We start from the raw sequence: 144,179 nt of genomic DNA on the forward strand, positions 1-144,179 counted from the left end.
TCTTCTCTTCATTCTTTTCAGAAAAAAACAACCTTGAGCATTTTATTTGGTTTGTATTGATATTTGCTTTGTTTTTATAAACAGACATCGTACATCTGAAGTATACTGGTGTTAGCATCACACACCAGTATTAGTATGGCTGTACTAGCACATGAATGATTCATTCTTCTCTGTGAGTCGAGGCACTGGGGCCATGGCTGAGTGAAATATTGACGGCACAGAAGAAATGCATTGTGTCTTCACTGAGTTCAGTTCTGATAATGTGTAACTAATCTCACTTTTTTCTAGCAACATGCCTTTAGTGACCCTCCTATTAATACCTAATGATAGCAAAACCCAAGAGATGCTGAGGACAGATGATAAAGAGGCAGAATTCCTTAAAGGAATGGATATGTTTTGTATTAATTCATATGGAGTCAACTTCAGGAAGAGAGACTCAATGGTCTTCACACCTAAGCAGTTTTTGCAAAAAGAAATGCATTATAGGCCCCATTCCCCTCTCCCTAAAAGATGCTGATACCTTCCTACTGCCACATCAAATACTGCCTGCACTAAGGGGATAGTCATGCTTGCATTAGCTTCATGTGGGCTATGCAATTTTATGGAGTATTCCCAGACTAATAATAAAAACAACAGCAATAATAACAACTACTAGCATTTATTCAGTGTTGACTATGTGTTTGTAACTTTCTTAAAAATTATGGGTATGTGTGTGTGTGTGTATGTGTGTGTATATATATATATATAGAGAGAGAGAGAGACCATATATATATATATATATATATTTATGACCATATATTCCCATTTTTTCCATTTAAAAAAGGTGAGCTAGGGACTATACCCATTTAACAACCAGTATTGAAGCACATAGACATGAAATAGAATGTAAGCTCCATGAATGAAGGTGTTTTTGACTAGTCCACTGCTGTTTCCTAGAGTCTGTTATAATGTCTGCCACATACCAAGGTTACAGTAATTTTTTTTTAACATCTTTATTGCAGTATAATTGCTTTACAATGGTGTGTTAGTTTCTGCTTTATAACAAAGTGAATCAGCTGTACATATACATATATCCCCATATCTCCTCCCTCTTCTGTCTCCCTCCCACCCTCCCTATATCACCCCTCTAGGTGGTCACAAAGCACCGAGCTGATCTCCCTGTGCTATGCGGTTGTTTCCCACTAGCTATCTGTTTTACATATGGTAGTGTATATAAGTCCATGCCACTCTCTCACTTCATCCCAGCTTACCCTTCCCCCTACCCGTGTCCTTAAGTCCATTCTCTACGTCTGATTCTTTATTCCTGTTCTGCCCCTAGGTTCTTCAGAACCTTTTTTTTTTTTTTAGATTCCATATATATGTGTTAGCATACGCTATTTGTCTGTCTCTTTCTGACTTGCTTCACTCTGTATGACAGACTCTAGATCCATCCACCTCACTACAAATAAATTTCGTTTCTTTTTATGGCTGAGTAATATTCCATTGTATATACATACCACATCTTCGTTATCCATTCATCTGTGGATGGACACTTAGGTTGCTTCTATCTCCTGGCTATTGGAAATAGAGCTGCAGTGAACATTGTGGTACATGACTCTTTTTGAATTATGGTTTTCTCAGGGTATATGCCCAGTAGTGGCATTGCTGGGTCGTATGGTAGTTCTATTTTCAGTTTTCTAAGGAACCTCCATACTGTTCTCCATAGTGGCTGTATTACATTCCCATAAACAGAGCAGGAGTGTTCCCTTTTCTCCACACCCTCTCCAACATTTACTGTTTGTAGATTTTTTGATGATGGCCATTCTGACTGGTGTGAGGTGATACCTCATTGTAGTTTTCATTTGCATTTCTCTAATGATTAGTGATGTTGAGCATCCTTTCATGTGTTGGTTGGTAATCTGTATGTCTTCTTTGGAGAAATGTCTATTTAGGTCTTCTGCCCATTTTTGGATTGGGTTGTTTGTTTTTTTGATATTGAGCTTCGCGAGCTGCTTGTAAATTTTGGAGATTAATCCTTTGTCAGTTTCTTCATCTGCAAATATTTTCTCCCACTCTGCGGGTTGTCTCCTCCTCTTGTTTATGGTTTCCTTTGCTGTGCAAAAGCTTTTAAGTTTCATTAGTTCCCATTTGTTGATATTTGCTTTTATTTCCATTTCTCTAGGAGGTGAGTCAAAAAGGATCTTGCTGTGATTTATCTCAGAGCGTTCTGCCTATGTTTTCCTCTAAGAGTTTTATAGTGTCTGGCCTTACATTTAGATCTTTAATCCATTTTGAGTTTATTTTTGTGTATGGTGTTAGGGAGTGTTCTAATTTCATTCTTTTACATGTAGCTGTCCAGTTTTCCTGGCACCACTTATTGCAGAGGCTGTCTATTCTGCATTGTATATTCTCACCTCCTTTATCAAACATAAGGTGACCATATGTGTGTGGGTTTATCTGTGGGCTTTCTATCCTGTTCCATTGATCTATATTTCTGTTTTTGTGCCAGTACCATACTGTCTTGATTACTATAGCTTTGTAGTATAGCCTGAAGTCCAGGAGCCTGATTCCTCCAACTCCGTTTTTCTTTCTCAAGATTGCTTTGGCTATTCGGGGTCTTTTGTGTTTCCATACAAATTGTGAAATTTTTTGTTCTAGTTCTGTGAAAAATGCCAGTGGTAGTTTTATAGAGATTGCATTGAATCTGTAGATTGCTTTGGGTAGTAGAGTCATTTTCACAATGTTGATTCTTCCAATCCAAGAACATGGTATATCTCTCCACCTGATTGTATCATGTTTAATTTCGTTCATCAGTGTCTTATAGTTTTCTGCATACAGGTCTTTTGTCTCCTTAGGTAGGTTTATTCCTAGGTATTTTATTCTTTTTGTTGCAATGGTAAATGGGAGTGTTTCCTTCATTTCTCTTTCAGATTTTTCATCATTAGTGTATAGGAATGCCAGAGATTTCTGTGCATTAATTTTGTATAATTCTACTTTACCAGATTCATTGATTAGCTCTAGTAGTTTTCTGGTAGCGTATTTAGGATAATCTATGTATAGTATCATGTCATTTGCAAACAGCTTTACTTCTTCTTTTCTGATTTGGATTCCTTTTATTTCTTTTTCTTTTCTGATTGCTGTGGCTAAAACTTCCAAAACTATGTTGAATAATAGTGGTGAGAGTTGACAACCTTGTCTTGTTCCTGATCTTGGAGGAAGTGGTTTCAGTTTTTTACCATTGAGAACGATGTTGACTCTGGTTTGTCGTATATAGCCTTGATTATGTTGAGGTAATGTCCCTCTATGCCTACTTTCTGTTGGGTTTTTATCATAAATAGGTGCTGAATTTTGTCAAAAGCTTACCCTGCATCTATTGAGATGATCATATGGTTTTTCTCCTTCAATTAGTTAATATGGTTTATCACATTGATTGATTTGCATATATTGAAGAGTCCTTTCATTCCTGGGATAAACCCCACTTGATCATTGTGTATGATCCTTTTAATGCGCTGTTGGATTCTGTTTGCTAGTATTTTGTTGAGGATTTTTGCAAATATGTTCATCAGTGATATTGGCCTGTGGTATTCTTTCTTTGTGACATCTTTGTCTGGTTTTGGTATGAGGGTGATGGTGGCCTCATAGAATGCGTTTGGGAGTGTTCCTCCCTCTGCTATATTTTGGAAGAATTTGAGAAGGATAGATGTTAGCTCTTCTCAAAATGTTTGATAGAATTCGCCTGTGAAGCCATCTGGTCCTGGGCTTTTGTTTATTGGAAGATTTTTAATCACAGTCTCAATTTCAGTGCTTGTGATGGGTCTATTTATATTTTCTATTTCTTCCTGGTTCAGTCTCAGAAAGTTGTGCTTTTCTAAGAATTTGTCCATTTCTTCCAGGTTCTCCATTTTATTGGCATACATTTTCTTGTGGTAATCTCTCATGATCCTTTGTATTTCTGCAGTGTCAGTTGTTACCTCTCCTTTTTCATTTCTAATTCTATTGATTTGAGTCTTCTCCCTTTTTTTCTTGCTGAGTCTGGCTAATGATTTATCAATTTTGTTTATCTTCTCAAAGAACCAGCTTTTTGATTTGTTGATCTTTGCTGTGATTTCCTTCATTTCTTTTTCATTTCTTTCTGATCTTATCTTTATGATTTCTTTCCTTCTGGTAACTTTGGGGGTTTTTTAGTTCTTCTTTCTCTAATTCCTTTAGGTGTAAGGTTAGGTTGTTTATTTGAGGTGTTTCTTGTTTCTTGAGGTAGGATTGTATTGCTATAAACTTCCCTCTTAGGATTGCTTTTGCTGCATCCCATAGGTTTGGGGTTGTCGAGTTTTCATTGTCATTTGTTACTAGGTATTTTTTAATTTCCTCTTTGATTTCTTCAGTGATCTCTTGGTTATTTAGTAGTGTATTGTTTAACCTCCATGTGTTTGTATTTTTTACAGATTTTCTCCTGTAATTGATATCTAGTCTCATAGCATTGTGGTCGGAAAAGATACTTGATCTGATTTCAATATTCTTAAATTTACCAAGTCTTGATTTGTGAACACAACATACGATCTGTCCTGGAGAATGTTCCATGAGCACTGAGTAGAAAGTGTATTTTGTTGTTTTTGAATGGAATGTCCTGTAAATATCAATTAAGTCCATATTGTTTAATGTATCATTTAAAGCTTGTGTCCTTTTTTATTTTCACTTTGGATGATCTGTCCATTGGTGAAAGTGGGGTGTTTAAGTCCCCTACCATGATTATGTTACTGTCGATTTACCCTTTTATGGCTGTTAGCATTTGCCTTATAAATTAAGGTGCTCCTATATTGGGTACATAAATATTTACAATTTTTGTATCTTCTTCTTGGATTGATCCCTTGATCATTATGTAGTGTCTTTCTTTGTCTCTTGTCTCTTTGTCTCTTTGTCTCTTGTCTATTTTGTCTGATATGAGAATTGCTACTCCAGCTTTCTTTTGATTTCCATTTGCATGGAATATCTTTTTCCATCCCCTCACTTTCAGTCTGTATGTGTCCCTAGGTCTGAAGTGGGTCTCTTGTAGACAGCATACATACGGGTCTTGTTTTTGTATCCATTAAGCCAGTCTATGTCTTTTGGATGGAGCATTTAATCCATTTACATTTAAGGTAATTATCGATATGTATGTTCCTATTACCATTTTCTTAATTGTTTTGGGTTTGCTTTTGTAGGTCTTTTCCTTCTCTCTTGTGTTTCTGACCTAGAGAAGTTCCTTTAGCATTTGTTGTAAAGCTGGTTTGGTGGTGCTGAATTCTCTTAACTTTTGCTTGTCTGTAAATGTTTTAGTTTCTCCATTGAATCTGAATGAGATCCTTGCTGGAGAGAGTAATATTGGTTTTAGGTTTTTCCCTTTCATCACTTTAAATATGTCCTGCCACTCCCTTCTGGCTTGCAGAGTTTCTGCTAAAAGATCAGCCGTTAACCTTATGGGGATTCCCTTGTATGTTATTTGTTGTTTTTCCCTGCTACTTTTAATATTTTTTCTTTGTATTTAATTTTTATTAGTTTGATTAATATGTGTTTTGGCGTGTTTCTCCTTGGATTTATCCTGTATGGGACTCTCTGTGCTTCCTGGACTTGATTAACTATTTCCTTTCCCATATTAGGGAAATTTTCAACTATAATCTCTTCAAACATTTTCTCAGTCCCTTTCTTTTTCTCTTCTTCTTCTGGGACCTCTATAATTCAAATGTTGGTGCGTTTAATGTTGTCCCAGAGGTCTCTGAGACTGTCCTCAATTCTTTTCATTCTTTTTTCTTTATTCTGCTCTGTGGTAATTATTTCCACGATTTTATCTTCCAGGTCACTTATCCGTTCTTCCTCCTCAGTTATTCTGCTATTGATTCCTTCTAGAGAATTTTAAATTTCATTTATTGTGTTGTTCATCATTGTTTGTTTGCTCTTTAGTTCTTCTAAGTCCTTGTTAAATGTTTCTTGTATTTTCTCTATTCTACTTCCAAGATTTTGGATCATCTTTACTATCATTACTCTGAATTCTTTCTCAGGTAGACTGCCTATTTCCTCTTCATTTGTTTGGTCTAGTGGGTTTTTAATTTCCTCCTTCATCTGCTCTGTGTTTCTCTGTCTTCTTATTTTGCTTAACTTACTGTGTTTGGGTCTCCTTTTTACAGGCTGCAGGTTGATACTTCCTGTTGATTTTGGTGTCTGCCCCCAGTGGCTAAGGTTGGTTCAGTGGGTTGTGTAGGCTTTCTGGTGGAGGGGACTGGTGCCTGTGTTCTGGTGGATGAGGCTGGATCTTGTCTTTCTGGTGGGCAGGAGTGCATACAGTGGTGTGTTTTGGGGTGTCTTTGACCTTATTATGATTTTAGGCAGCCTCTCTGCTAGTGGGTGGGGTTTTGTTTCTGTCTTGCTAGTTGTTTGGCATAGGGTGTCCAGCACTGTAGCTTGCTGGTCGTTGAGTGGAGCTGGGTCTTAGCATTGAGATGGAGATCTCTGGGAGAGCTTTCACTGTTTGCCATTACATGGAGCCCAGAGGTCTCTGGTAGACCACTGTCCTGAACTCAGCTCTCCCACCTCAGAGGCACAGGCCTGACACCCGGCCAGAGCACCAAGACCCTGTCAGCCACACGGCTCAGAAGAAGAGGGAGAAAAAATAGAGAAAGAAATAAAAAAATAAAATAAAATAGTTATTAAAATAAAAAATTTAAAATATTATTTAAAATTTTAAAAAATTAAAAAGGAATACAAAAATAAAAAAAGCAAAGGAAAGAAAGAAGAGAGCAACCAAACCAAAAAACATTTCTACCAATGATAATAAGCACTAAAAACTATACTAAAAAAAAACCAAAGAAAGTGGCCAGACAGGACCCTAGGACAAATGGTAAAAGTAAAGCTATGCAGACAAAATCACACAAAGAAGCATACATGTACACACTCACAAAAAGAAAAAAAGGAAAAATATATATATATCTATATCTAAAAAAACAAAAAAGGAAGAGAGCAACCAAATCAATAAACAAATCTACCAATGATAATAAACTCTAAATACTAAACTAAGATAAACATAAACCAGAAACAGATTAGATTCAGAAAGCCAACCCCAAGTCTACAGTTGCTCCCAAATTCCACCACCTCAGTTTTGGGATGATTCATTTTCTATTCAGGTATTCCACAGATGCAGGGTACATCAAGTTGATTGTGGAGATTTAATCCGCTGCTCCTGAGGCTGCTGGGAGAGATTTCCCTTTCTCTTCTTTGTTTGCACAGCTTCTGGGGTTCCGCTTTGGATTTGGCCCCGCCTCTGCATGTAGGTCGCCCTCTGGCGTCTGTTCTTCACTCAGACAGGACGGGGTTAATGTAGCAGCTGATTCGGGGGCTCTGGCTCACTCAGGCTGGGCAACGGAGGGGTACAGAATGTGGGGCAAGCCTGCAGCGGTAGAGGCTGGCGTGACGTTGCAGCAGCCTGAGGCGTGCTGTGTGTTCTCCCGGGGAAGTTGTCCCTGGATCACAGGACCCTGGCAGTGGCGGGCTGCACAGGCTCCCGGGAGGGGAGGTGTGGACAGTGACCTGTGCTTGCACACAGGCTTCTTGGTGGCTGCAGCAGCAGCCTTAGCATCTCATGCGCATCTCTGGTGTCTGCACTGATAGCCGCGGCTCACGCCCGTCTCTGGAGCTCGTTTAGGCGGTGCTGTGAATCCCCGCTCCTCGCGCAACCTGAAACAATGGTCTCTTGCTTCTTAGGCAGTTCCAGACTTTTCCCCGGACTCCCTCCTGGCTCGCTGTGGTTCACTAGCCTCTTCAGGCTTTGTTCACACAGCCAACCCCAGTCCTCTCCCTGGGATCTGACCTCTGAAGCCCGAGCCTCAGCTCCCAGCCCCAACCCGTCCCGGCGGGTGAGCAGACAAGCCTCTCAGGCTGGTGAGTGCTGCTCGGCACCGATCCTCTGTGCGGGAATCTCTCCGCTTTGCCCTCCACACCCCTGTTGCTGCGCTCTCCTCCGTGGCCCTGAAGCTTCCACCCCACCACCCCCCATCTCCGCCAGTGAAGGGGCTTCCTACTGTGTGGAAACTTTTCCTCCTTCACAGCTCCCTCCCAGAGGTGCAGGTCCTGTCCCTATTCTTTTGTCTTTTTTTCTTTTTTCTTTTGCCCTACCCAGGTATGTGGGGAGTTTCTTGCCTTTTGGGAAGTCTGAGGTCTTCTGCCAGTGTTCAGTAGATGTTCTGTAGGAGTTGTTCCACGTGTAGATGTATTTCTGATGTATTTGTGGAGAGGAAGGTGATCTCCACGTCTTACTCCCCGCCATCCTGAAGGTCTCTCTTCAATAGTTATTTGTTGAATAAATGAATGGATTAATATAGCTTGTCTAAAGGTTAGTATGCCAATAATTTACCAATTATAATTGAAAGTTGAATGTTTAGCAACTTGTAAGACTAATATGAGAATTCTATTTTTAAAAATTTATATTTGCAGATTTATCGCAATTATAGTCAGTTTCAATGATCAATTCCTATAATTATTAATTCCCATGATATTAATTAAGACCAAATAATGTTTTGAAAGACTCACAACCTTATTCCAGTCCATCTCAAATGTTTCTACTGAAGAATCCCTAGGAGCAGAGAGAAGGAAACTGTCTCTCCAAGGGGTCTAGTCGTACATCATGAAGGGCCCATTGAAAGCATTAACTATTTTTGGTGACTCATGTTTTATCATAAAATTTATGACATTTTTGTGCAATATCATCAGAGTTTTCTCAGAATCCCTAGAAAACAGAGCCTGAGGCAGATTCTCTCATGCTAACACTTCATTGGTGAGTGCAATCCCAGGGAGGCAGGAGGGAAGGAGAAAGGGGATGAAGCGGAGAAGAAGAGAGAGTAAAAATGAGGGGACATCGCCAAGTTAGCCGTCACTTGTAGCAAACAGAACTGATTTCCTGGTCTGACCGGAAGTCTTGGTAAAGACAATATGGGGACAATTGTGTTGCAGAAAAGTTCACTGGAAGGGGTGGGGGAGGGGATAGGGAGGAATTTATCTAGTGGTTCCTTTCCATATTATGAAAATTTGTCCCACTCCCCTGCATTCTGGATTGGACTACATAGCCCCTTCAAGAAGCCATGGAGCAACCCGTATCTCCCATAGGTGAGGTAGTTCTTTATCTGAGTCCAGAAGTAGGGGGAGGGTCCTGAGATCCCTAGTGGGAGCCCCAAACCAAAACAGCTAAGGTAGGGCATGTGACTTAGGATCCTGGAGACAGGTGAAGCCCAGAGGATCTGAGGCTGTCATATGAGGAATCTAATACAACTCGTGAGTAATGACCTCAGGGAGACGTGCCACATTCCTCTTATGGCTTTGCACATCCTTTAGACTCCACTCAACACCTTTGGGAGAACTAGTAACCAGAGAGAAAACACAACCTCATTAAGAGAAGCATATCTGAGAATGGGCCAGTGGAGGAGTATATAATTACTGCCACAGAGCCCAGTGGAGAGCAGGAGGGTCTGGATTTGCAGAGAGGAATAGAAGTGAAAATATTGGATATTGTATATTTAAATGAAAATGTGGATATTCACTCTCAGCTACTGTCCAGATGTAACAAGTGGATGATGCATTCCTGTACAGATATATTATTAAGAAGACTTCAGTCATTTATAATCTACCTTGTTCCCAGGAGGAGAAGTCATATTATAAAATCCTTTGCAATGGTTCACAGTAAAAATTAAGTAATGAATTAGGGGCAAATAGAAAAATACTTTCAGTGTTTACAGGTTTTAGAAGAGTCTTTTAACTAAGTTCCAACCTTCTGAAACTTTCTAAAAGTGCTTCAATGACAGTTTCATCCCTAGACATGAAGGGTTAGGTATCTAAGCATAGTTAGACCAACTGCAAAAAATGTTTAGAGGAAAGATACACATGAGTACATGGTATGAGATTCTGCAAGAAAAGCTATCTCAAAGAGGTTTAGGACATTCTCAATAATAATGCATTTACCTAGGTTGCTAACATTATGGACATATAAAACAGTGAAAAAGCATCACACAAATTCACTGTTGCCAAATGTGGTGAGGCCTCAGGGTAGCTCCACGGTTATTCTTTTCATCCTCTTGGTCAGCCACCCTCCCAGGCCCTCCAACTCTCCAATAACAGCTGTTTTTCAGCCTATGATCTCATCATTACTTCAATATGTGTGTCAAATTTCTTGAATGAACACACAAAAGATAGTCTTAACCGTAGATGACTTAAAACTAAAGTAATGTTAATTATGACAGACAAAATACCCAAAAATAATTTGAAAGACTTAAGCAGTGGAACAGATCTAGAAATATGAAGTTTTTACAGAGATAGAATGGAAGCTCCTACACTGTCAAACTTCTACAGATAATTCTGACTATCTGCTATATGTCTGCCACTGTCTGGGCCTGTAGACACAGTGATGGGCAGCACTGAATGCTATCCTGCCTCAAAGCTCTTATGGTCCAGCAGGGATTCTAAGCAGGGAAGGAAGATTCATTTAGCTAGCAGAATTAAAATATGTGGCTAAGTGCTAAAATAGTAGAAACAGTGTTGGGATACCTAACTTATCTGGTGGATATCTTCCAAACCCCCAGAAGGGACATTTAAGCTGGAATCTAAAGAAAGATTGGGAATTAGTACGTAAGACAGAGCTGTAGAGTGTTTCAGAATAGCATGTGGCATGGTTATTCAAAGAATTGAAAGTGTAGCAAAAGTCAGACCATGAAAGTCCTCTTAAGCCATATTAAGTGATTCGGTTTTACTATAAAAGCAATGGGAGCACACTGAACAGTTTTAAGCAAGAAAGTAATATGGTCAGATATGAGTCTCAAAAGTATCAACCTGGAAGCTTGTGGAAAATAGGCATGTGTAGGAGAAATCCAGGCTGAAGAGTCTGATAACCAGTAAGAATGGAGAGAAGACATGTATGAGGTTGAAGCAATTGGATGTGCTTGCTGAGTTACTGAATATGAGATGTAAGGAGATGGGGAAACTCTTTGATGATTCCGACATTTCCAGCTTGAGTATATATGATTATGCCATTCAGTGAGATGAAAATATTGGGGGGACAACAGTTTAAGGAGAGAAAATAATGCCTGAAATTTGAGTCATATGGAATTTGATGTTCTTATGGGCCATCGAAGTACAGATGACGAAAGTACCGTTGGACATAAGAATCAGGAACTCATGAGAGAGGTCTAAGCTCATAGACTGAGCTATGTATTTGAGAGTCAACATGTACATGATGACTAAAGCCATGGGATTAAATGAGGCCAGAGTATTAGAGATAGAATATATAGGAAATAGAGCTTGAATATACATACACTAAGTTCACAGAGTCAACACCACAATGTGTCTACCAAACATGAAGTCATGATAGGATGCATGAATACAGTATTTGCCTCCAAATTAAGACAGTGGAGAGTTCTGTTCTTCTTGAGGCTGATCAGACCATGCTGAGCATTATGTTAACTGTTGGGTACCACACTAGAAGCAGATTCAGAAGAGAGGGTGGTGATGAAGAGACTGAAAACCAAGATAAAACCTAAGAGTTACTGAAGCAACCATGAATGTCCAGTCTAAATAAAAGATGACTCTTCTTCAATATTAAAAAGGCAATCAGATAGAAGCTGGATTAAAATGATTTTAATGATTATGATGAAAAATAATAAAAGTATTCATTTATTTCACAATTTTTCATTAAAGTCATGGAGGTAGTACATTCCTTGTCACCGGGGGCATTTAATCATCGCCTCGGTGAAGACCTGGTAAGAAGTTTGTGGGTAGGTTCGATGGATCAGATGGATGTGTAGGTTAACAAACCTTTAATGTATTTCCAACCTTGAGATGATTTACACTGACTGGGGTTGACAGAGAGACATATATGAGGCAACATAATTTTAGTGGGCAACCAGAAGAAGACTTATTTTATAAATCACCATTTAATAGTATAACCTCACCAGACTGTGCTTCAGTTTCCTCACTGAAATATGAGAGATTGACAAAATGTTTGCTAAGGTCCTTAAATTCTGTGAAGGTTTTGCTAATATTCCTGGCTACACTTTCTATCCATATGTAACCAATACACTTCAATTATGCAGATTTATCACACACATGTTTTGGTTGGATGAAAGGACTTTAAAAAAAAAAAGAGGACTTCTGGGGAGGCAAAGGAAATGAGTCTTGGCTAATTGTGCACGATGGCAAAAAACATGTAAACCAGTTGAGTCATAGATAAGCCATTTTGAATCATGACAATGATTCAAATATTTTAATGGATTTAATATTGCTCGAAGACCCACCCAGGAAGAGGAGGGGCTCCAAATTGGTGGGTGATATCAGCTTAGACTTTACATTGCAAAGTGGATCGGTGATATTTGTTCACATTCATCATGCTCAACAGTTACACTTACATTCAGATTTTTTAAATGTTGCTTCTAATTTTAGTCGCCCCTTTGAATTTCATTTTTATATGGATAGTTGGAACATCTCTAGGCCCTGCTGACGTGTTCAAAAAAGGCTGAAATCCTGAACGTTGCTCTAGGAAGACAGTCTCAGACAGCATGTAACTGAATTCCATAGTAAAAATTGGTTTGGTTCCTTCCCAAATGAGCACATATAAAATTATACCAATCAGATGGCAACTCCCAGAGAATTTTGTCAGGCTTAGCCAGTTGGTTATATCTTAGAGTAGGGGTCCTGGCCTTGTAAGGTCAGCTTCTAGTTCATTGAGGTGATTGGGAAGAACATTAGAAGATAAGCAGACGCCTGGATTGCTTTCCACAGTATCTTTTCCCTAATATCACAGTGTAAGGGCTTGCCCTGGGCATTGGGTAAAATGAAGAGCCTTCAGTGAAGAAGCCCCATCAACCTAAAAGCTCTAGCAAAAGGGGAGATTTGGCCTCTAAGAAGCCTAATTTTCTCTGGCCCCGCCACCAACCTGCAGCCGCACTGCCAACTTATTTGGGAAATAAGCTGACTGCATATTTCAGAGCAAGGTCCTGACTCCATTCCTGCCCCTTCTCGTTGGCATGCCTCTACTCAAAGTCTCAGCCACCACAATAGTCTGATGAAGCGAGCTTCCTGGAGCACACAGCTTTTCTATATGCATGAATCCTGTTCATCATCATCTCTTTTCTATTCACAGCTCCTCAGGGGTTTCCCGGGCAGCAGGAGATTTGCTATGGGGCAGGGAAAGCAGGGATTTAGAGCAAAGTGTTTCCCTGAAACATACTGCCTGGCGGGGGGTGGGGGGGTGGCTGGTTCTGCTGTTAAAAGCTCCTCCATGGCCATATGCCTCCATTCCTTATCAAGTGGAGTGCTACTGTCATACAGGGGTACTGGCTCCCTCCATCAGTTACACTCTGTGCTACCCATCTGCATGCATGGCGCTTTGCCCATTTATGAGGTATAGGCTGGCTACAGTAGGAAACAACTTGTGTCTATGGCAAAGCTCAGAAGCCTCAAAACCTAGGTGATTCTCCCTTGTGGCTTTGAGAAGTCACTGTTCCCAGAGTCTGGCTCATAGTTAAATGATTGTGAACCTTTTCCTGGTGTATTTCAAGTGTGCTGTGTATGGTAAAGATAGGGAAGGGGTAGCATTTGAATTAGTCTTTCATGATAGATGGAGAAAAGAGGAACCACAAATCTTAGAGATGTTATAGTTGTCACATAGACAATTAGTATCCACTTCCTAGCTTGATTCCAGACTTTATCCACATTCTCCACAAGGAATTCATTTTCCCAAGAATAGTGGGGGTGAGGGTGAGGGATCAAAGACTCTCCATTTCCATTCATATGTGTAGAGATATCCTGTAGACTCCACAAGTTATTTTTCTTCATTTCTTGTCTAAGAAACACAATAATAACAAAGCATTACCAAACTGTACCTTCAGAATCCACTAAACAGACTTTGGGTCCCAGTGGCACCAAACTTAGAGTTCCCAAATTACAAGCAAACTTCGTTCTAAACTCCCTCTGTGGGTTTTTCTTTCAGTGTTAGTTTTTAGAAACTGGAAGATCTTTTTTTGTTGTTGTTTTTTGTAGAAACTATGCTGTTTCTTAACATTTCATTTGTAATAATTTTGAACTTTAAAAAGTTACAAAAATACTCAGACTTCTATTATACCTTTCACCCAACTTCCCTCCTCATGTTACATAACCATAGAACAATAATCCAAAGCCCGAAATCAACATTGATACAATAGTACTAGTAACTACTCTGTACACTTTATTGGAATTTCACCAACTGTCCCAGTAACCTTCTTCTGGTTCAGGAGGCAATCCAGGGTCTGCCTTGATCCTCCTTAGTCTCCTGTAATCTCAGACTGTTCTTACTGACCACATGACACTTTTGAAGAGTACTGGCTAATTATTTATTAGAATGCACCTCAGTTTGGAGTTATCTGTGTTGTCTCATGATTAAAATGAGGTTATGCATTTTTTTCAAAAATACCAAAGAAGCAATATTGAGCCCATCTCAAAGCATCGTATCAGAAGATACGGTACTTGATATCAATATGTCTTATTACTGATGATGTTAAAATTGATCCCTTGGTTAAAGTGGTGTCTCCCAGGTTTCTCCACTGTAAAAGTTACTGTTTCTCCCTTTGAACCATTGTTTTTTAAAAGCTAGAGTTCCAGGATGATACTCAAAAGCCTATGTAACTCATCATAGTAACCACTGTGCACCTCAGGGTGTTTGAAACAAGAGGAAGGCAGAGAAGCTGAACCATGCTCTTTGTCATCTGTATCTATATTTACTGAAGGTGATAGGCAGTGTAAACACTTCTAGCACCTTTGTCATTGTCACTTGGTGCTCTAGTGTGTAGTCGCAGGGGAATACATTGAATTAAGGAACAATCGTTACTCTCATGACAAAATGAGAATGATGTGTCAGATCATCCTCGGTTTGAATCATAGGTCTGTGGTCTTGGAGAAGTTATTAACCTTCTCTTCTACAACATAGTGATAAGTGTATATATCTTGCAGATTGAGTTGAATATTAGGCATTATAAATATAGGGTTCCCATGTAGGGCTGGGCCCATAATAGGTACTTAATAAAAAGTATTAACCATGTCTGATGGGAGACAGAGTAGATGTCTCTGATCCAGTCCAACATTGGTCTGCTGTCCATATTCATGAAACCTTTATTAGACTAGTTCGTTCATTCATTCACTCATTTATTCATTCAAAAAGTCTATATTGAGTGCCAACCAGAGGCCAGGTGCTGGGCATATAGTCCTTGCCTTCGTGAAACTTATTCTCTAGTGAAAGAAAAGCCAGTAAACAAATGGAAACATATAAAATGTGAAACTCTTATAAAAGAAAAGTGGGAGAGGGAACATATGTTGTTGGAATGGTAAAAGAAAACTTCATTCAAGAGTTGACATTTACCATGAAACACAAAGGATGGCAAGGATTGTTTTGTGCAAAGAGCGAGAGGAAAAGCATTTCAAGCAGAAGCAACATAAATGGCAAAAACCTTAAGATGCTTGAGATGTTTGAGAAAAAAAAAAGATGGCCAGAGTGACTGGAACACAGTGAAGAATTTAAGAGCTACCTGTACTGAATAGCCAAAACTCTTCAGAAAGCTTATTCACAGATTTTTTTTTCCTCTTAGTTAATGACCATCTAGATTTCTGCTCAGCTTTAGGCATTCATCTAAGTCATGGGTGGTGTTAGAAATGCACCCCACCCCAGCCCTTAACTTAATTCTGCTCATAGTTGAAAGCGTTATGTCCACGGAGTTTTCCTTCCTCCACTGTGAACATATCAGAATATTGAATGTACACCCACTTACCATCTTTGCTTTCCCACATCTTCCATGCCAACCACCACTCTGCTGCCCTGGTAATGATCTTGCTAAGGTCCACTTGTGATTACACAAATTTCTCTGCTTAAAAAAATCCCTAGGCATGGTGCAAACACAGCATTCCTTGAGCACAGAGAGTTAAGCTGTGAAAACAAGGTTGTCTAGCGCCTTAAATATTGTCACGTTACATTAAAAACACATTATACCTGACTCTCCAATGCTCAGAGGAAAGTAGAGTCATGTAAACCTGTCAGAAAAATTCTTGGCTGGCTGAACTGGAAAGGGTGTTCAAGTTTTCTTGGGGTCCGGTTTCAGATGTGACCGTCACAATGCATAACAATGACCATCTATTTTCTAGTCGTGTAGCAATGACCCTGGGACCTATTCTGGTATCTCACTGCTCTGCCTCGAAAGCATCTTATGGGGCTTCCCTGATGGCGCAGTGGTTAAGAATCTGCCTGCCAATGCAGAGGACACGGGTTCGAGCCCTGGTCTGGGAAGATCCCACTTACCACGGAGCAACTAAGCCCGTGTGCCACAACTACTGAGCCTGCGCTTCTAGAGCCTGTGCTCCACAACAAGAGAAGCCACGACAATGAGAAGCCCGCGCACCGCGATGAAGAGTAGCCCCCACTCGCCGCAACTAGAGAAAGCCTGCGCACAGAAACAAAGACCCAAACACAGCCAAAAATAAATAAATAAATAAATAAATAAATAAATAAATAAATAAATAAATTTATATATATAAAAAAAAGCATCTTATGAAAAGTGGAATCTGCAATCATAGGCAAAGAAGACAATATTTACAGAAGATTGGTTTTCTACAATTATATAAGGCTTTGGTTTGAATGGAAAATCTGCTGAAAGAGTCTTACTCCCAAGGATATTTGCTGTCTTATAAAGAACAGTATTAGTGTTATGGATTGAATTGTGTTCAAACCCCAACCCCTGCCAAATTAATATGTTGAAGTCCTAACCCCCAGTACCTCAGAATGTGACCTATAAAGAGATAGAATCTTTACAGAGGTAATCGAGTTAAAATGAGATCATTTGGGTGGGCCCTAATCCAATATGACTGGCATCCTTATAAAAAGGGGAATTTGAACACAGAGATGTGCACAGAGGGAAGGCAGTGTGATTAGACATAAGGAGAATACCACCACCTACAAGCCAAGGAGAGAGATCTGGAACAGATCCTTCTCTCACAGCCCTTGGAAAGAACCAACCCGGCTGACACCTTGATTTTGGACTTCTGGCCTCCAGAACTGTGAGACAATAAATTGCTGTTGTTTAAGCCCCCCACTCTGTAGTACTTTGTTATAGCAGACCTAGCAAACTAATGCAGTTGTTTATCACCTGGGACAGAAGAAAAAATGAGATGGATAAATCATTGAAAGTGAAAGGGGTCTTCTATCTCAATATATTCCCTACCCCCACTATCACCATGACCCTCCTATTGCTCTACCACAGTAATTCTCAGCTATGCCTGCACATTATTACAATCACCTGGAGAATTTTGAAAGAAAATCTGACTGCCTGGGCACTCCAGACCAATTGCAATAGAATGTCTGGGAGCAGAGCCTGAGCTCCGCCTCCTGTCAGCATTATGGTGAGTTGTATAATTATTTCGTTATATATTACAATGTAATAATAATAGAAATAAAGTGCATAGTAAATGTAACGCACTTGAATCATCCTGAAACCATTCCCCCACCCTCCACCGTCCGTGGAAAAATTGTCTTCCACCAAACCAGTCCCTGGTGCCAAAAAGGTTAACGACCGCTGTTTTACATGTTGGCAGCTCATGAGAATCTGAAAAATTACGGACCTTTTCCACCAACAAAAATGTATATGTGCACAAAATTTTGTGTTTAATATCAGAGAGTACATGGTCTACCTTTCTGTTCCATGGATATCTCCGGGTCAAAAGATCCCAGTTGAAGAACTTGAGACTTCTTCTCTCTACTTCCAACTCACCAAACCATAAATTTAGAAGAGAGTTTTAAACCCCTTTCTTAATTGCAAAATAAGCAAACTTCCAAGAAAAAGTCTTCTCCCCTGTCCCCCCTCACATGCCCCTCTCCAGCTAAGTCAAGGGCTGCTTAGAAGAAACCCAAGCCTCCTTCTTCTGGCCATCCATCTCCATACTGAGGTTTCCAGGCCTGTGGTTGAGCTGTGCAGTCACTCACCTGATACAAATGGCAGTATTTTTCCTAGGCTCACATGAATACAAATAACCCAGCTGTGAAAAGATCAACACATGTGTCTTTTGTGGCCAGTCAGCTGCAAGTTATTGTTTGCAGCAGGGCATAGGAAGAATATGACGGCTTTTCTCCAATCAGAATCATTTTTATAAGAAAGTGACAAAGATGAAAAGTCATGGCAGAGAAGGTTGGAAATTAAAATACATCTGTATCCAATTAGAGTCTGTGTTGCAGTTACTGAGATAGTGATGTATGCCAGTTACAGGGAGAGGATCCAAAGCCCCAAACATAATAGGCTTTTGAGTCGGGCATTGCCTTAGGCAAAAATTGTTAATGTTGATGGAGATTATTTGTTCATTAAATGGCAACACTGTGCCTGACACATGCCCCCAGGGCTTAAAACTTAAGTTACGCAGACAAGCAAATTGCCTAGCCACTGGTGGTCGATACTTGTTTGGTGGCAATTCTCAGTGAAGTCCCTCATCTGAGTCCAAATGTAAATCAGACTTCTGTGGACTCAAGCTGATTTGTAATACCAATGCCAAACCCAAATCTACTTTTTCAAATCAAGAAAAGAAAAGAAAAAAAAACGTATGTATTCCTCTTCCTGTTTGCCTTTAAGAATTTTGCTAGCATAGCCATGTGAATTATATTCCCTTCAGTGAAGCTCTATTTCAGGCCCTAATAGGTTATGTGGTTTAACAATGTAGGGACAGTTTGGGAACCTTCATTCCTTTGCAAGGTGCCATGAATGGTCTCAGCTAAAATCAGCTGGAAGAGATTTGCTAATCTGAATTATGAAGCCCTGATAACTTCTAATTAGGAAGAGAGGAGTTGTGTGCACACATATGCACACACACACACACACACAAATTTACAGGTCTTGTTAAATGAAGTTCTTAATTCTTATCATCATCTGATGCCTTCCCTTCAACTGTCAAAATTTCCACATGAAATCTAAACATAACATTTATTATTTTTCTATCTAACAAAAGATAAAATATATTTTAATCCCCAAAGCTAGTACAGGAAGAAAAAATGAAGTCACATGAGTGAAGGTCCATATTGGTGTGGGATTTGAATGCCTGGAGGTGACAGTAAGTTGATTCATATTGGATTTTTGTATATTCTGGAACATGTAATGAGTTATTGATCTGTGATAAACTAAGCTGACATTTTTGCAACCAGTATGCCATCAGTATATCCAGTAAGCATAAGTTTCAGTAATATATTGTTAGGATCACGTCATTGGTAGTTTTAGTAAACATTTGCAAACATTTGTTGCAAAAGAGAACATAAATATATTTACAAGTGTGCGTGCATATCTACAATGTTTAATTCTGTCCTTTACCCACTAGGAAATATATTTTTCCTTAGCACAAGAGAAGTCTTCTCTTCACTCACCTCCAGTGTGCTTCCTTGATGTCAGCTGATGATGGGTTAAGAGGGTGATCTGAACTCCACTTTTCCCAGGCTTTTACTAGGGACTTAAAAACGTGCTTTCAAGCCAGACTCTCTTCAGATGACTGAGCCTTCAAATCCACCAGGTTATATTATCTCCTCCAGGTGTTGGTTGGAAGTTCTGCAACCTCCACCCATCCCCAGAGTCAAAGTTACCTGACCTGACACTGAAATTCTGAACGTCTCCTGAGCGACGAGACCACTTGCTAAATTCAGGATGGAGGAGGGACTTTCAGGGGTTTCTCTCAGCCTGAACAACACACTGTAGACCTTGCTCTCAGTAGCTGTTTTTAGAAGTAGGGGAGGGAGGGGGAGGCAAGAGGGGTTCTCTGTGGTGAGAACACTTGGCAGAAGCTCCTAGTGACTTCTCTTGCTGCCAAGATGAAGAGAGAGAAAGGATAGAGCCATGGTAAAGATCTGACATCTGCTCTGCAGCTTCTTGGAGGCCAAGTGCTGTGAAAGGCACTTCACCCACAACCTTACCACGTGGGAAGTGATACTCCCATTTTGCACATAAGAAACTGAGACTCCAAGGGTTCAGTTATTTTCTCGAAGTCACACAGGTAGTGACAGACCTGGCATTAGAACCACTGCTCTAGGGACAGCCTACACATCTCATGGATATATATATATATATATATATATATATATATATATATATACAATGCTGGTGATAATAATGCCTCTCTCATGGATTTGTTATAAAGACTAACATTTGTAAAGTATCTGTTTAAGTACTTGACACAATACGGACTCAATACATGGAAGCTGCTATTATTATCATTATCATAGTAATCCATCATTATCACCTTGTTAGTCCTACCCAGGCCCCTATTACTATGTGATGATGTGCTTGTCACTTCATAAGCGTCTAATAAATTTTATAAAATTATCTAATTACCAAATAGGAAGAGGATGTATTTACGGCTTCTCTCCACTCTCACACCAAGCCCAGGTTTTAAAGAACATGCTAGGGTGTGTCCGCAGCACTACCCTTGCGCAGGAAAGGCAGGGGCAATGCAAGTCTGTGAATTTGCTGGAGACAAGAGAACAGGATGTAGGGACCTGAGCATCTCTCCTCGCTGCCATAGCAGAGAAGCACAGGAAGGCCATGACTGTTCACAGAGGTATCCTGATATGTGTTCTGAGGGTTAGCAGTTACCCTACTCTCCTAAAAAGAGCAAATCCTGCCTTGCCTTCCTCTGTGAACTCCCCATGAGAACTTCTCAGGACACCCAGAGTGCCCACAGTGATGGATTGTTGCCCTAGTTAACCTCTTGCCTTTTCTGCTCTCCCACTAGCAAAGGTTGTGGCATTTGCTAGTGGGAGAGGTTTTCCCATTGGCTGATTATTGGCTAACACTCATTGGATTCCAAGGTTGATCCTAGTTTTACTTACTTTCAGATAATAATCCAGTAAACTACATTTGTTAGAATTCAGACTCCAAAATCCCTTTAGCCCGTTGTGTTTCAAATGTCCCTCAGTCTCTTTCAAAATCTTTCTTCCTATATTGAGAAGCTCTGCTGACTTGAGATTAATTCTAATTAATTTTATGTGTAACAGTGATTAAACCTTCTTCATTTTTCCACCTCAACCTACCTACCCCTTTCCCTTAGATAAGCCTCCTAGCATCTTACTACATATACTTACCATCTTATTTCTGACACAGCTCTTTTCAGGGGCAGTAACATTTGGTAGCAAATGCTCTGACTCAGTGCCAAGAAACTTGGATGCCATTTCAATATGATGCTTACCTCACTCACTAAGGCCAAAGGATCATTAACTTCCCTGAGCCTCAGTTTTCCCATCAGTAAATTAGAAGACTTCGTCATAGATGATCTTTAGAATCCGTTCAGGTTTCAATCTATTCTATCAAAGATCACTTGACCTTTAACATATGCATGTAGAAACTATGTGCACTTTTTCATTTCCTCTCAAAATAACTACTTTTTATTATTAAACTATGGGTTTGGTGAGATCCCTTTGGGATTACATATTTTTTGCATAATCCATGAAATTTAATATTTGGACAGTGCTCATGATGAAGTCGGGGGGATGATCAATAAACATTTAAATGCAAACTATTTAAGATGTTCTGCCTCTATCTTTATGTAACCAATGGAAGAGATGAGAAAAAGAGGGCCAGTGTAAACTAAGGTATTATTTAACAGACGAAATGATCAATCTCTCCAATGGCAAGAACAAACTTTTATAAATGCTTTTTGCTTCTACTGTAAAACCTCTAGCAATAAAAAATAAAACTTTCTTAAGACTTCTTTAAGGCATGGCTATTAAAATCTTCCTACCAAGGAAAACTTCTCAAGAGGGAAATGAATTTTTTTTGATGTGGATGGGACCTAAAAATGTGAATCTACTAAATGAGAAACATTTATAAACTTGATTATTCCCTTCCTGTCTGTAAATCTCCTGTTACTTTTTCCCTTCCTCCATTTTTCCCTCTGGTTTAGCTGTTTCACACATGTGAAATAGAAATACATGGAACACAGGCATCTAGTCCTTCTTGCTGCACCCATGGCAGGCATAACTAATCAATCATAGCACTCTTTCCCCATGCTTCCTTCTGTAGCCATAGCATCTTTGCCAGTGCAGCATCCCACATAGTCACTATCAGAGTTGGCATAATACATAACACTTACTCGCCTCCCATGAACTAGAGACTAACTGGGTCCCTAATATATGGTTTTCCAGGCCTACCACTACCCCCCAGAGTAGTAGCTGTGACATTGTCCACTGTATCATTCAATAAAGTTTAAAAACGGCTGTGAGAGCAAAGGCAGGCACAGGGAAGTGACTATGATTATGAAAGAGGGAGAATCTGAAAAAAGAGTAATTACTAAATTGCTTTTTTTGCTAATTATCTATATAATTTATTGAACATCTACTCTGTACCCAGACCAGAGATGATGAGTAGGGTAAGCCTATGCCAGCCTTTCAAAGGCCTTTCTTTCACTTCTCCTTTTATTCAGTACTATTCAATGAGCACTTATATTTCATCTCTGAAGCTAATCTCTATGTAATCATAATGATCTCAGAGAGACAGCAGTGAGTGGTCCTGAAGAAAGATCTTAGTTCCCTGTCCAGGAATTGTACCTAGCCGTTAGTCCTCCAGGGGCTAGAGGCTAGAAGCAGAGTTCCCTGGTTCTTACCCTGTTTGAAAGCAAAAATGTTTCAAGGAGGCAAAAACTGTAAACACAGGTACAAAGTTTATTATTAGAGACCCAGCACAACATATGGGAGAACACACAGAGAAACAGTTATTTAAGACTGAAGCAAGGCAGAAATACACACCCAGAGAGAAAGGGTATGGGCATCCTTCCTAATGAAAGAGGTGATTTAAATCACTTACATAGGACAGTCCTTCTGGGTCTTTGTTTACCTTTGGCCAATTATCTCGTTTCTTTTCCCATACCTGACCTATTCTAGGACCCTCCCAAGCATGCGTGCGCAACTTTTTCTAAGATGGATCCCACCGCAGAGACCTTTGGGGGTATGTCCACACTTGTTATGGGGTGGCGCCCCCTCCCTTTTTGACCTCCAAGGAACCTTCCTGCGCATGTGCAGACAGGGAAGTTTTCCTTGACCTCAGGAGTGGTCATCTTATCTCTTTACTGCAGCAGAGCCTCAGCTTCTCCCACTAGCTTTGTCCTTGGAGTGTCTGGGGGAAACAGAGCTTCAGTTTTACTCCACTTGACAGATACCAGCTGTCCAGTCCTGGGGCCCATCTATCTCCTACCTCAATAGGATTTAGGTAAAAGAACATGAGACCTAATAATTAGTGCAAGCCTGCTATGTGCCAAGCACTATGGTAGTGCTTGGCCAATGATATCTCATTAAGTCTTTAACAACCCTATTAGGATTGGCATTGTTCTTATTTTATACATGAGAACATTAAAACTCATCGAGGTATTGTTTCCAAGGAATTGGGATATAAACCCAGCTTCATTTGTCTCTATACAGTGCTCTTTCCACTATACCAAATTACCTCTAAAAAGACCTTAGATATTTGGCACTCTTTTTATTAACATATCAGAAAACTGAATCCTGGAAACATAAGTTACCAGAAACAGAGAGTAGTGGCTGTCTGTCCAAGCCATACCTACACATGTAGCTTAAGTGGCCCTCTTACATTTAACATCAGTTCAGTAGGAAAGGAAAGGAAACATCTAGGGGAGAAAAGAAAACAGAGGAAAAGCCAGAAAACCTAATTCGAGATATTCCTACTTTCTAATCCCCCACTTATAGCACAATGTTTGTCAGTGCTTCCCCAAAATGACTATGATGCAATGTGTGCGTATGTTTAAAGAAAAGGACAGATGGAAAATTTTTGAATACAGCGCCATGAATTTATTATTAAGAGTAAAAAGTTCTTATTTCATATTTCCATGTACAACTTTTTAAAAAAAGACACAGTCTATTGAAATAATCCTCTAGAAGAACTTCTAAATTCTAAAGCAGGTGTACAATTGTTAATCAAGAGTTTAATGTTTACTGTAGCTAGCCCATTAGCTTTAACTAACTGTAATTTATGTCCTGATGGATTGTATTTTTATAGGCTATACATTCATTTTATAGCACTTCAGGGCCTTTTGTGTAATCAATAAAAATATTTGCATGCTATTTTTATAGGACCTGAAATATAATTTTGCTATTTAAAGTAAATATAAAGATGCATATTTACATATTAGAATTTATGACATTGGCTACAGCTGTTATTTATGTCATAATCAATAACATAACACATTTTTGGTCCTCTGTGTAAAGGTTCATATATGTCACTATTTTTATGGAAAAAGAGAAAAGAACGCACCATTAAACAACTCACTTTCTGACAACTTCCAGAAACTTCCTGAAGGGAAAAATGATGCCTGTAAGATGGCTCTTACGCTTTGAACTTATATTTTCATAAAAGAAAGTAGAAAATTAATACAATAATCTAGATAAATCTGGCCAAAAAAAAAAACCTCCCTGAAATATCCAAATCAATTAGTAGAGATAAGAATAACATTTCAGTCCAACGCTAAATAATGGCCCAGTTTTCTTTCTCTCTTTTTTGGAGAGGAGGGAAGATGGGGTAGGTTTATGTGTGCGTCATTATGTGGGAACATATTGAAAAGTTTTACAAGGTTTTAGATTTTCTTAATCAAGATTAAGTTTTGGCTGCAAATAAAATTAATCCCTACTCAATGAAAGAAGAATACTTCTGATAGTACATGGAAGTGTGTAGAAGAAAGACAATTACCTGTTTTAAAAACTCAGGGGTTTTAACATTTTGATTTATACACGGACGCACACCCTCCTCATTTTGGTTTTGTTTTTCAAAAATGAAAACATATGAAATAAGAGGCTCTACAGCTTATCTTTTTATATTAGTATATAGTAGATGTATTTCTACTATAAAATATTGCACAAAATATTAACATGAGATGTTAATATTTAAATAGTTGTATGGTATTCCAGTGACTGAATACACCATCATTTAAATATTCTTCTATTAATAGATATTTTAGGCTGTTTGGAATTTATTGCTATCATAAATAGACTTAAGTATACATACATTTATGGGCAGTTGCCTAATTCTTTTTAAAAGAAGTAATTCACAGAGGTGGACCTTCTGGTTGAAAGGATAAGCACATCTTACATTCAGATACATAGTGTCAAATTGCTCCCACCAATACATACAAGAACGTTCATGTGCCTGTACATATTCAACTTTGGATTTTATCATTCTTTATAATTAATGCCAACATTATTGAATATAAATGATAACTCATTGTTTTAATTTGCATTTTGATTACTAATGAAATTGTTACCTTTTTATAGGTCAATTGGCTGAAATTACCTGCTCAATATCATTTGCCTTTTTATTATTGGCATATTTGCATTTTTTATTATTGAAGTGCACTTAATATATTAAGAATATTAGTCCTTTCATTTGTAAAAGAATGAACGTGGACCCCCTACATCACACCATATAAAATTAACTCAAAAATGAATCATAGCCCTACACGTAAAAGCTAAAACTATTATAACTCTTAGAAGAAAACATAATGCCTTGTGACCTTGGATTAGGCAATGGTTTCTTAGATATGACACTAAAGCACAAACAACAAAATACAAAATAGGTAAGTCGGACTTCACTGAAATTTTAAACATTTGTGCTTCAAAGGACACCATCAAGAAAGTGAAAAGACAACCCATGGAATGAGAGAAAACATCTGCAAATCATATACCTTATAAGGGGCTTTCATCCATAATATATAAAGACCTCTTATGACTCATTAATTAAAAAGACTAATAACCCGGGGCTTCCCTGGTGGCGCAGTGGTTGAGAATCTGTCTGCCAATACAGGGGACACGGATTCGAGCCCTGGTCTGGGAAGATCCCGCATGCCGCGGAGCGACTAGGCCCATGTGCCACAATTGCTGAGCCTGCGCGTCTGGAGCCTCTGCTCCGCAACAAGAGAGGCCGCGATAGTGAGAGGCCCGCGCACCGCGATGAAGAGTGGCCCCCGCTCGCCGCAACTAGAGAAAGCCCTCGCGCAGAAACGAAGACCCAACACAGCCATAAATAAATAAATAAATAAAATTTAAAAAAAAAAGACTAATAACCTAATTTATAAATGGGCAAAAGAACTTGAATAATTTTTCCAAAGAAAATATACAAATGGCCAACACATGAAAAGATATTCCACATCTTTAGTCATTAAAAAATGCAAAGCAATACCACAATGAGATTCTATTTCACACCCACTAAGATGCTATGATCAAAAAGACAGACAATAACACATGTTGGTGAGTACAAGGAGAAATTAGAACCCTCATACATTGCTGGTAGGAATATAATATTATGAAGCCAATGTGGAATACAGTTTGGCAGTTCCTCAAAAAATGAAATGTAGGGTTATCTTAGCAATTCAACTCTTAGGTATATACCCAAGAGAAATGAAAGCATATATCCATGCAAAATCTTGTATATAAATGTTCACAGCAATATTATTCATAATAGCCAAAAAGTAGAAATAACCCAAACGTCCATCAACTGATGAATGGATAAACATAATATGGTCTATCCATACAAAGGAATATGATTCAGCCATAAAAGTAATAAAGTACTGATATGTGATACAACATGGATGAACCATGAACCTTGAAAATTTTGTGCTAAGTGAAAGGAGCCAGACAAAAAAGACCACATACTGTATGATTCCATTTGTATGAAATGTCTAGAATAGGCAAATCTAGAGACAGAAAATAGATTCATGGTTACCAGGGACAGGGGAAGAAGGGATGTGGAGTGACTGCTTAGGGGTACAGGGTTTATTTTAGGGGTGATGAGATGGAATTAGATTGTAGTGATGGATACACAACTCTATCAATATGCTAAAAACCACTGAATTATATAATTTAAAAGAATAAATTTTTTAGCATGTGAATTATATCTCAATACAGCTGTTATTTTAAAAAAATAATAATACTTTTGTTCTTGCAAACAGTTTCTAGTTAGTATTTTCAAGTTTTGTTGTGTTTTTCACTCTATATAAACTTCTGTATTTTTATAGTAAAAATATCAGTCTTTTTCTCTATGATTTTTGGTTTTGTGTCATATTTAGAGACTCTATCCCTACTTTAGGTTTGTGGAAATAATCACTTATACTTTGTTATAATCTCTTTTTAAAATTTAGATATTTGATCCATTAGAAATTTATTTTTTGGGTAGGCAATCAAATGTGAAAGAGAATTCCAGCTTTTTTTCCAAAATGGATAGCCAGTTGTTTCAGCTTGGGTATTTAATAATTTATCCTTTTGCTGTTGCTTGAAATGCTACCATATTTATGTTTAATTTGCATATTAGAATGAATTTAATTTGTACATTAAAATGTGAGTCTATCCATATCCTCTGCTCTGGTCCATTGACTTGGATGCTTCTTCCTGCATCACTGTAGCGCTGTTTTAGTTGTAGCTTTTTTTTTTTTTTTAACATCTTTATTGGAGTATAATTGCTTTACAATGGTGTGTTAGTTTCTGCTTTATAACAACGTGAATTAGCTATACATATACATATATCTCCTCCCTCTTGCCTCTCCCTCCCATCTTCCCTATCTTAGCGTGGACATATACACACTACCAAATGTAAAATAGTTGTAGCTTTAAAATACATGTTATTACATGAGTAGGCAAGGGTTATTTTCTTTGTCCAGAACTATCCAAACTAGCCGTATACTATAATTCTAAGTGTTCTTTAAAGTAGTCTTCAGTAACCCAACACCAAAAAAAAAGCGTTGAGAATTTAATTCCCATTACACTGTATTTAGAGATTAATTTAGAGATCATAGACAGATTTATCACATTGAGACTTATTATGTAGGAATTAAATCTTCTTCATTTACCCATTTCCTTTCATGTTCCTTAGAAAAACATTACAGTTTTCTTCATATACATTCAGCACATTTCTTTCCAAGTTTATCCTCAGGTAACCTATGTGTAATTAGCCTTTGTGAATGGAATATTTTCCCAATAAACATTGCAGTATCTGTGTGGTATTTGGCTTATAGGAAAGCTCGTGATTTTTTCATTATTTTATGAACTATTATTAATCTTGCTAAACTCTCTTATTCTTCTAAAATTTTCACCATGTTCTCCTCCTTCTTTCTAATATATTGATGATTATATTTCACTTTCTTGATTTATTGCTTTGGGCAGCACATTCAAAATCATAGTAGATAATAGTAGCAATTGATGACTGATGTCCATGGCTTTTTTTTTTCTTTAAGAGGAATTCTTGGATTTTACCACTAAGGACTGAGTTGGATTTCGATTTGAGCAGTTTACATTTGATCATGTTAAAGCATTATCCTATTGTAGTTTTGTTTCAGAGCTGTACTCAAGATGTATTTCAAGCTTTTAACAGATGTACTGTAGTGGTAGAAGTACATTCACCTTTCTGGTAATAATTTCTGTGTTATCACTCAAATCGTCCTTTCAATAAATATGTATTTAGCCAAACAACGACCTAAGCACTAGGGATACAAATATGGCCCCTGCTTTCTAGCTGTCACTGCTGGAGGCAATTTCTTTTACCCTCTTTATTACTCTGAGGAACTTATGAGACGCAGTATAACAGTGGGTCGCTAAAGCAGTGGTGCTCATGAGAGAGGAGAGGAGGACACTAGAGGGACAGATCAGTAATGGAGAAGGAAGAGAGGCAGGTGTGGTGCATAACATTTAACAAAGCACCCCATGGTCCTGTATGGCCACCATGTTGGTCTCTGAACTTTACTAATATCTAACCTTAATATAGGCTTTTACAGTTTTACTCTGTAACACTTACATATGTTCTCACAAAATTAATTACTTTACTCCTAATGATAACCTCATGTTACACATTATATCAGCATTACAGAAGAGGAAACTGAAACCTGGAATTGTGGGGATACCAAAGCTAAGCAAAACACCAAAATCTGTGCTGTTTGCACTCACCGTAAGAAAATAATTGAATAAAGCAATGTATGGTTTAATAATTTCCATAATCTTTGGCAGAGGGTTTTAGAATTCATTCTTCCCTGATTTTTTACCCCCAAGATTTTTCACCCCATTTCCCACTTTAACCAGACAGTCACTTGTTAATCACACCAGGCCTTCCCAATCATTGCTTTTCCCAATCCCTCTGAATTGTAGGAATCCCTAAGGCCAGACCTCTGTGAAAGTCCTGTGTTCTTGTCCCACAAGAACTGTCTTGACTTGGGCTGATCAAGAGGCAAGGGAGGGGATGTTCCAATCAGGGCCAAATTTCTCTGCTGCAGTATGAAGAAAGGCTGGCTTTCCATCAAGCCCTCAAGGCTTAAGGCCATTACCAGGGAGTCAGAAACCTTTGCTGGGTAGCCATACTCCTCAAACCAAGGGGAACCTGCACCTTCCCCAGAGTGGGGATTGCCTCAGTCCCCAGGTCCTTTTCCTAATTGTCTCCATTTACTGAGCACAAATAAGAGACTGTTTGGGCAACAGGATGTTGTATTTCTCTACCTCTCTGCAACTTAAGGAATATCAGAGGGAGAAAAGTGGTAGAGGGAGCTCAGGAGGCCAGATCAGCAATTCAGTCCCTGCTGAAAACTGCTCCAGATCTCACTGCTAAAGTGGAATCTTGAGAGCTCTCTGGCATATTAAATATTCATCAAAAGCCAAACACTACTTTTTCAACATTTGACTAACTAATACAAGTGTAGCTTTGTCCCATCTCTACTCTTGGATTGCTCAGATATACATCGCACTAAATTACACTTTTAATGAAGTCGGTTTAAAAGATAAGGAAAGAATCCTTTGTAGTTTATCCCTGCCTTGCATTTCCTCTTAATTTAACCATAAACTAAATGGATTCATAAAATGTTTATAGAGGGCAATAAAGTGATGTTTTTAATACAAAGGTTGCTTATGTAATTAAGCATACATTCTATAACATTCTGTGTAATTTGAAATGGTTTGCATGAAACTAACAAATACTTATATCTATTTTATTTCTTCTTCTATTAATGGCAAATAATAAAACAAAAAGAAAAAAATATAAGTACCTACCTATGTAAGTACCTGCAGTTTAGAAACTGAAACTGCAGATGTTGCTAAAGACTATATCTTTTTCTTGGAAATGTGTCATTAAATTTAATTAGATTTCTTATTTGTCTTCCTTTTCTTTCACTTTTTTGCTCTACTTTTTCTTTTCTGCCCCCCTCCCCATTTTCCCTCCTCTCTCTCCCCGCTAAATACTATGAAAACACTATATGTTTTCAAATGACATACATAATATAAATGAAAACTAATCACGATAAGAAAAAATAAAGTGGCCTTTTTCTAATCCTCTATTACATTATACATTTTCTTGAAAATACTGTTACTTCAAAGCTCACCCTGACCATTACATAATATCATGATGATCATGGCCCCCCACACTCACTTTTCATAACCTTTCTTTTTCTAAATAAAAAAGAAAACTGTCCTTGAAGTATTAAAGTCATATTCTATTTTTTCTAGAACTTTTCATAAAGAGAATTGGAACTTATCTAATCTTTATCGTTATAGAATTTCATCAGCTGGCTGTCAAGATGTGATTTCTTACTCTGAAATGATCCACTCTCTATTATATTTCATGTTAACATTTCAAATCAAGTAAAATGGTGATGTTCATCTTGTCCAAGATAACTGAGAGAAGAAGCCACTGAATTGTATTTCTTTTTTTTTTTTTAACATCTTTACTGGGGTATAATTACTTTACAATGTTGTGTTAGTTTCTGCTGTATAATGAAGTGAGTCAGCTATATGTATACCTATATCCCCATATCCCTTCCCTCTTGCACCTCCCTCCCACCCTCCCTATCCCACCCCTCTAGATGGTCACAAAGCACCAAGCTGATCTTCCTGTGCTATGCGGCTGCTTCCCACTAGCTATCTATTTTACATTTGGTAGTGTATATATGTCCATGTCACTCTCTCACTTTGCCCCAGCTTAAGCTACCCCCTCCCCATGTCCTCAGGTCCATTCCTACGTCTGCGTCTTTATCCTGTCCTGCCCCTAGGTTCATCAGAACCTTTTTTTTTTTAGATTCCATATATATGTGTTAACATACGGTATTTGTTTTTCTCTTTCTGACTTACTTCACTCTGTATGACAGACTCTAGGTCCACCCACATCACTACAAATAACTCAATTTTGTTTCTTTTTATGGCTGAGTAATATTCCATTGTATATATGTGCCACATCTTCTTTATCCATTCATCTGTTGATGGACACTTAGGTTGCTTCCATGTCCTGGCTATTGTAAATAGTGCGACAATGAACATTGTGGTACATGTCTCTCTTTGAATTATCGTTTTCTCAAGGTATATGCCCAGTAGTGGGATTACTGGGTCATATGGTAGTTCTATTTTTAGTTTTTTAAGGAACCTCCATACTGTTCTCCATAGTGGCTGTATCAATTTACATTCCCACCAACAGTGCAAGAGGGTTCCCTTTTCTCCACACCCTCACCAGCATTTATTGTTTGTAGATTTTTTCATGATGGTCATTCTGACCAGTGTGAGGTGATACCTCTTTGTAGTTTTGATTTGCATTTCTCTCATGATTAGTGATGTTGAGCATCCTTTCATGTGTTTGTTGGCAATCTGTATATCTTCTTTGGAGAAATGTCTATTTAGGTCTTCTGCCCATTTTTGGATTGGTTTGTTTGTTTTTTTGATATTGAGCTGCATAAGCTGTTTGTATATTTTGGAGATTAATCCTTTGTCAGTTGCTTCGTTTGCAAATATTTTCTCCCATTCTGAGGGTTGTCTTTTCGCCTTGTTTATGGTTTCCTTTGCTGTGCAAAAATTTTTAAGTTTCATTAGGTCCCATTTGTTTATTTTTGTTTTTATTTCCCTTTCTCTAGGAGGTGGGTCAAAAAGGATCTTGCTGTGATTTATGTCATAGAGTGTTCTATGTCTTCCTCTAAGAGTTTTATAGTGTCTGGCCTTACATTTTGGCCTTTAATCCGTTTTGAGTTTATTTTTGTGTATGGTGTTAGGGAGTGTTCTAATTTCATTCTTTTACATGTACCTGTCCAGTTTTCCCAGCACCGCTTATTGAAGAGGCTGTCTTTTCTCCATCGTATATTCTTGCCTCCATTATCAAACATAAGGTGACCATATGTGCGTGGGTTTATCTCTGGGCTTTCTATCCTGTTCCATTGATCTATATTTCTGTTTTTGTGCCAGTACCATACTGTCTTGATTACTGTAGCTTTGTAGTTTAGTCTGATGTCAGGGAGCCTGATTCCTCCAGCTCCATTTTTCTTTCTCAAGATTGCTTTGGCTATTCGGGATCTTTTGTGTTTCCATACAAATTGTGAAATTTTTTGTTCTAGTTCTGTGAAAAATGCCAGTGGTAGTTTGATAGGAATTGCATTGAATCTGTAGATTGCTTTGGGTAGTAGAGTCATTTCACAATGTTGATTCTTCCAATCCAAGAACATGGTATATCTCTCCATCTGTTTGTATCGTCTTTAATTTCTTTCATCAGTGTCTTATAGTTTTCTGCATACAGGTCTTTTGTCTCCTTAGGTAGGTTTATTCCTAGGCATTTTATTCTTTTTGTTGCAATGGTAAATGGGAGTGTTTCCTTCATTTCTCTTTCAGATTTTTCATCATTAGTGTTTAGGAATGCAAGAGATTTCTGTGCATTAATTTTGTATCCGGCTGCTTTACCAAATTCATTGATTAACTCTAGTAGTTTTCTGGTAGCATCTTTAGGATTCTCTATGTATAGTATCATGTCATCTGCAAACACTGACAGTTTTACTTCTTTTCCAATTTGGATTCCTTTTATTTCTTTTTCTTCTCTGATTGCTGTGTCTAGAACTTCCAGAACTATGTTGAATAATAGTGGTGAGAGTGGGCAACTTTGTCTTGTTGCTGATCTTAGAAGAAATGGTTTCAGTTTTTCACCATTGAGAACGATGTTGGCTCTGGGTTTGTCATATATGGCCTTTATTATGTTGAGGTAGTTTCCCTCTATTCCTACCTTCTGGAGAATTTTTATCAGAAATGGGTGTTGAATTTTATTGCAAGCTTTTTCTGCATCTACTGAGATGATCATATGGTTTTTCTCCTTCAATTAGTTAATATGGTGTATCACATAGATTGATTGTGTATCTTGAAGAATCCTTGCATTCCTGGGATAAACCCCACTTGATCATTGTGTATGATCCTTTTAATGCGCTGTTGGATTCTGTTTGCTAGTATTTTGTTGAGGATTTTTGCATCTATGTTCATCAGTGATATTGGCCTGTAGTTTTCTTTCTTTGTGACATCTTTGTCTGGTTTTGATATCAGGGTGATGGTGGCCTCGTAGAATGAGTTTGGGAGTTTTCCTCCCTCTGCTATATTTTGGAAGATTTTGAGAAAGATAGGTGTTAGCTCTTCTCTAAATGTTTGATAGAATTCTCCTGTGAAGCCATCTGGTGTTGGGCTTTTGTTTGTTGGAAGATTTCTAATCACAGTTTCAATGTCAATACTTGTGATTGGTCTGTTTATATTTTCTATTTCTTCCTGGTTCAGTCTCAGAAGGTTGTACTTTTCTAAGAATTGGTCCATTTCTTCCAGGTTGTCCATTTTATTGACATACAGTTGCGTGTAGTAATCTCTGATGATCCTTTGTATTTCTGCAGTGTCAGTTGTTACATCTCCTTTTTCATCTCTAATTCTGTTAATTTGAGTCTTCTCCCTTTTTTTCGTGCTGAGTCTGGCTAGTGGTTTATCAACTTTGTTTATCTGCTCAAAGAACCAGCTTTTAGATTTATTGATCTTTGCTATTGTTTCCTTCATTTCTTTGTCATTTTTTTCTGATCTGATCTTTATGATTTCTTACCTTCTGCTAACTTTCTGGGTTTTTTGGTCTTCTTTCTCTAGTTACTTTAGGTATAAGGTTAGGTTATCTGAGATGTTGCTTGTTTCTTGAGGTGGGATTGTATTGCTATAAACTTCCCTGTTAGAACTGCTTTTGCTGCATCCCATCGGTTTTGGGTCATCATGTTTTCATTGTCATTTGTTTCTAGGTACTTTTTGATTTCCTCTTTGATTTCTTCAGTGATCTCTTGGGTTTTTAGTAGCATATTGTTTAACCTCCATGTGTTTGTATTTTTTACAGATTTTTGCCTGTAATTGATATCTGGTCTTATAGCATTGTGGTTGGAAAATATACTTGGTGTGACTTCAATTTTCTTAAATTTACCAAGGCTTGATTTGTGACCCAAGATATGATCTATCTTGGAGAATGTTCCATGTGCAGTAGAGAAGAAAGTGTTTTCTATTGTTTTTGGGTGGAATGTCCTATAAATATCAATTAAGTCCATCTTGTCTAATTTGTCATTTAAAGCTTGTGTTTCCTTATTTATTTTCATTTTGGATGATCTGTCCATTGGTGAAAGTGGAGTATTAAAGTCCCCTACTATGTGTTACTGTCGATTTCCCCTTTATGGCTGTTAGCATTTGCCTTATGTATTGAGGTGCTCCTATATTGAGTGCATAAATATTTACAGTGACATAGGGCATCCAGCACTGGAGCTTGCTAGCTGTTGGGTGGAGCTGCGTCTTAGTGTTGAGATGGAGATCTCTGGGAGAGCTCTCGCCGTTTGATATTACATGGGGCCGGGAGGTCTCTCGTGGTCCAGTGTCCTGAACTCGGCTCTCCCACCTCAGAGGCTCAGGCCTGACACCCGGCCGGAGCACCAAGACCCTGTCAGCCACACGGCTCCAAAGCAAGCTCTCCGTGATGCTCCCCAGGTTATAGTCATAGAGCTTTGTCTGAACTGTATTTCTCTAAGTTCATTTAGACTTTAGCAGCAAGTATTGATAATCAGAGCCTAAGAATGCCTAATTTTACCTGGAGTGATAATGGTTTAAGTAAACTAATTTTTGGACATTTTTCTCATCTACACCACACTTAAGAAAGAGAAAAGTTCCCTTAGCAAATCTAACATGATGATTTTGGATAATTTCACGAAAAGTTTTAAAAGTATCTATCAGCATTTTCAGTAAAAGTGTCAGGCTGAAAAGATAGCACTGAACAGTCAGCTCAAAAAAGTATTACATAAGATATGATGAATTGCTGGGTCTACTTTTTCTGTGTTTGTAAGACATGATTGAGGAATGGGAATAACTCCATAATTGTACATTGTATGGTTTCCATGTTGGAGGAAACAGTCCAGAAATGGGAAGGGTAAAAGTTTCTCACCTCAATGTTTCTGAGCACGTGCAACTTCAGAGGATATATGGGCTAAACTAGTCATTCGATGATTTCCTCTTACTTTCTTGTAAGCATTTGGCTCATTTTGATTTTGGTGTTTCTCTGGGAGATAGAAAGTTCCCCTGTCCACTAGCTGTAATTTTAATAAGAATTTCCGATTTGTTGCTGGGTATCCCCTCAGGGACAGCACTTTAAGCTCCACTTAGCCAAAACCAAACTCAGTTATCCCCCCTGCAAACCTGCTCCACTTCCTGTGTCTCCATCTCTTACAATAATTCAACTTTTCTTAAATTCAGCCAGACAGAGAAACTTGGAAAAATCTCCCACATCTCTACCTCTGACATTCAAAGATCAGCCCACTCTGGTGCATCACTGGTATATAACCCTACTTTTCCATTGATTCCACCACTAAAGTCATCTTCTGTCATGACCCCTATAGTAGCATCCTTACTTCGGAAGCCTCCTGTTTCTCTAAGCTGTGCTTCCCTCTGGCTTGAGTGCTGTCTCTCAAAAGCACAACCTAGATTAGCATGATATTTTCCTCAAAAATCTATGGCTTCTAACGGTTCTGAAGTACCTAGGGGCAGGGCAGGAATAAAGACGCAGATGTAGAGAATGGACTTGAGGACATGGGGAGGGGGAAGGGTAAGCTGGGATGAAGTGAGAGAGTGGCATGGACATATATACACTACCAAATGTAAAATAGATAGCTAGTGGGAAGCAGCCGCATAGCACAGGGAGATCAGCTCGGTGCTTTGTGACCACCTAGAGGGGTGGGATATGGAGGGTGGGAGGGAGGTGCAAGAGGGAAGGGATATGGGGATATAGGTATACATATAGCTGATTCATTTTGTTATACAGCAGCAAGTAACACACCATTGTAAAGCAATTATACTTCAATAAAGATGTTAAAAAAGGAAAAAAACTATGGCTTCTAAACACCCTGAGAAAAACTTTCGAACTCCAGCAAGTGCCAATTCAGAAATCCCATACAGAACCCTAGCCCGTCCTTCCGGTCACATCTCCTACTCCTTTGCCTCCAGGAACGGCAGGCACGCCTCAAGTCCACCACACCCCCGCCACCCTCTCCCGCCTTCGCTGTTCCATAGTCCACATTGGCTATAGTCCTCTACCTTTGACACTCGTCTTTCAGAGTGCTTGGCTCAGCTCATATGACCCTGCATTATGAAGTCTTTTACAACCTCACTATTAGTCCCACCCCCTTATTCCATCTGTCTACAGCACTCTTTCTCTACTTCTGGATTCAGCATCTACTGCCACATAGGATGTTAGCTTCTGCACATTTTGTCTCTCCAGTTAGGATGCGCACCCTCTCCCTCATTATTGCATCCATCAAATGTCTCCAGGACTCCAGTCCCAGCCACTATTCTAGACAATAATGATACAAAGACCTACTTGTCTCTCTCAATAAGGTCAGTCTAGTATGTGATAAAACATGTAAATAGTGTGATATGGTGAGATAAGTATAATAAGGAAGTCCCAAGGGCAGGAAATAGGGAGACAGTGTGATAAGCACCAGCCTGAGAGTCAGAAGACTCAGGTTCAGGGTCTGGCTCTGCTAATGTAACTAAGTTATGATGAACAAATCTCCTTGTTTCAGTTTTCTCATTCGCAAAATTAAGATCCCTACCACTTAGTGTTCTTTAAGGCTCAAAATAAAATTAAATAGTGAATTTCCACTTGCTCCACCAGATTCACTCTCTGTCCTTTTTCTCTACTCTCTGCCTCTAGAAGTTGACCTCTAAGCAAGGGGGTCCTCTCCACATCGCCGCTATGTCTCCAGGTTCTGCTAATTGCTCCCTCCTCTGGCTGCTTAGGTCCTAGGGGAAGTTAGGCCCCAGGGTAACTCTCCCTTGTGGGTTCCCTGCACTCTACCCACACCTTTACAAATAATCTCTTTATTAAAGGCTCCTCAAATTACCCAAGTCGAATGTGCCATCTGTTTCCTGCCAGGACTCTGACTGATAAAACTGCTTTTCAAACTTGAAGTTGCTGTCTAAATGTGAGATATTTCTCATTTATCTCTGCACATTGCTTTACACAAAGCAGATTGCTGCTATTAATAATGGTAAAATGAATGCATGCAAGGATGAATGAGTGAATGATCCTGCCCTTTTCCACTTCACTTATGTTCTTCTCTGGGTGATATCTTCTCGTCACCTTGACTGGATTTTGTAATGCCCTGATTTGATTTCTGTTCCCTTTAAACTCACTGTCTCTCAGGGGAAACCTTTCTGCACGTAGTCTATCTCAGGCTTTGTATGTTTCTAGCAGTTTAACTTGGAAGGGTTAACTTTGTTTGAAATTTCTAGAAATATCTCCCTTCAATAGGCTGCACACTTGCCTGATATCAAAATGGATTATTTATTTGTTCATTTATTTATATTTTTTGTTCATCAACATAAAAGCTGGCTAATGAGTCAAAAGCAAACAAATTGAGTGTTCTCCTGTCACATGGGAACCAAGAGCATATTTAAGGAATCAGTAACCCAGATTGGGGTAGTTTTCTCTAAAGCACAATAAATAAATGTGGGGCAAATAATTGCCTCCACTGACCCCTTTTCTAGGCAAAAGCCCAGCCAATGAATGAACAATCGGGTATCTTCACGAAGTGATCTAAACAAAGGTAAATCACAGAATTCAGTATCTTGACATTTATGAAGAGCTGAGATCATGACTAATTAGACTTTAACATTAAATTAATTTATTTCCAGCAATTATTAGACTATCTTTTTCTCCTGAATCCCCACGTAGCTCGATAAAATAAGAGATAAGTATTTTCCTCTTATTTTAACATTAGGTTGATGACATAAAAATGAGAAACTGACCTATGGAAACTATCTTTAGAAAACATAATTTTGAGTAAACATATTTAATGGTATGCTTTGGTACTGAGCAGCTATTTTTCATTAGCAAATAATTGCATAAATGGAATTCTTAATTAAAATTTGTGATGAGAAGTGAATCTGTTTATTCTGTAATTATGACCCAGAAATTCAGAACATATTGGGATATGTTATGAGCACAATTCCCCAAATTTTAAAATAGTAAAAGAACTCACAAAGCCTTTAAATAGGGACTCTTGGAGGAAAATTACACAGTCTGTGTGTGTGTGTGCGCGTGTGTGTGTGTGTGTGTGCACGTGGATCCAGAAGCAGTAATATTTGAAAAGTCAACTGTTGAATATACTATAACATGGAAATATTCTAACTTAATGGCTGTGTGATACTGTTAAAAATTTCTAAACAGTCCTTCTGGACCTTTCTGGATTTTCCAGAAAGGCTCTTAGCCAACAGTTTCTTCTTTTAGCTTTGTAATTGAAATACAAATTCAGACAATGGCAAACTCTGTGAGGCTCCTTTTTTTTTTTTTTTTTTAAACATCTTTATTGAAGTATAATTGCCTTACAATGGTGTGTTAGCTTCTGCTTTATAACAAAGTGAATCAGTTATACATATACAATATGTTCCCATTTCTCTTCCCTCAAGGCTCCTTTTTAAAGCTTTCCTTGATCATATAAGTTTGAAGTGATTTTTCAGCAGCCATCACAATTCAAGCCTGTAGAAGACAACCATGGAGGAGCCCATCCTGGCCCATAGTCAAGTGAATCAGATAATGTTTAAATCTAACTGGGTTACTAGGGCCACCCTGGTACGAAAGTCTGTTATAAAAATGTAATAGGCCTTATTGTTTTTCCTTGCAGACTGTCAACAAGTGATATGTTCTAGGTTCAAAGGCCAGAGAGATCTGGGGACGAGGAGAACATGGGTGCAGACCACTCTGTGGAACCAACCTAAGGTTAGATAAGTTGTAGGTTTCTCCCAAGCCTCCTTCTAGGACACAAATAAAACCCCTGTAACTGGGGCTGGTGGAGCAAGCATTACCTCCTGTCACGTAGTTTGTGCCATTGCTGACTCAGTGACACCATATCCCAGACCCAGATTTAAACACTTGTTAGCCAGATGTATCTCCCATGTGCTACTGGGCCTTGCCACTTATCACAGTTTAATAGGGCATTGGGGATTTTAGACAACTCCTATAATTACAGCGGAATGCTAACAGTGTTTGCTATTGATTTTTATCCCAGAATATCAGCTTCCTCCTGTCACCTGTACACATACTTTCCTGACTCCCTTTCATACTAGCAGTGTAATTTTTTAAATGACTCTAATATATTCAATATTAATAAAATGTCCATAATAGTAAGCATCCTATCTGAGAAAGCAAAAGGAAAGAAAAAATGTATCCTTTGTGTGCCTTTATTTGGAAAGACAGGAATTACCCAGAATCCTAGTCTTTTTTTTTTTTTAACCAATAGGTGGCCCTAGTGGTTTCTGGCAAAGAATTGGCTCTAACATATAGAAGTTCCTGTATTTAGAGCATTCAGTAATAATAATAATAATAATATTCGGCTATTATTATTATTATTATTATTATTATTTTGCCAAAGGTATGATCATATAGCCCTAACCATTAACTGAAATACTTGTAGCTTAACCAGTGAGGTTGATTTTAATATAAATTCACATGCTGCTAAACAGGTCTTTTATCTCTTTATTTACAAGCGATCCAAGGGAGTTACATGGGTAATAGAATGCATATAATGTATAGAGGTTTAAACCATGTTATAAACCCCGTTGAAGAGTTCCTGACACTAGTTTATATGTGACAAGGTTTTTTAATGTTTTTGTTTCCTTTATTATGCAAGACATATTTTTTTGAACTTATGCTCTTTCCATTTTTCAGAGCATTGTGTCCTAGAAAGAAAATTAGGCTTAAGAGCCAAACAGACCTGTATTAGACTCTAGACTCCATCATCTACAAGGGCTAAAAATCCTGACAAGATGGTTAACTTAAGCAAGGATGGGTTTCTTTGTTCCTACATGATGCCTGTCTCCAAGAGCTGTGGTAAGAATTAAGTGATACTATTGTGGCTAGCCAAATATTGGCTGGCCACAGTTTCTTCTCCCTTTGTTGATTTGAATTTTAACATTGGCTCAAGCAAAAAAAATAATATTAGGCAAGGAGATCTATTTTTAAAAACAAAATAAAAATATATTTTTTAAAACAGATAAAATGTTCTAATTCTCTGCCCCTTTTGATTATTTTCATTTTCATTATCTTTCTCCTTGGACATTCTAACATTTAAAAGATATTATTCAGTCCCAATTCTTCAAGGTCAGAGGCTTGGTTACTGTAAATTTGTGGAGAGAAGTCTGTCAGGAACTTACACAGAGTCCCCGCTTCCTTACATCTGCCAGGATATAAGCTGACCTCCCTGTGTCCTAAGTATTCCTTCCCAAAGTATATATAAGTAAAATTAAGTAACTCACCCTTCATCCAAAAAGTTTATTGTGCTTCTGTTTGTTCAAAAGATCTTTGATAAAATGTTGATAGCATTCCTGCCTCTTGTCTGTTTTCAAAAGAGCTAGTATTATTAAAGGTTGTTTGCTGTTCATCTTTTTGATGGGGGAAAAAAAAAAAGCCTGATTCTTTTTATATGGCTTGAGCACTCAGTGTCCTTCCACACAGTGGCACCTGAGGAGTCATTAGCAAAACTAGATAAGTAACTGACTTATTATTTCCGTACATGCACGGTGCATTCCCCTTACTCAGAGTGCACAGCAAAATTATTCATGTTAAGATAGAGCAATCACAATGACTACAAAAGCGCATTTTTACCATTCCAAACATAAGCATAGCTGTGGTGGTGTACTATCATAGTACATGATAATAGAAATGAATTATGTCAGTAAAATCTGAGGTTTAAGCTTTACCATGATAAATATGTTTCATTGAAGTGAAGTGTCTTGACGGAGTCACTTTCACATGCAGACTGCTGAAATAAGGAGACCAGCCATGCCCATGCAGATGCCGAGATTTGGGTCTACATTATTAATGATTTATCATGTCATGGAGAGTTTTGAAAGCACTTTCTATAATGTGCGAACACAAGGAATACTATATGTGCATCCCAAATTAATCACAGAAGCTGTAGCTACCTTTGAAATTTCAATACCGATATCTTTTTATTTTGAAACATGAAATTCTACATTCTAAACTGTATGATTCATTAAAATTCATACAAAATGTTATTTCGTAGCAACTGGATACTAAGTAGTGTATGTAGCTGAATTAATAGACATATATACATAGATGAGGGAAAGAAGGAGATGGAATGGAACAAAAATGTTTTGCAAACCTATTGTGTACCATGTGCTTTCACCCGAAGTCTCACATTTAGTGTGAGGTTGGATTAAATTTGTAATCCAATTCTGCAGGATTCCAAGATTGCTCTGCCTACAGGGCACGTATAATAACATTGGCTAATATTTATTCAGTGCTTGCCACGTTCCAAGTAAGATGCTAAACACTTTACATGCATTATCACATTCAGTCTTCATGAAATCCATTTGAAGTATTGTTATGACTCCTGTTTCACAGATGAGAACACTGATGCACAGTGTAGTTAAATAAATTATCCCAAGAGAGGGGGGGAGTCTGGATTTGAATCCAGGTTGTCAAATGTTTCCAAAGCCTTCACTATTGACTACTGCTATTAACTGTGACCTCACTACTAACCACTATTACAACTAAGTAAGAGGTTAGGGTTCAGCTCCTATGCAGTTACTACCTGTGTGGCCTTAGGCAAGTACCTTAAACCCTCTAAGCTTCAGTTTCCTTTTCTACAAAATGAAGATAATAATAGTACTCAAATCAGAGAATTGTTGTAAGCAGTAATACTTATAAAATGCTTAAAAGAGGTTGGCAGATAGTAAGCGCTATTGCTTTGTTTAATAACTGTAATAGTTAAGGAGTGGTACTCTCCAATGATTGATAAAATTTTATTGACTATTACACACAGATTTTCTATAATTTTCAGATACATTTTATTCTTAAAACTAGATTGGAAATGAAACGTAGAAATAAAATTTTGAACTTTTCCTAAAGTAAACAGAGAAACAAAAAATAGACTGTAAATAAAGTTACTACTTATCACTCCTGGGAGATATGCGATAACGGCAAAAGCATGACCACTAATTATCTAAAGCACTGACCACCTTTAAGTATTCTTTCTAGGTGTGAAAAGAGCCAAAATCTTCCTTATTTCCTGCCTTCCTTCTTCCTTTCTTCATTTATTCATTCTTCACTCATTCAGTGAACATCCTTACACGGATACTATGCTTGCCCTGGGGACACAAATGAATAAATCCCTACTCTGGAGGAGCATACAATCTAGAGACGACTATACTCCCTGATTCAGCACATAGAAGAGTGTGAGAAAGTTGTGGGTTTCAGATCCCAGATCTGTTTAACAAGTATTTATTGAGTGTCTATTAAATGCCAGGCACTGTGCTAGGCACTGGGGCTATCCAGGTAAATAAGACAAGATCCTAGCAGTTAAGAAGCACCCAGTAAGGAAGTCATCCTAAACAGTTATCTTCCCTTCCCTGTGATAAGTTACATAAGTGAACTTGGTAGGAGAGCACAGAAGAGAGGTGCTTAAACCCATCCTGGGGGCTAGTGGGATGAGGGAAATTCTGACACCTAAACGAAATTTTTATTAAAAGTCAAGAAAAGCAGAAATTAAAGTACATGCAGTAATGGAGGAAGAGTACCCCAGGAAGCAGAGACACAAGTGAAGACATGGAGACGTGAAACAGTGTGACCTAGTGGGGAACTGCACTTAGCAGGGCAATGCTAAGTGAGAGCCAAAAGCATACCGTAGGGAGTGGGGAAAGTCCACCAGCTGGAGAAGTAAACAGGGCTAAAAGGTTAAGTGTGTAAAATCAACTGAAAGGACCAAATGCTGGTTCTGGGAACCAGGAAAATGATGAATCTTTAAGAGTAATATTTTGCTCTGACCAAAAGATAAAGGGTACCATTCTTTTGATGTCAGTAGATAGTCTACTTCCCTACCTCTCTTTCCCTATTGGACCAAATGTGGGGATTGGCTCTGAGGTCTAGACTGAAAACATATCTAATCCTTGGCTGGAAATAACCTATCAGCATATTCTTCTGCAACCTAAAGGTTTTTTTATTCCTGAATTTAAGAACTCAATCTCAGGTAAACTGTACTCTCTGGGGTGGCGCTCTGTAAAGCTGGCCATCGCAGAATTTCAGCAAAGAATTCAAGAATCTGGAGAACTGAGCTTGTTTTTCTTCTCTGCTACTGCAGACAGAAGACAGTTCATAAGCTTTCTGCCTCCAGGTGGGTGGCGATAGGATTCCTCGTCAAACCACTGGTCACCCTCTTGCATCTTCATTCAGTGCACAGAGCCCTTTGCCTGCAGCGGGGCTTGCTCCCTTGATGGAGAAAATACGGGATGACTGGACACCAGTAAAACAGGCACAGCTTTCTGGGTCAGAAGTTGGCTGGGAAAGGGCCTGGACTGCCAAGTAACTTGCAATGATGTCAGAGCCCAGCACAACCTGAAAACACCAGCCAGCCAGCCAACAAAAGCCTTAACAACAACAGAAAAATCACAAAGCTGTGTTGCCAAAGCTGTTCTTTCTGCCCCCTACCCCTTACTTCGAATGGGAGGAACAGCGGGAAGAGAGTTTGTATTTTAAAAGACTCCCCTTCTTCCTCCCTCCTTCTTCCTTTTGGTAACAAAATGTTAACTAGTGAGGAAACAGTTCTCTGGGTGAGTCCTGCAGCAGATCCTTGGGGTGTCTTTTTTGAGTTCCTTTTCAAGGCTGTCAGTGGAAGTTTTAGAAATAACTCAGTACAGGGTAGTTTTCCTAAATGTAAACATGTAACTGTGCTGAGGAGAAAGCAGGAACCATTAAGGAAAGGAAAATCCTTTCTCTGCCCCCTTCTCCTCTCATTCACGGTAATTAACCATACTCAAATGAAAATTAAAAGTTTGGCGGAAAAGCTCCCGTCTTTCTTTTTCTTTAAATGAGGGCATCATGGTTCATTCCAGCCATTTAGACCCCTCAGTGATTCATAATTCAACTGGAAATTTTAATAAAACACAGCCTGTTCTTGGATATGAAGTTTGGATTAAAATCCTCTTGTTTTTAAGTATGTGACTTTTTTTCTTTCCTTTGTGACAGTCAGTTTGAAATGATGTCACTTCAAGGACATTTTCATTTCTCCCAGAACATATTACACGACACACTTGCCTGTAAAACCGGCTCATTAGCCTGCAAAATTATACTGTACTGAATGGCTTTCATTCAAAGTAGAAATGGGATTTTTAGTAGGCAATTTCTGTATTTTATAAAGATAAAACAATGTTTGATTGCTTCTTCCTAGCTGTTTTGGTTAGTGGTTGTAAAGAGAAATTGGGGCGGGGAACGACAAAGGTAATATGGGGGCGGGCTTGTAAGGATGTGCTTAAAAAATAAATCTTAGATGAGGAAACTAAGGCCTAACTTTACGGAGCAACTGTGCCTGCAGCTCCTCTGGGCTGCAACGCCTTGTCCTCTAAATGTCTGGAGGAAAGCTCAAAAAAAGTGAGGGAGCGAAAAAAAGAGGGAAAGAGGTAGGAAAGCGAAAAGGCTGCTTCTCAGGCTGCAGCAGCCACCGCGAGCTGCATGACTGAGGCGCTGCGAGTTGCTGGAAGGAGCAGCTCTTGAGAGGTGGCGAGAGGGAGGGCGCGCAGCAGAGCGCCGGGGAGGAGGGACGCGGAGGCCACCGAGGGGTCAGCCGGGCCCCGGCGCCGGGCTGGGGGCCTCCAGGCGGCGCTGGCCGCGGCGCTCGGGAGAGGGCGAGCGCGCCGGGCCGCCCGCGCCTCCTGCCGTCCGCGCCCGGGGGTGGGCCCCGCGCCGCGAGCTGCCGAGTGCGGGGAGGGAACGAGGCTCCGGCTCGCCTGATGGATTGACTTGGAGATGGATCGAATTACACCATTTGCCGTGCCTCGATTTGTTTGGCTCCCGCTCCGTCCCGCTGCTGCTGTCGTTGTCGCTGCCGCTGCTGCAAGGACTCGCCACAGCGGTGGCGAGTTTCAGGATTATATCGAAGAAGCCAAAACCTAGAGACACAGGGATATATCTCTTTTTTTCTAATTTTTTCTTTATTTTTTATTTTCTTTTCTCCCTGAGCGTGACAAGCTTTTTTTTTTTTTTTCCCCCTAAACCAGCCTCTCCCCCATCCCCCCCATGAGGTAAGACAGCCCTATAAAAATTTGCTAATGCTCTAGGCGCCTGGTGGGGATCGGACCCTGATCCTTAGAGCCTGAATTGCTTCTGGTGTATGTGTACGTGTGCGTATGCGTGTGTGTTGGCACTGGAGAGTTGATTTCTTTTCCAAGCTGTTCTCTCCGCCTGCCGTACCAGGGACGCGCAAAGGGCTGGAGAGGTTTGGCGGACGCGTCAAAACTCGCACTGCTGGAGGCTTGCGGGGAGGGGGCCCCTCAACACTGTGCACCCCCATCGGGGAAAAAAAAAGCGGAAGGAGGGAGCCAGCAAAAGTTTCTCGCCAGGCAGCGCCAGCTCCGCCCTCCCCCGCACCTTATCAGGGGGAACCCGGCTGCTTCGGTGCCGGGCACCACGTCCCCAGCCCGCGCGACCGCCGAGCCAAGGCTGAAGGAGCCGGCTGCGGGCTCCGCCGCCCCCTTCCGCCCGCCCCGGAGCCGACTCTGGGACCGCGGGGCCAGGCTAGCCGTGGATGGGCGAGCACCCGCCCGCGCCAGGAGAAGGGGCGCAGCTCAGCCGCCGACGGACGAGCGGCTCACGGCGGACGCCGGCTACCTGTCAGTGCGCCCCCGGGTCGGACGGCCCACCGGTAGCGCCTGTTGGCTAGGGGCGGGGGCTCGGGGGACTCGGCCCTCCCCCAGCCCTCCAGGCTCCAGCACCGGCTTCTGCCCGGAGGGCGGCCACTTCCCAACCCTCCCTCTCCCCCTGCTGGCCAAGCGCGCCGCGGGCGGGCTCCGGGGCCCAGAGCTGCCCGCCTCCCACCCGGCGCCCCGTTTCTCCTCCCGGCCGCTCTCCCCCGCAACTTTCCGTGCTTTGTTCTCCGGCTGGAAATGATTTACGGAAGCGTCTTGGACACGGTCTCCGCCAGGCGGCAAGAGCCCAGCGCTGAGATGTGTTACGTTCTCATCTACCCATCAATTATGGATGGAAACAAATAAGGAAGAGTCAATTTTGCATGAGCCCCTTCTCCGGCGGCGAGAGGCATTCTGCAGCCGGGAGGGAGCCGCCGCTCGCGTCGGCAGCCGCTGGCAGGGGGATGGTGAGGCGGAAGGTAGGGAAACTTTTATCTCCCGTCTTGACAGCAATGATGTTTGTTCCTGGTCTGCAGAAATTGATACCAGCAGCCGCCTTGGGTAATTTGGAAGGGCTTAAAGCTTCCTCTGTCGTGTATAACTCTTGGATTGAAACTAAAGGTCATAAAGGACTTGAAGGTGTGGATGAGAACTGAGTTTGAAAATGTTTTGTTAAATCAGCTCTCGGGACCACTGCTGTCAGGTGATTCTCTAAATCCCGATCTTGTAAAGAGCTAAATGTCATGGAGCTAGACAGGAGTGAAGTAGCGGTGTTATACGAACCCAGAGTAGTACTACTCATTCTGAGGTAACCAGTCAGCAACCCAAGTTCCGGCATCCCCACTCCTCACCACGTTCAGCTGGGAGATTCACACAGAAGGAACAGTAGATCATTATTATAGATATACAGACTTTGCAAACAATAATCGGACCTTATGTCCATAACTGTGGGCCACGGCTTTCCCTTAAAAATAACGGTAGTGTTTCCACTTACTTGGGAGAAGAAATGTGTAGGGCAATTTTCCCAAGAACTTCTGGCTCCTAAGAATTTAAGTCTGCAGTAAAATGTTTTAGTTGCTTTTTAAGGATTGTCCTTCCCTCTACTTGATATTTGGGGCAGTAACGTGGATGCTTTTATTTCAAGGCTGAAGTCCTGGGGAAAGGTTTAACATTTTTTAATCTGGTTTGGTCTCCGTCCCTCAGAATTGGAGAAATAATTGTTTGGAGAAATTTTTCAAGGTTTCTTCCTTGTAGAATTGAGAAATCTTATCCCAGACAGCTCAAGGTGAAGATTTTACTATTCTTTTGGTGGTTTAACAATAGGTTTTGATGCTGGTTTATTCATGTTGTTAAAAAAAAATCCCCTCGCTCTCTTTGATAGCTAACTCAGGAAATTAAGTTGTGTGTCGTCACATTTAATGTAGTGGGTGACAGGCATATTCTGTCAGGCTGGCAAATATTACACAAACATTTACGCTGGCTTAGATGAATAGAAATTGCCAAGTAAGCTCTGAGATTTGGGCCTATATTACCATGAACTTAAACATCTTGAGGTAAATAAACATAGCTGAGTTTTGTTTTTAAAGTCGGTATCCATGCGTTGATTTAGGTCCCTAGACTGTGCTCTCAGAAAGACAAATAAATAACCCTGAGATTTCCAAATGGTGTTGTTTAGCAAACCATTTTCTTCCAGTGGTACATTTGGTGAAATTAACAGCCAGTTACTATTTCTTATTGGATTCTAGTTGTTGCCTGTCCTTGTTTCTGTTAGGGGTGCTACATAGGTAACCTTTTTTGAGGAACATTTCTGTGATGCAGGACAGTGTGCCTGGAATATCGTGGCTTCTCCTTCACCAAACAGCTAGTTAACTTGAATTTGATTTGGATTTGTGGGCATTCTGCCCTCTTTCTCTTTATTTATTTATTTATTTATTTATTTAGGTGCCCTCTAATAGCACCATCTGGTCTTGTTTCCCCTCGTTTGGATGGATTTGAAAGATGGTTGTGACGCAAACCTATTAGTCCTTAGAGTGAGGGTAACTCCCTTAGAAATCCAGTAGACTTAAGTTCACTGGCTGCCTGCTAAACAGGAAGGATCTGTCCAGTAACTGTGCTCTGGGTAAGTAGGCCCCTGAATCCTGTGTGGTGGTTTCTATTGCATGAAAGGCACACAGACAAAGTAAGCAGGAATTGGAGCTTTGTTTCACAAAAATGCCCATAATTGTTAAGGACTTATTGAAACTGGAGAAGTTCTTCACTTCTTGCTGCTCCATCATAATAAGCCTTGGTAATTAGCTTAGTCATTGTTCTTGCATTTGAGTTTCACTAAGAGACAAAGAGTGAAAAATGCATCTGAAACAGGGTCATTTTTCACCCTTCTGATGCATTTTATGCAGAGTTAAGAGCCTGGCTGAATGCCTAACCATTATTGGTGTAACCGTAGGAGGTGGACTCCTTTCTTAGCATATTACAAGATAAAATATTACCTTTTATTTCAGTTAATAGACTTTAAGCCTGCCCATTCTAGATTCATTTCTAGAGGAAGCAAGAAGTGCTTGAGGTATGCCAGCCAGTCAGTATTTATTGAGTCCCTGTCGTTTGCAAGGAGCTATGCTAGCCAATGTTCCAACATCAGGTGAGGCAGACATGTTTCTCTACGTTCAACTTAAGTAAGAAAGAAGAATCCAAAGAAACAGAGAATGGCAAAACTGGATCATTTGGCAAGAAATGTAAATCTGCATCTTTTTTTGAAGCATGTTATTTCATCCTAAAGATTTTAAGGCAAGATTATCCATACGACATATTTATAGGGGGCCAATCTTCCTGCCTTTAACACTAATAGTGCAATGTACTATTAGTGTAATTCACGTGTTGAAACTGTCATTGGAGCAGGAGATCTCGCTTTCAATGGCTCATGTGAATGGAGACTTAGAGTTAAAATCTACCAAAGCCAGTGTCTTAGGTTGCAGCTTATTTTGTGAACAGCTGCCAACTTCCAGTTGTGGGGGGAAAAAGTGTGTTTTGATCTATTCCCATGACATGTAGAGAGAATGAAAATCATGTAACTATTTTAAGCATATCATAACCCTTTTCAGTGAAGGTGGCTATTGTTGGGCTAACTTTTCCTCCTCAGACCCTGACAAGTGTCAGTGCAGCTGATAAGTGAAGCTGCTTCCACTCTTCCCAGTAGGATAACTAGGAAACATTCTTACTTTGAAAAGCAACCGTTTATGTAACCAAGAGTGATCAAATCAGTGGTCCGCTAGATACCACAAGAGGTATACTTTTCTCAAACTTTTCTTTTCTAATAAGCTTTTGTTAACTCACCCAGATTAGCATTTTAACAACCCTGAAGTGAACTTCTGCCATTCTCTCTACTTGGACACAGTATGTAGATCATCCATCATTCTGTCCTTGGCTACAACAGGCTGCTGGCTCTATCACCATTTGGAGCTACACAGAATCCATCCGACTGTGAACAACACAGCTGGCTACAGCAATTTTTTCTTCCACACCACTGGCAACATTGTCTGGCTGTGGTAACTAAAGTTAACACCCAGAACAGGAGGTTTCCAGTGTTTGCCAACCTGTGCTGGGCCCCTCACCCACTTCTGGGGGCACACCTGCAGAAAGGCCCTGCTGGCTTGCAGTGGCATGTTCCACTTAAGAGCGGACTTGCCTCAACCTTACGTGACCCACAGGAAAGCCTCTTTAGACTTGATACGATTAAACCACCAGAATTACAGAATTAGAAGGAGTCATTCACACACCACTCATCCTAGACCTTCAGAACTCAGTCTATTTTGAAAGGGGGAAGAAAAGAACGAAATAGCTTTTAGCCTGTGATCCCAAATGACTGAAAGCAGAAAAAGACCCCTGTCTAGTTCTTTGGAGAGCTGAAGGTATCATTGCTTCATCTCTTTTCACAAAGAACGTGTGATGTACCTAAATCTGGGACCCATGAGTAACGGAACCCAATGCTTTCTATCACATTTTTTGGTTTGTTTTCTTCTTTTTACTCTATAAGATATCTGTTACAGTAGTCATTGCTTGTTAAAGCAAGAATGGCATGAATTAGGTGGACATGTTTATTAGGTTATGTTGCCAAGCTTTAAAAAAAAAAAACAAAAGACTTTTATAATTAGAAGTACTGCTTTTGGAGTTTGATGTGGGAAGGGGAGACTGCCTCATATTTTGGTGGGAGATAGTCTTCTCACCTCTTTTCCTAATGTTTACTAATGAAATCAGCCACAAAACAGCTGAGATGCTGTGACGCTCCTGCGGATGATGATGATGGAAGAGGAAGAAGAGAAAGCAGCAACCACAACAACTACCCTTATTGTTAGTCTGCTTGCTAATTTCTAGGCACACACTAAGATCTTTATCTTAATTACATCATGTAACAAACAACTGGGGTGGGTGAGGCAGATTCTGTTATTATCACTGCTTTATCAAAAGAAGAACTCAAGCACCTGAGAAGTCAAGTCACTTTCCTGAGGTCTTAGAGCAGGGAAGTGGTGGAGTCAGGATTTGAACTCAGGTCTCCCTGACATCTCAGCCCACCATGTCATCACTGCACTGAATTGTTTCCAGGAACATAGATCACCTTGCAATCTTCTGACTCCCTGATATTTCTGACATTGCTTTTTCAATAAAAGAGTCATACTTTGAGGGAAATCTTTGTATTGAACGAAATGATATGTACAGAATCGGTATGCTCTTAAGTTTTAACATTTCTCTAAACTAGATCATATTGGCGTACTCTTCTTTCATTTTTATTCCTGTTGGCCAGATAATTAATGACACACTCTTCTTTTCAAGTGTCCTAGAACAGCATCTTTTCCCACCATTTTTCTCCATGTTAGGCTTTCCTGCCCAAGATTGCATGGCATAGGACAAATGGCAGTATTCATCACTCGCCACCAAAAAAGTGCTTCTGCGTCAGGGTGCGATGGACATTCATCTCCCTGATCTTGGCAGGTGAAGATCGGTTATGTATCTCTGTCCCATTTCGCAGGAGTATTTATGGGCCCCATCAGCAAAGACAATGAGGGCTGCAGCTGTTCAAGCATTAGTGGCACGAGGATGGAAACTGTCTTACTGAAGTTTGACTATGTATTATACTGTAATATACGTTTTTCTTACTTATGGTTGAAGAGAGAATCCTTTCACCTCTGTGAGTAATCAGATACGTAGTTGAGAAATTGTCACCCATGCATCCGCATTTTTTGTTGTTCTTTTTTTTTTAAATTTTTGGCTGTGTTGGGTCTTCGTTTCTGTGCGAGGGCTTTTTCTGGTTGCGGTGAGCGCAGGCCACCCTCCATCGCGGTGCGCGGACCTCTCACTGTCGCGGCCTCTCCCGTTGCAGAGCACAGGCTCCAGATGCGCGGGCTCAGTAGTTGTGGCTCATGGGCCCAGTTGCTCCGCGGCATGTGGGATCTTCCCAGACCAGGGCTCGAACCCGTGTCCCCTGCATTGGCAGGCAGATTCTCAACCACTGCGCCACCAGGGAAGCCCTGTTGTTCTTTTTTATTCAGGATTCCTATGGGAGGGAAAAAAAACAAATACACATTACCACTACATATAATGCTGAAATTTAAGGTTTTCAACATACATTTTTGGAAAAGAAATATGGGTTTTAAAAAGTCCAATATGTTGGTACATGTATAATAAGGCCTCAGGAAGATCTGCAATTACTTAGCCTATTATTGGAGTCTATATTTAAAAATAAAGTCAGGAGTTTCTACTCAGCTGAGGAACTGGCACATATGAACGAGAGCAGATGAAGCTCTTTGAGAAAATAACACTTCCATTCCCAGGAGCCGGCTGTCAGCAGACCAGGGACTCAGACTCCCCCAGCGCCTACGTTGGCCTAGGCCTCTCTCGTCATTAGAAGGGTCTCTGGAAACTTTTTGGTCTGCAGAGTTGTCTACGTTTAGCAGTAAGTCCCCAAACCTCCTGTGGGTAATTGGTGGATGAAGTAAATATATTTTTAAAAGCTATAAAAGAAGAAGGAAGACAGGCAGCAAAAGGGGGGATACAGAATGTTGCAGTTGCTTCTGTTTTTGTCCTGCTGGGGTAACCATTTGTTCATTCAGCTAACTTTTACCAAGTGTTGGCTCTGTGCAGGGAGGTGCCAGGGTGGGGAAACGGTTCAAAGAGGAACTGACATGGATCCAGAGCTCAAGGCTCTTACTAAGTGGTGTAGAAAAAACAAGGTACCCACATAGCCAAAATAAAATGGCGAGTGTCTTAAGTGCCAGAAAACACACATGGACCTATGGTAATTGAGAGGAGTGAGAAGTTATTTCTGGCTAGGGTGGTCAGGGAAGGCTTTGTGGAGCCGCTGATATTCGAGCTGGTCCTTGACCTAGGTAGGATTTGGACAGGTGGACAGCAAGGGGCAGTAGTGGAGGTGGTGAAAGGGAGGGCATTCCAAGCATAGAGAACAGCTTAGGCAAAGGCCCTGGGATGCGGGTAGGGGTCTAGGTCACTTGTCCACGTTTGGGTCCTGACCTAGACTCGCGTTTCAGGTGTGAAGAAGCAGTTTGCCGTGCAATCTACAAATATTTATTGAGTGTCTCTGGTCTACTGTACTTAGCCGATCAGAAGATGGCCCGGCGGCTTAAGCCGTCAGAATGAATGGGATCAATCTTGTGATGATTCAGGAGTTTGCTCCGTGATCAGAGCTAAAACCCCACATCGACTGCCAACTGGTTCAGTGTTACACGGGAATATTGCAAGGGATCGTGTGATTTGCCTCGAATTACCCAGCAAGCTGGCTCCCCCCACAGAGGGGTTTAGCAGAATCAAGCTAGAAGGTTGCTGCTTCATGGGCTTTATTTTTTGCTTTAACTTGAAGAGACTCTAGACAGAGACTCTATAGCAAAGAATAAGCTGCATACATAGATGTGGGTTTGGGGAGGATGTGGAGATAGGAAGCGGAAGAGAGAGTAGAAACTTGTTGAAACCACCAGAGAGGCATGAGTTGGACTCTAGGTGCTCGGTAGAGGAGCCCGCAGGCCCCATGAGGTTAGACTGCCTGTTCACGGCTGTAACTTAGCGGAGCGCGTGACACATAGTAGACGTGGTGCAGATATTTTAGTAAACGTGTTCACTGAGTTTAACTTTTCATCCGATTGTAGTTATAACCTATCATGCCTGGTAAAGTTCGCAAGCAGTGGGGTTAGAGCTATGGCAGCCTTTTCCTAATAGAACGAGCGAAAAAGTGGCAGTAAACAACTTGGAGTTACTAATACTTCCTTTTAGAAAACCCCATCCTTGAGAGGCCCTGGGGATCCAGCATCCCTTTTTGGGTCTGAGTTTTCAGGATAAACTCACCCCCCATCAATGCCTCTCCACGACCCTACCTTCCCAACTCCCACACCTTCACCTTTCTCCCCTACCCCCCCACGCCCCCCCCCCCCCCATTCCCAGCCGTACTCCAAGCGAGGCTGTTTGGGTATGAGGGTTTCCAGGCCATCATTAACCCCTTGAGTTAACGTAAATTGTAATCAATCCACGATTAAATTTAATAGTGGAGGTGATAAGCTTCCTGGGAGGAAAGACCGGAAATTCTCTGTAGTATAAGCACGTGAATACATAACAAAGGAAAAATAAAATGAAAACAATCACACTGGGGAATGGTTAAGCCAATTGCTTTGCCAAGAATTGCTCCAGTGGTTCAATTTTCCCTGGTATGTTTAAGTCTTTTACAAGTTAATGGTTACATGACAGACAGTCTGAGAGAAGACTCTTAAGTCTGAGGAAACACTGCCAATGAAAGATCAATGAGAAATTATAAAATAGGTCAATGGGGAAAAAGGGTTAAGCATATACAAATTCAATATTAGGGACTTTTCAGGAATATTCCAGTGACGTAAAGCAGAGAACCTGCTGGATCTAGGAATTAGTCTGGCTCCTACCCAGTTACTTTTTGAAGTGACGGGCGTGCTGCGTCCCTGCATAGAGCACAGTTGCTTTCCAGACAAAACCTAAAATAAACTGGCCTGGCTCAGCTCGACTAATAATAACAGCTAGCCCTCACCGTGTGCTTACCAGGTGCCGTGGCACTGTGCCTAGCACTTTAAATATGTTACCTAATTTAATCCTCATGCTACCCTTGAGAGTGTGGGACTGATAGCTCCCTCAGAGTTAGCATTTATTAAGTGCTGACCATGTGCCTTATACTCTTTTAAGTGGATATATTAAATCATCTGATCAGAATTCTTTGAGGTGGGTACTATTATTAATAATATCCTCAGTTTACACAGGGGAAAAACTGAGGGATGGGAGATTAAGTAATTTTCCCAGGGTCAAACAGCTAATGAGTGGTGGAACCAGGGGACTCGGGTCCATGGGAAGCAACTTAGTAGGGTGGTTAAGGACATGAACTCGAGCCAGCCTGTTGGGGCGTGCGTCCTGGCTGTGTGATCGATTGGCTGTGTGATCTTGAGCAAATTACTTAACCTCTCTGAGCCTCGGTTTCATGACATAAAAGGTGGATGATGATGGTAGTACCCACCTGGTAGGTGTTGTGAGACCTAAATGAATTAAGATTTGAACAGCACTTAGAATGGTACTTGGCTAGCAGTGAGTGCTATATTTATCTCAGTGTCTGTTAAGTAAAAGTAAATGCAGTCTGGCTCCAAGGCCCGTGCTTTTAGCCCTTATACTATGCAGTCTTTTCACATGTGATTTTATCGTATCTCCTTGACTGATATATAGACCTTGAAGCCAGTTTTACAACCAGCTCTTCTCTACCACCACCCACTACACTTGCCACAGATTCAGCCAGACTGGAAAGGGGAATTTGGCAGGAGAGCTCCAGGGGCCTAGAGAGTCACCTCAGACCTTGACGCCTAGCTGCCTAGCCCTGACCCAGATATCAGCCATTTCAGATTCATGATGTCAGAAATCTGGCTTCCTCTGTTGGTTGGGCTGAAGGACAATGTGTTCTATGCTGGTTGCTCCCTAGTCTGATTAAAACCTGAATAACACCATGGAAGTTCAGGCCCTCTCCTAACAATTCCTGTCATCACCCACATCTTTGATCTCTACCAGTGGTCCTCAAACTTTAAAATTTATCAGAATCACATTGGACTAAAATGCAGATTCCCAGGGCCCCAGCACCAATGGGTCTGTGTTGCTGGGTCTGGAATGGGGCCCCGGAGTCAGCATTTTCAACAAACTCCTCAAGTGACTCATATGCTGTGGTCCCTTGACCACAATTTGAGAAACAATCCTCTGGTGTAGCCAGAGTTTCTCAAACATCAGTGCCCCTGCAAATTGCCCGGCATCTTGCTAAAATTCAGATTCCCATCAAAGCCAGGTGCTAGACTTCAAGGCTAGTGTTGGCAGGCCACTAGGTAGTAGATCTCAAACCTCTTGCCTACAGCACAGGGTGAATGGTTATGAGCCAAAGGCATCCTGGCCAGCTCATGAAGGAGTAAGAAAGTAATAAAATCTGCTCAAAGCTGCCACTTTTTTTTTCTAGTTTGCAAAAGATCTTCACAGTGAGCAGAAATTAAGAAAGAAAAAGGACGCTCACTTATTTCTGCTGACTGGTCTATATCATTTCATAAATGGAGTCCTGGGCCAGTATTCATAGCAACAGTTTTTGATTTAATGATAAACCGAGATAAGGGTAATCAAACTTCATGCTTCAGGGCATCAGGTGATTGCCTGCTGCAGTCAGGATGGAATCTTTTCCCTTGTGCTTTGCACAACTGACTAGATGCATTACAGAGAGGCCCCGGGCTACGCTTGCAGGAGCTGGGGCAGGAGGCCCTGGCAAAAAACGCCGCTCAATGAGATCACATGGGAGATGGTCTTGTGTGGGATGAACAACCCCATCATCTGGCCTTATCATTTTTGTTTTATGTTAGGATTCTACAAACCCTGGGTGTATATTTCTATAAACCACATGATGAAATTGGTAGCCTACTGTATCTGGAATCAGATGACCTAGACTTCAACTTTGGCCAGTAGTGGGCTCTCTGAGTGACCTAAGGAAAGCACTGTCTCCTCGGAAGCGCTGTCTCCTCATCTGTGGACTCACAATTATAACGAGCATCAAATAAGACGTTGTTGATAAAAGGGCTTTGTAAAAACCAGATAAGTGCCGCTCAAATGTAAGGGATTATTATGATACAATGAATTATACTTTATGGAACCACCATTTATTACAATCACAATATATAAATCTCCTCTCTATATAATGATATCATGCATAATGACAGTGAACATTTATTGAGTTCTTCATCTCTGCCAAGCACTAAAGAGTTTTATTTACATTCTCTTATTTAATCCTCATGTCAGCCCTTTGGGGCACATCCTTTTTTTATTCCCATTTTGTAGATGAGGGCACAGATACTCAAGGAGCATAAGTGAGTTTCCTTTTGCTGTTGTAACAAATTACTACAAACTGAGATGTCTAAACAACACAGATTTATTACCTGACAATTCCGGAGGTCACAGATACTCAAGGAGCATAAGTGAGTTTCCTTTTGCTATTGTAACAAATTAGTACAAACTTAGATGTCTAAACAACACAGATTTATTACGTGACAATTCCGGAGGTTTGAAGTCCCAAATGTGTTTCACTAGGCTAAAGTCAAGGTGTCAGCAGGGCTGTATTCCTTCTGGTGGCTCAACGGGAGAATTCATTTCCTTCCCTCTTCCAGATTCTAGAGGCCACCTGCATTTCTTTGCTTGTGGCCCCTTTCTCCAAATTCCAAGCCAGCCATCATATAACTCCATCTTCTGCTTCCATAGACACATCTCCTTCTTGGATTCTTCTGCCTTCCTCTTCCATCTTTTAAGGACCCTTGTGATTACATGGAGTCCACCCAGGTAATCCAGGAAAATCCCCCTATTTTAAGATCTCTTATTTAATCACATACGTAGCGTCCCTCTTTCTGTATATAATAGCGTATTCAGAGGTTCTAGGGATAGGGCATGGACATCTTTGGGGATGGATGGGGACATTATTCTGTCTACCACAGTTAAGTATCTGCTAGGAGCACACAATGGCAGCGTCAGAATTCATGGCCAAGCCTGTCTGACTTCAAAGCCCATGATCTCAACCACTCACTGTAAAATCTCCTCAATTCAGTCAGTGAAAGAAACAATAAAATCACAGAACATAAGTAGTGAGGAGGGCCATGTTACTTTTAGAATAATCAATTGGGGTCTTTTTAATATCATTTTAGCAGTAACAACAGAGAAATTAACCTTACTGATCTCCATGTCCAACTTTGTACTAAGCATTCTATATATATAGTCATTCACTTTTTTCTTGTGAGGTTGAATATTATTTACCTGGTAACTGAATTGACAGGGTCCCTGAATCCAGTTGTCTTTCATGGGGTGACTAAATAAAGAGCATTTGGGGGACCAGGGGACCATTTTGGAGGACTATACAAAGGTGTTTTAATGGAGCTACTGGTCCAGCAAAGGATGATTGACAAAAGGTGATGGATATAACCAGACCATCCTTTGCTGTCTCTGGCAGTGTCTCTTGGCCAATTGGATGTGGTTCCTCAGGTAGCACCTACCCCAGCCCATCCACTGATAGCCAAGACCGTCTCCAACTTATGAGGCTTGATGTCCTCAGAGGTCAATCAGAAAATCGGGAGCCTGTGTTTTGCTAAGAATTGTAGAAAGTTATCAGAGATCTCTTTCCCACTCTCTTACTTTTCTTCTCTCTCTCTCTTTCTTCTCTTTGCCACACACTTTGCTGATTTCTGAGGCTTAACGTAGTTTTAAAGTTCAAAACGTGCACCCATCACTGAAAAGGTGCGAGAGGACAGAGCTGGAGTCTGGAAACCTGGCCTGGCTCCTCTGTTAGCCCACCAGATAGCTCTGGACAAGGCCCTGGCCTTGCTGGCCCTAGCGCTCTCATTAGAACAAAGTGAGGTCGAGATGGGCATCAGAGACAGTCTAAATGATTTCCAAGTTTCTTTCTAGTAGTAGGATTCCTTAACGTTATATTTATCTTCATATTTTAATCGCCTCATAGTAGCAAATCTAATGGTGATTTAAAAAAATATCAATCCACTTCGTGAATGTGCATATAGCTATCTGTACAAAGAGACAGACACGCAGGTAGTCCAACTTCTCCAATTTATTATTGCCATTTACATTTTACAACACTTTGCCCTTTTCTTTCGAGATCACTTAAACTTCATTGCTGCTAATATAGTTTTTAGACTCCATTTTCAGAAATACATAGATAATATTTTCAGTTAGCAGTAATTGCACCTCATTCAACTCTCAGGGGTTGATACGCTACCATTGCACAATTTCCCTGTAATTTTCAGTTACTTCCCTGAAGAGCCACTCCCCATGGAATGTGTAGGACAGACAGGGCAAATGAGTTTCAAAGTAGAGAGCCAAACCTGATTGGTAGTAGCTGTTGCATCTTGTGTTGTAGAAACTTATGGGGCTACATCTAAGGTCAAGGAGAAAAAGGATGCCTTGACTGATTTGCAAAGTCTTCTGTGAAAAAGGGAGAGGGCATGGTAGCCTCTATACAACAAATTCACCATCTTTGATTCAGTATTTTCTTTGGAGACACATATCCCTCTTAAAGCACTCACACTCATTAATGATCTGTATACAGATTGATGAGTAATTTAATGCAGATGTCATCTGGCACAATGTCTCAGAACCGAGCTTGAAAATAAGTAACTCCTAATGGATAAGGAAACTTGGTAATGATTCCTTTTGCCAGTTCTTACCATTTGCTTTATTTTGTTGCTATTCCCTCAATTATGAGGCAATATTTTTAACATATTTAACTATTTTATCAGAGACTCAAAAATGTGATGAATGATTGTGCTACTACAGATAACACCTTCACCGTAGATGTATAAATGTGGACATATATAAAAATAGAACAGCACCACACATACACACAAACACATACAGAGGTTTTAAATAACTTTTCAAAGTCAGACAGACATAGGTTGGAATCCTGCCCCCTATCTGCTAACTAGATGTGAGAAGTTGGGCATATCACTAGCTTCTCCAAGTCTTAGTTTACTTTTCTGTTAAATGGAGAAAATGTCCCTTAAGAGATGGGAAATAAATTAAAGCTAATGCATGGAAATTGGCCAGCTAGGTCCTAGAACACAATAGGTGCTCAGTCATGTTGGTTTTGGCTACAAATAACAGAAAACCCAACTCAAAATTGCTGAACAATGAGGAAATATAACATTAAGTCAATAATAATAAGTCCTGAGATGGGGTGGCTCCAGGGTTGATTAATTCTTTGGCTTAACAATATCATCAAAGACTCAGGTGCTGTCTATATTCTCTGCCATTCTCATCCTGTCAACCTCCCCTTGGCTAGCTCTTTTCATGTTCCCAGTAAAACTGGCACATTCCAGGCGAGAATCCAGCAGATCAAGAGACCAAGAGTCCCTAAGAAACCTTTCCTAGTACAGACTCTCCCATTGATAGAATCATGACACCTGCTCACACCTGTAACCTAAAGCAGCCTTGGGCAGGAGAATGGGACCACCACAATCGACTTACATGGAGGAGACGACTGGCTTACCAGTGGGTGCATGAACAAAATACAAACTATTTGTATTTATACATTGTTATATATGCATATTATGTACACACAGTGTACATGACATAAACATATTCATGAGTGCTTTCAAGCTATAAAACTTTAGTGTTTGGCCAGAAATATTTTTCTGCCATTATTTGAAAATTTTATGTCCCTAGAACAGCATTTTCATTTAATTAGGCAGTTAAAAAATATAAAAGATATGACATTGGAGGACAGTGCTACAAAAGAAGTGGACAGAATATATCAAATGAATTTGCTCCCATATTTTTTTCTTTTTCCCCCCCTGTGACTTGTTTTAAATGAGAAGTAAGATACCCCTGCCAGATTAACACTTTGAAACATCATAATAAATACAAGCCATAATTATGAAGCCACTTTTATCTCTTGAGAGGTAGAGACAGAAACACTCTTCTTCTCTTCAACTCTGAGATAAATGTGAATTTATAATCCTGAAAGTTACCCACATTTTTTGTCTTTCTTGTCCCTTAATGAAATATACTGCAGACTACCTGAGTGGAAATCTTAGCCTGGCTAAGTCTTCCTTCACTCTGTACTGTTCAACCTCTTTTCCTGATACAGGAATGCAGTAAATCAGATCCTAAGGCCCCGGAAAATCTGGATGAGAAGGTTCCTCCTTTACCTGTCTTTGTACGACTTTGCAATAAGCTATAAAATTAACCACCTAGATTTTCAGTATCAGAAATTTCTGCTTTCAGTGTTTTATGGCTGCATTTTTGTTCACGAAAGGGAAACTTCACTCAGTCCTTATCAGATAAAAGTCTCATTCCTTAAAGGAAGCAGTAGCCCTTGCTCTGCTGTTCTGTGTATACCCAACCTTCCGAAGAACTATTAGTCTCCGGGAGTCCAAATGGTCCTAAGGTCAAATTCTGATTCTGATTCTGCCATTCAACCTCTTGGAGCCTTGTTTTCCTCACTGGAAAATCAGGATAATATATCTACTTCATAGAGATGTTGTGGTGAGGTCTTTCTTCAGGAGGAAATATATGCAAAGCAATGAGCATGGTATCTAACATAATAAAAAACTCCATAAATTATAGTTTTGTTATTACTACTGTTTTCAAATCAGGGATGCTTGGCAATATGAAATACTCATATCTGAAGTATTTTGTGGATTTTGCACATGGATAGGTTCCATAAAATATATCTGGATGGCTACTTCTAAACACACAAAGAGACAGAAAAAAAAAAAAAAAGCAAGACCAATTCTGCTAAGAAGTGGCATTTCTTGAGCACATAAAAGCATGCTAATGCTACCACATGTACACCTTGCTGCTCACATTTTGGACATGGTTCTGGCAACTTATTTACGTTGGGGCTGGGAAATTTTATTATGTTGTGAAGTATTTTCAGAGTATGAATTGCATCACTTAAATAATGGACCAAGTTACTCACAGTGACTTACTGTATCAACTCAACCTGACCCTGGGTCTGAGTTGTAATTTTCTAGGCTCATTCCCTCACTCATTCATATACACATTCATTCACTTATCCACACAATAGATAATTTTTGAACATATTCAGTGTTCAAAGAGCTTTTCTTCCCCTTGGCCTTCAAAGAGTCAAAGTTTAGTAAATAATGAAATAACTGCATCCAGGATCAGTTTCATGGGTGTGTTACCTGTGCGGTCACACTGGGCCCCATGCCTAGAATGTGCTGCTTTAGCCATCTTGAAATTCTTAATAATTTTTGAATAAGAAGCCCCACGTTTTCATTTTGCACTGGCCCCTGTGAATCAGGTAGCCTGGCCTGATTGCTCCTTTTCACCAATGCTGTTTATTCTGTAGGATCTGAGTTGACAGGGTCTGAGTTCCCACTGCCTCGCACTCTCAGGCAAGCTTCCTAAGTTCCCTGGGCCTTGGTTCTCTCAGTTGTAAACTGAGGCAGAATAGACATGGTCTCCAGGGTCACTGCTGGTAATCTGCACACTTCAGGAGAGTAAGGCACGAGTGTCAAATGATGTCCGCCCTGGGTTTGGATTGTAACGGGGGTGACCACACTCTCAAAATTCAAAATTAGGATATGGGGATTATGGGACCAAAAGAAAAAGAAGTTGCAGTCAGGACTCTTTTTGAGAAGTTGAGCTGTGTAGCTGAAACTTTTGATCTCTAGACTAGGCCTACATGCTGTTTAGTGATTCTACAACATAAAATCGAATTGACTGAACACTGGCATTATTCTGCTCATTTCATTTGGATTGTCCTTTCCTCTCTATAGATTTTATGCTAATATCCCAGAGGAGATGTAACTCACTCCAGTATTTTTGCCACACTTAGAAAAAAATCTATATCCAAGACTTTAAAACTCTCATATACAAATACTGGCATCCTTAAGAGTTCTCTAATTTACAGTCCTCATTTTGTATGTTACAAGGTGATAATCAAACTATTTAGGCAGCCCACTGGCGTGGGCAACTGGCTAATTAAAACAGACCCCACAGTGTGGTGCCAGGGGGAATGCTGGCTCTGGGCATATACTGTGTGGGCTTAAACTTCAGTTTTAACTTGTAGAGAAGACACCACTGTACTCATGGTGGTCCAAATATCTAGTTCTCTGGAGACCCAGTCTCTCCAAGGTGCAAGAAAGAGGTACCACCAATGAATCTGCAGTCACCCTGTGTGAGAACCAAGATCTTTTCTGATTCAGTCATTATGACACTTCAGAGCACTGTTGCAAATTCTGTATTAAAACTTGTAGCTGTTTAATGGCAAGCATAGACTTCAGGTATACTCATGCTTTTTATCAAGTTGAGGTCACCAGCAAACTGAAATAAATAAAGACATATCAAAGAAAAACAACTTTAAGTTAATTGAGATGTAGCAGTCATCATTTTTAGATAGACCTTCAGTTCTGCCTGGAGCTGCCTTCCACTTGAGCAAATTTTAGATCACAAGACAATTTGATGCTCAAAGTGTCTCTAATCACCCACCTAAACATTTGCATCATTAAGTGGACCTTCTTCAACTTTGCACTCATGTTGGTGGCCTGTTTGAGCAGATATGGGAAGCCGTCCTGTAATGTTAAAAGCCCACAAACAACTCCAGTGTAAGTCACAGTACCAGGGGCCAATTAAAATCAAAGCCTTGGTGCTTGGTGCTACAGATTTCATCGCTTAAATATTAAGCAATTTTTACTCTGACATTGATCAAGAGGTGTTAATGTAGATTCTTTTAAACAACTCAGTTTAGGGGGTGTGTGTGAGAGAGAGAGAATGGTTATTTTTTCTACTTTCAAGAGCTGGAAGTATCATGTCTTTGGGCCTCCTAAAAGTTACTCAGTTTAGGGGTTGTTTATTCACTTATTTTCATTTAATTTAACCTCATTTAATTCTAGTTTATCTTGGTAGAGAACATCTTGATTTCTTCCTGTTTTATTGTGTGCAATAAGATGATTAGCTTAGGAGCCTTGGAACCAAATGCGAGTTTATATTTTAGCTCCCAAGATATTTCTTCAGCCCCTAATGGTTGGCTGACTGATGTGTTTACATTTGTATTAGCATTGAGTGGGCTGATTCAAAAAGGGCCACAGAAAGAGCTGAAGTCTGACTTCTTGTTACTCTAACACCTAGAGGCAGAATTACAGAATTATCTTTATCTGCTCTGGTATTTATTTTATGACTAAGAAAAATGGCTCAAAGTGACCAAATTCTGAAATGGATTCAGTGTTCCAGCAGCCATTTATCTTTAAGGTAAAATGTAAACAGTTCTGCTTAGAAATTAGTTTAGGAAAACATGTACTTAATGTTGTGCTACACATACAAATAAAAGTATACTTAATGCTTAGAATGTCACTTACATGGCGGGTAGTGAAGTAGGGTGATGACTCCAGCAAAAAGGCTGGCAATGAAAGCGTCCTTACTTCTTCCCACTCCGCTCACCGGCTTTAAGAGGAAGTTTGGAATTTGAGTGAGCCAGGTCTTTCTTCTCCATTTTCCTGTGCATGTTTTTAGACTAGAGAAAGGAGACCTTGATGCCAATATTTAAACAACTGGGGTAAAAATGGTTTTGGCTTTAAATATCCAAGGACACAATTGCAATCAGTTCTCCTTTTGCTTTTGCACTTGACCACTGAGAAGTCTAAGCCAGGTTTTCTTTCTCCTGTGTGACTAGAATTCTTAATGCAAAAGGCAGTCACCATACTACTAGCACCAGGAGTACAGCAGCCATTTTGAATTGGCATGGATCTTTGTGAAAATCAGATTAAAGTTCACTTTAAAAATAGAAACTGTTGTTGCCGGTTTTATTTTAGCACTTTATATTTTGGAGCCCTAGGAAGGAAAAAGTAGGAGGTTAGAAGGGGAGAAGAGCAAAGCCAAAATTATGACATGCTAATTTAACTGAAATCTCTGAATTACTTCCATTTTCTTTTACTGAACACCCAGAGTATAAATATGATATTTAAAATTACAGAGGACTTATTCTGTAGGAAGTTACCATCTAAAATAATATTCCAAGAGACATATTCCGTAGGATCCAAGTATTAGTTCTTGGCTTTGGTCAACAGAAGGGGCAGTAAGTGCCTTCATCGAGAAAATGCTCAGCTTATTTGGGTTGGAGGGTGGCTTTATATATATATATATATATATATATATATATATTTTTTTTAAGTGTTGTGCTTTTTTTAAGTAATTAATTAATTTATTTTATCTTTGGCTGCGTTGGGTCTTCATTGCTGCACGCGGGCTTTTCTCTAGTTGAGGGGAGTTGGGGGCTACTCTTCGTTGCGGTGTGCGGGCTTCTCATTGCAGTGGCTTCTCTTGTTGTGGAGCACGGGCTCTAGGCACGTGGGCTTCAGTAGTTGTGGCTCGTGGGCTCAGTAGTTGTGGCCTGCGGGCTCCAGAGAGCAGGCTCAGTAGTTGTGGCGCATGGGCTTAGCTGCTCCGCAGCATGTGGGATCTTCCCGGACCAGGGCTCGAACCCATGTCGCCTGCATTGGCAGGCGGATTCTTAACCATTGCACCACCAGGGAAGTCCCGACTTTATATTTTTAATTGATCATCTCTCCATCTCTCCTCTTATAATGTTAAAAAAAATACAAAGTATTGTTTTTAAAGGGGAAAAATTCTAAAATCACTTATTTTGTCTTTAGTCTCTTTTAATATTTGTCTATATGTATCTCTGTTTTTATAGAGTTGTAATCAGTGGACATACAATTTTATATTCTGATTTTTCCCACTTGGTATTACATCATAAGCTGAGGATTACTGGTCTTCATTATTATCATCTGAATGGTTGCATAATATTCCATGAGACTGGTGTAATATACTTTTGTTTTAACTACTCCATGTTTAGAAAATTAACCTGTTTCCAATTTTTTCACCATCATAAATAAGCATCTTCCTCTAACAGGTTCTTTTTTTGTTCTTCTTACTTTAGATCATTTGCTTAGGATAAAGTATTAGAAGTAAAAATTACTGAGTCAGGGTTAGTATTGTTAGCATGCATGGATGGGAGCATGTGTGTACACATTGCCAAATTGTTTTCTAAATGGTTGTACTGATTTACCCTGCCATGTGCAATATATTGATTTCATCCCAATTTACTAGTATTAAATTTTATCCTTCAGAAAAAAACAAAAGGTATTTGCATTTTGTAAAATTGTACCTTGTTGATGTAATTTGCATTTCTGATTAGTAACAAGAAGGCTGATTTTTTAAGAAACGGAGATAAGACATTTTAGGGACAAGTTTAGTCCTGCTTGACACACAGAAAGACAATCTGAAGACTGGGAGTTGTCATAGCATCTACATTCTGACCAACAGCTTCCTGTGTCTCTGCAATATATCCAGCTCTGACAGCTAATTTCAGTCTTCAGCTCGACTAAGAGGAGAAAGCAAAATAAAGCAATATTTCAGGCCACAGAGAGTACCTGAAAGGATCCAGGAAAGGATTCTCCCCAAAACATGCAGTATCCATCCCAAAACCGAGTGTTTAAAATAACAGCAATCATTCATTTGACTCATGAATCTACAATTTGGGCAGAGCTCAGCAGAGAGACTCATTTCTGCTCCACATTGTATCAACTTGGGTGGCTCAACTAGGGGCTGGAGGATCCATTTCCAAGTTGGCCCACTCATGTGGGAAGCCCATGGGTGTTGCCTATCATCTGGGAGATCAACTAGGGCTGAGAGCCACAGCCTTAGTCCCTCTCTAATGGGCCTCTTCATGAATGCTTCATAGGCATCTTGGGCTTCCTCATACTATAGTGGCTGGATTCAAAAAGTGTCTGAAGAAACAGAAAGTGGAAGCTGCCCATTCATTATGTTCTGAGCCCAGAAGGTGATATAACATCCCTTCTACCATATTCTGTTATTCAGGCAGTCATATCCCAGATTCAAAGGAATGGTCTATACACCCACTTCTAAATGGGAACAGTATAAAAATATTTGGGGACCATGTTTTTAAACTGCCATACAGTATTCTAGCTCTTTGAAAGGCTAAGAATCTAGATACTTGAAACACCATGGACTGGGAGGTATTATATTATAGCACTGGCCTCTACCCTTGCTTTCTAGAATACTCCAGGAGTGAATTCTCCATTTACCTAACTCACCTTCCCCACAACAAGGAATTCAGTCATTCAGTTTGGTGTCTCTTGACTGACTTTTCCACTGTGGAAATCTAGCAGCATTCCTTCCACTCCCCGGCCTTCCCCAGGAAGCCAGGTCTCGGGGCTTTCAATCATCTGTGTCATGGCTCTTTTCTTTTAAGATAGATATTAGAGGTGGGCCTGAGTATGTGATGCATGTCAAAAAACAATAATGACATTAAGTATATTTGCTGCATTTATAGTGGCAAAATGTTTATCATCTAATGTGCTGAGAGTCGCATTTATGAGGATCTCACCTGATTGCTGAGTGGTTTATTTAGGTGTTTCTATTCCTAGTGCCAGGCAAAGTGAAAGGCAGTTTCTTTGTCCAGTCTTCCAAAGAACATTCCAAGAGAGAATTTGGAACATAGAAGAAGACACTGAAATCACCAGAGATGTTCTTCAGGAAAGATTAAATGATCACAGGGCAGGGGACACAGAAACAGAGTTATGCTAATAATGATACTAGCAGCAATAACCATAATAATAGCTAATACTTACTGTACTTATTTGACTGGTACAGTTTTAAAGGTTTTCTGAATATTAAGCCTGTAACCTTTAAAACAATCCTTTAAGATAGTCCAATTATTTTCTATTTTTTACAGATGCAAGGTGGAGTAGTTTTTCCAAGGTCACACCGCTAATGGGTGGCGGAACCAGAGTATTCTTAAAGTCCATTTCCCCATTGGATTGTATGAGGGTGTTTATTCTCAGGCGTGGTGAGAAGATGGGCCATGATCTCATGGCTCCTTCTGCAGGTTTCCACAGTGACCCCCTTTTTCAGCCATTTCTCAGGGTTGAGGTGGGCTGTGGATAAGAGTTTCCACTTGTCTACTGAAAGAAGTAGACAAGCCTTCAGAGGTGGAGACTTGCCTTCTTACGTGCCCCCGCCCCCCATCCACTCTGCGTGGCCTGCAGGACCTTTAAAGGAAGAGATTCCCAAGGGAGCCTTTCTTTAACTCTGAGGGACCAAGGAGCAGAGCGGGGCCTGGCGGGCTTTCCACCCTCAATTTGTGTCCACGCAGGAACACCTGAACGAGGAGTTTCCCTGACTTTGGGGGTGGGTCCCCATTGCATCCCTGCCCTGTCACCCCCAGAAACAACTTGAAGGCTCTGATGTTAGGTCAGAGATGGTAAGGAAAAGGCCCCTGGCCGCTTCAAAGGTGGAGGTAGGAAGAAGAGGTGGAAACCAACTCCCAAGACTTAGGGAGACAGGATCTTCGCTTGCTTCCGGCTTGAAACTCCTCTCTCATTAGTTTTTTGTTTTCATGGAATCTTTATTTATTTGTCTGCTGCAGTTACCTGCTAGGTCATTAGACTAGAAGAAGAGACGAGTGCTGCTCATATCTTAAAATAACAGTAATAAATCAAGCTAAAAACATGACAGTGTGCTTTTCTTAATAAATTATAAAGGCCTCTTTCTCCTCTCCTTTTTGTCTCTTCGGCATTATCTTTCTCTGGTGTGGTGATTAAGACGACACACATTGGAGTCAAATTGACTTAAGCCCCGCTATTTAGTTTTGTGACTGGAGACAGATTATCTGTTTATTTCCTTATCTGAAAATCTGGGAAAATAGCGCCAGCCTCCTGGGGAGTGCTTAGCACAATGCCCCGTGCTTCCTTAGCATTCAGCCACGGCTTGCTGTGATCAATATTATCTCTACTTCTCCAGTTTCTAGCATGTGCATATTACACATAACTCCAGGTGTGTCCCATGAACACGAGAGGAGATGTTACCCAGCAAACCCTGCTGTCTTAGTGGAGCAGGCATGGTAAATATTTCATGTAGTGGCCTGTGAACTTATTTCCACTAAGAAGTCATAGATCCCGCCTTCCAGGAAGGAACTCAGTCTAATCAGAAAGACAAGCATGTAGATGGCCAATGCTACCCACCATGGTCAAACCATAGTCGCAATGGATGGAGTGTTGTGAAAGGAGAGAAATGGAAAAGGGCTCAAACTGGTGAAGGGTCCTAAGGGACGAATAGGAACTTGCCAGTCGGAGGAGAAGCCATGGAAGGTGTTCTTGGTCCAGAGAACAGCAGGAGGCCCAGCAAGGCCCTCGCCTTGCAGAGTAGCTGCATCCAGGGAAATAGGCATGTTAATATTTATCTGAACAGAAGCAGAAGTGATGTCCGTGTACCGTGCTGTGGCAAACTGTGACTACTAAATAAAGCACTGATGATAATACTACTTCTTCACACTTGGATAGCACCTTTACAATTTACAGAGTATTTTTACTCACATTTTCTCACTTGTCCCTTTGAAAAACCATGGTGAGTTAGTCAGCAGCGATGCCCCCTTATCTCACCTCCAAAGAGGCAACGGGGCTGGCCTGGGAGCGTGGGAGGCCGCTGTATCCCACACATGCGGGTGGTGCCCTTGCTGCGGGACCCCTCTGCTCCTTCACAGTGGCTTCCACTGCTTCTCCCTTTGGCAGGATGGATGCTGCAAAAGACACAGTAAGCCGAGAAGGTATAAATGATCACTCGAGACAGGGCTTAGGGCCTGGGAACTTTTGATTAGGGCACCTTGAAAGGAGTAGCCCCACCTCCATTGGGTTGAAGATCGTGCCTGTTAGTGGCTGCCGCTACTTGAGTTCCCACCACCCCGAGGGCTCTCTGGGACCTTAGCATGTATAATCCAACGTGAAAGAGGCAGCTCTCCCTCTCTCCCCAGCTTGGTACAGACACAACCACTTTGGAGGAAACCCAGAGGTCCCTCCTATCTTTTTCCTCCAAGTACTGATTAGGGTTCGCTACTGAATCTGCTTGTAACCCCACTTTTGTCCATGTATCCTTTATACAAAAGACCTCAACCCCTCCATCTCCCCTGGCTTTATAATCTTTCCTCTTTATCAAGGAGCTGTGAGTCTGTAATAAGGGTAGGAGGTGAAAAAGAAAGGCAGCCACACTTTTCCCTCCAAAGGTAACCAGGCTAATTGCAACAATGTTCAGCCCGTTTGCAGGTGTAAAGCAACACTTTTTTCTGCACCTCCCCAGGATGCTGCCTGTGACGGGGATAGAATGTGGGGCCCCAGGTCCAAGGCACTGGTCACTGTAGGAAATGGGACAGAGAATATCATTGGTGCATTAAGTCCTATATATTCATCCCAGCGATAGCAAAATCAGTGGAGGCCCAAGTCTTACTGTGGTCAGATCAGCAGCTGTAAGAGAGAACACCTTCCCTGCATACTGCAGTATCATTCCATGCTGGTGTGTGTCTGTGGTTGTTACTGGTGACCTGGGGGATGACCTGTTGCCAGCAGTTCACCATGAGTGGGAGAAGTGCTCTTTGGAGATTTTTTAAGTTTTTTTTTTTCTTCAAAAGATAACGGAGTTGCATGTATCAATTCATTTAACCAACAACTATTAAAAACCTATATGCCAACCACTTCTTAAGGAATGTATTTACGGATGTAAAGGACACAGTCCTTACACTCAAGGAACTCACAGTGTGGGGCTGGGGGAGGAGAGAGGATGTTGAGAAACTAAGGAAATATAATATTGTGTGCTATGTGCTCCGATAAAGGTGAGCCCAGATTTTGGTGTCAGGAGGAGGAAAAGAGGGAAAAGCCTGGTGGGAAGTGATTTCTGATTAGGAATTGGCCACATAAAGGAAGAGGAAAGGACAAGAAAGACACTCGAGAGGGTGGGCACAGCACATGCAAAGGCCAAGAGACATGAGAAGCAGGTTTGTTATTAGAACTCAGTGAATTCATATACCCACAGTTTGGGGCGCCAAAAGAGGTGTCATCTAAGAGAACTGACATCCAAATGCTGACCTCTGGTCCCTCTTGGGCCTCATATTTGTAAGCTCACCGCTGAATGTCACTGTGGAACCTGGTTTTTCTTTTTTCTATCCAACTCCACTTTGAGCCTCTCTTGAGATTAGCCACTAAGGTGATAGAAAGAGCAGTGGACCTAGAGACAGATGACCCAGAAGCCTTTTATTAACAGCCTGGCCTCAAGCAGTTCTTTACCTCCTCATCTATATGGTGGAGATTCATTCACTAACTCAACCAACACTAAGTAGAGACCGGGTAACAGACACCACGGTGGGTTACAAAGATAAAGCAGAGAACGGAACAGACCTAACTTCTGTTCTCTTGAAGCTGACATGGAGTTCAATGGAGATAATAATTTCTGTCCTAAACATTTAAGGACCAAAATAGATAAGGTATATTTGCTTTAAAAAGTGCAAGATGCTATAAAAGTGAACAGCTCTTTGCCCAACTCTCTGGTCTGGGATGACTTATCACTGAGAGCTGGGAGTTCCTGATCCCACCCTCACACACAGAAGTTAGTGAAATACCTCCATCAGATCAGCTCCAAAGTACATTTGGGGACACAGAGAGGGGCTAAGAAACCTAGAGGTTCCTGGTGTATGTGACCTGAGCTTCCCACAAGCATATCACACAATTTAAAGAGGAAATTGGAAATGATCTGTTGACCAGTGGGAGGGGCTGCACCACCTCACCCCTGGGTCCAGGGAAGCTAGAGGGCAGCACCTAAAGGCAGTGTTTCCAAGACCACGTGATTGTGAGGAGGGGAAAAAAAGGCACCTTCTGCCATTCTATCTGGCATAGAGTCAGAATGCCACATCCACATTCATACGCGCCAGTGGAGACACGTTCCATGTTCAACACATCAGTCGGTTTGTACTACAAAGCCCATTTGTGGTTTGGTGTTACAGATCAGAGGCAGCGATCACAGCTGTCCTGTCTCGGGGTTCAGAGGGAGCACATGCATTTTGTATCCTAGGCAACGCCAGCGCTATAGGAAAAATTTAGAAGTGTGAATCGGGAATTCTGTTACTTTCGGTAAAGAGCCTTTTTCGACCCAGGCGCCAAACTCAGAATCAATAAAATCTAATGACTTAGACGGGCCTTATGGATGGTCGATGTTCCAGCCCAACCCTTCATTTATAGATGAGGAAACTGAAGCCAGAGGAGGTGCGGCCTCTTGGCTGCTAGAGTAGAACCCAGATTGCTCAGTCCCCTGTTATCTCTAGGTGTGTTTGATATGTTTGACGTCTGGGGTGAAATTAGCATCCCCATAAGGAGAGGCGAGAATAAATGTAGATAAGGGTAGTATAACCTTTGAGGCATAGTTATCTCCAGCAATAGCATGGACCACGCAGCCCTTCCTCAAGGTGGAGCCGCGGGCAGCCTTGCACCGGCTTCCTGGCACTCAGCTGATCACGGAACACGATCACAGGAGCTCAGGGATTGCTCTTCAGGTCACTCACTCAGGCCTCACAGCACCTCTCTGCGAGGAGCTGCTCGTCATCCCCACTTCACAGGCAACTGAAGTACAGAGCAGTTAAGCAGCTTGCCCGAGGCTGCTTAAGTGACCAAGCTTGGTCTCCTCCCTAGGCATTCTGGCTGCAGAGTTCATGTTCGCAATCATCGTACTGCACTGCTCAGCACTCACTCAGGCCCCATCCCAGAGGAGGAAGGGCCCAACTTTTCTCATACCCGCTCGGTGTTGAATAGATTCAGTAAAATTCAGCAGTTGGCATCGATTTACCTAGACTCCCATTTTGCCTCTGTGGACCCAGAGGTTTCAAAAGCTCATAGATGTGATAGATAACGGAGCCCAGACAAAGGGCTACAGGTGAGTCACAGGTGAACTGACTCAGGCCCAGGCTGGGCCCTCGCAGAGCTTTTCCTGGCCATAAAAATTCACTTGGGCCAATTTATTAGTCCAGGTCTGTTGGCTGAACCCTCACCAGGGGACCTCATTTCCATCAGTAGAACAAAATAACATTTTTAGATGTTGTTTCGAAATGGTTATAAACTAACAGGAAGTTGCAACAATAGCAGGGCCCCATGTACTCTTCACCCAGGAAGTGGATTTTTAAAAACAAGTCAGGACTGAATTCTCTAATGGAATGCAGATAATGGTAGTGCTTTATTGTAGATCCTTCTGAACAATCAGTAATCGTTCTCCACATTTGCCATAGACAAGCAGCTCTTACTGTGTTTTCAAACACAGAGGGCAAATACAAAGGCTATATTTTTGGCAACTGGAAACCATAGTGCTTGGACCAGGAATTTTTGGCTTTACAAATTTTTTTAAAGTCTACTTTGCTTTCTCTAGGTTGTTAAATTTAACCCTTCTGTAAACCCTTGAACAGCTATTTGAAATCATGACATCATCTGGGAACCTCTGGTGAGGTGATTTGCAGAAGATAAAACGGGAAAACATTAGCTTCTTCATGTAGAGCAAATTCCTGTCATTGGCAGGGACGAGAAACATACATCAATAGACTCTCATGACATCTGGGTTCTGCACCAGCTTTACCACTCTTGGACCTTAAGTCCCTTAATTTATCTCCTCATTCTCTCCTAGGAATAGTAGCAGCAGCCCAACCTCAGTCCTCCCTTGCCTGGGTATTGTTCATGTTCTTTGAAAGCCTAAAACAGGCACCATACGGGATATTGAAAGCTATGGCCCCATAGTGGTGGCATCAGACAAGTCAGTAGAAACAGAACAAACATGCTCTACTTCTGTCGTCCCAGCCCAGAGGGCAGAACCAGGCATGGACCCAGGCCCTATTAGCCTGAACAGAATGTCTGCGCAGGCCATATGGCAGCCCCAGCAGGTGATCTAGTAGAATAAGCCAATGTTCCAAAGACAGGCTGAGTCCTTTGGCATCTCAATCATCCCTTGGAACCAGGAGCCCTTCCTTTGTCTAGAACGGTGCCTTTCCTCAGGCCAAAGGGGAGCAGCCGAACCTGGCTGGGACCACGTGTGTGGAGGAGATAACAAAGGAAAAGCTTTTAATGTCTCTTGTCACTAGTTAGCCTTGAAAGCCCTGCAGTCTTCCCTGAAAAAAGGACACACCGTTGTATTCATTTCTGCCACAGCAACCTGCTTTCTTTCTCTCTCTCTCTTTTTTTTTTCAATTGCAGACGGCTCCTTTATTTTATATTTTCACAAAGCTAGTCCTCCTCTTGATCTCTTAAGAAGTTGATGTGTTTTGTCATCTGCCCGGGGAAGCAGATTCTCTCTGCTTAGCTATGGGGCTCATCCTCTCATTAGTTTCTTTTGTTATTTTCACTTTAAATGAAGATTGTTTCTAGGTCAGTTTAGCTTTAAAATGTTGCACGATTTGAGTTAGGATGGACAGGCAAAATCTTGTAGGCAAGGTGTCACTAGAATTACGCTCCCCAGAGCCACGGTTCTGATCAGAGGTCGAATTCTGGGATTCCTGTTCAGATTTGCTTAGAATTTGGCAGAGACAGGTTAGATCCTGTTTTCTGTCCCTTCCTGCTCAATTCCTTTTAAGTGCAGTTCCTTTTTGAATTATTAATATTTGACCAGAAGCATTACTGATGGAGATATTGGTATGCTTTGCTTTAAGAAAACCTAAACTTAAAATGAAAACCTTACATAAGAGCTGCTTTAATTTTCAGAAGACTTCTTTAAATAGCCAGCTTTTCTCATGCATGTAAAATATAATTAAAATAAACAAAACTGACCCAACTTTTAGGAAGACATTGATTATAAAAGCAAGGCATTAATAAAGAACACAACAGGCTTCCATACCCTGCAGTGTGCCCTTCTCTGCCTTCCATGGTGTCAACTGCCACCTTTCTTTCTTTTCTCTTCTATCAGAATCTAGCCCCAAGGAAATACAAATGTATTCATACTGATTTCTGGCTTATGTTACGCTCCAGCACTACATACTTTATAACTGGAAAAAAGTCCGTCAGCCAAAGAAAAGAATTTCCCATTGCAGAATCTCCAGCATCAGTCAGCCATTAGGCAGGTTGATTTTTATTTTATTTTTCCTTGTTGGGTAGTGGGGAGTCAACAGACCTCCTTCTCTGCCAGTTCCATACACCCCACTCTTTAATTTCAGGAACAGCTCAGTTTTCCTCTCCTTGTTCTGGGAAAGCTGCAAAATGAGGCGGAATTTCGGTGGGGGGGGTGACGGAAATCACTTACTCTTTTGGCCGGTGTTGCCCATGCCTCCCGGATCAAAGAGCAGTTTGTTAGTGATGGGAGGGTGTGAAAGGAGGCATCTCTGGCCATTTGCAAGAACCTCTTAGATTTGGAGCAACTGGAAATGCCTGGGGCGGATGAGGGTTGTGTGCTACTGCTGTCACAGGGAAATGGTAGACCCAAGACTCCAGGTGTTTGGGGCGATGGTGACAAGGTGTTCAAGCCGTGGCACCTGTGCCACCACAGCTGAGTCAGCCACGTGTGCAGCCCCCATCTATTTCTTTTTTTCTCTATCCTTTACATAATGACTGAGGACCTCCTACATTCCAGGCCCTGTGCCTCATGCCAAGGATAAAGAGGACAAACACGGACGTACTCTCTGTCTCGAGCAGAGCCCAGTTTAGTAGGGAAAAATGTGAAAATAAGTAACATTATGATGAGGTGGTGAGTTCTGTAATAGAAGTCTTTACACAGTGTCATAGTATGATTAGTCATCCTGAGGGGAACAGAGCGCCCAGGGGAGCAGGATTTGGGGTAGTTGGAAGAATGGGAAAGGGGCCAAGGCCAGGGACATTTTGATCTGGTAAGTAGACAATTTCCAGGAAGGGCTTTTGAGAGAGAATAGTATGTGTAGAAGACACTGCTTTGGGATGAAGTTTGGGAAGCATTAGTAGCTGGCAACAATCAAATTGTGGAGGACCTTGTAAATCCTGGAAATAAATTTGGACCTTATCATAGAGGCCTTCGGGAACCATAAAATTGTTTTTAGACAAGGAAGTAACATGATGCTATTTGTGCTTTGAAAAGATTATTCTGGTGGCTTTGTGGGGAATAAACTAAAAGTCTAGGAGGGCAGAAACCAGTTCAGGGTAGATTCTAGAACAATGAAAAGAGAAATCAACAGGATGTACTGACAGGTTGGAAACAGGACGATGGATGGGGAGAGATCTAGGGTGACTCCCAGGTTTAAGGCTTCAGTGACTGAGTAGGATCTTAAAAATATTACTAACAACAATAATAATAATAATTGTAATTGTTGGATCCTTACCAGGTGCAAAGGGTTTGGCTACGTGCTTTACACAGATTATTTCATTAAATCATTGTAATATTAGTGCTTAAAAATTATCTTCATTTTATGTGTGAAAACTTGAGACTTTGAGAGGTGAAGTGACAGGCCCAGGGTCACATGGCTGGTAAGTGATAGTGCATGAATTTGAACCCAAGCACTTGGAGCTCAGAGCCTGCCCTCTGTAGGGAATTTAGCGGGAGTACAAGTCAAGACAGAGTATCTGAAGTTCAGATTTGCACCTTCCAAATTTAAGTTGCCTATATTTTATGAGCCGAAATATCTAGCAAGAGAGTTGCAAGCTGGATCTGGAGCAGAGAAGTATGATCTCTGCTGGGCATGTGGGGTGAGGATTCATCAATTAATCAGTGGTAGTGAAGAAGGTGTGTGTAATGTGGGTGAATCTTCAAAGAGCCTGAACAGAGCCATGAAGAACCACATCTAAGGGTGGACGTGTTCGGACAAGTTTGGGAAGGTTGCTGACAGGGAGTAGCTAGAGAGGTGAGGACATAACTATGGAAGCCAAAGGTAGAGCTTCAAGATCTGATGGAGGGACCACCATGACTGAATACTTCAGGGAGATGAAAGAAGATTTAAAATGAGGATTGAGGGAATTCCCTGGCGGTCTAGTGGTTAGGACGCCACGCTTCCACTGCAAGGGGGCATGGGTTTGATCCCTGGTCGGGGAACTAAGATCCCGCGTGCTGCGAGGTGTGGCCAAAAAAAAAAAAAAAAAGAGGATTGAGTTGGAGTTGACCGTAAGGTGATTGATGGGCAAGAGTTGAAGTTAGACTGAAGTGAGTTAAAAATTTAATAAAGAGTGAGAAAATGGAGACAGTGGGCTGAGACTTCTCTTCAAAGCAGTTTGGCTGGGGAAGGGGTGAGAGACAGGGGGATAAAGGAGGCAGCCTCAGGATCAGGGAGATACTGTTTGTGATGCGAGCCACTTGAGATGCTGGTATGTGGAGGGGAAAGAACATGGGAGCGGTGGGTATTACACCAGGATGTTTGTTTATCTGAGCAGGCAGGGAAGTTGGAGTCTGCCCTCCAGCCCTCAGAAGGAGCTCCTGGACTCTGAGAAAAAGTGTTCCTACACTTTCAATTTATCTCCCTTTTATTACATGAAGAAACTCAAGCCCGAAAAGTGAGGTTTCCTGTCCATGGTCACAGAGCAAGTCCATGACCCCCGATCTACTGGTGCCCGGTGTCTTCCTCTCCTGCTGCCGGTGTCGGTGGGAGAAGCAGCCCTGACATTCCTTATGCTTCCAAGCTCCCAATCCTCCAGACTGACTGTTCCCTGCTCCATCAGAATGTACATCCTTACAGATTCTGGTGTGTCAGCAAGGCTTCAGCTGTGTGTGTGGGGAGGGGGGGGCGGGGGGTGAGTCAGAGAGCTGCTTTGTCATTTCCTCAACATGCCAGAGGGCAATGTTTTAAGTTGCAAAAGTGTCATTAACAGAACAGTGCAGGAAGCCTCTTCCTCTCACCTGGGCACCCAAGTTCCCAGAGGGAGGAAGGGTCTCAAAGTCAAGGGCCTTTCAGAAACCTCTTCCTGGCCCAGGGTCAGGGAGGATATATTTGTTCATACATGGTGCCCTGGTCCCCAAGCCCTTGTGCAGGAGAGGATCAGGCTGAGGCGGGGGATGGTGGCAGTGGGGGTGACAGTAGAGCTTCCTTAAATGAGAGAGCTGATGCTCTCCCAAGAGACTCCGTGAGTCAAGAATCACTTGGATGTAAGTAGCTACCCACGCTGCTGAGAAGTGCCCACAGTACCCTGCCCCAACTCTGCTAAGAGGTCTTCTGGAATCTGTATCATCATCTCTTCTTCTCACCTTCTTATACTCCAGAGGTTATGCTGTCAGCCTGGTTGTCACGCCATTCTCATTAAATACTGATGTTGAGCACAGATTGAAATCCATAGCCCTACACAGAACGCACTGCCTAGTATCTGGAAACTTGAATGCTCTATAAACATAAACTTCTCTTTTGTAGTTGACCTTCAATTACAACCCTCCGTGTGTTGGTAGGTTCCAAGGAATAACAATTAACTTCCTTCTCTTTGCTCTTTTTCAATCTACTTAAACCCATTGCTCCTTTTCCGTTTTGTCATGTGGGGCTGTCAGGCCGTAGACCTATAACTCCTGTAACTCCATGGGCCGTCCTTCTCATGGACTGCAATGTGGACAGTGCCCCCTGGAATTTCATAGACTGTGGAGTGAATGGTGCCCTGTGCTGCAGCTCCAGGCCCACCCCGCTTCTCTCCTGTGGTTCACAGCACACTCAAATAAAAGAATGAATGCTATTTGGGAGCACCTAGGGTGAACATCCTCCCTGGGTCTGCTGCTTTCTGTTATTATTGTTGTTATTTTGTTTAACAGTATTAAATAAATCTAAATCAGACAGGAATCCAAAATGCTAATCTTGCCCTGAGAGATTTAGCAGAGCTGGTAGATTTCAGGACACACGACTAGTTCTTTTGTTTCTTCCTTCATTTACAGTTTGTTCACAGTTGTATCAAGTATTGACAACTGTGAGACCTGCTTGTCCCAAGAGACTGACTCTTCTTCGGGCTCTGAAAAACTAGGAGGACTTAACTAGGCCAAGGATGGGAAGCAAGAAGGGCCATCCAGAGGGAAAGGAGGAGCAAAGGCTTGGTGGAAGTAGATAGCATAGGACACATTCCAGGGCCAGAACCATAGCCAGGGTGGTAGAAGCATGAGTAAAGAGGCAGAGAGACTCAAGATAAGGCTGGAGAGGGAGCCAGGACTCAGAACAGGAACTGCCTTAAAGCCTCATTGCAAAGATCTGGACTTTCTCCTAAGAGTAATAGGGAGTTTCTGGAGGATTATGAGATTCTGTGATGGGGTTTATATTCTGAAAAGCTCATTCTTGTTTCATCTACAGAATGAATGGGAGACAAACAAGGGGCAGACAGAAAAGTAGGGAAAAGGTCAGAAGAATGTGGTAAAAGGGAAGGCAAGGAACCACAGTGCTTTAAAAAGCTGTGGACAGTCAACTGCGTCTAAAGCTACTGAGGGATTACATGAGATGGGACTGGAAAGTATCCATTGCATTGAGCTACCCGGAGGTCATCAGTGTTTTTACTAAAAGGCGTTATTGAGAGAGGAGCTAGAACAGAGGAAGTAGAAGACTGAGTGGGAGGTGAGGAGATGACAACAGTGAGAATGAAAAACTTTGTGTCAGGGTCTGCGAATGGGAAGAAAGAGATAGGCGGTGGTGACTAGAGAAGGATCTGGAGTGACGGGAGCTTTTTCACCTTTTTTGTTTTTGAGATGAGAGGGGTTGTGGGCAAATTTAAGTGCTGATGGATAATATTTAAGCAATAAAAATTTATAGAACATGCCGGAAGAGAAGAATATAATCCATGTTTTTTTCTGTTCCAGGAAAAACTGAAGGGGTTGGGTTTAAAACACATGGAGGGGAGTTGGGGAGTGAAATCCTCTTAAAACAGGAGAGAGGGAGGAAAAGCTTCATGACGAAGCATATAGGTTGATGTTTTTGGTAATGGGAAGGGGGAAGGACTGAGGAAGTTCCTAACTTACGGCTTTATTTTCTATGTGAAGTAGCTATGAGGAGGGAGAAGAGATGAGGGCCTTGAGGAGAATGGGGAAAGTTTAAACTTACTGATTTGGGGTGTGGGCAAATCTAGTAGAGAAACATAGGATCCCCACAGTTTTATAGTGTGAGTTGTAGTCGGTGGTCCAGAATTCTGTGACATCAGTACATACCAAATTGCCGCAGACCGTGGTTGTCTTCCCTACAGCAGCTCACTTGCTCTGGGGCAGGTGCAGAAGGCTGTGTTCATCCTAGGTAGAAACTTTGCAAGAAAGTCTGACACAGAAACAAAGGATGAGGGAGTCTAGAGTACAGGTAAAAGTATTACTGAAGTGGTTGACTACCGAATATCACATATAAGATGGATAAAGTGGTATGACAGGACTGGGGATGAATAATGGATTAGAAGTTAGGAGAAGAAAGGAGAGCAGTTAGTAGACTGAAGGCCCTGACGAGAAGGAAGAGTAGTCTGGTGAAAGCACTCAAACAAGCTGGAGGGACAGAAGTTTGGGATCAAAGCATGCAGTGCTTGACTTCATGATTTTTGAGGTGAAGAAGCTATAGCTGATAAGTCCAAGAGTGGAACCATGGACCAGGACTGCTAAAGTCTTTGAAATGTTTTTCTTAGAGAAAGTGACTGGGAAGTTATCAGCTAAAAGAAAGGAGGAGGGACAGAACCTCAAGTAAGCACAGGATTTTATTGTAAAAGGATGGAGGCCCAAAGTCTAGAAGAAATACTGGGAAACTGGGCAGAAGCAACTCCGCTGTCAGATCCTGAGGTGTAGGGGGAGTGTGAGAGTCTAAACTGCTCCTCTTTGAGAAGCAGCATTTCCAGAAGAGAGCCAGGGATTTAAAATCAGCATGGTTCTTTCTGGGTTCTTTGAACTGGGGAGAATTCTGAATTCTCATTTCCTTTGAACTAATACAGCTTTAAGAGAGACAGACTATAGGGGCTTCCCTGGTGGCGCAGTGGTTGAGAGTCTGCCTGCCTATTCAGGGGACACGGCTTCGAGCCCTGGTCTGGGAAGATCCCACATGCCGCAGAGCAACTAGGTACGTGAGCCACAATTACTGAGCCTGTGCGTCTGGAGCCTGTGCTCCGCAACAAGAGAGGCCACGATAGTGAGAGGCCCGCGCACCGTGATGAAGAGTGGCCCCCGCTTGCCGCAGCTAGAGAAAGCCCTCGCACAGAAACGAAGACCCAACACAGACAAAAATAAATAAATAAATAAATAAATAGCGTTCCCTTTAAAAAAAAAAAAAAGAGAGAGACAGACTATAGATCAATTTCTTTATCTGGGATTCAGTAATTTCAAATTTGGCCACTATTCTGTAATCATAAAAAGAACTTGTATTAACCAACCGTATAAATTCTCTTGCTTAAAGAACTTCCTTTCAGTATTTCTTTTAGTTTGAGCCTGCTAACAATAAATCTCTCAGTTTTTGCTTATCTTAAACATCTTATCTTGCTTCATTTTTGAAGAATATTTTCACTGATTATAGACTTCTAGGCTTGAAATGTAATTTCTTTCAGCACTTTAAAAATGTCATTCTGTGGTCTACTGAATTCCATCATTTCTATTGATAAGTCATCCATCAGTATTCCTGCTTCTTTGAAGGTAAACTATCTTAGCTTTTAACATTTAAAAATTTTTTATTTTTAGCATCTTGACTATGATATATTTAAGTGTGTTTTTTCTTTGTATTTAGAAGTTCTTAGAGCTTCTTTAATGAGTGCCTTATGGTCTTTCATCAGTTTTGCAGCCATTATCTTGTCAGTTATTGCTTCTGTCCATTTTTCTCTCTCTCCTCACTCTCAGGGACTCCCATATGTGACATCTTTTCACAAGATCCTGTGTGTCTCTTACTCTCTGGTCTGTTTTTTCCAACCTTTTCCTGTCCATGTTTCTGTGTGGTATTTTCTATTAACCTGTCTTTCGGTTCACTAATCTTTTCTTCAGCTATAAGAAATATGTTGCTAAACACATCTATTAAGAAGCTTTAGTTCTGTGCTTTTTAGATGTAGAATTTATATTTAATTCTTTTTTAATAGATTCTAGGTATCTGGTGAAATTCTCCATCTTGTCATCTTTTTTTCTTGGACAAAATAAACATAGTTACTTTTTTAAACTATATCTGAGAATTCTAATACCTGGGTTACCTGTGGTCCTATTTTCTATTGTCTTTTTTCTCTCTTAATCTTAGTTCTTGGAATGTCTAGTAATTGCTTCTTGAATGTTGAGCATTTTGTCTAAAAAATTATAGTCTCTGTCACTCAAGCCCTGGCTATCTTGGCAGCTCTGAACTCCTTTTAAGAGCTATCCTCATTATATTTAGGTTTAAAATCAAGAATGTAAGGGAGAAGCCCATACAAAAAAAAAAAAAAATCCAAAATATACTTACTCAGATTCCCTGCTCTCTCACTGAAAGGAATAACCTCATATAGGTATGTTCTTTACTATAAGCTTACACGTCAGGAAGGTGGTTCCCTCCTCCTTCTTGGAGGCATGTACGTCTATGAAGCTGTACCTTATGCTCTAAGAATACCTCTATTATTGTTATGATGATGTACATAAACAGTTGTACATAAATAGCTGTACAAAATGAAAGAGTAAACATATCTCTTTTTTTTTTTTTGGCCCTTTTGCACAATAAGATCTAACAATAATACTCATGATAATATTCAATAAGATTTACTAGAGATTTATTATAGGCCAGGTTCTGTGTTAGACGTTTTGCATAGATTATCTCATTTAATCCCCAGAAGAAACTATGAGGTAGTAAAGGTAATTATTCCTATTTTACACATGAGGAAACTGAGGTTTAAAGGGTTAATTCACCTTAAACAAGGTTCCAGAGCCAGGAAGTAAATGGCACAAGCAAGTTTGTACTCAGATCTTTCTAACCTCAAGGTCTAGGTTCTTTTCCAACATTTTGTCCTGCCTCTTGTGTTGCCTTCATTCCACATAACTGGTCTGATGATTTCACTGAGCCCTGGAATCCTGGGATACTTCCTTAAATAAGGTGAGAACAAAGTAGCCTGAGGGGTTTACATGCAAATAAATCTCCTTCCTGGTACATTTTTCTTGGGTATTTCCAGATTCTTACCTCCCCTACTCAGCTTTGCTTTGATATATGTTTTTACATTAAATGCTTCCATTTATAAGTTCTGTGGGAAATCTGAAAGTAATTTTTTAAATAAAGCTTTATGCAGGGACAGGAAGTAATTAGTGGTGGGGTTTTATTTTTGGAGGATGAGATTGGTGAGGGGTGGGGTATAGGGAGAAATTGCTTTCTGCAGTGTCAGATGAATGAGTTACAGGAATTGATGGCTCAGCCAGCAGCTTGGTGCTTGCCAGTGAGTCAGCAGTGATTCCACCCTCAGTCTCAATGCTGGAATCACAGCTGTGAAAGACTCTCTTCCCGGCGAGGGCCCCTCCCTGCCTTGCTGTCTGGGGCATGGAAGCTCTGCCCACATAATGTGAACCATTCAGTTACCTGTCCTAGTGGAGAAAGATTCACAGAACTACCTTCTTGGGTTCATGCAGATATTTCTGTGTTTCTTTAGGATTCATTGGTGTTTCTGATTTTTTCCTCTGATACCCAGCAGAAACATGCAGCTTGGGATTGATGTAATAGCAGAATTTAATTCCTAGGGCAACATTTCATATTTTTACACTGCTTCAATGTCTAGGGTCTTTTTTTTTATTATTATTGAAGTATAGTTGATTTACAAATATTGTGTTAGTTTCGGATGAACAGCAAAGTGATTCACTTATACATATATATATATTCCTTTTCAGATTCTTTTCCTTTATAGATTATTACAAAATATTGAGTATACTTCCCTCTGCTATATAGTAGGTCCTTGTTGTTTATTTATATATAGTAGTGTGTATATGTTAATCCCAAACTCCTAATTTATCCCCCCCCTTTCCCCTTTGGTAACCATAAGTTTGTTTTCTATGTCTGTGGGTCTATTTCTGTTTTGTAAATAAGTTCATTTGTATCTTTCTTTTTATAGATTTCACATATAAGCAATATCATATGATATTAGTTTTTCTCTGTCTGACTTACTTCACTTGGTATGATAATCTCTGGGTCCATCCATGTTGCTGCAAATGGCATTATTTCATTCTTTTTTATGGCTGAGTAATATTCCATTGTATACATATATATGTGGTATATGTATATATACCACATCTTCTTTAGGGTCTTTATAAATGGCAAAGCAAGACAGGAAGATGCTGCTTCAGGAAAAATGGTAGATTGAAAGAGGTCATTTTGTCATGATTGAAAATATGTGTGTGTGGCAAGAAGATTAGAACGAAATCATTACGGTTGTTGGGATGAGATGGTAGGATTGTTGGTGATTGCTTTTTACTTTTTTTCTAGGTTTGATAAATAGGCTCAAGTTGTAAAATTTCTTCTAAAAACAGTCGTTTCGTATTTTAAACTAACTATCCACTTGTGGGAAAAAAAACTGGCCAAATAGCTTTAATATTTTAGGATATCTTTTTCCCAGACTTTGCTCATATTCTTAAGGTCAGCTTGGTCATATACATGGTGTCCTGTAGGAAATGGGCAAGGAAGATTAACTTTGCTCAGAAGCTGTAAGTGCCAAGCTTTTAGTTCTTTTAGAAATTAATGCTAAGAGAGATCGAAGAACCTTTCCCAGGTCGATTAGCTGGTAAGTGGTGGAGTTCCATTCAAGCCCCAGTCCCATTGCCACCAAAGTCCACACTCTTTCAACTAGAGTATAGAATGATGCTGCCTTAGGACCCGGTCCTCCAGGCTTTTTTGCAGGGCATTTTTTTTTTTTAATTAATTTTTATTGGAGTATAGTTGATTTACAATGTTGTGTTAGTTTCTGCTGTACAGCAAGGTGAATCAGTTATACATATACATAAACATATAGCCACTCTTTTTTAGATTCTATTCCCATATAAGTCATTAGAGCACTGAGTAGAGTTCCCCGTCCTATACAGTAGGTTCTTATTAGTTATCTATTTTATATATAGTAGTGTGTATATGTCAATCCCAATCTCCCAATTTAGTCCCCCTTCCCCCTTGGTAACCGTAAGTTTGTTTTCTATATCTGTGACTCTATTTCTGTTTTGTAAATAGGTTCATTTGTACCATTTTTTTTAGATTCCACATACAAGCGGTATAGTATTTCAAGTGTGTTAACTTACCGCTGGATTTAGTTGTCCATTGAGAAAAATCGTATTGCAATATTTTTCTCTCTTTTTGAAAAACTAGGATTCTAAATTGCACATATACATACTTGGCTTCTACTCTAGTTAGAAAGACAAATACTGAGAGTGTTGTATAGAATGCATGTGTGTGCACCTGTGTGTTTGACATTAAGAAAATGAAAGAGGCATGGTAAGTACTTAGTTAAGTGGTTGTACTCCCCCAGAATTTGAAGTGATTCTCATGATCACACCTAAAGTTCTTAGATATAGGAGATCGAGGCTAAAGCTAAATGTTTTACTGTTCAGTATAGTAGCTATAAGTGACAGTTTCTGTTGAAGAAGGAGTGATATTGTTGCAAAGCAGAGGTTTTACAGTTTCACAAAAATACCCGTTGGCCCAGTAGGGCCTTAATTTATTTTTCTAATCAATTAATAACATTTAAAGATTTTTGCAGCTAATATTGTACAATTAACGCTATAAGCTTTGTTGAGATACTGACATACAATATACTGCACATATGTAATTGTACAACTTGTTAAAATTTTAACATATGCCTACACCTATGAAACATCCCTTCAGTAAAGATAATGAGTATATTCATTACCCCCCCCCAAAGATTTTTTTGGAATGCTATATTTTCTAAGAAAAAAACCCCCAGCCATTTAATTTCATTATCTAATTTGATGAAAAAGGCCTGGGTGGGGACTCAGGTGATGTGAGTCTATACTCTGATCTTGCCCTAAATAGCTCCATGAAATTCAGCAAGTCCCTTAATTTTTCCAGGTCTTAGTTTTCTTATCTGAAAAATGAGGGGGTTGAACTAGATGGTCCCTAAGGCCCTGTATGGCTCTAAAGCTTACTAAAGCTAAGAGGACAGGCATACTTAGGGTATTGGTTTGTGTCCAAATGGTTTTATGTAAAAAATATAGGCTTCCCCAGTCATCTGGTGTCAGCTGTGCTGCTTCATCCCGGCCCCTCTCTGCTTGATGGATTGATCATGAAATCATTTCATTTCTTTTAATTCTCTTTCACCCTGATTCAAGGTCATTCATGTCATTACTTTCATGTTGTTCTTTCTAAGCTTAGGGAACTGTTCTACTTAAGAATTTAGGGGTAGGGCTTAAATAATGCTGGGAATTTGGCAAGCCTCAAGGGGCTGTGAGGGGCAACAGGACTATCAGTTCCTTGGATACTCTCGAGGCAGCTTGGGCATTTTAGGGGGGAGGGGGCAGAGGCGAGCTGTACTGGATTTATTTCAGGGATGGGGGAAGGGAAGCAGACTGGAGTTTAATTAAAATTCTAATCCCAACTTTGCCCATCTTCTTATCAGCAACCAGCATTTCTGTTTGTGGTTCTGGTGATTTTGCTGTGATAACATATGTAGTTACCTCAAAAACTCTTGCAAACTGGCCTAAGATTTCAATATGCTCACCAGATGCTTTAATCAGACTTGGCATGATTCCATCTTTGGCCTGTGTTTTCAGAGATACCTCCTCCACCATTGCCATCTTTCTGTTGGGAGCGGGGGGCATTGGAGAGCTGGTGGTGAAAATTGAGCTGATTGCAAATGACAAAACAGTTTCATCACAGCACAGAGATCTTTCCAAACTATTTCTGTTTTCCCGTAGCTAAGTGGGATTTCTGCGGAGGGGCTGCTCTGATTTCGTCTTGGCCCACCATGAGGTTCTTCCTGCTTTGTGCCTACATGCTGCTTCTGATGATTTCCCAGTTGAGAGCAGTCAGCTTTCCTGAAGACGATGAACCCCTTAATACTGTTGACTATCACTGTAAGTAATCTAAAGAACATTCTCCTTTTCTAAGAAGGAAGCTTTTTTGGTTTTGATTTTCTAAGCATATTCAATTTTAGAAAGAGAGACAGAGTTTTATGTCTTTATAATGTTTTACATACTAACTTATCCATAATCATTTCCTAGTGTCTGGAGAAAATGGGACAGTTTAGTTAGGTGCTTTTCTAAAGCAACCCATATATAGGTTATATGTTTTCAGTTAAAAGAAAAAGACCATTTGCTGACATTCACTGTCCTTTATTCATTCATATTCAAGACCTTAAGAGAGGAATTTAGTTAAAACCCTTTTACAACTAGTATATACAGCTAATCAATGCTGTATATCGATTCTTCAGCTCCGTAATCCTGACTGATGGTTTAGCCCATTTTTACTTGCAGATTCAAGGCAATATCCGGTTTTTAGAGGACGCCCTTCAGGCAATGAATCACAGCATAGGCTGGACTTTCAGCTGATGTTGAAAATTCGAGACACACTTTATATTGCTGGCAGGTAATTTTCCTCTCGTTGGTTTATTAGATTAAAATTCTTTTCTCTTGCGGTGCTTGCATTAATGTGTCTAGTTCATGAAAAACTAATATGTGATTGTGATCAAAAATTGCAAGTAGCCAAGAATATTCACCTGGAAGAGTCAGTGTTGTGTACCAGGAACAAAATATAGCAAAAACCTTTAGCAGTCTTATTTTATTACTGCCATCAAGAAATCATACACCATTCTTTATTCCTAAAGCAGCAGGAGAAAAAAATCTTTCTTTATTCTTTTTTAACTTGGAATTATTCAAGCAAATATTAGAAGTATGTCTGTGCTAATAGCAAGTAGCAGTTTGACCCATGCCTGAAAAGCTTTCTTTGCTCCCTAAGCACAGTGATATATAAAAGCATCTCAGTAATGAAAAAGCACTCTTTGTTGACTTTGTTGGAGACAGAGAAAATCCAGATGATCTCCAAAACACAATAAAAGCAGATCTGTAAAAATAAAATAAGAATCAGCTTAACATTTTTATGTATTTACATGATATGACTTACTGCCTTGTTTCCAACAGGGATCAAGTTTATACAGTAAACTTAAATGAAATCCCCAAAACAGAAGTAATACCAAACAAGGTGAGCAAGTGTAGTTGGCAAATTTATTTGCACTCCCTCAGAACTTGGGTAATGTCCCTCTCCCCTCAATATTTAAAATATTGAACTTTGGTTTGCTTGATTGATACAGAAACTGACATGGCGGTCAAGACAACAGGATCGAGAAAACTGTGCTATGAAAGGCAAGCATAAAGTAAGTGAAACAAACAAGTGCCTACTAGATTGAGTCTCTGTGGGGGCTTGAGCCCACAGTGTAAGCATACGGAATGTCTAATGTTAATGTAATTGTTACTTTCTTTAGGATGAATGCCACAACTTTATTAAAGTATTTGTTCCGAGAAACGATGAGATGGTGTTTGTTTGTGGCACCAATGCTTTTAATCCCATGTGTAGATACTATAGGGTAAGTATATTTTATACAATGTGCTTTTTTTAAATCAACTTTTCTTCCTTTACTGGAATGTCGTTTGCGTCAAATCCTTTCTCCTATAGACCCAGTAATTTGTTTTGTCTCTAATGCTACGGAGGAAGAAAGACAGAATTCTTCCCATAGAATTTCAGTGCAAATAAAGCAGTATTGCCTTCAAACTTGTACATTGAACAGATATGACACTAGCTATTTATTTTTCTTTTGTAGTTGAATACCTTAGAATATGATGGGGAAGAAATTAGTGGCTTGGCAAGGTGCCCATTTGATGCCAGACAAACCAACGTTGCCCTTTTCGCTGGTAAGATTCTTTAGTGTAATGAATATAAATGATTAATGACATTGAAGGTGCAAAAGGAATTTAAAGGAAGAAAAAAGCCCATAACTAGGATAGCTACCTTGACACAGGTGTTTCAAAGACTAAAAGCTATGAGCAAGTTTTCAAAAAAGAGGAATTAAAAGTGAGCATATTATAAGTATTCTGACACTTGACTCTGTTGTTAACTAGGCCAGTGACCCTGAATAAGTTGCTTAACTTTTTGATGCTTCAACCCCTCATCTGTAAACTTAGATAATACCGTGGGTCAACCTGTCACAGGTTGATTATGAGCATCGGGTTTAGATTTATTTGTATATGTAGCAATAATGGAGGTGAAATCACTCCAAAGGATATAATACACTATATAAGATAACACACTTAGGATAATTATGGCTATTTTATCTAAATTATAACTTTGGTTTCAGATGGGAAGCTGTATTCTGCCACAGTGGCTGACTTCTTGGCCAGTGATGCTGTTATTTATCGAAGCATGGGCGATGGATCGGCCCTTCGTACTATAAAATATGATTCCAAGTGGATCAAAGGTATCTTTGAAGAACAGCTTTGTGAGATCACCAAGGGAAGTAGCATGGCTGAGTGGAAACAGGAGACCTGGGCATCAGGAAATTCAGTGCATGACTTTATATTGTTTATTTAGAGCCAATTATAGGCTGCCTTGGTTGTGAACGGGAGCATTAATGGGGGATGAGGAGACCGGTAGCCATGTCAGGAAAGTAGATGTTTATCCTAGGTGACCTCAAAAAAAAGATCTCAATTCTGTGTGCCATTTGCCTAACTCTAAATGCATGTAATAATCCTTGCCCACTTCCATCTACCTACCCTGGAAAGTTAACCCTGGGAATCGTTAGTTCGTATCTGCAGAGTTATTTTGATCTTTGGACTCTAGAAATCAAGAATTTTTATTTTCAACGTAAGAAGTTTCCTTCCCTAGTTAACTACAGGTTAATGAATAAATCTGTTGAAACAAAGACCTTTGTTGTAGTTCATTTCCCTGTAGGCTTTTTCTAGCCCATTAGCTAACATTAAAGACTCTGGGTTCCCTGAAGCTTCAACACACCCATACTGGGACTCCACAGACTTGCTGGCATATCAGAGCTCTCCTTGGCTTGAATGTAGCAATGTGACATCTGTCAGTCATGCCTGGCAGTCAGGGTCTGATACTAATTGAATTATCCTTTAGGAACCAGTTTGTTTTCAATTTCTCTTTCAGAGCCACACTTTCTTCATGCCATAGAATATGGAAACTATGTTTATTTCTTCTTTCGAGAAATTGCTGTAGAACATAATAATTTAGGCAAGGCAAGTATATGATTGTGCACATGTCCACTGCATGGAATTGAGCCCACTTTGGTAAAGTCTTTGCATATTTTCCAGCACTCAAAGCATTTAGGGCCAAGTGCAGAGAGGTGAGTTGCTTATCCTGAGAATAATTGCTGTGAAATACCTGCACAATGGCCAGAGTAGGAACAGCAGCCTTGGGCCTTGAGAAGATTTCATTTTTTTTTTCTGTTACTACAGAGAATGTTCTGCAGGCTCCCTTGAGCTATGGATGCTTCTTTAACTCTTTAGAAATCTATTGATAGCTATTCTTTCTCGACATCAAAAGGCAGGATGGAAAGTAAGGGCCCCTGTTCAATGTTGAATACTTCAGTACAAGCCCATATGATTCTAAAATATTGCGGCCCCTTCTATGCCAGGTTTAAGGATGGTGCATTTTGTTAACAATATGGGAAGCTAAGTGGGGGACAAAGTACGGGAATGGTTTCCATTCAGCCGGGCCGTTCGATAGCTCACTTCTTACGGAGCTTGTTTGGCAGAGCAGGAAAATGGCCCTTTTTGCTCACAGATAAATCTAGTTTACATTCTTACTCTACAGATCCCTAGAGAGAAGGCTGCCGGAGTCTTTTGAACCACATGTATCTTTAGCATGTTTCATCCCTCCCTTATCTGGCAGCTTTTTGTTCCTCTTCTTCCTCCATGCTCATAACCCCGTTGCTTTGCTTTTGTCCCGTGGGCAGGCTGTATATTCCCGTGTGGCCCGCATATGTAAAAACGACATGGGTGGCTCCCAGCGGGTCCTGGAGAAACACTGGACTTCATTTCTGAAGGCTCGGCTTAACTGTTCTGTCCCCGGAGATTCATTTTTCTACTTTGATGTTCTGCAGTCTGTCACAGACATAATACAAATCAATGGCATCCCCACTGTGGTCGGGGTGTTTACCACACAGCTCAACAGGTGAGAACAGATCCCTGGCACTTCAAAAGGCCTTCCGTATCTCGCTTGTGGGAGCCGAGAACAGGCCCGTTGTCGCCTGATACTGTTCCTCTTTTTCAGCATTCCTGGGTCTGCAGTCTGTGCATTTAGCATGGATGACATTGAAAAAGTATTCAGAGGACGGTTTAAAGAACAGAAAACTCCAGATTCCGTTTGGACAGCAGTCCCTGAAGACAAAGTACCGAAGCCAAGGTAAGAAAAAAAGAATGGAGAGGATTTTTGTCTTTGACAAAACCCTCTGGTCACGGGAAGCATCCATCCTCAGAGAGCAGCTGGGCCAACCTCCCACTCCAGGAAGGGTCCCTGTGCAGCGCTACAGACAGAAAGTCAGTGAATATGACTCTGAGAGCCTGAATATGGAGAGCCCGCAGAGTTCAGGGAAATAACATCACTCCTCTGGTTTGGCTTACTCTCCTTTCTCTCTCGACCTCTTCTTCCAGAATGGACACCTAATCCCTAGATACAAATTGTGAGGGGGGACAAAACACACTATTTTCCTTTCAGGCCTGGCTGTTGTGCAAAGCATGGGCTTGCCGAAGCTTATAAAACCTCCATCGATTTCCCGGATGAAACCCTGTCGTTCATTAAATCCCACCCCCTGATGGACTCTGCCGTCCCACCCATTGCCGACGAGCCCTGGTTTACGAAGACTCGGATCAGGTAAGACTGTGCAGAAACACGGGCCCTCTCCCATCCAGTGGCTTCCCTTCCTGTTGCCCTCCCCCACTGACCTGGCTCCCCCTCCTCTGGCAGGTACAGACTGACGGCCATTGCCGTTGACCATTCTGCTGGACCCCACCAGAACTACACAGTCATCTTTGTTGGCTCGGAAGCTGGCATGGTACTTAAAGTTTTGGCAAAGACCAGTCCTTTCTCTTTGAATGACAGCGTGTTACTGGAAGAGATTGAAGCGTACAACCATGCAAAGTAGGTATATTTTAGGAGAACACTCTTTAGTACTTCCAGTGTGTGTTTCATCTAGTCATTTCCTTTCAGCCCTCTAAATTAGCAGTGGTTTGGCATATTAGTGTTTTGTTTTGTTTTGTTTTTTTCCTCACTGAAATAAAACCCGGGTCTGTTGTTTTCCTGAGTCCACTAGGGCTTGGAGGGTGGACGGTGATGAGTTTAAAAATAATTCAGCCCTTGTTTGTCACCTGTGGAAAATGAGAATGTTTTACCACCACCCTCCTACCTTGCAGATGTATTTCAGGATGCTACATGGAGCAGACGGTTGATTGCAAACACACACACACACACACAGTACACCATAATTCTTCTAACCACTGATATAAAAAATTACGTGGACCATTAAAACAAACAAGAAATAGATGAGACAAATGGAGCAAAGAAGACTAAGGAGAGCTCCAGAAATATCTAGCACAGGAAGATTTAAATGCATTAAAACGTTATCCTTTTTCTTCCCTATAGTCTAACATGCTCTTCACAAATGCAATTCCCTTCGATCATCAGAACGGGAAGCCAATCTTTAAAAAACCCTTTGTCCAGCCTGAAATTAAACCAGCCATGCAGAGCAGTAGAAGATGAATCAATCACATAATTATTACTTCCTAAACTACGTGCGTGCCTGGTTTGCTACTGAGAGTATTCCTCAACGCCTCCCCAGCTCTCAATAATTGCAAAAACCAAACCTCACTTGCCTCGTATAGTTCCTGTAGCTTTTGACTTACTAAACGTATATGTTCAAAATGTCTCCCACAATATAGGTGCAATGCGGAGAATGAGGAGGACAGAAAGGTCATCTCACTCCAGCTGGATAAAGATCATCATGCTTTATACGTGGCGTTCTCTAGCTGTGTTATCCGCATCCCCCTCAGTCGCTGTGAGCGGTATGGATCATGTAAAAAGTAGGCTGATGTTTCTTTCCTTATCCCGGGTCTTACAGCATCATTACCTTTGATGATGAGAAAATTCAAGTTACATTCTGTTTGGTTTTATACAGGTCTTGTATTGCATCTCGAGACCCGTACTGTGGCTGGTTAAGCCCAGGGGCCTGTGGTCAAGTGACCCCAGGGATGCTGTAAGTATACTTTGTCACATTAGCTGAGATCTTCTCCAGATGTGCTTCTATCTTCTCCAGGGACTCTAAAGCTAGAAATATTAGAAAACTTCCAATAACACTACTTTTCTTTTTTGCTTTACTTTTCTTTCTTTCTTTCCTTTTTTCTGTTTGTGTTTTTTGTTTGTTTGTTTTGTGTGGGAGAAGGAAGAAAAAGAAAATCTGGAGCTGTGAGAGGGAAAGGAGATTGTAGACAGTGAAATACCTACGGGAAATGGATGGAGAGAAAGAACCAATTCTCTTCTGCTCTCTTAAACATTCTAGTTACCAAATGTTTAATAGAAATACTCATTTTAGCAAGCTATGTTGAAATGTCCTTTTTTTTCTGTCTGCTCATTCTTACTAATCCGTCTGTGTTCTTGGTTCTGCTCTGGTTGTCACTTGTGTTCCTATGAAGGCTGTTAACTGAAGACTTCTTTGCTTTCCATAACCACAGCGCTGGAGGATTTGAACAGGACACGGAATATGGCAACACAGCCCATCTAGGGGACTGCCATGGTAAGACCGAATCTTCCTTTCCCTCCTGGTGCTTCTTTTTGACCACATTTGCACGTGAACATTATTTTACAATCAGCCTTTTATAATGACTCAGGACACATGCCACCTAGCATTTAACTTAAACTTCACCAAAGCTGAGCTATTTGGTCATGGGGATACATTAGAGAAGAATCTTACTTTTTTTTTCCTTCACCATTTACAATCTTGTAGGAAATCTAGAAAAAGGTAGTCTAAGCGGTAGGTTAATCTTTTAATTTATAGTCCTTTCTTTTGACTGGAATTCGTAAATTTTTGCTTTCTTTTGGTTACTTTTTACTGATTACTTGTTCCTTTAATTCTTTTAGAAATTTTGCCTACTTCAACTACACCAGATTACAAAATATTTGGCGGTCCAACATCTGGTTAGTTTTTTTTCATTTTTTTGAATTAACAACCTTTTCTTTCCTTCAGTTCAGCATTTTCAGCCCCTTCTCCCCTCCTTTTGCACAGTTTGGCAGCCCTTCATTTTTGTGCTTTGACTCATAACCCCCCTGATGGTCCGAAAGACTTTTTCTTATTCAGCACTTCACCCTGTGTAGCATGTTTACAGCCCATCATTGACCAAGGCACATCCTTTAAGAAAAATCCAATGGATTAACATAGGCTGCATTCCAGCTGCACGCCCGTCCACCCAAGCTTTCTTCTCTCTCACCCCTGTGCATTGTGAATGTTCCCTCTGGCCATCTGTATTTAATGGATGGCAGAATTTCATTATTTACCCCTTCTCTCCTCACCTTTCCTAAGACCTACTAAACAAATACACATTTCCCCAAAATGTGTATTTATAAATTTGAGAGATCTTTTTTGAATGGTTTGCGGTAATCCCAGAAACCTTTGAATGTTGTGGTCTCAGTGGTGTGAAAAAGGTTCCCATCGAATGAAGCTGGTTTCTGATGTATTAAGATGTTCACTGGGCTCCCTGTGCCCCTCTTGTCTGCATCCGTTTTGGAGTCTTCATGTGTGACCGTTGCACCAGTCTGAATTGGGGTCTCCAGGGGTTTAACCTAAGATCATATGCTTACATTTTGAGGGAAAATCTACTTGGCAGAAATCAGTAATAGACACGCTAAGAGGTTAAGTTACTCCCAATCCTCTTGCTGGTTCTAAAACTTACCAGCAGTTTCATTCCTCAGAGGGGAGAAAAGGATGGAAGATCTTGTGTATCAGAACATCTTTATTCAGCTTGTAAATGCCATTTCTTTTGCATGAGTTGCTGCTAACTCTTTGGAAGAAACTCCCCGGGCATTTTGGAAGGCACGGACAAGGTTCATCCCTGCTTCAGTGCTTTACCATGGATGGTGAGCCCTCAGTGCAGTCAGTCATCTACAGATAGACGAGACGTCTGCGGTAAAGCAGGACAGCCTCTTTGTCAGGTCTAAAATCAAGTGTTTATGCAGACCTAATCAGGTGTTTTCTGATGACATTACACTGTAGGTTCCCCAGTGAAGGCAATACAGTTTCTAACCATCTGTGAAAATGCTTTAAAAAAATAGACACAAAAAGAAGTGATGTTGTCTCACAAAAGGATGAGAAACTAGCAATTAGTCTTTGGGATCCATCGTACCTTCTCCATGAGTGTCATTAATCACCGCAGAGGCTTCGTAGAGGAGTATTTTCAGTGTCTTCAAGTTCGAAATCTGCTTAATATGTCTTTATTGTTCATTTGTAGCTTATATTTTTCCCTTGCCAGAAAAGGATTTGGTATAATGTCCTTGGATGTGTTTTTATGAAATCCTAGAACAGGCTTTCTCATAAAATTTGCTTAAACTTCACTTGAAAGTACAACAGACCAGTCAGAAGCAATCCGCCGTCACTACCCACGTTAATAAAAATCTGTTTGCCACCACAGACATGGAGGTATCTTCATCTTCTGTTACCACAATGGCAAGTATCCCAGAAATTACACCTAAAGTGATTGATACCTGGAGACCTAAACTGACCAGCTCCCGGAAATTTGTAGTTCAAGATGACCCAAACACTTCTGATTTTACTGATCCTTTATCAGGTATCCCAAAGGGTAAGGCCTCACCAGGGAACTCATCTCTCACTGAGTGGAAACCTGATTCCTAATGTCTCTGAGGAACGTGTGGAGGTGAAGCCGGACAGAGCTGCCTCTGTTGTTAACTATCGCCGCCACTGGCCATGGTCACACCGGTTTTCTGTGGTTACATGGAGCGTGCATTCCTTAGCAGATGAAAGAGGCGGAAAGCTGTTGAAGAAGGAGTTGGTGAAACAGCCACTCAGACAGTCTAATCCGTGTTGGCTTCTGTCTGAAGAAGCTACACTCTGCTGGGTTTCAGAGAATTCCGGGGGTCACCCCAGCGATATCCAAAAACAAAACTCATTAACTGCAAATATCCTGATATCGGATGTTTTGTTGAGGAGCCTTTCCCAGACTTTTGTTTAGCTGCAATTTACAATGCAATCTGAAAAGTAAGGGAGGCGCGAAGTTGTTTGAATGCCACAAGCACTAAAACCTAACAGAGTGCTTGTCCGTAACTATCATTTTCAGCCCATAATAGAAGCATTTATCAAAGAGCTGTCTGCTGAGTTACCTTGTTAGACAGATCACTCTGGGAAAAAAATCTATTCTTTAGTGCTTACTAAACTGTGGTATCAGGTTTCCAATCAGTTTTTATAGCAGTGCATTGTCATTTATGATTTACATCTGTTGATTTTGGTTTTATTTGTTTTCATTGTAAACAATTTTATAATCATTCTTCCTCTTTTATTTTCTTTAGTAATTCCATTTCTCTCTACATTTCTTTCTTTGTCTTTCACAATGCCACTGAATTCCATAGCCCTCAACATTGGTTAAAAACAACTAATGTTCAAAGGCCTTAGTACTAACCTAGAGCAACAGAATCTTCAGATCACTCTGACTTACCTTACTCTGGGATAGCTGTGCTTGTAGCATGTAACAGACTTGGATACCTCTTAAACTAACATGTCTAGATGTCTGTGGTTGCATTAAAAATCCCAATAATTATAAACTAATTCACTCTTCTTCTTCTAGTCTAATTTAAATATTTCTTAAATATCTTAAGACAATTGGATAATATTACTTAACATAGTATATTTCCTTAGACTGTCTGGATTTCTTTCATAGCAGGCAATTCAAGAGTGCTTCACTCCAAGATGGAATGAAAAAAAAAATCAAAGTAAACATGAAAGGCTACATTTGTAGCTAACAGTGACCAAGTAGATGCTTTTAGTTTGTGAACGAACTATATACTTTCATTCTAATTAAGATAGCATAATTATTTTAGCAAAATATATATTTATGCCAATTCATACATTTCCCTAATCCCAGTAGCTGCCCTTTAATCCTGATTTATGAATTAAGAGAAAATCATGAGAAAAAAACATTTTATGAGTTTAAAATGGGCCACTTAGAAAATATATACTTTCTAGCTCTAATTTTTAGGTAGAAACTCTTAAAATTTTGAATGTTATGTAACAACTATTTAAGAGAGATTGGAGGGGAAAAGACAAATACAGATCAGTGGAAGATTAGAGTTACCCTGGTATTTGTAGTGATCATATATGTCTCTGGGGATCCTATTGTGATTAAAGAAAAAACTACGGAATTTTGGAGTCCACCTCACCCTCCAAGCTAAGCATATGGACCATGTGAAGGTAGTGTTGGTTCAATGGGAGCCATTTGCTGGCTAATATTGTTTTAAAGAAGCTCCTCACTCAGACTCTTTTCCTGTGTGTCTACTGCAGGTGTACGATGGGAAGTCCAATCTGGAGAGTCCAACCAAATGGTCCACATGAATGTCCTCATCACCTGTGTCTTTGCAGCTTTTGTTTTGGGTGCATTCATTGCAGGTGTGGCGGTATACTGCTATCGTGACATGTTTGTTCGGAAAAACAGAAAGATCCATAAAGATGCAGAATCTGCCCAGTCGTGCACAGACTCCAGTGGAAGTTTTGCCAAGCTGAATGGTCTCTTTGACAGCCCAGTCAAGGAATATCAACAGAATATAGATTCTCCCAAATTGTATAGTAACCTGCTGACCAGTCGGAAAGAGCTGCCACCCAATGGAGATACGAAATCCATGGTCATGGACCATCGAGGCCAACCTCCCGAGCTGGCTGCTCTCCCGACACCTGAATCTACACCTGTGCTTCACCAGAAGACCCTGCAGGCCATGAAGAGCCACTCAGACAAGGCCCACGGCCATGGGGCTTCAAGGAAAGAAACCCCCCAGTTTTTTCCTTCTAGTCCTCCACCCCATTCCCCACTAAGTCACGGACATATCCCCAGTGCCATTGTCCTTCCTAATGCTACCCATGACTACAACACATCTTTCTCAAACTCCAATGCTCACAAAGCTGAAAAGAAACTTCAAAACATTGACCACCCTCTTACAAAGTCATCCAGTAAAAGAGATCACCGGCGTTCTGTGGATTCCAGAAATACCCTCAACGATCTCCTGAAGCATCTAAATGACCCAAGCAGTAACCCCAAAGCCATCATGGGAGACATCCAAATGGCCCACCAGACCCTAATGCTGGATCCCGTGGGACCTATGTCTGAGGTCCCGCCTAAGGTTCCTAACCGCGAGGCATCACTCTACTCTCCTCCCTCGACTCTACCCAGAAATAGCCCAACCAAGCGAGTGGACGTCCCCACCACTCCCGGCGTCCCAATGACGTCTCTGGAAAGACAAAGGGGTTATCATAAAAATTCCTCCCAGAGGCACTCTATATCTGCTATGCCTAAAAACTTAAGTTCACCAAATGGTGTTTTGTTATCTAGACAGCCTAGTATGAACCGTGGAGGCTACATGCCCGCCCCCGCAGGGGCGAAGGTGGACTATATTCAGGGAACACCGGTGAGTGTTCATCTGCAGCCTTCCCTCTCCAGACAGAGCAGCTACACCAGTAACGGCACCCTTCCCAGGACGGGACTAAAGAGGACACCGTCCTTAAAACCTGACGTACCACCAAAGCCTTCATTTGTTCCCCAAACCACATCTGTCAGACCACTGAACAAATATACTTACTAGGCCTCAAGTGTGCTCTTCCCCATGTGGCTTTATCCTGTCCATGTTGTTGAGAGGATGATGTTGTAAGGGTACCTTAAGACAAGAGACTCGCTTGTATCTTAAGAGAACCAAGTGGCCAAAGAAACTCTTCCTAACTTTGGCAACATCAGAACTTGCCATACGTAGCTACTGCAGCAAGGCTTCTGTGTACTTGCCTGAAAACAAAGGAAGGTGCTGGTCATTCCATTTCTTTTGTTTGAAACTAAAGAGATATGTGGCTCCGAGGGGCTACCTGTAACCAGTACAAAGAGCTGATACAGTGCTCAGAAGAATCTGTCTGTGAGCAAATACTTGAAAATGGGTTCAACTTAGACTGCCATTCTGTGTGGTCTTCCCATTAAATGTGAACATTTTAATATGTATGCATTCACCTTGCCTCTTGCACAAATGTCAAAAAACAATGGTAATGTCTCAAAGAAAAGAAGTTGTAGATTACCAAACAATTTGCTAAAAATTCAGTCTTTGACCCAAACTGTAGCATTTTTTTACGTGTGGCATTTTTTTCATGCCACCAAGGAACTGTGTTGCGTGTGCATGTGTGTGTGCGTGTAAGTGTGTGTGTGTGTGTTCTGTCCCCACTAGGATTTGTTTAGGTGCCCATGGCATCTTTTTGTGCTATGGAGTTGTTTACATCGCACATGACTGAACAAGAGACAATAACTTCTTCCCACAGCAGTCCATTGGGTTCAGCTTTGAGAAAGAAAGAAAACCGAGGCTGATTTTGACGGTCAAAATGATTAACCTGACTTAAGTGTTACCCAATGCCAGAATGTAAGAGTTCTAAGTAATTTTGTGCTGCTATTCACTAAAACTTCTATAACAGTCTTGCCAGCTTAAGGAGATGGAGATGATAACAGGTATCCTTGATTTATCCACCAGTATTCAGTAGTAAAATTCACCTGTCCACTGTGAATCCAAGCCCGAATCACTCTACTTAACCTTGGACACACTAACGAGGTTTTATTTTGATTATGTTTGGTTTCTCCCATGTAGTAAAATTCCTCTTCTTTTAACTCCCCCTAACCCCAAGATCAAACAAACAAAAAAACAAACCGCCCCCCACACACACGCACAAAACAGAAGACAAAAGAAGGGGATGTGAGAAGGTTGTAATTGGCTTAGCAGAAACAGTCTGTGAAAACCTAACAGTGGCGCAATCATGTTGTCTATGTTGTGTGATGTGAGAATTTTCTCCTAAGTCATGCAGGTAATGACAGTATACTGTACATATTACATGTGAGTTTACCTAAATCTGTGCATTTTGTGCCTTATTCATGAGAATGATAGAAGTGCTCAAATATGTCAAGTGTTTTCAGTATAGCACATCATTTACTGAGTGCCAGTTGTAAATGTTTTTCAACCAGCACCTGAAAAGACTTTTAAAAAATCCTAACAACAATCTAGAACAGTTAATTGTAAAACAATCTATCCAAATAGCTGCATTACATCCTTTGCCATGATAAACATTCCACTCCTACTTTCTTAAGGATGAAACAGTGATAATGTGAAGTCAAATGAGGTTTCCTGGGTAATGTGACACCTGCAGAAACCATACAGAGTCATTTATTTGTAGTTTTGCAGAAGCCACTTAGAGCTGATGATGTGCAACCCTGATGACGATTTCAGTTAATATGCTGCACACCACGGTTTACTGAACCTCATCTAGAAAGTATCAAGGCAGAGGAATGCTCCTGACTTAGTCAGACAAGTAAGTTCAACTGTTTTCCTGATGATATCTATTACTTGGGGGAGATGGGTTGCAGAAGACCAGAGCATTTTTATGCAGAATGTAGAATATGGATGCAGTTATTCTTTTCCTTTGAGAATATTGTTTAATAAAGAATGCGATTCCCTGAGGTCTCTGGAAGCTCAAAAGCTAAAACTTCTGTTCTTGAAACACTTCAGCTTTGAAACTAAAATATTACAGATTGATAATAAATTAAACCAACCAACGATAAACACTACTCAGTCCATCGCTGACAAACCTGTTTGAATTCACCTTACCAATATTAATCCCAGCGTGCGGAAAGTGGAACAGTAACTCTATGTGAACCCGGATAACATTTTGTAACATTGTGCTGCCTTGTAGTTTGTAATGTGAGTTCTATCAGTATTTATGTTGAAATTTCTAACATAAAATCTAGTCTGTATCCTGTTAATTTAATTTTTAAATGCTTTATCCATTTGTGCAAAGGTAAACACAGATTGTATCTTTTTTAATGGTACGGCATAAAAAGTAACCCTAAAGTGAAGTGGCTCTATACTGTTTTATAGAGTACTTTAACATGTATAGATATCTTGTAAACTTGTATTGTGGATGTGTAAATAATATGTACTTTGGGTTTTTAACACCGCATGTAAAGTCAAAATAAAATATACAAATCATTATATCCTGCCTCTTGATGTTGAAGAGGTCTGGAAGGTATCGTGTTTTTAAAATATTTTTAAGTCAATCAACATCCTTGAGAGCTTCTTTTAAAATATACCAAAATATTCTTACCTGGAATACTTGCCATCAGGTCGTGGTTACATCACCATTCTCATCTTGGAAGGCTGGGCAGAGCCCCTGGGAAACGTATAATTCAGAAAACCAGATGAACTGTACTACAGCAACAGTCACATGCTTCAGGCCAACCCTTGTCCACGTATCGCTAGTTCGACAGGCATTTGCAAAATTCATGATTTGTGTTCTCGTGTGAAATTGTTAATATTTTAGTCTGAAATTATAGCTGGTCAATCAGGTTCCTGTGAACATTTCTTGCTCTTTGGTATAGGGCATTTCTCAATTCCATTGTTTCAATTGAATAAGAATGTAGTAAGAGATAATGTTCCTCAAATATGGAAATGGGAGGTAAAGTAATGATTCCACTTAGTTCTTTCCTTAGCATGGCATGAGTTAGTTAGTGGCTGCTGTCATTGGGTTTAGACAAATGAATGAAGGAAGAGACAATTAAGGGAAATGTATCTTCAGCCTTGCTTCTCCCTGGGCTTCTTGAGCATTGTATTCTCTTTCATTTCTATGGGCTATTTCTATTAAGTTGCTGTTTATTATACCTTCTGGCCATTTTACAAGTTTTCCTGGGTTCAGTGATTTTCTTTTTCTTCTAAAAAGTGCATTTTTCTCTTCTTCCTTTATAGCAAATTTTAGCCTTTTTCAATCATGGACATCTTTGATAATTTAATGAATGGTACGGACTGAGAGCTGAATTTCATTTTCCGTTTTCAGGGGATTTACAGACCCCTAAAACCACACCTACGAATCCTCGAGATAAATGCTTAGATGCCATTTGAGAGAAATGGAGTTAGAGAACTTGGAGCTTTTCATAAGGAAAGAAAGCATTGTAAAGAAAATGAATTAACCAAGACACACCACCCGTACTCTGGTTCCAGAGATCCCATTGGTTGGCATTTAGGTTACTCTGGGAAATGGCAACACAAGAGATGCTGGTTCAGGCTAAGAAGATAGGGGGTCTCACATGCAAAGTAGTGGGCCTTGTGTGGCCTAGGTGCTGGCCAGGTACCAGGAGGACTCGCCTTCCTCTCATCTGAGAGAAGCCAACTTTATCCCTTCTCCTCCCCTCCCAGCTCATCTCCTTCATCCTCCTTTTCAGAGGAGGGCAAAGAACAAGGGGTCCAAAATAGCCCTGGGTCCAGGTCTGGGAGCTGGGTTCAAATTCCGACTCTACTACCCATCAAGTAACTGCTGCACTATACCTCTCTCTCTTTTCTTTTTTAAACTTTTATTTCATATTGGAGTATAGTTGATTAACAATGTTGCATTAGTTTCAGATGTACAGCAAAGGGATTCAGTTACACATATACATGTATCTATTCTTTTTCAAATTCTTGTCCCATTTAGGTTGTTACATAATACTGAGCAGAGTTCCCTGTACTATACAGTAGGTCCTTGTTGGTTATCCATTTAAAATATTAGCAATGTGTACATGTCAATCCCAAACTCCTTAACTATCCCTCCCCCCCAACCCTTCTCTCCCCGCTGTAACCAAAAGTTCATTCTCTAAGTCTGTGAATCTGTTTCTGTTTTGTAAATAAGTTCATTTGTATCATTTCTTTTTAGAATAGCATACGATATTTCTCTTTCTCTTTCTGACTTACTTCATTCAGTATGATGATCTCTAGGTCCATCCATGTTGCCATAAATGGCATTATTTCATTCTTTTTAACAGCTGAGTAATATTCCATTGTATATATGTACCACATCTTCTTTACTAATTCCTCCATTGATGAACATTTAGGTTGCTTCCATGTCTTGGCTGTTATGAATATTGAGGTGCATGTATCCTTTCGGACCATGTTTTTCTCCAGATATATGCCCAGTAGTGGGATTGCAGGATCATATGGTAGCTTTATTTTTAGTTTTTTAAGGAACCTCCATACTGTTCTCCACAGTGGCTGTATCAATTTACATTCCCACCAACAGTGTAAGAGGGTTCCCTCTCTTGATTTCAGTTTTCTCGTTTTTGAAAGGAGATGGTTCAACATCCATTTCTCTGACACTTCTATGGTATCTGTCAACTCCATAGCACCATTAGCTATTTTATGAATGCTACGCTTAAATATTACTCTTTCAATAGCTTGGTCTGTAAGCTTTTTATGGATGTGTGAGCCCTGTTCCCTGTTAGATGTGAGGTATATATGAGATTGGCAATAAAATAAGGCATGACAACAATGCATTTTAAGCCATTTAGCTTGTGTCTATATTTGATGTTTACCCTTTTTGCATATACAGCATGCAAAACACTTAAATCTCTGCTAACGTTGCCTTCTTTATCAAACAGATGTTATACCATAAACAAGGAGGAAATGGACAGATAATAAAATCAATCTTTAATTCACAGAGGAATCAAGGGGTGAGAGGTTGGGGGAGGGCAGTCAAACCCTGGATATTCAGACCACGAATCAACTGGGACTCACATATTAAGGAAAATAGACTATTTCTAGACCCTGTCCCATGATATAATTCTTTTTAGAATTAGGTATTGATTATTGGTTGATAAATCTCTTTGTAGCATGCACTTTGGCTTATCTTAGCCTCTTGTGCTGGGTTTGGGTGAAGGAAAGTATGAAAATATGGCACTTGTTTCATATGCACTGTTAATTCAGACTGTTGTTCATTTGTGTGAGATGGACTCGCCTGAAGCTACTGTAAAGATTGACTTAGGGCCAGTTAGAGAAGTTGTGAGAGGGAAGATTTGTCAGTGTCAGACAGCCCTGTCCAGTGGAAGTTTCTATGCTGGTGGAGACTCTGTGCTGTCCAATACGGTAGCCACTAGCATATATGGCTTCTGAGCAGTTGGAATGTAGCCAATGCCACTGAAGTACTATCTTGGACAGCACTGATCTGGAAAGCCACCACTGCTGCTGCCACAACTGTCAGAGGTCAGACTGCTGCTCTGAATGTAACAACTCCAAGGGACACTTGACTCTGCTTAAAGGATGAGATCTGCCTTGTACATTTTGTATATCTACCCTGTACATTTTGTATATCTACCCTTGTGTCTCATAAACACTGAGCTCACAGTTGATCAACCAATCAATCACAGTGCTAGTTTGAGGGTCTTTGGGGTTTTTTTTTTTCTTGTTTAGAAACTATGATGAGCACATCCATTGGAAGCTGAGAGAGGGTCAGCACTTGGCTTGGGTGAACAGTTTCCTCTTACATTTTCGTGGTGCTTTTGAGCTCTATGAGTTAATTCTCAACATGCTTTTTGTTGGAAAGGAATAACCTTCATCATTCCCATTTTCCAGGTGCAGAAATTGAGATCAGCGGGGCTGTGACAGCTATGGAAATACAGATGACAGCCAATTCACAAATCAGGGCTAATTCACATATTCTCACACTCAGGCCCTGTGCACAAACCAACACTCTCCACGAAAGGGCTGAAAGAGAATATCAGTGTTCAGTCAGAAAGGATGGCCTCTCTCCAGCGTTTCATGTATAATGAGGAGAGACAAAAAGGGTAGAATAATTACAGTATCCAGGGGTATGTGCCAAATACGGAGTGAAAAATGAAACATTTAGTGAATCAGTCACATGCTTGGCTATCATAATGAACATGCCAAATCAATTATTTGGAAAAAAAAAAAAATCCCTGGATTGAGCTGATGCAGTACTGTAGGCTGAAAGCAACCAGAGAGGATGAATTTAGAGATGTTAAAAGAAACTAACCTGATGTGTCCAAATTGTACCCATCTAAGTTTCTGGGCATCCTGCCAGATCTACATCTGTGGACTGTCAGAGAGTCTTTGGGGGCAAATTCACTTTATTTCTTATTTTGGAATTTCTTCATATGGAGCTGGGGTTGTACATTGGGAGTTAAACACGGTTATAATTTTTCCACTTTTCCCTATGGTTGGGAGACCTATAGGAATCACACTTTATCTTAAAGGAGAATGTTTTCTGATGATCTGAGCTGCCTAGCCTTCTGTGAGGCTTGGAATAATAACATAGAAAATGTCTGCTGAAGGAGCAAATTTGATGACTGCCTCAGGGTTTTATTCTAAGCCAGGTGGCAGGGACTGACCAGACAATTGCAAACGTTAATGCTAATAAACATAGCAGAAGCATATACCACTTAGCATTTGCAAATCAGGTTCCCAAATAAGAGGATTAGAGAATTCTTTAACATTCTGAATGGTTTGGGAGAGCTTTAGAAAGTGTAAAAAGGAAATGGAAACCTTGGGGTACTTTTGCAAACTTGAAAGCCTCAGGTGTTAGTGTGCATTGGGAATTTGAGTTAGGCTCCAAAATTCAAGGACATCTCAGGTTGAGAGACAGGACCATTAGCTGGTCTAAGCAATCTGGATTGTTTGTTGGTCAGTTATGAACCTACAGCAACTGATAAAATTGAAGTCAAACCTTAAGATTCAACCTGACTTGATGACAGCCTCTCAGACTGCCCAAGTGAAGGCTGCCCCCTGAATAAGCCCATCTGAATTCTGGGACTTATTAAGCTATTATTTCCAATTACCTATGCAACCCATCTCCAGAGAGGTAGAAACAGTTGAACTCTTGAAGCTGGCATAATTTACATAAATATTTACCATAAATTTATTTAATGAAAATGGTAAAATATTTAACTGAAGAAAGCAATGGAATTCAAATTATTTTAAATGTAAGTATACATATAGAAGGGAGTCTGGAAAGAAACACACAAAATACTAAAAACTGGTTGTAATCATTAAAACTAACATTTTGAAATGTGCCTCATTCAAACATATATTTTGGAGAAATGTCTTTAATTTAGATTCTTCTAAGTTTGTTTTAAAAAAGGAAAAAAAAAAACTCCTGGAGACAGCCCCTGACTTTGATTAGTTTTCTGGTCTCAAGAAAAGGTGACGTCGGTCCACCGCTGGAAACAAACTCCGGGAAGGTTTGATTTAGCTGGGAGAGAGATGTCCCAGTGGTTATCGACCTTGGTGTCCTTTGGTTTCCAAGGTGTTTAAACAGTGCATTTCATTTTTAGCTGGAGATCCTAGGACTGACGTGGTGAAATATGAAAATTGTGAAAATCCCAAAAGGCAGAAAAGAGGCTTCCGAGGAAAGAACTAGGACCCAGGCAGAGCGGCCCGGGCTGCAGCTGAGCAGGGCATGAGTAGACGCTAAGAGTCCAGAGCAGGACCTCAGAATGGAGAAGCTGCGTCAGCCTTGGTCTTATTCTCAAAGGGCACAGACACAGAAACCTGGAAAGACCCATCTTCTCCTTTGTCTTCTCTTCCCTGGATTCCAGAATAACAGAAAGCTAGGAAGCACGTGAATAGAGAACAGGTAGCTCTGGGGACAATGAGATTGTTACGGCAATGACAACTCGTGAAAACACAAAATAATTAGTAGAGCAAAATCCTCTCCTCTGTGACAGCATGCCAATTAAGGCTGTCAGAAAAGCCACACCCCTTTCCAAAATTCCCTGTGGTTCCTCCCCTCGCCCCTCCCACTGACCCTCTCCCTTTTTTTTTTTTTTAACATCTTTATTGGAGTATAATTGCTTTACAATGATGTGTTAGTGTCTGCTTTATAACCAAGTGAATCTGTTATACATATACATATGTTCCCATATCTCTTCCCTCTTGCATCTCCCTCCCTCCCACTCTCCCTATCCCACCCCTCTAGGTGGTCACAAAGCACCGAGCTGATCTCCCTGTGCTATGCGGCTGCTTCCCACTAGCTATCTATTTTACGTTTGGTAGTGTATATATGTCCATGCCACTCTCTCACTTCGTCCCAGCTTACCCTTCCCCCTCCCCATATTCTCAAGTCCATTCTCTAGTAGGTCTGTGTCTTTATTCCCTTCTTGCCCCTAGGTTCTTCATGACCTTTTTTTTTTTTTCTCTTAGATTCCATATATATGTGTTAGCATATTGTATTTGTTTTTCTCTTTCTGACTTACTTCACTCTGTATGACAGACTCTAGGTCCATCCACCTCACTACAAATAGCTCCATTTCGTTTCTTTTTATGGTTGAGTAATATTCCATCGTATATATGTGCCACATCTTCTTTATCCATTCATCTGTTGATGGACACTTAGGTTGCTTCCATGTCCTGGCTATTGTAAATAGAGCTGCAATGAACATTTTGTTACATGACTCTTTTTGAATTATAGTTTTCTCAGGGTATATGCCCAGTAGTGGTATTGCTGGGTCATATGGTAGTTCTATTTTTAGTTTTTTAAGGAACCTCCATACTGTTCTCCATAGTGGCTGTATCAATTTACATTCCCACCAACAGTGCAAGAGTGTTCCCTTTTCTCCACACCCTCTCCAGCATTTGTTGTTTGTAGATTTTCTGATGATGCCCATTCTAACTGGTGTGAGGTGATACCTCATTGTAATTTTGATTTGCATTTCTCTAATAATTAGTGATGTTAAGCAGCTTTTCATGTGCCTCTTGGCTATCTGTATGTCTTCTTTGGAGAAATGTCTATTTAGGTCTTGTGCCTATTTTTTGATTGGGTTGTTTGGTTTTTTTGATATTGAGCTGCATGAACTGTTTATATATTTTGGAGATTAATCCTTTGTCCGTTGATTCGTTTGCAAATATCCAGAAAACTTTTCTAAGTGCAAGCAACTAGTTGAAAGACAGAAGACTAGTTAGAAAATATTTTGCTTCATAACTATGTTGCCCTCACATCCCAAACAACAAAGTATGAGGTAAGCTACTTTGTACTCAGTTTTAATTGGACTCTGATAAAAGTTGAAGGAGTGGAAAGGAGAGATGAATGAGAGGGAAAACTGAGAAAAGTTGGGCAGTAATAGATAATATTTAGAGATTAGTAAGAAAAATACCTGTGTTTTGCATGTATTTGGCTTGAAAGAACTGCTGTAATATACAATATGATCCTCTTTTGGTAAATAAACCATGACACCCCCTCTCCAACACATAAGTATATGCATTTTTTTAAAATTTACTTTATTTTTTATTTATTTATTTTTGGCTGTGTTGGGTCTTCATTGCTGTGTGTGGGCCTTCTCTAGTTGCGGTGAGCGGGGGCTACTCTTCATTGCGGTGCACGGGCTTCTCATTGCGGTGGCTTCTCTTGTTGTGGAGCACGGGCTCTATGCTCACAGGCTTCAGTAGTAGTGGCATGCAGGCTTCAGTAGTTGCAGCTCGTGGGCTCTAGAGCACAGGCTCAGTAGTTGTAGCGCATGGGCTCTAGAGCGCAGGCTCAGTAGTTGTGGCGCATGGGCTTAGTTGCTCCACGGCATGTGGGATCTCCGGGACCAGGGATCGAACCCATGTCCTCTGCACTGGCAGGCGGATTCTTAACCACTGCACCACCAGGGAAGTCCTAGTATATGCATTTTTGATGATTTATGTATGCATTGAGAAAATTACTAAAGGATAAACACCAGGTGTGAACATTTGTTATTGGACTAAAACCCAATAAGTTAAAACTATTATAATAACAATAATAGAATGTGAGAGGGAGAATGACCACAGTAAAGACCATCTATGATGTAATTCTATTCATGTGTGAACATGTATATAGAGATACATAAACATGTATCTTTATATGAGCAATAAGGGTGTGCGTGAAAGAATTGAGGTGGTTGGTAGTCTACCCAGTAAACTTCCACCCATCTTCTCCTGCTGCGAACTTGCTAGGAGAGCCCACCTCCCACTACAGAGGCTTAACATGCCAAGTACTTCTTTTCCAGTCTCTTTGACAGGGAGGACATGGAAATGTAACCCAGTTCTGGCCAGCAGAACCTTAGCAGAAGTCTGGGAAGGCTTTGGGGAAGTTTTCCTTCCCTAATAGAAGGGAATACATGAGGAGAAGCTCCCCTCCTTTGGATGGTGGCAAGTGATACATGGTGCATGAATCAGCAGCTACCATCTTGGTACCATGAAGTAAACTGGGAGAAAAGCCCACGTGCTGAAGGAGGCAGAGGAAAGATGGTTATATAGAGCTGCTGAACTCACCAACTTTGAAGCCCCTCATATCTGGATTTCCTATTAAGGGAGAGATTAATATTCTTGTTGTCCCATGGCTGATGGGATATTGTTTCTTCCAGTTGAAAGCACCCTAACTGATAGAGTCACCAACATGCGCAAGGTAGTTATCTCACAGTGGAGGAGTGATGAGGTGGAAATCTCTCTCATCTATCTATTTGCCCATACATAATTTGTTTTATATTAGTGGTTTTCAATTTTGGCTGTGTATTGGAATCACCTGGGGAGCTTTTCAAAACTACCAATGCTTGGGCCACATCCCAGAACAATTAAATCAATTAAGTCAGCATCTCCGGGGTGGGCCCAGGCATTGGTATGTTCAAAGTGCTCTCCACAAGATTTTGATGTTCAGCCAGAATTAAAATTCCCTGCTCTATGTTATGTCTTTCTTGTGTGTCATGAAAATGTAAGTATGTGTATTCGTCATCTGAAATAAATTACTTGTATTAATTTTCTATTGCTGCAGAACAAATTAGCACAAACTAGATGCTTATTAGCACATGATCCTATAGGTTAGTGTTGTGGGTATGCTCGACTGGGTTCTCTGCTCAGGGTCTCACAAGGCTGTAAGAAGTTCTCGGCTGAGTTGGACTTTTACCTGGAGGCTCTAGGAAAGAATCTGCTTCCAACTCTTTCAGGCCGTTGGCAGAATTCAGTTTTGGTTGTACAACTGAGGCCCCAGCTCCCTTGCTGGCTGTCTGCTGGAGCCACTCTTAACTTCTAAATGCTGTCAGTAATTCCTTGTCATGTGGCGCCACTCTATATTTAAGAAAACCTTTAAGAAAAACTAAAGAAAACTCGCTGCTTTTAAAGAGCTCACTTCAGCACTTTAAATGATTGCATCAGGACCCTATCACAAGGTCAACTACTTGGGGCTTTAATTATATTTGAAAAATCCCTTCACAGCAGTACCTATATTAGTATTTGATTAAATAAGAAGGGAATGAGAATCTTGGGGTGGGGGGGGCGGGCATCTTTAAAATTCTGTCTACCACAACATCCCAAATTTAATGGCTGACAACAACGATTATTTTCCACAATTCTATAGGCTGGCAATTTGGGGAGGGCTCAGGTGGGACAGCTCACCTCTGCTCCACATGGTGTTGGCTGGGGTTTCTCATGCATCTGCAACCCATCAGCTGGTAGAGCTGGCCGTGAGGCTGGCTGGTCTTTGATGGCCTCACATACCTTGGGCCTCAGCTGGGATGTCTGAGATGACTGGACCTCTATTGTAACAGGATCTCTGTCTGTCTTTCTCCCTGTCTCTCCCTCAAAAAGGCTATCTTAGGCTTGCTTCAAGGTTCTTGCTTCAAGAACGTGACAGTGGAAGCTCCAAGGCCGCTTTAAGCAGAGGCTTGGAAATCACACAGAATCATGTCTGTCACTTCCTTTGGTCAGAGCAAGTCAGAGGGCCAGCCCAGATCCAGTGGGGAGGGGAGGAAAGACCCCCACTGCTTGATGGAAGGAGCTGTAAAAATTTTATAGCCATATATTGAGTGAGCAATCAATATTTATGATGATATGTAACAAAGAGGTGTTTGGATGTTTTAGAGGTGCAAAAAGCACAGTTGATGGACCTGAAGTAGCCTCAGCTATAGGCCAACACATTTCAGTTAACTCTGACGGAGAAAATCCCAAGTGGTTGACTGAAACTGTATGTTAAGTTGTGACCATCAGGGGCCCACAACACAGATGGCAGAAAAGAAACAAAACAATCTGCTTCTATAAGTCCAACCCTTCGAATCTTAGAGTGGCTACAAAATCATGCAATTGGATGTCCAACACTTTAAAGGACCGTAGGAATTAAAGAACTCTCTTTCCCAAAGTGATGTTAAAAACTCAGAAGGGGAGCATTTCATATTCTTAGTCTGAGGATAGTCTTGGTGGTCATTAAGGATCTAGAAGTTCCTTGTGACTTTATATTTACTAAAATGATAGATAATTGAACACATTAAATGTGTTTACACTAATTTCATGGGGACTTGTCTTCTAAAAGTATACAGCACTCTTAGACTGTGTAAGGTCGGTAAAGTATATTTATTTCCATTAATAGAAAACAGAATTAAGGCAGCCACATCTATGTCTGGACTAAAAAGCCCTTTGGTTGTTAAAGTTTTCATTATCACTTTTTGAAAGCAACAAAAGCTTAGGTGCACGTCAGTCTTTTCACCCCCCAACTGATCTTCTACGTGACCATCAGCATGATTTTCTAAAACAGCTTTTGGTTACTAAATTACTCCCTGATTGCTTAAAAAGCTTCAGTCACTTCCTATAACAAAAAGAATAAGTAATAAATCCCAACTTCCTTATTTGTATACAAGGCCCTTCCCAACATGGCTTCAATGATGGGTCCTCATTATCTCCTATCATTTCCCTAAGTCATACTTAGAAGTCAATACTGTTCATTCAGTAATTTAGTTATTCATTCATTCAAATAAGAATTCATTGAGGGCCTATTATGGACCATATATGGTCTTCCAGTTGCTGGAGGTTCAAACATGAACAAAGTATTTTCCCCCCTCCCCCACTCCCCGCCAATGGATTCAAGGCTTATTTGGGGCCAGGAATAAAAATTTAAATGGCAATTAGAGGACTTCTCTGGTGGCACAGTGATTAAGAATCCACTTGCCAATGCAGGGGACATGGGTTCGATCCCTGCTCCAGGAAGATCCCACATGCTGCGGAGTAGCTAAGCCCGTGCGCCACAACTACTGAGCCCGTGTGCCACAACTACTGAGGCCTGCGCGCCTAGAGCCTGTGCTCTGCAACAAGAGAAGCCACCGCAATGAGAAGCCCACACGCCGCAACCAGAGAAAACCCTCATGCAGCAACGAAGAACAAATGCAGGCAAAAATAAATAAATAAATAAACAAATAATGGCAATTAGAGTGCACACATTGTAATAATTATGATAGGTCTCTAACCCACGTAGCCTTTTGCAAACATGCATTCATTCATTCAATGGACATTTAGTGAGTGTCTACTGCTGAGCAGCATGAAAACACCTAGAGAAACTGGTGGGAATGCACTGAGCTTAAATTTACCACTTTAAATGGGGTTCCATGGTGAATGAAGAAACAAAAAACAAACAGACAAAAAGGTCCAGGACAGTTTATCTATCTTTCCCTAAGCAGCGCTGTCCTGTTCATAAGAAGAGCCTCTTATCTGGGAAACTGTACAGCACATTGGAAAGTACTGCTGCCCTGTAGCCAATGACAGGTACCTGAGTCAAGTACAAGGCAGGGGGTGCACATTGGTGGGGTGTGAAATGAAACAGGTTTTCACAGAAACTGGTAGTGGCAGACTGAAGGACATAGGCTACGCTAACATTCTCTAAAATCTCTCTCCCTTGGGTTTCCCATGTTTTCTGCTTTTGGTTCTTGGTAGACAGGGAGAGAAGCAGGAGAATTGGGTGTAAGGGATAAAGTAAATAGCCTTTGCTCTGGGGTTATTTTGTTTCGTTTCCTCATTATTTCCCATCCTGTCAAGTGATCTCCGGAATAGGCTAAGTTAGAGGCTGGGAAATCGAGGCTGAGCGCACTTTTCTGGTACCTCGTAGAGCCTCACTTCACTCCCATTTGCCCTTCCACCCAAATCCTCCTCTTATAAAAGAGGACAAGAGTAAAATGAGAAGGTCAACGACATAGGGAAGGGGAAGTATAGCTTGAAAGGACAGATTCACAGACATGACAAAATCTAAATCCCTTTTGCGTGCCAGAGGCTCCAGCTGAACAAAACTTCCTAGTTTCTGCACGTGTAGGGTTTTCCCACCACCGTTCACCAGTGCATGTGTGAATCCTGTGCATCCTTTTTTTTTTTTTTTTAACTTGACAGACATTGTGAAACCTTTTTTTAAAAAATTTATTTGATTAATTAATTTATTTATGGCTGTGTTGGGTCTTCGTTTCTGTGCGAGGGCTTTCTCTAGTTGTGGCAAGCGGGGGCCACTCTTCATCGCGGGGCGCGGGCCTCTCACTATCGCGGCCTCTCTTGTTGCGGAGCACAGGCTCCAGACGCGCAGGCTCAGTAGTTGTGGCTCACGGGCCTAGTTGCTCCGCGGCATGTGGGATCTTCCCAGACCAGGGTTCGAACCCGTGTCCCCTGCATTGGCAGGCAGATTCTCAACCAATGCGCCACCAGGGAAGCCCCTGTGCATCCTTTAAGGTCCAGGACAAATGCAGCCACCTCCTCTATGGCATTTCCCTAGATCTGTTGGCTGGAAGAAATCTGACCCCGAGGACTCCTTAGTCTTTCTCTGAACTCCCTTTATGGCCCTTGTTGTTTTCTACTTTGCAACCAAATTGCACATGTACTGGTCATTTCCCACCCTTGACTGTAAGCCTGTTGGTGGCTGACTCCATATGTAGCACATCTTTGTAACACCTGACACGGCCTAACCCAGCCCTGCACCTGATAGACCCTCAGATGTCTCAAAGCCACGGAACCGAAGGTTTGAGCTCAGCCTGGGGGCCTGCTCCACGTGGCTCGCTCTGCCTCTAAGTGCCAGTAACCACACTACGTTCTCTCCTTTGGGTCGAGAGATGAGAATTGCTGTCTGCTCTTACTAGACCCCAGATATTGCACTCATTTCCCTACAAAAGAATTTTATGAATTCTTTTTCTGTCAACCTTTGCTCAAGAAATCTTAATTTGAGAGTGTTGTCAGTTTCTTGTTCGGACCCTAACTGACACAGTATTTTGTCAACGACAATAACAGCTACTATTTGTTGGACCACTTTCCTCTCCTCTATCTTTACAGTAAACTAAGAGCCGAGTACTTTAATTTTATCCTTGAGAGATTCAGGGACTTTAAATAATTTATCTAAAGTTGCACAGCTTGTAAGATCTCAGTTCAAGTGTTAACTTCTCACAGGAAGCCTTACCTACTTGAAATAACCCCTTCCTCCTAAGCCCTAATGGCACTTTTTATCTCCTTCGTAACACTCATTACTACCAGAATTTCCTTATTTGTTGGTGTTTTATCTGATTGTCTTATCCAGCCAGAATGCGTGCTCCACGGAGTCAGGACTTTGTTTCATTCACGGCTTTGCCCTCAGAACAGACTGGATACCCAGTAAATATATGCTGAATGAACGAGAGAAATTCTCCTTCTTCAGCCCAGGCTCCCTTTACACCTTGTGTCTCTCCTAATACCCTGGGATTATTTCCTTTCCATTTGTTATCAAGATCTTCAAATCCAGAGCTTAGATCATTCAATTCTATCCATATCAACTCTTTGGACCAAAAGTAGGGAGTCTCACAATTGATTCTGATGTTTTTATGAAGAAAATTAAAGAGCCAAGAGGAAGCAAAAGGAGAGACAGAGAAAGAGAGAGTGACACAGAGAGACACAGAGAGGAGGGAGAGACAGAAAGAGAGAATGGGAAGAGATGCAGTGAAATTCTCCAGGGCAGAAGATTCACTAAGAGATGCTTGGGGCCGCTAATAAAGGAGCAGCCCAGCAGCAAGTGCAAACTTGGTGAATCACTCTCTAGACTGCATTTAAGACTGTGGTCCTCTGGCAACCGTTCAAAGATTGTTGACACCGTGTACCCTAAAGCAACAACAGAGTAAAAGTAGTCACATCTGATAAGTAAACGACCCTTGTAAACGTTCAAAACCGAACAGCGCACTCTCTTGAAAAAAAGCAAATAAAAATACAGATTGCTGCATATGTTCTGTAAGGACTATATGATCTATTCCCCTGTGGAAAAAAAATGTCCACATACTCTACTAAATTTACTGCTTGTAACTATAGCGTGCACCTACAGAATTTCACATTTAAAATATTTTAAGATTTCAGATGAAAAGATTTCAAATTCACATGATCCTTCTATAAGGAGGATCCTTCTATAATGGTATAGTAGCCATTTGCTTTAAAAAAAATCCATTTTGGACTTAAATTCCTGGCAATTCTTTAATTTTGTTTCACAAACCATTTTCTCTGCACAGAACTGGTCCCTGCCTGCTGGAGATCTATATGAAGCCTTGTGCTGGGCTTTTTCTGTTCAGGAAGGACAGGATTAAGTTAAACTCTCATTTCTCCATTTTGTGTTCCCTGTTCCCCACTGCGAATTTCCCATGGACGTCATTGTAAGGACCTTCCTGGGAGCTTTCCATAGACTATAGGCTGTAAGGCCTTGAGCCAGGGAACCTAGTACAGTGCTTGGCACATTCCTGGAACCCAAAGTGATTCCGTTGGCTGGCTGGAGGAACTCAGGGCTTCCTCAAGAGGGTAAATATCTTTTACACCTGTAGTGTTGTTTTCTTTCCACAGGAAAGAAGTTATTGTTCTGTTAGAAGTCTCTGTAATTTTGGTGCTGTGTTCACTGGGTAGATATGAGGACCCTTGCTCCTTACAAACTGTTCCTGAGTGAATGCAAAAGAAGTCTTAAAGCAAACCCCTAGAATCAGCATGGACAAGCATGATGTCTGGAGGAAAATATCATAGACTAAAATGCGAAGAATGCTGCACAGATGACAACGTGGGTCAGGAACAGGCCTGAGCAGTCCCATTTCTGGCCGTTTATAACTGGAGCAATGACACCAATCACCACTGAGATGGACCACGGGTGAAGAAGAAAAACTGCACCTGTATATAAGGCACTGCTTCAGCAAACCTAGTTAATTCATATAAAGTGTTGTTATTCTTGTCAGATAGTTTTGTGTGTGTGTATGTGTGTGTGTGTGTATCTAAAATCCTTGTAAATTCCACAGAGACATTTTCCTAGCAGAAATCCTTGCAATCACTGTGGTGTCTCCTGAACACACTATCATTTTTGGAGAAGAAAATCCATGCAACGTATGTCCCAGAGCTGAACCCTGATGTGATAACTGCCCGTCACCATGACTATGAGGACACAAACTGAGAAGGACCACATCCTGCTGAGGTTAACTTGACTTTCAGTGAGTCTCTGGGCTTAGCACACGTGTGTCAGCAGCTCTGTGGCCAAGCCAGTTCTCCAAGGGTGGTTTTCAATGGCGCACCTCACAGAATCTGCATAGAAATTGTGAACTATCGGTGATCTGCAATTCCCTGAATCAACCTCACATCCCTGTTTGGACCAATACAATTTAAATTTCTTCCTTAAGAAAAATAAACACTGTGGTATGTTTTGGGCTGTCCTCTTATACATTCTTCCAAACAAATTCTATCATCACCTTGAGATAAATGAGTTTTAAAACCCAGTTGCTGGGCTTCCCTGGTGGCGCAGTGGTTGGGAGTCCACCTGCCAATGCAGGGGACACGGGTTCGTGTCCCGGTCCGGGAAGATCCCACATGCCGCGGAGCGGCTAGGCCCGTGAGCCACAACTACTGAGCCTGCGCATCTGGAGCCTGTGCTCTGCAATGGGAGAGGCCGCGACAGTGAGAGGCCCGCGCACCGCGATGAAGAGTGGCCCCCGCTCGCCGCAACTGGAGAAAGCCCTTGCACAGAAACGAAGACCCAACACAGCCAAAATAAATAAATAAATAAATATATTTAAAACCCAGTTGCTGATCCAAACAACAATTACAGAAAGGGGGAGGGAGGCGGGAAGGAGTGTTAAATAGAACATCTAACTCAAGGGGTTTTGTTGTTGTTTTGGTTTCGTAACTATTTTGTTGTTTTTAAGCAATGCAGCATAGTTTAGGTCAGAGTGCACAAGACCTGAGGTCAGGAACTAGACCCTTCTCTGCTGTGTAAGGCTGAACCCTCAATTTCCTGAGTAACAAGAGGTTGCATCAACTAAGCTCTAACATTCATTTCAAGTCTTGCTTTTGTGAGTTTATGCAGTGGAGCCAGTTGACCTGGGGTTGCTTCACAATCTCTGCCATTTATTAGCCTATAAGCTGTGCCAATTTGTCCTTCTTGAAAAAATAAACTCTCCTCTGTCTCCTCATTTGTCAAATGGGAACAATAACAGTATATATCCCTCTTAGGGAGTTTGTGGAGATTAAATGAGTTTCTATATGTAAAGTGTTTATGCAGCTCTGGCACTAGGAAGTACTGTATGCATATTAGCTATTGGTATTTACATTTTTATTATTATTCTGTCTTCATTGAAAAAAGCTAAACCAATATTTCTCACTGTAAGGGGAAAATGCAAGCTGAAGACTTGGTGAAGATTCATGTAGGCATGGGCTTGAGTAGCAAAGTTTTGGCTTAAGTTTTATGATACTTGAATGATGGAGAAATGAATGCCCTTGAAACTCTGCAAAAGCTTTTGCCCCTTGACCCTCTTCCCAGTGAAGTCACTTCTTTCTGGATAAACAAGTCAGGTCCCATCCAGGGGAAGCACTCTAAGTGAAGCCTCCTTCTTTGTGTGTGACAGGAGTCTGAAATAAGCATTTCAATTAGATTCATTAAGACAGTTATTACTTGGTAATTGAATAGCGACAGATTGTAAAGGAACACTTATTGAGGTCTAATAAGTATGTAGGAGAGAAACCTTCCGTAATTCCATCAGCTATGAACCAGTGTAATTAGATTCTTACTAACACATTCAAATTGAAGGGAATGTTGAGGCATATAATTGGCACTTAGGAAGACACCTGCATTATGTTAGGGTGCTTTCCATTTACATACTTATTAAGTGTTAGTTTAAGTTGTTAAATAATTGAGAATTGTGGACAGTAGTAGGTCAAGTGGTTAAGTAAGAATTAAATTCTTAAACATATAAATAAATTAGGACCAGATCTATTTTAAAATATAAAATGCAACTTTACTGTGTCCATAAGGTTGCATCAATACACATAATATTTCAAGGCTTCTCATGAAAATATTCAGGACTATGAATTGATTTGCTCAAGTATGATAAATTCATTCATTCATTCATTTGCAATCATCTTTTGAGCAACTACTGTTTGTAAAAAAAGTACGTTTTTTTGATAATGGAGAGTTTGATAATGGAGATAAGGTAAGTACTATATATGAAAAATCCATAGTTTGTGACACAAGCAAAGCATGCTGGGAGAACCAAAAAGGAAGAAAAAAAATTCTTTTCATAGTCTCTCCTTTTCATGGAACACAATCCTCTTTGGGATTTCAATTTTCTACCAATTATACGACTAGATAGTTCTACTTACAAATCAAAGTACAAACTTCAGAGGCAAGTCCTTATTCTTTATTATTTTTGATGCAAAATCATGACCAGATGCTATGTGTATAGCAAGTTAAATTAAGTATTTAAAAAACCTCAAATAATTTCTTGTATGAAAATGTATTTAATTTTTTGAGAAATTACATTTAATGCAATTATATTAATAACCAAAATTCGGATAACCTAGTTTATCTTTCACTGAAACCATTCATAAGAAAGACTCATATCCCAGAAAATCTATAGGGAAACAAAATCTAAAATGACTGCACATGTGTGAACAATTCAAACCGTATTTATAAGGCAGGAGGCTCGCTTGACTGTTGACTGGTGCAAAAAAGTATCACTTTTTTTACCAAAGTCCCCGAGAAGCAAAGAAAAGCCACCAATCCCAGAGGATCTTCAATATGGCGGAGGAGTAAGACGTAGAGATCACCTTCCTCCCCCAAAATACGTCAAAAATACATCTACATGTGGAACAACTCCTACAGAACACATACTGAACGCTGGCAGAAGACCCCAGACATCCCAAAAGGCAAGAAACTCCCCCACGTACCTGGGTAGAGCAAAAGAAAAGACACAAAAGAATAGGGATGGGACCTGCACCTCTGGGAGGGAGCTGTGAAGGAGGAAATGTTTCCACACAACAGGAAGCCTCTTCACTGGCGAGGATAGGGGGTGGTGGAGGGAAGCTTCGGAGCCATGGAGGAGAGCGCAGCAACAGGGGTGCAGAGGGCAAAGCAGAGAGATTCCCGCACAGAGGATCGGTGCCAACCAGCACTCAGCAGCCCAAGAGGCTTGTCTGCTCACCCGCCGGGGCGGGCGGGGGCTGGGAGCTGAGGCTCGGGCTTCGGTCGGATCCCAGGGAGAGGACTGGGGTTGGCTGCGTGAACACAGCCTGAACGGGGCTAGTGTGCCACAGCTAGCCAGGAGGGAGTCCGGGAAAAATTTGGAGCTGCCAAAGAGGCAAGAGACCATTGTTTCAGGGTGCAGGAGGAGAGGGGATTCAGAGCACCGCCTAAACGAGCTCCAGAGACGGGCGCGAGCCACGGCTATCAGCACGGACAACAGAGATGGGCATGAAATGCTAAGGCTGCTGTTGCAGCCACCAAGAAGCCTGTGTGCAAGCACAGGTCACTGTCCACACCTCCCCTCCCGGGAGCCTGTGCAGCCCGCCACTGCCAGGGTCCCGTGATCCAGGGACAACATCCCCAGGAGAACACATGGTGCACCTCAGGCTGGTGCAACGTCACGCTGGCCTCTGCCATGGCAGGGTTGCCCCACATTCCATACCCCTCCCTTCCCCCGGCCTGAGTGACCCAGAGCCCCCTAATCAGCTGCTCCTTTAACCCCCTACTGTCTGGGTGAAGCACAGACGCCAGAGGGCGACCTACATGCAGAGGTGGGGCCAAATCCAAAGCTGAACCCCAGGAGCTGTGCGAACAAAGAAGAGAAAGGGAAATCTCTCCGTGCAGCCTCAGGAGCAGCGGATTAAATCCTCACAATCAACGTGATGTACCCTGCATCTGTGGAATACCTGAATAGACAACAAATCACCCCAAAACTGAGGCGGTGGACTTTGGGAGCAACTGTAGACCTGAGATTTGCTTTCTGCATCTAATTTCTTTCTAGTTTTATGCTTATCTTAGTTTAGTATTTAGAGTTTATTATCATTGGGAGATTTGTTTACTGATTTGGTTACTCTCTTCCTTTTATATATATATATATTTTTTTCCTTTTTCTCTTTTTGTGTGTATGTGTATGCTATTTGTGTGACTTTGTCTGTATAAGTTTGCTTTTACCATTTGTCTTAGGGTTCTGTCTGTCCATTTTTTTAGTGTAGATTTTAGTGCTTCTTATCATTGGTGGATTTGTTTATTGGTTTGGTTGCTCTCTTCCTTTTTTTAAATTGCTTTTTTATTCTTTTATTTTAATAATTTATTTTTTATTTTAGTAACTTTATTTTTCTTTCTTTCTTTTTTTTTTTTTGCTTTTTTCCCTTTTCTTCTGAGCCGTGTGGCTGACAGGATCTTGGTGCTCCCGCCGGGTGTCAGGCCTGAGCCTCTGAGATGGGAGAGCTGAGATCAGGACATTGGTCCACCAGGGACCTCCCGGACCCTCATAATTTCAATCGATGAGAGCCCTCCCAGAGATCTCCGTCTCAATGCTAAGACCCAGCTCCACTCAACGACCAGCAAGCTACAGTGCTGGACACCCCATGCCAAACAACTAGCAAGACAAGAACATAACCCCACCCATTAGCAGAGAGGCTGCCTAAAATTATAATAAGGTCACATACACCACAAAACACACCACCGGATGTGGTCCTGCCCACCAGAAAGACAAGATCCAGCCTCATCCACCAGAACACAGGCACCAGTCCCCTCCACCAGGAAGCCTACAAAACACACTGAACCAACCTCACTCACTGGAGGCAGACACCAAAAACAATGGGAACTACAAACCTGCAGCCTGTGAAAAGGAGACCCCCAAACACAGTAAGTGAAGCAAAATGAGAAGACAGAGAAATACACAGCAGTTGAAGGAGCAAGGTAAAAACCCACCAGAGCAAACAGATGAAGAGAAAATAGGCAGTCTACCTGAAAAAGAATTCAGAGTAATGATAGTAAAGATGATCCAAAATCTTGGAAATAGAATGGAGAAAATACAGGAAACTTTTAACAATGACGTAGAAGAACTAAAGAGCAAACAAATAATGATTAACAACACAATAAATGAAATTAAAAATTCTCTAGAAGGAATCAGTAGCAAAATAACTGAGGAGGAAGAACGGATAAGTGACCTGGAAGATAAAATAGTGGAAATAACCACTGCAAAGCAAAATAAAGAAAAAAGAATGAAAGGAATTGAGGACAGTCTCAGAGACCTCTGGCAGAACATTAAATGCACCAACATTCGAATTATAGAGGTACCAGAAGAAGAAAAGAAAAAGAAAGGAACTGAGAAAATATTTGAAGAGATTTTAGTTGAAAACTTCCCTAATATGGGAAAGGAAATAGTCAATCAAGTCCAGGAAGCGCAGAGTCCCATACAGGATAAATCCAAGGAGAAACATGCCAAGACACATATTAATCAAGCTATCAAAAATTAAATACAAAGGAAAAATATTAAAAGCAGCAAGGGAAAATCACCAAATAACATACAAGGGAATCCCCATAAGGTTAACAGCTGATCTTTCAGGAGAAACTGTGCAAGCCAGAAGGGTGTGACAGGACATATTTAAAGTGATGAAACGGAAAAACCTACAAACAAGATTACTCTACTCAGCAAGGATCTCATTCAGACTCGATGGAGAAATTAAAACCTTTACAGACAAGCAAAAGCTAAGAGAATTCAGCACCACCAAACCAGCTTTACAACAAATGCTAAGGAAACTTCTCTAAGTAGAAAACAAAAGAAAAGGAAAAGACCTACAATAACAAAAACAAAACAATTAAGAAAATGGTAATAGGAACATACATATCAATAATTACCTTAAATGTAAATGGATTAAATGCTCCCACCAGAAGACATAGACTGGCTGAATGGATACAAAAAAAAGACCCGTATATATGTTGTCTACAAGAGACCCACTTCAGACCTAGGGACACATATAGACTGAAAGTGAGGGGATGGAAAAAGATATTCCATGCAAATGGAAATCAAAAGAAAGCTGGAGTAGCAATTCTCATATCAGACAAAATAGACTTTAAAATAAAGACCATTATAAGAGACAAAGAAGGACACTACATTAATGATCAAGGGATCGATCCAAGAAGAAGATATAACAATTGTAAATATTTATGCACCCAACATAGGAGCACCTCAATACATAAGGCAAATACTAACAGCCATAAAGGGGGAAATCGACAGTAACACAACCATAGTAGGGGACTTTAACACCCCACTTTCACCAAAGGACAGATCATCCAAAATAAAAACATATGAGGAAACACAAGCTTTAAGTGATACATTAAACAAGATGGACTTAATTGATATTTATAGAACATTCCCTCCAAAAACAACAGAATACACTTTCTTCTCAAATGCTCATGGAACATTCTCCAGGATACATCATATCTGCGGTCACAAATCAAGCCTTGGTAAATTTAAGAAAATTGAAATCGTATCAAGTATATTTTCTGAGCACAACTCTATGAGATGAGATATCAATTACAGGAAAAAATCCGTAAAAAATACAAACACATGGAGGCTAAACAGTACACTACTAAATAAGCAAGAGATCACTGAGGAAATCAAAGAGGAAATCAAAAAATACCTAGAAACAAATGACAATGAAAACACGATGACCCAAAACTTATGGGATGCAGCAAAAGCAGTTCTAAGAGGGAAGTTTATAGCAATACAATCCTACCTCAAGAAACAAGCAACATCTCAAATAAACAACCTAACCTTACACCTAAAGCAACTAGAGAGAGAACAACAAAAAAACCCCAAAGTTAGCAGAAGGAAAGAAATCATAAAGATCAGATCAGAAATAAATGAAAAAGAAATGAAGGAAACATTAGCAAAGATCAATAAAACTAAAAGCTGGTTCTTTGAGAAGATAAACAAAATAGATAAACCATTAGCCAGACTCATCAAGAAAAAAAGGGAGAAGACTCAAATCAATAGAATTAGAAATGAAAAAGGAGAAGTAACAACTGACATTGCAGAAATACAAAGAATCATGAGAGATTACTATAAGCAACTATATGCCAATAAAATGGACAACCTGGAAGAAATGGACAAATTCTTAGAAAAGCACAACCTTCCAAGACTGAACCAAGAAGAAATAGAAAATATAAACAGACCAATCACAAGCACTGAAATTGAACCTGTGATTAAAAATCTTCCAACAGGGCTTCCCTGGTGGCGCAGTGGTTGAGAATCCGCCTGCCAACGCAGGGGACACGGGTTCGAGCCCTGGTCTGGGAAGATCCCACATGCCGTGGAGTGGCTGGGCCCGTGAGCCACAACTACTGAGCCTGCGCATCTGGAGCCTGTGCTCCGCAACAAGAGAGGCCGCGATAGTGAGAGGCCCGCGCACCGTGATGAAGAGTGGCCCCCACTTGCCGCAGCTAGAGAAAGCCCTGACACAGAAACGAAGACCCAACACAGCCATAAATAAATAAATAAACAAATTTTAAAAAATTAAAAAAAAAAAATCTTCCAACAAACAAAAGCCCAGGACAAGATGCCTTCACAGGTGTATTCTATCAAACATTTAGAGAAGACCTAACACCTATCCTTCTCAAACTCTTCCAAAATATAGGAGAGGGAGGAACACTCCCAAACTCATTCTATGAGGCTACCATCACCCTGATACCAAAACCAGAAAAAGATGTCACAAAAAAAGAAAACTACAGGCCAATATCACTGAAGAACATAGATGCAAAAATCCTCAAGAGAATACTAGCAAACAGAATCCAACAGCACATTAAAAGGATCATACACCATGATCGAGTGGGGTTTATCCCAGGAATGCAAGTATTCTTCAAAATACGCAAATCAATCAATGTGATACACCATATTAACCAAATGAACAATAAAAACCATATGATAATCTCAATAGATGCAGAAAAAGCTTTCAAAAAATTCAACACCCATTTATGATAAATGCCCTCCAGAAAGTAGGCATAGAAGGAACTTACCTCAACATAAAAAAGGCCATATATGACAAACCCACAGCCAACATCATTCTCAATGGTAAGAAGCTGAAACCATTTCCACTAAGATCAGGAACAAGACAAGGTTGCCCACTCTTGCCACAATTATTTAACATAGTTTTGGAAGTTTTAGCCACAGCAATCAGAGAAGAAAAAGAAATAAAAGGAATACAAATCAGAAAAGAAGAAATAAACTGTCACTGTTTGCAGATGACATGATACTCTGCATAGAGATTCCTAAAGATGCTTCCAGGACACTACTAGAGCTAATCAATGATTTGGGTAAAGTAGCAGGATACAAAATTAATGCACAGAAATCTCTTGCATTCCTATACACTAATGATGAAAAATCTGAAAGAGAAATGAAGGAAACACTCCCATTTACCATTGCAACAAAAAGAATAAAATACCTAGGAATAAACCTATCTAAGGTGACAAAAGACCTGCATGCCGAAAACTATAAGACACTGATGAAAGAAATTAAAGATGATACCAACAGATGGAGAGATATACCACGTTCTTGGACTGGAGGAATCAACATTGTGAAAATGACTCTACTACCCAAAGCAATCTACAGATTCAATGCAATCCCTATCAAACTACCACTGGCATTTTTCATAGAACTAGAACAAAAAATTTCACAATATGTATGGAAACACCAAAAACCCCGAATAGCCAAAGCAATCTTGAGAAAGAAAAACGGAACTGGAGGAATCAGGCTCCTGGACTTCAGACTATACTACAAAGCTACAGTAGTAGCTGGCAAAGACAGTATGGTACTGCCACAAAAACAGAAATATAGATCAATGGAACAGGATAGAAAGCCTACAGATAAACCCACGCACATATGGTCACCTTATGTTTGATAATGGAGGCAAGAATATACGATGGAGAAAAGACAGCCTCTTCAATAAGTGGTGCTGGGAAAACTGGACAGCTACATGTAAAAGAATGAAATTAGAACACTCCCTAACACCATACACAAAAATAAACTCAAAATGGATTAAAGGCCAAAATGTAAGGCCAGACACTATAAAACTCTTAGAGGAAGACATAGAACACTCTATGACATAAATCACAGCAAGATCCTTTTTGACCCACCTCCTAGAGAAAGGGAAATAAAAACAAAAACAAATGGGACCTAATGAAACTTTAAAGCTTTTGCACAACAAAGGAAACCATAAACAAGACGAAAAGACAACCCTCAGAATGAGAGAAAATATTTGCAAATGAAGCAACTGACAAAGGATTTATCTCCAAAATTTACAAGCAGCTCATGCAGCTCAACATCAAAAAAACAAACAACCCAATCCAAAAATGGGCAGAAGACTTAAATAGACATTTCTCCAAACAAGATATACAGATTGCCAACAAACACATGAAAGGATGCTCAATATTACAAATCATGAGAGAAATGCAAATCAAAACTACAATGAAATATCACCGCATACTGGTCAGAATGGCCATCATCAAAAAGTCTACAAACAATAAATGCTGGAGAGGGTGTGGAGAAAAGGGAACCCTCTTGCACTGTTGGTGGGAATGTAAATTGATACAGCCACTATGGAGAACAGTATGGAGGTTCCTTACAAAACTAAAACTAGAGCTACTGTACGGCCCAGCAATCCCACTACTATGCATATACCCGGAGAAAACCATAATTCAAAAAGAGTCATGTACCACAATGTTCATTGCAGCACTATTTACAATAGCCAGGACATGGAAGCAACCTAAGTGTCCATCGACAGAGAATGTATAAAGAAGATGTGGCATATATACACAATGGAATATTAGCCATAAAAAGAAATGAAACTGAGTTATTTGTAGTGAGGTGGATGGACCTAGAGTCTGTCATACAGAGTGAAGAAAGTCAGAAAGAGAAAAATAAATACCATATATTAACACATATATATGGAATTTAAAAAAAAATAGTTCTGAAGTACCTAGGGGCAGGACAGGAATAAATACGCAGATATAGAGAATGCACTTGAGGACACGGGGAAGGGGAAGGGTAAGGGGGGATGAAGTGAGAGAGTGGCATGGACATATATACACTACCAAATGTAAAATAGATAGCTAGTGGGAAAGAGCCCCATAGGACAGGGAAATCAGCTCAGTGCTTTGTGACCACCTAGAGGAGTGGGATAGGGAGGGTGGGAGGGAGATGCAAGAGGAAGGAGATATGTGGTGTATGTATACGTACAGCTGATTCACTTTGTTATACAGCAGAAACTAACACACCATTTTAAAGCAATTTTACTCCAATAAAGATGTTAAAAATATATATATATACTGTGATAAACCATAATGGAAAAGAATATGAAAAAGAATATATATATGTATAACTGAGTCACTTTGCTGTACAGCAGAAATTAACACACCATTTAAAATCAACTGTACTTCAATAAAATTTTTAAAAATAAATTAAAAAAAAAAGAAAAGCCACCAATCCCCCCTCTACTCCCCCTACACCAAAAAGTAGGATTTTACAATATCCATTTTTGATGATTTTCTAATTTATAAACCTTGCCAGGATGTGTACAGATTGCTAAAAGTTCTCATTGTTGACAACATTTTCCCTTCTCCTCTCTGTTTTAACTACCTATTTATCTAGCAAGGGACAGAAAGGGGAAAAAAATGTCTTCTTTACTATTCTGGCACCATTTTGATTTTACTATCAAAGCCCTGGTAATACCACAATCTTTTATTTATAAATCCAACTCCTTATCTAGCAGACCAACCTCTCCCTGTTCCCTCTTTGTCACAGATACCATTGTCTCCCTCATCTTTCATGCTCACCATTACAGGCCTGCTTCTGACACTATCCTTTTCTCCCTGTCACTAAACAATGGATGTCACTAAGCCTTGTCACTTTTCTCTACAACATCTCTTAACTCCATCTTAGCTCTCCATGTCTGTTAAATCTTTACCCATGTTTTATCCTGTGTAAAGACGTAAAACGGTCTTATGTGACAACCGGAAGGATTTATCTTGAATATAAGGGAGAATTTCTTGACCATGAATCATTGCAAAAGGCTTTTATAAGAGTCTATTGTAATGTTTAAGGATGACAGACTCACCTTGGATGGGAACCAGTTAAAATTTTCTGAAACCCGACTTTATTCCTCTGCTTATTTGTGGTCATGCTTCCCTCTCCCATATGCAGCCCTCACTCCGCTACTTCCTCTAGCTCCTATTTCTGCCTTCATTATTTCTTCCTCAGCCAAGTGAATAGATTTCTCTATTGCTGATGCCTTAGGATTTCTTTACAAATTCCCATGAACATCCCTCTGGAGAGTCACTTAAATGACCATTACAATAGAAGCTAATCTTTATTAAGTACTTACTGTGTGCCAGACAATGTCATAAACACTTTGGTTATATTATCTTATTTAACCCCATAACAACCATAGAAGTCAGATACTATTATTATCTCATTTTCCAAGTTGGGGAAATGAGATTTAAGTTAAACAACTTGTCCAAGATCACATGGCTAGTAAGTGGTAAAACCTGGGTTTACACCTGGGAAATCTCCCTCCTAACTACCCACAGCCTAAAATTATTAAATTTTAGGTTTCCAATAGAGCTGACATTTACTGTTATATTCCAGTATGCCTCCCCCCTCCTTTCTTAATACCACCCAGATTTTAATGAAAAACAAAAAAGCCACTCATCCCCAAAGGGCCCCAGTATTTGTGAGAAACTGACTCACTCACAGTTCCAAATGGTGGACCCTTGTTGATGGAAACCAATCAAGGCATTCCATTTCCTAGGCCATGTCATTTATAAGCAGTGGGCACGTGACCTAAGTGTCTGAACCTCAAAATCCTTGCTTGTAAGGCCGGGGCAGAAGTGCTCTCCCCGTTGCCAGATGTGAAAGCAGCAGCATGGAGCTCCAGTTCCTCCCGGCACCCGTCCTATGACCACAGAAGAAGCAGCCTTAGGATAAAGCTATCATCCAGAAGGCAGAGTGGAGACATTAGAAGAAACTGGTTGGACTGCTTCAAAGCCCACCTGACCTCTGGAGTTCTTGGTTTGCAGGCCAGATTGCTCAAGACAACTTGAATTGGGGTATTTTAAGGGTGGAAAAGTGACCCGTTTGCCCATGACAGTCCAGGTTTATACCTGTTGTCCTGGACTAATTATTGGCAGTGCCTCCTTTCACTCTCAAAGTGTCCTAGTTTGGATAATAAATCATATGGTCACCCTAGTTTTTCTATAACTTGAAACAACAAGTCCTAACTAGCCCATTCAGTTCTTCCTCAGACTGGATTTCTTTCTACACATTTCACAAATACTCCAAAACTTGATGTGAGAGGATCAGAAAATAAAGATCCCCTGATAAATGGGACACGGTAATTTTGACACGTTAACTTCCTGAACCCTCCTTGCTTCTAGCCAGCTAAGAAAAGGTTTCTTGAGGCCCAAATCGAATGAAAAGGCCATTTGGGGATCCAGGATCCAGTAAGTTACTGCTGCTGTAAGCTGCACCCAAACTCAGCTGATCACTGGTCGTGAGCGTCAGTGACATGAATCTAGAAGCACCTCCCCCACATTCATTTGTCAGCAGGTGAAGATTAGGCTGTGTCTTGCTGCTCTATAAACAGTCAAATGTAGCCTCTTAGAATAGAAAGAACTATGCATCTCTGAGCATCACACTGATGCCCTGGCACAGCACATCAATGCCGACACCCTGGGAACCAGATTGCAAAGGTGTTCTTAGCATCTGACTCAGAGCTAGAGCAACATACTGAGTGAGCTATGGATTCCAGCTACGAATGCTAATTTTAGCATTTTCTCTTTAGTGAAAGAGAAAATGAGGAGAAAATCGCTCTAACGGAGAATAATAATTGGGAACATTTGGATTTATATCATGAAATGCAGTGCAGGTCTCAGGACTTGAGGTTTGGTGAAGAGAAAACATAATGATTACCAAGTAAAAATAAGGAAGGATTCAAGCACCCTAATTATTCATGCACTTTACACCCTTGAATATCTTCTTTCCTCTCAAATACTAAGAAGAAAAACTTTGAAAATATTTACTTTTTTCCTCCAGTTTCATGTCCACCTCGGACAGAGGATGGGTCTCCAATTCTTTGAGGATCTCTCTTTGCATATAGTAGTTGTAACTAGTAGGAGAAAAGGTGAAACTCTTCTAATGACCCTGGTTGGTCCCATGATGTCTATGTATCTGAGGGTCCCAGAGGGTCTGCAGCCAGTGGAAAGGAGTCTAGTGAGAAGGGACAGACAAGGGACAGGGCCAAGGTCTTGAAAGGTGATGGAGTTCTGAACACAGCTCAGATGCTCCTATAGAATTTGTCCTTATCCGGGGATCCAGGAATCTATTGCTGCATAACAGAATATTCCCCAGCTTAAAAACAGTGACTAGGGGCTTCCCTGGTGGCACAGTGGTTAAGAATCTGTCTGCCAATGCAGGGGACACGGGTTCGAGCCCTGGTCCAGGAAGATCCCACATGCCGTGGAGCAGCGAAGCCTGTGTGCCACAACTACTGAAGCCCACATGCCTAGAGCCCGAGCTCCGCAACAAGAGAAGCCACCTCAGTGAGAAGCCCGCGCACCGCAACGAAGAGTAGCCCCTGCTCGCCGCAACTAGAGAAAGCCAGCGCGCAGCAACGAAGACCCAACGCAGCCATAAATAAATAAATAAATAAATAAATTTCTAAAAAAGAACAATGACCATTTTTATATAGGTCAGGAATTGGTCGATTCCTCTGCCGCGTGTCGAGTTGACTGGGGTCACTTCATGGCATTCAGCTGGTGACTGGCTTTCCCTGGAGGGGCCAGAGGCTTCGGCCGCATGCCTGGGGCCTTGGCAGGCGTGGCTGGAAGGCTGGACTCAGCTGGACCCTTTGCCTTTCCGTGGAGTCTTAGGGCCTCTGCGCATAGTTTCTCAAGCAAGGTAGTCAGATTTCTTATATGCTGGGGCCAGGTTCCAAGAGGTCAAGGCAGAGGCTGCCAGCGCTCTTCAAAGCCAGGGCCAGACCCAGCGCAGATTCACTTCCATGGTACTCATTCTCCTAGTCAAACACAGGACAGCCAGAGTCACGGGGAGGGGTGGGGAGAGGACAGGTAGGTCCCACTTCTCCTTGGGAAGCCTGTCAAAGAATTTGCCCCCATCTCAATTTAGTCATATCCGGTTACACTAGCAGTGTGTGTGTGTGTGTGTGTGTGTGTGTGTGTTTATACACTGAAAGAATATATCCCTAAGTACTTGAGGGCTGCTCATGTAATCTTGCTCTGGGAACCTTACTCCCTTTCAGACTGAAAATGAAGTCATTTTCTACCTTTGACTTCAAAAGTAAGCACGTCTGGCACCCACTTCAACCTCAGACAGGTGAAGGCAGTACTCACTACTGTAGAGATGCAAGCAGATTTCCACCTTCAGAGCTGTGTCTCTGAGGAATGGCTAGCCTGGGGGCTACTGATCTAGGCTCACACCCACCACCCTGGGAGGAGGGAAGAGCTGGATCAGTAATTGCTATGACATTTTGAGGCTCAAGCTGAAGTTCTGCAGGAAATCCTGTCTTCCACCCTCAACTTTCCCAGCCCCACCCTCAGCTTCTGACTTTGCAGGAACAGTGATAAGGATCTCTGGCACCCGGTCAGGAGATAGCGTTCCACTTTCCCTGACATGGAGAACAGTTGATTTTCAATTCCTGCAGGATTCAGGCAATAGCAACAGAGACAGCAGCTGTATTCTAGAATCAGAATGGTCCCTCCCCAGAGACAGCAAGGCAGGGTTGCGGAGGAGCGTTGCAGAGTGTTGCAGAGTGTCTGTGAAACAGAGAAGTTTAGAAAGCAGCAGTGAGGAGCCATAACAAGACCAATTACCCTGGGGGTAGCGTGGCTTGGGGTGTGCAGTTAAATATGAAAGGGGCTCGGAGCCATTACGATTTGTGTATTAAAACTCAATTTGTGCTTATTGGCTGGTGAAGCCTGAGATGGGCACATTATATAGATCGGATATTTTTTTTTTGAATGAAGAAACAGAGTTAAAAATAAAACATCGGTTAGCTACTGACAGCTGACTTAGCAAAAGGAAAGGTGAAAACAGTGGAAGAGTGATGCAAAACAATCTTCTCTATTCTGCTCCATCTACCTTACTTCTGCACTTACAGAGTTTGTATTTCAGTCCCGGGTGGGAAGAGGTAAGTAGTACGTACTCCTGGGCTCCAGTTACAGGCTTTTGTAGAGGTCCTCAGGGCATCCACAAAATAGTCCTGCTTCAAGCTGGAAACTGAGGCTGAACATCCCGAGCTTTTTTCCCTTTGGGTTGTAAGTGCTTAAACTGTAAACCAGAATCTTGAGAGGTATGGACATCCTTAGTGGAAGCATCATTTGTAATCATCTTGTGCAAGTTCCTTCCTTTAACTTATTTCTCAGAAATGTGAATACTGCAGTTCACCATAAATGGTACTATTAAGAAGGGAAGAAATTATTAAAGAAAAAGAAGCTATTCGATGACTTACTTAAACTTCAGTTTGAATTGTAGTGTAACTCAGCATCCCTTAATGAGGTGAAAACTTTTAATAATAGTCGTAGATTCCAGTGTGTTTAAAGCAATGCTATGTTTAATTTTTTCTTTTCTTTCCTTTCTACTTTTTAAAATGATTTTTTTCAGAAATGTAAAAATAATCTGTAATATTTAGATCTACTATTTAAGGACAACCACTATAGCACTGAGAAGAGAATAAATTGTTTAAATTAAAAGTGATCTTAAAAGAATGATGTTATTGATTAAATGTTCCAAGGTAAGAAAGGACACGTTGAGAAACTGCAAGTATGTGTAGCTGTGTGTATCTGTATACAATGTGTGTGTAAATATATGTATCTATATTTTATATGTGAAAGAAAAATATTAATAATCAATTTAACCACCTCTTTTATGAGACTAAATCTCTCAGATAACATGATGAAAAGTTAAACCATCTTTTGAAAAGAAAATAAAAGCTAAGGAAAATAAAAGACCATGAGTCGTTGTGTAGATAGAAGTTGAACCTACAGACCATCCCTAAATCAGTAAATTTACCACCTTTACTGAGATATAATTGACATACAACATTGTGTAAATTTAAGGTTTACAATGTGATGATTTGATACGTGTATATATTGTGAAATGATTACCACATTAAGGTTAGTTAACACATCCATCACCTCACATAATTACCATTTTTGTGTGTGTGTGGTGAGAACATTCTACAAAACTTTCCATAAAATATGCCATATCCACCTCATGCGGTTTTAGAACAATCCATCCTCCTGAATGACATGAGATCCACCGGAGCTGCAGCTTATCCCAGCCATGGGTACAGAGAGACACCGAGACCAGCTTCATAGGTAAGTTCTTCCACCGCCACGTGCAGGTGGGCTGAGGGACTCCCACTGTGAAACAGTGCACCCCTTTTGCAGCCGTAAATCCCAGGTAACTCTCTGCAGGGCTGCTGCCTGGAGGGACTTAATGAGCCTCCCCTGCGCTCCCCCTGGGCTCAAGTGGAGGGCGTTGGCAGGAGGAGTGGGGAGTGGGTGTAAGGTCATAGGATAGAAATCAGTGTCATCTACTCTGCCACAGCACTGAGACTCGAGGCTGAGAGTGCTGGAATGAGGAGTGGGAAAGACACGTGTGCTAGGACCCAGCTACGGAAGCAGAGTCCACAGGCCAGAGGGTTTGGCATCACCTGGGAGTTGGTTCAGAGCTGCAGACTGAGGACAGATCACCTGGGGGTCTGGTTCAACATGAGCTCTGATTGGGTAGGTGTGGGGCGAGCCCTGAGATACTGCACTTCTCCCGGGGACACTGCTATTACAGCTGCTCCTTCAACAGGAGTGGTTCTGGGACACCCGGTAATTTCAGTGCAGTTCCTCTCTGTTTTCAAGCAAGTGCTTTTAAACTTGGAAAACATGATTAGGTATTCCCATGAAGTCGATCTCATTATTCTAGGGACTAAAAATATTGGAATCAATGAGGGGAGGGGGCTGATAGTGGAGGGAGCGGTAGGTGGAGAGGAGAGACTTAGAAACAGTTACTCTAGATCCAGCAGTTTGGACATAAATATTAGGGCACCTGTTTCTAGTCGCCAAGTCTATGCGTCTCTCAGGTGCTCTTTGTGTTTATATTGTTCTTATTATTTATTATCATTATTACAGCAGCACAGTAATTAAGAGAATGTGGAGGGTAGTTTAGAAAGATGACTCCCCTGTTTGCTATCTGCATGACCTTGGACAAGTCTCTTGCCCTCTCTGAGCTTCAGTTTTTTCATCTGTAAAATGGCAATAATAATTATGCCTCTCTCACTGACTTGTGAGAATGAACTGGAGTTAAAGACATTATGAGTTAAAGAATAATGATCTATTCAGATGTTAATTGTCGATACTGCTCTTCTCAGCCATTACACTGCATGGACCCAGTTGTCCTGGAGTGTGCTTAGGTGACTTTTTCTTGGGCAACAATGGGAAATTAAATCCCTTCTGTTAAAATATGAATTCTACAAACCAGTCAGAACAGGGGAATTATTGGAATAAACTAAGCAATTTGCCTGAGTCAAAGAGGGAACTACTTCTAAGGACTCGGAGTGTCTCTGAGAATAAATATCTATGCCCTTGGGGCTCTGTGGAAGGGTCTGCCTGGGTTTGAGTGACCGCCATGCTTTTTGTCCCTCATCAACCAATGAGGCCACAGGCAGACTCTCCTTCATTGGCCTAAGAGCTGGAGCCCAGTTCCTGAAACTTGCCTGATGGTGAAGTCCCATGCTGTGTTGCTGGTTCAGGTGAAAATAAATGATGCAGTTAGAAGAGGATAGGAAAGAATATTTAGGAACTGGTGACAAAGTGAAGACTCCCAGCTCAGAGAGATTTCATCACTTTTTCCTATTGCTCGTTAAACTTTGGAATGGAAGGGAGGAAGGGCAGGGAACTCACATCTGAATAAAAGTATTCTATGAGTCAGTTCTAGATGTTGTTATCCTATTTAATTTTCACAACAACATTATGGGTTAGATAAAATTTCCACTGTTTCAGAGTTGAGTAGACTAAAGCTCAGAGAGGTTAAATTGCATGTTTGTCTAAGCTCACACAGCTCACAAAGGATGGAGTTGAGACACAAACCCAGGTCTGGCCAGACTCCAAAGCCCATAGTTTTTCCATCCGATCTTGCTGCTTCCTGAAAAAGACAATTTGGGAGATGTTAACGTTACTCCACAAATGGTGTCAACACAGTTTGTCTAAAGAATTTCTTTACTTAAGGCAATTGTCCTCAAACTTTAGCAGGCATCAGAATCTCCTACAGATCTTGTTAAAACACAAGTTGCTGGGCTCACCCCCAGTTTCTGAATCAGTCTGACTGAGGTGAGGCCAGAGAGTTTGCCTTTCTAACAAGCTCCCAAGGGATCCCAATGCTGCTGGTCCGAGGACCACACTTTGAGAACTGCTGACTTATGGCAGTGGTTCTCAAACTTAGCTGCACATCAAAATCACGTAGGGGGTTTTAAGAATCCCAGTGCCCAACCTGCACCCCATACCAACTACATCAGAATTTGGCGGGTGGGGGGTTGGGACCAAGGCATCAGTGTTTTTAAAATACTCTCCAGGTGATTCAAATGCCCAGGCAAGTATGAGAGCCTGTATCTAAAGGTACTGCTCTGATGAGCCAATCAGGGATGTGGCTGTGGAATGGGCAGCCCTGAGCATTTGTGGAATGCCAGTGGGTTGCTCTTCTTACAGTTACAGGATAGGGAGGGGAAGAGGAACCGGACTGTTGGTTTTTTGTTTTGTTTTGTTTTTTTCCCAGCGTTGGTGGGGAACTCCTTGGTGGAGAAACCCACTCAAAATCCACAAATGGAAAGGTCAATAAGGAAAGTCTCCACTCTCGTCATGTTTTCTGTTTTCTATTCCATGTCAAAGAAGACCAGTAGCCTGCTTATTCTCTGCAGCCTCTGTGAGTTCCTTCTTTGCTCTCCCGCTTTCAGGACTAGAGCCTGTGATTCAGAAGAAACAGAATGCAAATCAAACCTAACTATGGGCTACAACTCTTAAAATAAAAGTAAGCTAATCTGATTATGCGGATGCCACGCAATGCAGTGTGACAACACCCTGAACCTTGTGGTATATTTACAATCATAAATGTACGTTATTTTTTTTTTTCCTAGTCCCCCAAGCATTCATGGCTACACTGCTTCCCCGCTTTTTGACCCATGTATTAGAAGCTTATGGGTTCTTAATTTTTAATAAATGAGATATTGATTTGTTTTGCAAAATACGCTAGCAGGTAAACCTTAATTGACTGTTCCTAAAGACCCAGGTTGTAAAAAAGCCATCAGACCCCACAATTACACTCTGATTTTTTTTCCTTCTAACTTCGGGAGACATTAAAAAGCATTCCCGCCAACATGGCCTCCTTCAGAATTGTTCAGGATCCTTAAGAACAGAAGTAGATGCAAACTATTATATATAAGATGGATAAACAACAAGGTCTTACTGTACTGCACAGGGAACTATACTCAATATCCCATGATAAACCATACTGGAAAAGAATATGACAAAGAATATATATATATAAAACTGAATCACTTTGCTGTACAGCAGAAATTTACACAACACTGTAAATCAACTATACTTCAATAAAATATATTAAAAAAAAAAAAAAAAAAGAACAGAAGTTTGCCTTACTCTCAGAGGAGCTGTCCCATGGAACTCTGACCTCTGAAATCCTGTCATCTCCAGAGTGAATTTTCATCTCAGGCATTCACCTTGGCTTGGGGTCTCGGGTCTGTTCAGGAGCACACATCGAGGAAGGGGGAAAAGCAGCAATTTTCTAGGGAATGTAAGAGTCAAGTGCTTCCTGTTGATCAAGGAAAAGGGTGAGGTCTATGAATGTAAAGGGATTACGAGTGTCTTGGGGCCAGCCCGCTTGAGCAGGATGTCTATGAGATAACTATAAAATCACATCCTTGCTCTGCAGCTTACTGAACTGGCTTGCTGGTTGACAGCACAGAAGGGAGATGGAGGAGGGGGCAGGGCCGGAAGGTAGGAAAAATCATCTGAACATTATATTCCAGAGTATGCAACTGTATCTTTCTGCCAGATAATTAAACATTAACCTGTGACACTAAAATTTAAACATGTGACTAATAAACTAATGCATGAGGCCATCAGGCTAAACAGAAAAGGCAATTTGTAGTTGCATCCTTCGTCCTGGGGCTATACTTTCGGGTTTTGAGGCACAGACCGAAATGTTCATTTTTCAAACTACGGCAAAACTCAGGACTTAATGCCACCAATAAGGACTAAACAGATTATGAATAAGAAACTTCAGGAGGTCTCACATTCACACTGCAGCAATGTTCTAAGTGGCCCTCAAGCCATTCCCAACGAAGTGCTCTCTAGATATCCTGAGCAGATAAGTGCCGGCATTTGGTGGTGGGGTAAACCTAATTGTCTAATTACTGCTTCCTTAATTTGATTACAGTTTTCCCCCATTTTGGCCTACCTGCTGTAATAGTGGTTTTCCTGTCAAAAGGAATTATTTCATACCGTGCAAAGATTCAGTCTGAGCAGCATATGGTGCTATGCAAATCAGCAAGAATGATGCACATCACCTCAAGCAGAATCTAAATGAGGTGACATAGGCTGATCTCATCAAGCCAGCGAACCCCGATTCAACAAATCACCAAGTAATTACCGTGCCATAGTAGGCAAAGCTAATCTGATTGTCTTTGTTTTCTCTAAACACATATATACACATGCCGTTTTATTTATTTATTTTGGGGAAAATGATAGCTGCTGGTGGGGAAAAAAAAAAAGCAAGCATACAGAGTACAGAGAGCTGAGTAAGAAATAGCCTCTAACAGAGGCAGCAGGGAATTTTAGGGACCATAATTCCGGAGATTCACATACAGACAGAAGGAGGTTGGGAGACAAGTTTCACAAAAATGAAGTTACTCTACGAGCTATTTGTATTAAATGTTTTAAGTTTAATTTTTAGAAATGTTAGCAGAATATAACCAAATATAATAAAACGAAACATATTGATCTTTAGATAAAATTTTTTAACGTTTCTAAAAGATGCCTAAAATTTGAAAGTGAAGATTATGGATAACATGAAGAGACTGAAAATCATTTAAAAGGGAAAAGACTCCCTATTTTAACTTTAAACAGTGTTTATTGATGTTTTATTATAAATTATAAGGAAATTAGCATCCTATTCTTTCTCTCCATCTCATGATTATTATTATTATGTTATTCAGTCTGGCCTTAACATTTGTGAGGTCTGTGGCGACAGTAAAACAAAAACTCACTTACCCTGTGCCTAAATATTTGTTATAAATGCTAACTGTTAAATGAAATTCTCTTTATCTTCCTACCCTGATAAATATACCTTCATAATACCAAACTGAAAAATATGTAAAACTATAGTTTTTTTTTATATGGCTAAAAGTTGGGAACTATCATAGACAAGTGAATATAATTATTTTTGCTCCTACTGATGTGTTTTGATGTATAAATGAGTAATAAAAGACATACATAACTTACAAAGTATTATGTATTTATTTTTTGTACTTAAGCCAAATCACATTATATTTATATAGTTGAGATTTTCATATAAGTTGTATTATATTGACAGTAGTGAGACAAAGAATTAAACATAAAATGTAGTTTCATATAATATGTGAATATGTTTGGACCAAAAGTGTAAATTAAGGTAAACATAAAAATAAAACAATCAAAATTATTTATTTTTCATGTGGATTTTTCACATGAGTGCTCAACTGTAGTTTATCATTAAATGTTGTTATGGAGAAGTTTAAGGTCACTTAGATATTTTTTTTCTTGTGATTATGATTTGCTTGGATGCCCCAAGATTCTTTTTTTAAACTTTATCACTAGTTACTGTGATGTAGATCACTTTCTATCAGTTTTTCTGCTGACACAGTATGCTATTTTGTACAGCCTGACACACAGTAAATGCCATATTTTCCTATTACTGCTAACATATTAATAAAATTTTTTAAATTATATCTCTGAATATCTTAAGACTCCATTTGTTTTGTATCACATATGAGAGGCTGTATAGCATAGCAGTTGAGAACATTGGAGACTTCAGGTTTCAAATCTCAGCTCTGCTGCCTACCTTCTAGGTGACCTTGGATAAGTTACTTAACCTCTTTGTGCCTTGTTGTTCTCGCCTATTGTGTTAGTCTGTTTGGGCTGCCATAACAAAATACCATAGACTAGGTGGCTTGGACAAGAGAAATCCACAGTTCAGGAGACTGCAAGTCTGAGATCAGAGTGCCAGCGAGGTTGGATTCTCATGAGCATCTTCTGTCTGGCTTGCAGATGGCTGTCTTCTCAGTGTGTGTTCACATGGTGGAGCGAGAGAGAGAGAGAGAGAGAGAGAGAGAGCTCTCTGGGGTCTCTTCTTAATGGATAGTAATCCATTAAGGGCCTCAGCCTCATGACCTCATTTAACCTTAATTAATCCCTTACAGGCTTCATCTCCAAATACAGCCACACTAGGTGCAGGTGGGGGTAGGGTTTCAACATGTAAATTTGGTGAGGGGGGCACAGGTGTTCAGCCCATAACACCCATGAAATGGAGACCTACTTTATACAGCTTTTATAAAGATTAAATGAGGTAATAAAAGCCTTAGAAAATGCCTGACATTTAGTAAGTACTATATAAATATTAGCTATTATTATTATTCATGAACACCAGCCATATATATGTAATATATATAATAAACAGCTATCTTATATATATGCATGTATATTTATATACATGTATATATGATTACCTTTTGTCTGCCTTTCGTATTTTTCATTTTATTGATAACACTTTATTTTTTAAAATTATATTGTGATTCTAAAGTGATAATTCCCTCAGGCCTGTTATCCATGTCTCTAACAGTGTTTGCATTCAATTTCCTTTCACTGTTTGTATTTTCTTTACGTGACTTTCTTCTTTGCAATAGTTTGACTTTCTCTTCCATTTCTTTTCTGTGCTCAGCCAGGTCACTTTTCAACTTTTCTGCTGTCTTACCATCTTTTCTTCTTAAAGTAATATGTATTGGTTCTCAGGGTCCTCCTACATTTTATCCCAAATTTCATTGTATTAGGCAATATGTTAGATGTCTACTGCTGTGTAACAAATTACCCTCAAACTTAGAGGCTTAAAACAATAAACATTTATCATCCATAGTATTTTGGGGTCAGGAATTTGAGAGTGGCTAAGGGTGTCTCGTGAGGTGGCAGTCAAGATAACTGCTGGGAGTGCAGTCATTTGAAGGCTTGATGGAGCCAGAGGACCCTCTACCAAGATGATTTACTCACATGGGTGTTGGCAGGAGACGTTAGGTCTTAACCACATTGGTCTAGCCTAGGCTGCCTGAATCCTCGTGATACAGCAGCTGGCTTCCCACAGTGCCAGTGATCCAAGAACACACGCTGGAAACCACACTATCTTTTATGACCCAGCCTCAGAAATCACACTCCATCCTTTCTGCAGTATCCTAATGGTTACATAGGTCAGCCCTATTCTTTGTGGGAGGGGTCTCTAACACAGGCATGAATACAGGGGCCATCTTGGGGTTGGCTACAACTGGCAGATACTACTCATGGTTTAATAACAGAGATGGCTTCAGAGCTTTGCTCTGCCACTTAGTAGCCATGTGACATTTTTGTTACTATCGAATGGGCAGGCAATATCATCCAAATTTGGAGATAAGTGCAATGCATATCATGGAGATGACTGAAGCAAGTTTAATGTCAATGCTGTACCAGTTTGCAGACTCCCAACAGTCTAAGAATATCCAAATTTGGAGTTACACTCATCATGTTTCCCTGTAAGCAGAAGGGAAAACTAGAGTCTTATGTGAGCCAGCACTCCCTCTTTCCCCCTGCAAACCAAATCAGGTGGGCATATTGAGAAGCTGCACTCTCATTCCCTAAGTCACTGGCTGAAGGGACACTTTCCTGTCTACACAGGTTACCTTCCCTTCAGAACTGGGGTTCTGGGCACCACCCATCAGTCTCAAGTTCAGATAAATTTCACTTTGACCCCATATCTGGCCTGCACATACCATTCTCAGGAAGGGTCAGCCACAGGCACAATTTTGAATCCTCCCTTCTCAGCACCTTCTCCTCTCTCAGCACCCAACTCCCTCCCAGCACGTGCCTCTTCTGTTTTCTTTCCTCCAGGTCTTGTTTTCAGCTAGCTGTCATTTAGTTGTCAACAAATTTCTGGAGGTATTACCTGACGGATTATTCTTATCTCGTTCAGGGGCATGACATTTTAATAGGGCTTACTTAAGGCAAAGACATCTTCAATACCCAAAGGAATACATCCTAAACAGTGACTTTTAAGCACGGTGACTAAAACGGGTGCTGGATAGGATCAGAGAGAGATTTTGTGGTTAAGAGGTCCTAATATTTGCTCTTCAAATCACTGCTCATAGGGCAAGTCTGCTTTGGGAGTTCAGTCTTCATTCCCTTCTCTCCTACCTCACCTTCTGGGCTTAATTTCCACACCTGGGGCTCCCACACCATTTCTCCCCTGGAGTCCCTTCCAGCGCTCCTGTGCAGCTATTCAGATTCACTTGTGCCTTCAGCTGAAAAGTGCCATTCCTTCCCCTCTCTCTGCCTTCATTCAGGCTGTGCATATGGTGGGGGTGTCTTCTTTACCCTTCTTCGTTCTCCCTTTCATGAATTTCAAAATCTGATTCAGCCTCTAAGTTCCAACATAAATATCCCCTCCTCTGAAAAGACTTCCCCTAAATTCCCCAGGTCGATCTTACGGTATCTGACTCCCAGGATCCCCCCGGAACCTCTGTGTACTTCAAATGGAGCACATGCTGTAAAGTGCTTAGTGCATTGTGCCTTCCCGGAGGGAACCACTGAGTCCTAGTCAACTTGGTATGTTTGGTTCCCAGCACAAGCTTTGGCGTTTTGGTGCCCAATAGAAGCCTCATTGGTTTCTCGTTGTTGTTGTCTGTTTGTTTTTTTAAAATGCTACTTACAGTTTCTGCTGTGAACTAACTCTGTGCTCTTGGTTAAATCATTTCCATTTCTCTGGGCCTCAGTTTCCCCCACTTTAAAATGAAGAAGTTGGGCAAGAATTATCCTAAAACTCTTCCCATCAATAAAACGTTATACCACAGCATTATGGCTCAAGCTCTCCAAAACAAAGAATTAATATTTTCTTCACAGTATGATAAGAATGTGTTTGTTTTTTAGAGACCTTCTGACAAATAAATTTTAGAGACCTTTGTGCAAATAAATTAACATTGCCGCCTCGTTTGTCCTGGAACCACAAGTTCACATACCAAAGAGAACTGAGATGGGGCACGAGAAAAATACTTCCAATTTATCAAAGTAGGAGTGTACCATTCCCCATTTTTATTCCATGTGTACTAGCCATTGTTGTCCTGTCACTCTGCAGAATGGGGAAGTTCTGGATGGCTTCTCTGAGGAGCGTGAGGGTCAAGGATGGCTGCCAAGGCATCAAGAGATATCATCACACTTGTCCTTCTTCTTGTGGACTTTGCTTAGATCATTACAATTGAAATGCAGGAGAAACCCTAAAGGAAATGTGAAGCTGAGAGGGACCTAGCTCTCTGACCATGACCACAGAACGAAACAAGGACAAACACATTCCTCTGATGGTTTCACTTGATTGCCTCTTCTGTCCAGCCTTGAACGGTCTGAGCAAACGCCCATGTCCAAGGGAATGACAATAGACCAGACTTTTTCTCTCTGCCCTGTTAAACCTTCTTCTCTCTCCTGCATCCACACTCCGCTCCTGCAGTAGATGCTATGGGGTGGGAGTGGGGGGCAGGGGGCTGGGCCCAGATCCCTTTAACCAGCTGGTGCACCGATCCCACTTACTGTGCTAACGACCCACAGCTGCCCTCTTCTCCAGAAAACCACCCTCAGAGGACAGGAGCCGCATTGCCCAGGAAGATACGCACCCTCCCTAGAGGCCCGCAGCCAGCGCCTGATATACACGGGCATATAGAAAGCCTACCTCCTTGCCTAAAAGGGAACAATCGTTCTGTGTGGCATGTGCTCCAGAACCTTTCTCCCATAGATCAGACCAAGGCCGGGCCTTACCAAACCACACCCTCACTAAGCTTCTCTGCCTGCCCTACCCTGTGTCAGGCTCTGCTTCTAAGGAACCCAACATGATTCAGCCCATCTCTCCTCGGACTTTCCACATAGCTCTCTTCTAGAAAAGCCAGTTTAAATGGTAGGTAGACTGCTTTGCTGCACGGCTGCTCTTTGGAGGTTTTATGCAATCCTAACAAATGTGCCCTGTGGTTCATTTATATTTAAGCGCTAGTGGGTCTCCAGTAGTCATGTTTTCAGATCACTGGGGAGGAGGAAATGAGGCTTGTGGTGTCATGGTGTCGTGGCAGAGGACTGGCTTGGGATGAAGGGAACTGTCCAGCTCCGCCCCCCAATAGTCATCTTGACGGGGGTTGACTGGTGTAGCTCTTGGGTGTCAATTTACTGTTCTGTCAAGTGGAGAGAGGAAAAGATGAGCCCCAGATTTCCTTCCTGTTCTGCCGTTCTAGGGGTTTATGATTCACACTCTTTCCATTTGTACCCGGAAGGAACATACAGGAAGATATGCATATGCAGGAAGAGATATGTGATGGGGTGGACCCTGAACTCAATTATTCATTTCCTAGCTCCAAAGCAGAGAATCCACACACATATTTTAGTGATATTTATGCAGCACTTAGTGCCTTCAAAGAACTGGTTTTGAAATAACATGGTCTAAGCACCTACATTTTTGGGGGGAAGCTGGCAGTGGGGCTTCCTCATTTCACTCTGGCAACCGCTCAACATCTGCTCTTCTTGGCTCTGCATTCACAGAGCTCTGTGAGAGCCTGTTGGTAAAGGCCAAATCTGCTCAGATCAGCACAGGACTCCTTTGTAAAAAAAAGGAGGGTGCTTATTGAATCCATCGTAGACCACAACGTTCATTTCAAGAGTGGAGCGTTCACTTGTTTTCTCTTTCCTTTTGATTTTCCAAAACACAACCATTCCTTCATCTGGTCTCCCTGCTGACCTTGTAACATCCTGCCTTGTTACTACATGTTACCTTGTAACATACCTCTGTTTGAAAAGCAAGGAAACTGAGGAAGGGTGTGTTTATGTGACTCGATTTTCTTGTCACGGTGCATTAATGTCAAAAGCAGTCCTAGGGCACAGTTCTCAGGCTCTGAGCCACCTGAATTCCTACCAAACCACACTGCCTTTCTTAAAAGAGTTTAAAAAATTGTTCTCCAAGGATTTCAAGTTTTTTGGAAGGTGGATAATTGTTATGCAAAAAGGAGTGGTCTGTGATGAAGTAAGTATGGGAGAAGCTAGGTTAAGCAGGCTGCTTTACCGTAAGACATCTTGGAGCCTTCATGCTACTTAAGTGTTCCAAGACAAGGCAATGCACATAGCAGTTCCAAACGTACTTGACCGTACAGACCCTTACTTCCAGATCATCCTGCATCTTGGAAAGCACTCTAAGAAGTCATACTCATTGGTGTATATGATACCCACAGTTTGGATATTTGGATGATTTCTGCTATCAAGTAGGCATAACCTACTATTCAAATTATTTCAGTGCCCAGTAACCTAATGCCTTGGTTTTGAATGTTTGTTGAGTGTGTTCATGCGTGTGTGCTAGCAAGCCCCACTTGGTTGTAGTATGGTGAGTGCCATCTCTGCCCCTCTGTCTTTGAAAAGTTTGCCACAGAGGACTTAGTGACCACTCTTGCAGAACTGACTCGAATCTCACCTTCTCAAAGTTTCCAGTAGGCTAACTGGGTCTCATGATTTCCAGCAATCTGGACATTCGAGGTATACTAGTTCTGACACAGCTTGTAATATCTTAATCTTAAACCTTATCCAAGCTGCTTTCTGCTGAGAAGGTCCACAGCCCTCCAAAACAAGTTGACAATCATCTATAATTACAAGGATTCAATTGCCCACATATAAGAAAATTTCAAGGACTCTAATCATGGTCTCTACATAAACATATACTTCTTTTACTTAGATACGAAGTACCAGTGATGGACTCAGTTTATGCCTCTCCCCAGTTCGCTCTGCCCCAAATGTCCCCAGGTCTTGGATTTTGCTCAGTGGAGAGCCCTGGCTGCTGCTGCCCTGTTTCCTATCACCACTGGCAGCAGCTCAGGCCCTATACAGACCTTGTTAGAGGCATAAAGGCTCAGGTCCTCCACATTCTGGGGCACGAATGAAACTCCAGGGCACGAGGCTAGGAATTGGCCCTCTCCCAGAAGGGCTGAGTGATACAGCCTGGCAGTGTGTGTTTTGGGGGGTGAGGGAGGGCTTGATACCCAGAGAGACCACACCTGACCAGTAACTGGCAGAGGAGGCAGAAAGAAACCACCAGGAAAACACTACTCCTGTTCTCCCCTCAACAGAATGTTCTGAGGTACAGGGGCTCCTCACAGCACCTCCAGAGCCCTTGGAGCAACCAACTGTGCTTTCTCATGAAGCTGCGGCCGCCTCAGAAACCACTGCCTTTGATTTGCTTTGTCTGCTTCCCTTGCCTTACTCTCTGTGCCCTGGAATTGTATACCCCCAGGGAAGCCTTAGCATTTAAACCCTGATTTAAGCTCTGCTCTAGGAAACTCAGGCTGATAATTCCATGCATATCCAAGGGTTTTGCCTATTTTTAAAACAATCGTATCTTGTATACGGAACCTTATTATACAGACTCCACACACACTGTGCTTCCTACCTCCCATTGGATGAGAATAAAATTGTGATAGGCCACTTCCTACAACACTTTGTTTACTCTTAAGGGTCCTAAAGTAGATCTTTTCCAAAGTATTTCCTGCAGAGGACAGATGTAAGAGTTCATTAAGAAAATAATTGTGCTCTAGACAAGAATGCTGCCAGGTTTCATCATTGCTGAAGCATGATTAGCTCATGATCTTCCAAACCAATCCTGTTCAAGGGAAAAAATACATTCAGATAAAAAGTGGGACTAGCATATGTATATATATTATAGGGGTTATAGGTTGCCCACAGGCCTAGGAAGAAAGGCAGATCAGTTTCATCATAAACTTTAATAAAGCGTTGGAAAAAATTGGTTAATTCTCTATTCCCCCACAATAAAATCATATATAGCTAAAGTTTTATGGAAACTTGGTTCTTTCCTACGTCCACGATAATATATATTTCCCTGGTCTGGAAGTGAGAAGGACTTTTTCAAACCCTAGAGAGGTGTTTCTATAAGCTATGAACACAGATTCTTTCCATTGACAGCTAGAAGCTCCCCTCTTCCCAGAAGGGATTGTGAGAGTCCAGTAGAACAGCGTAGGCTGTGCTGCATTAACAAGCAAGGCAATTAT

The 144,179-nt window shown here is 40.9% G+C and overlaps 1 protein-coding gene across 1 annotated transcript; it reads left to right on the forward strand.

Annotated features, from left to right (window-relative positions):
- The first annotated feature begins 46,325 nt into the window (after positions 1-46,325).
- Positions 46,326-99,890, forward strand: SEMA6D (semaphorin 6D). Its single transcript, XM_068551050.1, has 19 exons — positions 46,326-46,458; positions 85,595-85,753; positions 86,153-86,264; positions 86,816-86,876; positions 86,986-87,048; positions 87,157-87,258; positions 87,493-87,583; positions 88,027-88,146; positions 88,833-88,921; positions 89,641-89,858; positions 89,958-90,089; positions 90,402-90,557; positions 90,651-90,824; positions 91,622-91,762; positions 91,858-91,935; positions 92,411-92,472; positions 92,817-92,873; positions 94,361-94,528; positions 96,241-99,890. Exons 1-19 carry the CDS (start codon positions 46,332-46,334, stop codon positions 97,527-97,529), a joined length of 3,399 nt encoding a protein of 1,132 aa, XP_068407151.1. The 5' UTR covers positions 46,326-46,331; the 3' UTR covers positions 97,530-99,890.
- The last annotated feature ends 44,289 nt before the right edge of the window (positions 99,891-144,179 follow it).

The sequence above is a fragment of the Eschrichtius robustus genome, chromosome 1 (assembly GCF_028021215.1).
Source record: "Eschrichtius robustus isolate mEscRob2 chromosome 1, mEscRob2.pri, whole genome shotgun sequence".
Classification (NCBI taxonomy): Eukaryota; Metazoa; Chordata; class Mammalia; order Artiodactyla; family Eschrichtiidae; genus Eschrichtius; species Eschrichtius robustus.

Bases quoted from the DNA above. Each gene is read 5' to 3' on its own strand.
- SEMA6D (XM_068551050.1), top strand. From the start codon at position 46,332: ATGGAAACAAATAAGGAAGAGTCAATTTTGCATGAGCCCCTTCTCCGG. The intron at 87,049-87,156 runs GTAAGTGAAACA...TACTTTCTTTAG, and splicing joins CTATGAAAGGCAAGCATAAA to GATGAATGCCACAACTTTAT. The intron at 89,859-89,957 runs GTGAGAACAGAT...CCTCTTTTTCAG, and splicing joins TTTACCACACAGCTCAACAG to CATTCCTGGGTCTGCAGTCT.